Source organism: Harpia harpyja, chromosome 5 (assembly GCF_026419915.1).
Source record: "Harpia harpyja isolate bHarHar1 chromosome 5, bHarHar1 primary haplotype, whole genome shotgun sequence".
In the NCBI taxonomy this organism is placed as follows: Eukaryota; Metazoa; Chordata; class Aves; order Accipitriformes; family Accipitridae; genus Harpia; species Harpia harpyja.
The window spans coordinates 73281262-73425440 of NC_068944.1; the positions used below are offsets into that span (position 1 = coordinate 73281262).

The 144179-nt window shown below is 40.0% G+C and overlaps 1 long non-coding RNA gene across 1 annotated transcript; it reads left to right on the forward strand.

Moving 5' to 3' along the window:
* Nucleotides 1-483: 483 nt before the first annotated feature.
* LOC128142474 (uncharacterized) lies at nucleotides 484-89921 on the forward strand. Its single transcript, XR_008235412.1, has 3 exons — nucleotides 484-634; nucleotides 86175-86302; nucleotides 89060-89921. It is a non-coding gene; the product is annotated as an uncharacterized LOC128142474 (long non-coding RNA).
* The last annotated feature ends 54258 nt before the right edge of the window (nucleotides 89922-144179 follow it).

Genomic DNA, 144179 nt, shown 5'->3' on the forward strand with positions numbered 1-144179 from the left:
TCTACTTTTTTGTCCTAAAAGGCCTTGGAAACATAATAATTTGAATGCTATTTTTAAATGTGCATACTTAGGTTATAACATGATACCTGCAGGAAGTCAGGTGGTATTTTAATCTCATATAAAGCTGTTGACATCAGTAGAGACATTTAAATAGTTACTACTCAGCATGAGCAAGAACAATCTGGTACAAAGAAGTGATTTATATAATGGAAAACAAGGTACTTTATTTGAAATTGGAGATGTACAGGTGGGCAGGAATTCAGGAAACAGTTCTATTGCTCTTAGTGAGGCCTTAGGGCAGAAATTTCCATCTCATTTCTGCTTGTGACTCCACTTTCAGTAAAACAAAAAACATCCAAATTCATTTCAAGTTTGGGAGTCATTTAGGTCATGGTCCAACCTTTAATAGTCTCTTCTCTAATGCGTTAACATAAGTAGCTTGATCCCATACTATAATCTGACTCCACAAGAAAGCCACTCCACAAACCTAGCACTGCATTTTCAACTCCATTTTTCAAAATTGCACTGGAAAGCTTAACTGAAGATTTTTAAATACTTGTCCTTGTCCTGCTGTTTTCTAAGGAGCCAGTCAACTATATCTTCCCACTCTTGCATCTATTTATTTAAAAAAAATGTGGTTTTGTGCTTTCATTATATATATATATATATATATGTTTGTTTGTTTGTTTGTTTTAAATCACAATATCAAGTATTATGACAGATCTCTGCACTTGAAATGTGTTTCAATTCTATGCCATGTCAGGATAGCTTCACTCTTTATGAATAAGGCTAATTGAATTAATATATGTCAAACATCTAACTGACATCAGTGATATTTTTAGTGTTTGCTAAATGTTGATTGCATGTAATGCCTAAGGTAAAGTAAATAGAAATAAAGCAACCTTTTGGTTAAGCTGCCCAGACCAAAGCAATCTATCATCCTGTATCTGTGTGTTGAAGCCTACATTGAGACTCTCTCTATTTCCAAGCTTCGAAAACTGCCCAGGACGTACAACCTTATCTCTCATACAATAAAAAAAATACAATTTCTTCTTAAAAAATGCAAGTGTTATGGACATTCACAATGAATATTAGACAATGCATTAAAAAAACAAATTTAACATAATTTTTAATCTGAAATCAAGGTAGTATCTCTTCTCCTTTATTCCATGTTCAAGGGCTACATCAATTTGATGCACAGTCTCTCTCTATACGAAATTTTATTTTAAAACTAGTTGTTAGAGAAGTGCATAATGACATCTAACCCACAAATAAAAATAATGCATTACAAAATAGTCTCATCTTTAAATGAAAAATTGCCAAGTGCAGATCTATTCTACCATATGAGACCAACAAGTTATATTTTAAAATACTGAACAGGTTACATTTGGTTTCTTAGCAGAAACAGGGTACAATTTCTTAATAATTAGTTGCTTTGTAATCCAACAATTATCAGTCCTGTTATCTTTCCTATTATCTCATAATTTTGAAGGAATACTGACATGGCTGTTTTGGAAGGAAATTCTACTTCTACCATGGGAGTTAGGGTATTGCCTGCTGTCCAGCTGTTCTAAATTGTCATTGTTGGTCTATCAGCTTCCCTCTTCCATTTCTCATTATTCAATCCACCTTCACCTTCCTTTCCCTTCTTGTGAGCGGCTTACGTAGTTCTCTGCTCTCATTTATGGGTTCAATATCACCTACTTTGCACCCTGCCTCCCCCTGAGGTCCACCCTTCCTAAAAGCTTGACCAAATGTTTGCTAAATTCAAAGACAGTCTGTACATTTCTGTAGGAGGTAGCTAAGTAGAGCTAGGAAAGCATTACCAGAATAGAAAGAGAGTTTCATAGGTACCCGAGGGACTCAGGTTCTACCTTTTCTTGAATCATAACCTATCCAAGCCTCTAACACTGTGTCTATGCCCCAGTAGAGATCAAAGCTTAGCACAACTGGATCTACAAGGTACCCACATCCTAACCACATATTTGCACATAAGCTGGGTGTGTAGACTCAGGTGTGCTTGACAACACGCTAAGATCTTAAGCAACAAGTTAAGCCACTAATCATTGCCTTCCCTGTATGCTGCAAAGTGATCCTGGACTGTGCCCAGCGTCAGTCTTAGGGCCACGTTCTTCAACCAGACTCAAGCTTGCCTTCTGAGCAGACTTGCAGATGTAGGCATGCCCTAAATATGAAGGATGTTTAATCAGCTGTAAGGAAAACCTGCATGAAATGCCTTTGTTATATGCTTTCTGCCTTCTGTTTTCCTAAGAAAATAGTTCTTAAAGGAGAACTGGATGCTAATTATGAAAGGACAGTTTTGGATTCAAAAACACGTCAGAAATGTGGTTCTAAAAATGACATTTGCATGCAGTAGGGATAGAAAAAAAAGTTTTGCTACATAAGTTATTCCTGTTATTTATCCGTATTATCATATGAGAAGAGTCTGAAAGAGCTGGGACTGTTCAGCCTGGAGAAGGCTCTTGTGGATCTTATCTCTCTGTATAAATACCTGATGAGAAGGGATGAAGGAGAAGGAACCAGACTCTTCCCAGTAGTGCCCACTGACAGGACAAGGGGAAATGGGCACAAATTAAAACTCATTAAATTCCATCTGAACACAGAAAAAACACTTTTGAACTGTGAGCATGCTCAAACACTTGAAGAGGTTGTGCAGAGAGGCTGTCCAGCCTATATCCTTGGAGATTTTCAAAACCTGACCTGACGCGGTCCTGGACAACCTGTTCTAGCTCAACTGCTAGCTAAGCTAGACTAGACGATTTCAAGAGGTCCCTTCCAAACTGTTGTAGTTTAACTCTGACCATCAGCTAAGCACCACACAGCAGCCTCCTCACTACCCCCCCAGTGGGATGTGAGAAAGAATCACAAGGGTAAAAGCATGAAGATTTGTAGCTGGAAATATAGGTAGTTTAAAAGGTAAAGCAAAAGCTGTGTGCACAAGCAAAGCAAAATAAGGAATTCATTCACTTGTATTGGCAGGCAGGTGTTTAACCATTTCCAGGAAAACAGGGTTTCATCATGTGTATTGGTTACTTGGGAAGACAAATGCCATAACTCCAAATGTCCTTCCCCTCAGCTTTTATTGCTGAGCACAATGTCATTTGGTATGGGATATCCCTTTGGGCAGTTGGGGTCAGCTGTCCCAGCTGTGTCCCCATCCAACCTATTGCACACCTCCAATCTATTCACTGGGAGGGGGGGGCAGTGAGAAACAGAGAGGTCCTGATGCTGTGCAAACACTGTTCAGCAAAAGTTAGAACATTACTATACTGTTTTGGTCACAAAGCCAAAATAGAGCACCCTTTGAGCTGCTATGAAGAATATTAACTCTATCCCAGTGTGATGGGTTAACCCTGGCTGGATGCCAGGTGCCCACCAGAGCCGTTCTATCACTCCCCCTCCTTCTCAGCTGGACAGGGGAGAGAAAATATAACAAAGAGCTTGTGGGTCGAGATAAGGACAGGAGAGATCACTCACCAATTACCGTTACGGGCAAAACAGACTCAGTTTGGGGAAAATTAACTTGATTTATTACAAATCAACTGGAGTAAGGTAATGAGAAATAAAACCAAATCTCAGAACACCTTCCCTCCACCCCTCCCTTCTTCCCGGGCACAACTTCACTCCCGGATTCTCTACCAACCCCCCAGCAGCACAGGGGGACGGGGATGGGGTTTACGGTCAGTTCATCACACGTTATTTCTGCCGCTTCATCCTCCTCAGGGGCAGGACTCATCACACTCTTCCCCTGCTCCAGCGTGGGGTCCCACCCACGGGAGACAGTCCTCCACGAACTTCTCCAACGTGGGTCCTTCCCACAGGCTGCAGTTCTTCACGAACTGCTCCAGCATGGGTCCTTTCCACGGTGTGCAGTCCTTCAGGCACAGACTGCTCCAGCGTGGGCCCCCCACGGGGTCACAAGTCCTGCCAGAAAACCTGCTCCGTGGGCTTCTCTCTCCACAGATCCGCAGGTCCTGCCAGGAGCCTGCTCCAGCGCGGGGTTCCCACGGGGTCACAGCCTCCTTCGGGAACCCACCTGCTCCGGCGTGGGGTCCTCCCCAGGCTGCAGGTGGATATCTGCTCCACCGTGGACTTCCCTGGGCTGCAGGGGGACAGCCTGCCTCACCAGGGTCTTCCCCACGGGCTGCAGGGGAATCTCTGCTCCGGCGCCTGGAGCATCTCCTCCCCCTCCTTCTGCACTGACCTTGGTGTCCGCAGGGTTGTTTCTCTTACATGTTCTCACTCCTCTCTCCGGCTGCCGAATACCGCCGTCCCAACTTTTTTTCCTTCTTAAAAATGTTATCACAGAGGCGTTACCACCATCACTGATTGGCTCGGCCTTGGCCGGCGGCAGGTCCATCTTAGAGCCAGCTGGTATGGGCTTTTTTCTCAAACACAGGGGAAGCTTCCAGCAACTTCTTACAGAAGCCACCCCTGTAACCCCGCCCGCTACCAAAACCTTGCCACACAAAGCCAATACACCCAGCCAAAACCAGTACACAACCTTAATGATTCTATGATTGTGATTACCAGAGTGTATAGCCTTCCCACTCTACTTTGTAGTATGCATTATAAAAGCATGTAATAAGGTCTTTACTGGAAGACTTCTTACTCTATAGATTAACACCAGCAAGAGGCTGCTCTCAGTTAAGCTAAGCAGTGAAAGATGTGGCTAACAACAAACTTCAGGACAATTTTTCAAAGTACAATCACATTTTAAAAATCAAGAGGAATTTCTAGGGTAAAAATAAACAACATAAATGAGACTAAATACATTCATCAGTTTTTAACTTCCATGAGTGCAGACCTCAGTTTTCACATAGGTATGTCTAAATTTGCACACATATTCAACCACTTGCATAATCTGAAAGAGATTTCACTAGAGAAAATTCACTGCAGAAGAGTCAGAAATGGGAAAAAGATAACCCAGTTACATATCTTTTTCTCCATACTTTCGCTAATGATTTATATTCCCTCAGTAAAGGAGATACACTTGCCAAGATCCACCACATTGAACAATGTGTGGGCTCCTTTTATAACAACTGAAGAGGGGGAACAGGTCACTCATTAGAGTGAATAAGACCCTCATTGATTTTAATTGAATCGTATTGATTTGTATAGAAGATAATTAGTTTGAATTGACTTTTATTGATTTGTGCCTAATTGGACTCAATTAAAACCCAGTGATTTGCATTGAACAAACTAAATTGCACTGACTAATTGGACTGAACTGAAACTCATTGAAGTGAAGAGTGTTCAGTGAAATGAGCAAAAAGCTAGCTATTGCTTTTAATGACTCCTATGCTGCTGATGAGTGCCTGCTGAAATCTGAGTGAATCCAGAAAAATATCATTATTAAAGACCATCTCTGAAAAAGAGAGGGTTGTTTGCACATGACTTGTGATTATCTTCAGCTGTCGGTTTATTTCATTTACTATTTTTTTTCTGCTGCCTAAGGGTCTTGCCTTAGTGCCAAAAAGCAGAAATTCAATTTTATTACTTTGAAGAGTGTTGTAACAGAGCCAGAGGACAGTAAGAGATGCAGCCTCTGATAAATCCATCTTGCAGATGTAACCCACTTCACAGGTATCATTAGGAATGAGTCTAACCAAAGAGGGCTATTATTAAAATATCCAGACAGGACCTGTAGACCCCTATCTTGCTTTCTCCATTTTGCAGATGGTTCACTATACTCACACAAATAGTACCTTCAGTGCCTTGCAGCACAGAGCAGGGTAGCTTAATGGAGCTTTGGTACACCTGTCCAGATGACAGGTTATCAGATGCAGCTGAAGCATGATGAAACCTATAAGCAATTTGATGGGGTTGTTAAATTCATTGAATACATCCTTAATTAGGATCATCAACACAGAGTGAAGGTAACACCTCCACCAGAAATCAGTGATTTCTTTGCTTATTGACACTTTAGAACATACAATGACAGTCAAGTCTATACAGACTGTGGTTGCAGGGCTGGATTCAGCCCAAAATATGGTCGTTTTCAGCTTTCGAATGACTCTGAACCCACCCTGTTTTGCTCAGTACATGAATGCAGGAGCCACTGCTGTACTATACATCACCATGGTTGGTTCAGGAAGGTGCCTCAAAACAGATAGTTAGTCAAACTGCGAAAATCCTGTGGGCCTACGTTTTAGGCTGGAAATAACAAGCTGCGGTAGTGGTGGTAGTCTTCACTACACTCCTCAATCTAGTAGGGGAATAGACAATCCAACAGCTAAAAGACCATCATTCTCTAACACTTTAAAAGAGAAACATGGAATACTGGAAAGAAAGGGACTTCCTGGGCCACTAAGTCCAGTGCTTTGCTGTCCCAGGCATGCATCATGTGATCCCTTTCATAAATCTAATAGCTTCAACATAAAACTCCAGCTTTTTTACCCATTTACTTTTACCAGAATACTTTAAGTCTCATTTTTCCATGGGAATAAAATTCTAGCTTTCAGTATCTGTCTATTCATAGCTACTTTATAGTAGCTATGTAAAAACATTGTCCTTTAACAGTACATGTCTCTCACTAAAGTTTACTCTCCTGGCATATTTATAGATCACAATTATATTCCTTGACAGTCTTTGTTTTATTATCCTAAATATGCCAAGCTCTTTCAGTACACTCTCATGAGGTATGTTTTTTTCATTCCCTGTGTACAATCACTTGTCTCAATACCTATTCTAGCCTGATTTGATTTTTTCTTTACTTACACACGAATGATCAGAACTGTGCTACACAGATACACAGACTTTTAAAAGAAAGAAAGAAAGAAAGAAGCAAGCAAGCAAACAAGCAAACAAATTTGTTGGGATTCTCACAGATGGTAACTCCACGATAATTTGATTTGCCCAAACAGAATGGTCAGTTTCTGTCTGATGGTGATGGGACTCTCTGTTGCAAGGGTCCTTGCATCAGTATCTTCACCTGAATCAGGAAAGATGTCCCAAACCACTGCTTTGCTCAGTTTGTACAATCCAGATGGCCAGACTCCGACATGACTACTTCGGTACATACGTAACTCGTGGCTGTTGATAGACCTTAAAAACATACAAAACATGTCTTGAATGTCTGCATTGTCTACTGTCCTACATAACCAGTTCTGCAAGAAAACATTTCTATTGTCTATTTACAACTGTATTATCTATGCACAACACTCCTGCAGCAGGAATGATGTATGCAAGTCTTCAGGATAGTTCACCCAGGAGTTTACTCAGCCCACCAAACGTACAAATTGGACCTGATGCAGCAGGAGTTGACTCAGGTGGAATTTATAGAACTGTTTGAAATTCCCATCTGAACAGCTCCTGTAACAATCAGTCCAATACTTAATTGTGAAGGCTGGATCAGTCACCTAGTTTTGACTTTTCATGTTGTCTCAAGGCAGTTCATTGTCACGGCTATGCAGACGCCTGTCCGGGAACATCTTGGACCACACTACTAAGACTTTCAAGTGCACTGGGTGTGCATACAGGCACAGCTCTGATACACAGCTACTCCACTGTTGTAACTAAAGAACAAACTTGATTTTCATAATTACAACTCACTTACAACTTAAGTCCCATAATTCCTGCCACAACTGCATAGAATATTCTAATAAATGTTTTACTGGAAAAAATTGTATAAAGTTTTTGGCATTTCTACAGGAATTTCATCCTCTGATAAAAGGGAGGACCTTTTTTTTGTTGTTTCCACAATTACTTCACGTTGACCTGTCCATGTTCACCCTTTGATGAGCTAAAATGGCAGCATTTTTCTCAATCATGTACAGCTAATGAATTATATAGAAGGAATGTTTCTATTAGAATCCATGTTCAAGAAACACTTTTGTTAGGAGATATAAATTTACAAGAGATACCTTGGTCTCCTGTCTTCACACATTTCTTGATAAAAAATTACTGAATTTTCATAATAGATCAAGTTCGTCTTTTTAAAATGAAAGTAGGAAGTCTCTTGTTCCAAGTGACTTCTTATTTGAAAATATAGGGTAATTATTTATAGAGTCTATGACATTGGATCAAAGCAACTATTGTCTGTGCCGAACTTTGTAAGACTGTCAACCTTTGAGACTAATTCAAGAAAGGAAAAAATGTTACCATCTCAAAAAAGAAGCCAGTGATCTAAAGACCTTTTTGATCTAAGGATAATAATGGTCTATTGAGGCCATAATACCAATGAAAAAAGAAGAGACTTAAAAGTATTTTTTCTGTTTTCCAAAGTAGATGTGCTCATGTCACACAGGAAAGATGACAGTAGTGAGTGAACTAGCTGTTATTAGCTTTAGCATTCATCACTGTTAGTATTTAGTCAACTGCAAAGCATTTTATTCACTGTTCTTGAGTGTCTTGTTAACTTTGTATTTTCATCTATCACTGAATAAATGTCTAAATGTATTTGGGCTTTCACTTTACCCCAATGTACCTTACCCCATAAAGCAGACTTAAGTAGCTAATATATAAAGAAATCATAATAGCCATTTATTTAGTATGTGTTAATAATGCATGTGCTGATCCAGAGGTCTATTAATTAGAGACTACATAGATGAGTGTAAATAAGGGTTATCACAACCTTACAGACCTCTTGGACAGTCTCCCGGAATTGATTAACCACTTACTAAGTCTTCACAAGATATTTATGAGCATATCTTTAATATAACACAAATATATTTCTAGCACTGTTTTTTTCCTAGATTTGTTTTAATGACTATTACTTTGTCATCAATGAATCATTTAAAATATAATCTATTTCTGCTGTAATATTGCAGTGATTTTTTATCCAGCTCTTAGAATCATCTTGTGCATCGCTGCCATTTATCTTCACTAACAGAATATATGCAGTTACCAGTGTCCTTTATTACATTGATGTAATTGCACACAGATTTGCTTATCACTAGAAAAGTGCTTTTCTTGAGTCAATTTTGCATTTAAATTAACCATTGTGTATTTCATTCTAATTTCTTAATTTCATGGCTAGCTTTTGCCTATGATTTAAAATTACATATTATTATTATTATTATTATTACTACTATTACTATTATTATTTATTTCCCGCGCAGCTTCGTGTGCTTCACTGAATTTCTTTGATTTGATTGGAAAGGAGTGCAAGTGGGGAGAGAAATCTTTACATTAAGGCAGTTTTAGTTCAGAAATGCAGCAGAGGAGTCATTTTCATCCAGAGTTATTCCTATATATAGGATTCATGTCAGATTTTCTGGAGTGCTGATTCTCTGTATTGAAAGAAAGCAATTGCAGGCACCTGACCACACACATTAAAGACTGCTGTGCCTTAGAATGAGAGATGAAAGCTTGTGATTTCAAACACATAAAAGCATTCAGTGTGGGCACGCTTGAGAAAGGCACAGAAGTTTTGCAAGCAGAGTAGTATTTGTGCTGTTTAGACTAGTATATAAGAGCATCATTACAAAACAAAATAAAACCAGAAGAACCCAACCCATCTACTGAGCCTTTGTCACCTGGCTATGTGATGATTCAAGAGCACAGTCTTGCAAAACCACACAGAAAAGATCTAGGAGAAAAGAGCTGCGCTTTGCCTTCCAGAAGGTGATGTCTTGTTGCTTACCTTCCAGGAAAACCAAGCAACACAGGGAAAGGTAGTCCTGCAAAATCATCTTTGTGCTTAGCAAGCATCATGGAAAACAGTCAGGAGTTCTTTTGTCAATAGTTACCCTTTTCAGCCCATCACCAAAGCCCACTGCAGCGAGTCATTGTGGGCAGAAGGAATACTCCAAACTACCCGTGGACACTTCACTGCAGCCAGAGTGTCATGAAAGTACCTTTTTTATCATTCAGTCACAACAAGAACTTCATAAAATTGGGCTATGTTTCATTTGCTAAACCAAAATGCTGCTTGGTAATAAATGCCCGCCATCCCTTTAGAAAAAGTTATCATGAGGCATCTCAAAAGATAGAGTCCATTGAACTCTAATCCAAAGCCCTTTGAAGCCAATACTGCTCTAAATTTTGATGGGTTTCTATTCAGACCTAACATTAATCTCTGTAAACACAGATCCTTTTTGCTAAAATTGTTGCTGCCTGTTTACCATTTCTTTTGCACACTTGTGCCTTCTTCTGAAAATCTAGCAAAAAAATATGTTTTTGCTATATCCCACAGCCCTTGTCTTCTTCCATCCATTTTCTAGACTCTCCCTACCTTTCTGGCCCATGAGTTTCATCTCTTTTTCTATAAATATATAAAGATTCTGACACACTTGTTGCCATGATTACACGAGTGTTAAAAACACAGACTAAAAATCTTACATGCCCGTGGTTCTCTTTTCTTCCTTTCCTTCTCTCTCTTCCCAATTTGTCATCTTGCTCATCTGTCATATTTCAGCATAAATTTCTCTCTTTTCCTTCTGATGCACTCTGATCTCTCTGTTTCCTGGAAAATTCCCCCAATAAGCAGCTTTCACCTCACCTTCCTTGCTATCTTTTCATAGCTTCTCTTTTATCCGAAATTTTAGGTTCTTATATCCTCCTAAGACATTCCTCATGTGTGCTGTGCCCTTTGTTTCTCTCAGTCCTTGAAAAATCCTTCCTCTTCCTCCAAATAGTGTTGGAGTAGAAAATAGGAGAAACCTGAAGCCATTTTTTCTGCCTCTTCTTCACTCCCCTGAGGTGCAGGAGATTGAAAGAAAGGGGATAAAAGAGAGGTCTGCACAAAAGAAAGACAGATCATCTTAGAAGAAGTATCCTGGAAGGCCAGAGTTCCCGTTTTGAGCTTTCAGATGGGGAGAAAAGAATAGAAGAATGAAGGTAGGCAACAGCTTTCACTGCCTCCTTATGGGGAAGAGAATAGACATCACCTGTCATCATGGCTCATCAGCCCTGCTTTAGCTCTTTGAATGCCACTACAATCTAAATAAATAAATAAAAGTTGTTACACTACAATCTAAATAAATAAAAAACTTACACTGATCAAGAGGAATGATCTTTCATAGCACGTACATGCTAGTCCCTGGAGCACTTAACACATTTAATTTCAGACTATGCTATACTCAGGCACAATTATCTTTTATGTGAAAGAAAAATTCGCAAGCTATGTCTATATTATCAATTATTAAACTCAGACAATTAGAAACACATTTAGCAGATCCTGCATGCATCCATTTCAGAGTCCCTGTATACCTGCTTCTACCCGGGGAGAAAAAAAGATCTGAATTGGAACCTCCATTAAAAGGACAACATGCCTTTAGCATTTTCTTAACCTCTAATTGCAATGTCACCCACTATAACCCCTCAATATAAATTTTTAAAGCATATTTCCTTCCCTTTCTTATTACATTTCAGGACACTCAGGGGAGGAAAGATTTCTGTATGTCTCCTCAAAAGAAAAGCATAATAGCTTGAAATTGAATAACGGAAAATTTGAACTAGATAAAAAAAGTCTAAAAGATTAAATTTAGCTTATGTGTTGCCTTCTCGGGTGGGGTGGTCTTCCTTACTTTGGCTAATAGATGGAAAAAAACAATTAAGAAGAAAGTATCTCTGGATAAAAACCTGTTGGCCCATGGAAGGGTCTATGGCTTCTCAAAGGAAGGGACAGAATCCTGGGACACCTAAAACTAGCAAGGAAAAAAAAAAAAAGAGAAAATAGAAAAAGCACAGAGAAGCTTTTCAGGGTAGACAGCCTACTGTAATTCTCAAGGGCAAAAATTAGTGAAGCCAAACAAAATGAAAGAATTACCAGCCTTATCTCTAAATCAGCTAGGATAACAGGCTAACCACTGCTTTCTAGATGCCTCTTGTCTTGAAAGATTTCTTTTCCTATGATCATGCCTGCAATCAAAGGAAACCTAAAATCACCAAGATCTTGGAATAATAAAGAGTTCTTCATTGAAACTAGTTGAATATAACAGGTAAAAAAGATCTAGTTGTTGAGAGAAAGACAAGTTGATGCTGCTGATGAGAGGAGATGGTGATCCTTGTTTCTTCTAGAGAACTTTCCAGGTTCTTAAAAGGGAAGTTCCAACAAGGTGTAAGTAATGGCCTAACTTTCAGCCCTTCTGTTAGTTTTGAACTTTTCTCCAAATGCTTTTGTTCCTTTAAAGAGTTAATAGATAATACTTTCTTTGGAAGGTAATACTTTGTTTCTGCATCACTGAAAGCATGCTATCATGATTTTCTAAAAGGAAACTCCTGTAGGGTCCAATTACCCCTGCTGGGTCTGCTGAAGTGGCCATCTCTTACGCAACATTAGAGCAGCTAAAGAATACCAGTCACAAAAGGTAAAGGCTGAAGACTGGATGCACATCACAGTACACCCACTAAGACCTTGAGAAAGGGTGGAAGGGCAACTAGTTGGTAAAAGAGACTGTGTGCGTGTATTTTTTTTATATACATAAATGTTAAGGTGATTGCAAAAGAAGAAAAGGATTCAGAAAATATAGCAGCTAGTTTCTAGTGCCCCTTCTGCTATTGGTGATGCTCCTATTTTCTAAAGCATAATTAAGCCCATTGTGCACCTGAATTTGTTTTCATGGCAGATCTGAATGTAATTTGGCTGGATTGTAATACAGCACATTAAGTCTGTTTGAAGATGAACGAGACTTAAATTGCTGAAACCTACACCTCAGTTTTTCATCTGCTTTTTTTTGTTGTTTGTTTGCTTGTTTTGTTTGTTCAATTCTAATTTTGTTTTTCAGATGGTACACACATGCAGAATGCTACCAAATCTTAATGATGAGTGTCTTGTGCTTAACCAGGTGCTTTACTACGTTTAAAGCAATAGCTTTACTTTTGCAGCTCTGAAACAAAACTCACCTTTAACATAAAAATGGATTCAAGTACTTTGGGAAAGGAGCAAATGTTTACCAAATAGGTTCATACTTCAGACAGTCTTTTTGGAAAATATTGGCCCAAAGCCAAACAACACATATCCCTGAGCTACGTCAAACATTTCAGTTTCCCTGTTCACTGCTATAGATACGTACAAAGAGTATTTGGTGCGCATAGGCTCTAGATAGTCTAGAGGAGTGAACCCTTATAATAATATAAAGTGAATTCTACTGACTTCAACGTATCTCTATTTTCAGAGAACGCTTCAATTCAGCTGCTCCACTGTAACAGGCATGTAAAAATCCTTCCTGAATTCTTGGGAAAATCTGTGTGCGGTTGTAAAGCACTTGCAGGTTACAACTATAGGATTATGTAAGAAAACTTTTCTTCTTTTCAAGGAAACACAGAACCTGATTCCACCTTAATTAAAGATGCAGCTTTTCTTTGTTGCTTTTACTGTAGAGCTAGGATGGAGTTCAGCTCCAGTTAAAGACCCTTAAGTGTAGATGTCTACCTGTAGGTGTCTGAACAGTAATAGAAATTCACTCTGCCCTGTATTAAATAGCAAGGCTTGATCAAGGTTCGTAAGGATGGGTTATCACTCCTGGCTGCAAATCTCCCAGCAGACCTATTCATACCTGACAGCTAAGTGGATGCCTTGGAAACACTGTGGTATCTCAAATGGCACTAAAAGCTTATGTTTGGGGGGAGAAACCCACAACCAAAAAAAAATCAAGTCCATCCTGGTAATCAACAAACTAGATCTTTGCACACTCTATTGGGAATTTAGACATATCACTCATATGTAGACCCCTATATGCAGAATCCTACATTAAAGCACCTTGATCTTGAGCTAAATCTCATAGTGACTGTGCTGAATGGGTAATGCCTATAGGAGGGAGCCTCAGAAGGAACTATCATACAAAGATCACCAATTACATTACAATAATTAAAAATAACCAAAAATCCCCAACATAAAAACCCATTATACATATCAGCAGGGAAATTCAATATGCTACTTATAGGGATTCTAAAGAAAATAGAACTACTGTCAGTATTACATTGTTAATATAGATACAGGCCAGGACTCAGACATTTGAAGTTTGACTAATACAGTTAAGAGGACTCTACTGTTTGTACAGTTGAGGAGTGTTGAGTGGAACAACTAAGAGGGCTGGCATACACTGCTACAAGTGTATGTAACTCACAGTAACCGCGCTACTTTCACTGAGTCACAGACAACCCCTGAAGTGATGCGCTATGGAAGAGGCTCTTCGGTGAATCAGTAGGACTCTCAAGAACCAGTTCATGAATTAAGAGAGACAGTTCTAATTCTTTACAAAAAACCTCCTGGAAATAATTTCTTTCTGAGCTGGAAGGACATGGGCCTGATGATCCAACACAGTAACTGCATCTTTAATTTCAAATGCCCATTTATCTGGATTTTATTCATGGAGAACTTGAATCCAAAAAGGCCTGTGCTCATCACTGAAACCCATTCACACTTCATTAACTCAGCAGAACCATTTGAGGATATACAGTTAAGTAAATGCCCAGCTCCAGACAGAAGTCTGGGGTTTGTAAATAAATGTTCAGACTTTTACTAAAGGTAGCAGGAACAACGAAAGTCCTTTGTTCACTTGAGATTTCTCTCTTTAGTCTGATCTCCTGCAGCACGGGAAATCTGGATATAAATTATCTTGGTCATGATAGATTATGATGCATAGTACCCCCAGGCTGTGCCTTTGTTGCCCGTTCATGCTAAATATACTGCAGCAGAATTAATTTAGCTGGTTTGTTTGCTTTTGCTTCCCCTTTTTTTTTTTTGCTTTTTTTTTCCCCTGAGAAGGCGTTCTCACAAATTATTGATGACCAGTTATAAATGATTTCATGTCTCAAGACCCTCTGCTTCCAGCAACCGAGGAACTTGGAGGAACGATTTATATCCAGGGAACTTGAAGCAAACAGAAAACTCCAGTGTTAAATCTGCTGACAGGAAGGAACTGCTTCCATATTTTTATTAAGTTATCAGGAAGTCCTTTAAATTTTCAACAGGATGTGCTTTCTGATTGAGCAGGTTAGCAAAAGAAAGACAGACTCTAATGAATCAATCTCAGAGTTTCTTCCTTGCATGGCAACCGGTATAGATTTCTCTGTTGTGTTCACTTTGCTGGCTGAGCTGATTGCATTTTGGGTTGATGAACTGGATCTTTCAAAACATTTAAATTGGAGGGGTAATGAGGGAGTTAGAGCTAAGATTTTCATGCAACTCATAGCATGGGAAGATTGTAGGTAGATGAAATAAAGGCTCCAGCAAATTTGCTGGAAAGTTCTCACTCTCTTCTTTGTTTCTGGGATTTTAGTTGATACTCTCCAAGACTGGTGGTATCCAGGGGCAAATCCATCCTCTGGAGGCCTCTCTGATTAAAACTAGAGCTTATTCCACATTAGTGGGTGTGGAAGGTCCTTTCCCATTACCTTCAATAGTAGTCAGGTATTTGCAACCAGGAATGTCTTGGAACTGAGACTCCCAGATATGAAATCAGTGGCCTAAATAATTACTTTGATAAAGAGAAAAACAGTTCTAATATCATAGAATAGAATCATAGAATCATTTAGGTTGGAAAAGACCTTCAAGATCATCGAGTCCAACCATCAACCATGCCCACCAAACCATGTCCTGAAGTACCCTGTCCACTCGCTTTTTGAATACCTCCAGGGATGGTGAATCAACCACTTCCCTGGGCAGCCCATTCCAATGTTTGACAACCCGCTCAGTAAAAAAATTTTTCCTAATATCTAACCTAAATCTCCCTTGCCTCAGCTTGAGGCCATTTCCTCTTGTCCTATCTCCAGCCACCTGACAGAAGAGACCAGCACCCACCTCACTACAACCCCCTTTCAGGTAGTTGTAGAGAGCGATAAGGTCTCCCCTCAGCCTCCTCTTTTCTAGACTGAACAGCCCCAGATCCCTCAGCCGCTCCTCATAAGACTTGTGCTCCAGGCCCCTCACCAACTTGGTTGCCCTTCTCTGGACACGCTCCAGCATCTCAGTGTCTTTCCTGTAGTGAGGGGCCCAAAACTGAACACAGGACTCGAGGTGCGGCCTCACCAGTGCCCAGTACAGGGGAACAATCACCTCCCTGCTCCTGCTGGCCACACTAGTTCTGATACAGGCCAGGATGCCGTTGGCCTTCTTGGCCACCTGGGCACACTGCTGGCTCATATTCAGCCGGCTGTCAACCAGCACCCCCAGGTCTTTCTCTGCCGGGCAGCTTTCCAGCCACTCTTCCCCAAGCCTGTAGCGCTGCATGGGGTTGTTGTGACTGAAGTGCAGGACCCGGCACTTGGCCCTGTTGAACTTCATACAATTGGCCTCGGCCCATCGATCCAGCCTGTCCAGATCTCTTTGTAGAGCCTCCCTACCCTCAAGCAGATCGACCCTGCCTCCCAACTTGGTGTCATCTGCAAACTTGCTGAGGGTGCACTCAATCCCCTCATCCAAATCATCAATAAAGATATTAAACAGAACAGGGCCCAACACCGAGCCCTGGGGAACACCACTCGTGACCCGCCGCCAGCTGGATTTCACCCCATTCACCACAACCCTCTGGGCTTGTCCATCCAGCCAGTTTTTCACCCAGTGAATAGTGCACTTATCCAGGCCACAAGACCCCAGCTTCTCAAGGAGTATGCCATGAGAGACAGTGTCAAAGGCCTTGCTGAAGTCTAGGAAAATAACATCGACAGCCTTTCCCTCATCCACTAGGCGGGTCACCTGGTCATAGAAGGAGATCAGGTTGGTCAAGCAGGACCTGCCTTTCATAAACCCATGCTGACCGGGCCTGATCCCCCTCTTATCCTGGACTTGCTATGTGAGTGGACTCAAGACAAACCGTTCCATAATCTTTCCCGGTACCGAGGTCAGGCTGACAGGTCTGTAGTTCCCCGGATCCTCCCTCCGACCCTTCTTATAAATGGGAGTCACATTGGCAAGCCTCCAGTCCTCTGGGACCTCCCCTGTTGACCAGGAACGCTGATAGATGATAGAGAGTGGCTTGGCAAAGACCTCTGCCAGTTCCCTCAGTACTCTTGGATGGATCCCATCAGGTCCCATAGATTTGTGAGTGTCCAGATGGCGTAGTAGGTCCCTAACTATTTCCTCCTGGATTAAGGGGGGTATGTTATGCTCTTCATCCTTACCTTCCAGCTCAAGGGGTGGAGTACCCTGGGGATAACTGGACTCACTATTAAAGACTGAGTCAAAGAAGGCATTAAGTACCTCGGCCTTTTCCTCTTCACTGGTTGCTACGTTCCCTTCTGTATCCATTAAAGGAAAGATATTCTCCTTGGGATTCTTTTTACTGTTAACATATTTGTAAAAACATTTTTTGTTGTCCCTTACAATAGTGGCCAGATTTAGTTCTAGCTGAGCTTTTGCCTTTCTAATTTTCTCTCTGTATGATCTAACAAGATCCCTGTACTCCTCCCAAGTTGCCCGCCCTTTCCTCCAGAGATGATAAACTCTCCTTTTTTTCTTAAGTCCTAGCAAAAGCTCCCCGTTCAGCCAGGCCGGTTGTTTTCCTCAGCGGTTTGACTTGCAGCACATGGGAATAGCCTGGTCCTGAGCCATTAAGATTTCCTTCTTAAAGAATGTCTATCCCTCCTGGACCCCTTTGCCCTTCAGGACCGTCTCCCAAGGGACTCTCTCAACCAGTGCCTTGAAGAGGCCAAAGTTAGCCCTCTGGAAGTCCATAGTGGTGGTTTTGCTGACCACCTTCCTTGCCTCACCAAGAATTGAAAATTCTATCATTTCATGGTTGCTAAGCCCAAGACGGCCTCCGACCATCACACCTCCTACCAGTCCTTCCCTGTTCGTAAACAACAGATCTAGCAAGGCTCCTCCCTTGCTATATACTCTTTGACCAAGGCTTCTGATCTACCAGTGCAATTAATGCCTTTCCATTTTCACGAGGCTTTCTAGGACAAACGTAAGGATCAAAAGGACACATTAAATGTTGCAGTCCTGCAACTTCTGCAAATAGAGCTACTCTCTCTGGTGTAAGTTACAGGAACATGGGAACCATTCAGACTCCACCAAGAGCATTTTGATCCACCTAGCAGTTCTTAGGTTTCAGAGTTATGAGGAGGGTAACTGCTTTTTGCTCTCTCTTCTTCATGTGCGTCATTTTAAAATCATGTTATTCACAGCCTGTGTTCTGAAAAGCAGAATAAGACAGTTAATAACTAGCTGAACACAAGATTGCTGTACATTTCAGAATTATTGGCAACCATATACTAGATGTTTGATAGGAAATTCCCACAAAAATCTTCATTCCACATATAGCAAGAATAGCTTCCTCATACCATTAGGGCAAAAGGCCAGAAGTCTACAAAAATTAAACTATATTGTTAAAAGAGGAAAAAACAAAATCACAGGACACTACCAGTGTTTCAAGTCCCTTAAAATTTTGAAGGAAAAATTCTTCCTTTTCCCAAACATATGTTAATCATAAGTGTATGAGAAAGACATACAAGCTACATGCACAAGAACTTCCGACATGACTAGAAGCCACAGTTTATCCAGACCAAATCTCTCTATCATGGGCCAATACCTTTGAAAGAAAGATGCTAAAATTGAACTGCTATACAAACCCCTGAGAAATATATATTAAAAAAAAAAAAAAAAAGGACAGGGGGAAAGCCAAATGCTTTCATGACCCTTTTAAAGGTTAGAGTTGTCGGATAAATACTATATCAAGACAGTGCCTCAGATACAATAATCCAGTAGTTCATTCACCTTTTCTTGAAGATGGTAACAAATCAAATACCCAAAAGCAGGAAAGGAAGAGTTTGAAGGACACTAAAAATTAAAAGCATTCCAATAAAATGTAAAAGGGACAGTCAAGGTCACTGTGAATTTATAGAAAGGTAACAGTAGGAAAGAGAAACAGTAAGGTACAAAGATGGCTAGGTGGATGAGAGGGCAGAAGTCGATGGTGTTAGTGACTGAAAGAAGGAATGAAAGTGTTTTGTGCTGAACTAAGACTATAGAAAAAGAAGAGAAATATTGCTCAGACTGAAATATGACCACTATAATTGTTAGACAGCATATTTAAAAAATAAACTCAAATCTAAATTATTAGCCATTTCTCCAATACTTATTGTTTCCTCTTTTATTCTTTATGTCCTGTGAAGCATTTTGCATTTTTGCACCTGCTTCTTACTCATCACTGAGTTACACTGTAGGCTTTGACTTTTATTTGGATAAATAACCACAGGTGCTTCTTCCAAAACATTTGCAGTGGACAGAAGATGAAACAAACCCCCAAAATTTCAGACCAGTGTAGAAGCTAGTGGGGAGGTAGACACCAGGGTAAGAAATTGGCACTTTTTAAGCCCAGAGTGCTTTGTTTGTTTCTTTTATAACAGAGGGAGATAAAAAGCTATCAGTGATAGTGATCATATTTCCAGGTGCATCAGGATAGGCTTTGCAGAGCAAAGAAACAGATAACACATTTCTGAAGTTATTCCTGCTATGGCGAGATGTGCAAACCACAGGGGCTGCCATCAACTTTGACTTTCAAAAGGCTTTTGATAAAGTTACACGTCTGAGATAATTGGTTACAGGAAACACAAATATTCCAGGAGTTAAAGAAGTTTTTAAAACTCAGATGGAGTCCACAGATGAAACTCTCTTCAGTTTTTGACTGACATGGAAAAGGTGAAGATCAGCTCAAAGGGGCAGAACCAGTTCCATCTTCACGTGACTAAATGCAACTCCCATTAAAGACACCAGAACTTCTGTGTACTTTATGTCTTTGAAATCTCTCGCAGTAAAATTTGAAAAATATGAACTTAAAAGGCAACTTTTGATCACTTATATTTTCAAATTTCAGTTCAGATTAGTTTCTTGCTTAGCTGGAAGTGTGTGGTGATGCATTTCTTTCCCCCTCTCCAGGCTGATTTATGAACTCAGGAAGGCTCACTAGGCCTTAGCATAAGTGGAATGAGTCAGGCAGTTAAGCGACCCTTGACTGTGCCAGGAACTCTTACACAGCTAAGACAGGGAGATATGCTGTGTGTCTCAAAGACTCCCACTGCCCAGTGAAGGTGGGGGATGCGAGTAGAGATAGCCAGTTCTCTCTCATAACATCCTTGAGACATTACAGTGCTCCCCTGGCAATCTTGGAGCATCCTGTATCTATGTTTTCACTTATTCTCAGGCAGCCTTGGAGCTTTCCTTATCTGCACGTGAAACGGTACCAGCGCAGCTGGGATTCTAGAAATTTGTTAATGACGAAAGCCAATCATCGCCCAAACCTATAAACAGTGCTACTAAGGGAGGCCCTTTGAGCTCTCCTGGACCGCAGCGGGCTGTGACCAGCATCTTCCTCTGAGTGGGACCCCTCTCAGAGCTCACAAGTTTTCCTGTTTGAGAAAATCGGAGGTCTGTCACCAAAAACTGACACGACCTGGGCTAATAATCTCTGCTCCTTGAGGCTTGACCCTTTGCCCATTGAGAAAGATGCTGAAACATTCAAAGTGAACCTTTTCACTGGCCTCGAGGGGAATTTTTAACATGTATACCTCTTATATTCTCTCTTACTCTCCTTCATTCTCTTTTACACTCTTATATGCATATCTATTAGTGTCTTTATGCATGCGCATGTACTAACCCAAATAGTCTATAGGAAGTATATTATAGCAAGTATATTACAAGTTATTACTTTCAAATTTATACTGAAATTACTGTCATGAATTTTATTCAACTGTGAATGAATTTTAGGCTGCTATTATAGTCATAATCCCTTTAGATATAAACGTTGACCAAGTCTGAGACTAGGAGTCGATCCAGCTGCACCTAGAGTCCGACAGGAGTTTAGAAAGCAAGGGGGTCTTCTCTGAACCTCGTGACCCAACGGGAGGGTCTCCCCTACTTTTCCACATTCCCAATCTTTGCACAAATCACAAGAAATTAATTCTAACTTGATTTTTCTTTGTAATATTTCCTTTTACCCTATTACAATTTCAGTCTCTATATACATAAGTTTAGTCTGATTCTAACCTAATTTTCCTGAGTGCATTTCATCCGTGTACTAAGTAATAGAATGAACCTTGCCATCAAATTCTGTGAAGTTGCACTTTTATACACATTTCTATTAAATCATTTTTCTATTGCTAATACAATTGGAGGTGACTCTTTAAGTGATCTGAACACCTCTGTCTCTCATTTCCTCCTCTGTGACAAAGTAGGACTATTCCATTTCCAGACCATATTTTGGTCAACAACTGGAAAAAATAAATTGGTATTATTGTAACATAATTAAAAATGGCTTTAACAGAAAAGTCACATCCATTTTCAGGAGACAGGCGAGAAAAGAGGGAGGCATACAAAGACTGCAAAGTCCCTGCATCCTGTGATAGTCACAACTGTGTTTTCTCTTTTGGAAAGATTTTGCATGTTTTTTGTTGGCAAGGATGACCTGTGTAAAGCTGGTCTTGTGCTTAAGGCTTTAGAGTAGGAATTAGGAGTTCAGGAATCAAGTTTTAACTCCATGAAGGATTCAAAACATGACTGAATAAACTAGGACACAGTTTTACTATGTACTACATGACAAGGGCTAATTTGGAGCCAGGAATCATTTAAACATGTTAGCATGATACTAATGTGCTCAACCTCAGTCATTAAACCTTAGTACGCAAACAACTTCAAAGAATCTTGGGGACACAGGAAAGGACATGTGTCTCAGAGATAATTTGCTTTCTTTTGCCATGGCTATGTGGCTACACGGCTTTTGGTTGGCTCAGAGTATTGGCAGAGTGAGATTAAATATGCTTGGTGAAATGGGCATTAGAATATGCAGAACATAATATATGCTATTAGAAATAGGGATTTACAAAGCTGGAAAAATAAATGTTATTCATTTCCAGGAGCTATTTCATTGAGAAAAAATACCTCCTGATTTTGACAATATTTTCCTTGAAAGCATATTCGACCCCCTTAAAAAGAGGAAACAAACCAAGCCCTAGGCTCACAGAAGTGAATGGAAACTTGATATTCCCTGGATTATTTTTAATTTTTATTAAAAACAAAACAAACAAACAAGCAAACAAATGACAAGGATATTAAGGAAGTTATTCTGACCAGCTGTAGTACTTTGTCTGATCTGAAGTGCCATGTATGTAGATTTGTTAATTTATATGCAACAGTTACAATTCCTCAAAAAAATCAAGAAATATAAGCCCTCCAGATTTATTTCAATGTACTGTTAATTGTTTTCAAAACTGTGTCAAATTCCATTGTTTTATCAGTAAAGACTTGTGAAAAAATACTTATCTGATCCTAAATATTAAATAAAGTTCTAACATGAATGCTAAAGTATTATTTCCTTAGAGGTGATCCATTTTCTTTGCAAGTTTGTATTAGTGCTCAGCAAGACAAGAAAACATACACTCACTGTTATAGAAAAGTGTATTACACCCAAATTCTGCCTCTTCTCCTTGACCTTCCAAGCCAGTGGAAAAGAATTGCCTCATTCAATCACTTATCTCTGAGGTGCAAGTACTGCCTCTCTGCTGTAGTCAGCTACATTTTTATCACAGACTTATCAAGTAGGTCATTCTAATTTTGCACGTGAAATGATTTCACCTTCATGAATAGTGATGAGTCAAACAGGCTTAAAAAGACTCTGAACAGTTTGATTAGGAATGCTTCAACTGATGGATCAAAGATAAATTTGACCAGCAGCTGAAACTGCCATTCTCAAGTCTGCTTGATACTGGAACTTGTTCAATCGTAACTCTTGCTATTGTCATGGTGGGTTTTCTTGTTAAAAGCAAAGAAAAAAAAATTACAATAAATTCATTTCAATTTGCCTGGTTTTACTGCTAAGATCTTATTTTGCTAACCTCCCTAAAGACTACAGAGGGAAAATCTATGGCTCGTACAACATCTTGCACTATGGAATCATTCCCTTGATTGAAGTCTTGGAGTACAACCATAGTATGAATAATCATAATAGGTTATTAAATGTATAATTCAATTGGTCTACAGATAACAATATATTGCTTGATAATAGGAACTGCAACAACAAAAGAGTGGATTGCATCGGTAATGCACATATTAGAAAAGAGTGTGTATTAAAAAAAATTTAAAAGTGGAAAATTAGAGACCTGGTGTCACGACCTGGGCTGGACAGACCAGGGAGTCACATTGAATTCGGAACTCCCTTGCGCTAAATTAAGGTGAAATGACACCAAAAGATCAGTTAAAGATTTTTCTCATGACAGGAGCAAACTGAACTTGGAAGGTGTAACAGCAGGTGGCGGGGTGTCTCACAACAAGAATTGGCATGGAGATACCTCAGTGACCCGTGTAACCCGTAGTAACCATATACATCAATTCAGGGAATGAGGAGATCCCTCCCGTTGGGTCAGGAGGTTCAGAGCAGACCCCCTTGCCTTCTAGATTCCTCCTCAGAGAAGGGGCCAGGGGCGGCTGGATCCAGTCCGAGTCCCAGACTTGGTCAACAGTTTTGTGTCTTAAAGGGATGAGGTGTGGGGATTGTGGAAAAGGAACAAGACAGAGAGAGAAAGAGAAAGATTTCAGCATTGGTCCAGTCAGCCGAGGGGTCCAGTTCGGGTGGGCGCACGCACCTGGGGCTTCAGTTCGCGCCCTTTTATCGTCCTTGCCCTTCCTTCGGGCGGGCACTCGAACTCATTGGGCTAATTAGGTGTAACCTTCGGGAAATGGGTCGGTGGGTTTGGGGGTCATTTGGGGAGTAACTTCCCCTCGCCTGCAGATGCGACCATTGTTTGATGTTTGGTCATCCACGGTGAGCTGCCCCGCTCAGTTTATCAGCCCAGGGAGCTGTGCACCCTCCAGCACTCCCTCCCAGTCTTGTTGCTGATGTCTGTGCTGATGGGTGCTCAGCGGTTGCTTTTCACCTGTGGTTCCTTGCTGGGCAGGGTTGCTGTATGCAGAGTTCATCTTTAAGCAGAACTTGCCCCACTGCAGTGTTTGAGGTATTAACTCTTTCAGTCTCTCACACCTGGAGAAATGAAATAACACTTCCCAAGTTAGGTTGAGACTGTAGCTTATCCCAAAAAGCAAATGGGGGTATGGAGTGCTGGCATATCTACCCTGCTTCTTGGTTGCAGCACTGCACTGCTCTGTCAAAGGCATCTCTGCAGCAACACACCCCAAACCAAGCTGTACTCATGACACCCGTATGGGGTCACCAGCCCTGAAACACACCATCGAGTGCACAACCGAGATGGATCCTCTGCTTCCTGAGTCCCAGACTTACACAATGAATTAATGAGCATTCTTTAAGAAACGGGTAATTACAGGCGTTAGAGAGGACTGCATGTCATTTCCCCCCCAACCCTTGGATTTCCCCTTCTAAGCTCTTCTTGGAAAGTATATGTTAGGAAGGATTTGGTTAAGCTTTGTGTTCTTCTTACTGTGATACTTTGATCCAAAATACATAAGCAGAAGGAATGATGACTGATTTCCATTTTTCATGTAGGGCCTGATTTTTAAAGATAAGTATAAATAGTTGTTAACTTTAGTCAGTTACACCTGTAACTGGGCAATTAAAAATGCCTTTGACAATATTCCCCACCTCAAGCTCATGAAAGTGAATTTAATTCAAGGCTCAAGACTAATTAGTCCCTGTGCTCCATTCTTTAACCTGTGAATAACCACTGTGTGAATAAGAACTTTTTCTCCTTTCTGCCACTGGACATAGGACTCAAGCTCGGTTTTCAAGCTGTATCTTTCCCACTGAAATAAATAGTGCCAGGGGATGACCCTGGGAACAGCGATGCTCCCTGGCCTGTGCATGGAACATTTGGTATGTTGCCACACAATTCCCATCCATGGTATAAGACACAGCACAGCCTCGGACCCATTCCCAAGTTGTTTTGTCTGTGGTCACCTTTCCACAGAGGAAGGGAACATAATACTATGGACACAGGAGATTCTCTACCATTAGGCCTTACTGCTGTGAAACAGTCCTAGGCACATATACTTTACTGAAGCAGCTGTATATGTCAGCCTGGAGAAACACTAGTCCTGTACAATGCAAAATGAGCCCTACCCTGTTACAGATAAACCAGGTCAGCATTAATACAAAAGGAACATTCAGTCCCTGTCTACTTTGCATCTAAAATAACGATCTCTTTGCATGGTGCTTATTTGCTATGAAGTGTGCCCATTAGTTTTCAGTCTAATGAGCTAAGGCAAGGAAACCCTACAGAAACCAGGCCTAGCAGTGCCTGCACTTCTTTGTATGTGCTCCTTTGTTAGCAGCAAAATCTCTGTCCTGGTAATGTCTTATTCATAGGACAATCCCAGCAGCACAAGGAGACATCTGCTTGCTGCTTTTTACAGAGACCGTGATCCAGTCATGCCTTACTGCTGTGAGGCCCTTCTGTCCTGCTAGCTTGATGCTATCTTTACAACTAACCTCACCTGTCAGTAATACTTTCTGTTGTGGCTGAGCACAAACTACTTTCATTTCAGACCCCACTGCAAGGAAGCAACAATCTGCTGAAGACCTCAAAATTTCTCCTTTGCTGGCAGCTGGTCCTCAGATAACATGTCGGTTGGTTTAATAAGCAACTGGTGATTTATGAGGATAGCCAGAATATCCAGACTTGTCACGGTGACAGTAACAAAGAAATAATGAAAGAGATCTCAGCTAGGGCTCAGTGAATATTGAGTCAATATTTATAACTTGCCCAGCAATTGAAAGAATTATTTTGCTTTTTCTCCATCAGGAAAGTTTGTACCCGTATGACCTATTTTCTGGGGAAAGCCCTAACCATCTTGGTGTAGGTCATTGAACACAGGTTGGAGGCATCACTCCCACCCATCCCTTAGCAGATCTACCACTGTATGCAAAACTATTCAAGATTTTTACCATGGTCAAGTGCCCTGGGGGTCAAAGTCTGGTCCTGGCTGCCAAGGCTGCTCATGTACTTTAGACAACTATTTTCCCATCATAAAATGAGAGAGAATAAACAAAAGCATCAACCAGGACCAACAAAAGCATCAACCCAGTCCCTGGCCTACAAAGCTCTATATTGTCCTAACTTCTCTCTCCCTGCCCTTTGCCCAGGAATAAGTCATCATTTCCCACTGGCAAAATTTCAAAGGAGGAAATACAAAGCAACCTTCCTTTCCCTGCAGCCCTGTCCCTAGCAAAGCATTTGACATGAGTTTTGCACTCCTTTGAGGAGACCAATGCACGTAGGCAGGCCTCCTGCTTCTGGGAAGACAGTGTGGTAACCAGCCTGTTATACAGAACTTTAATTCTGTCTGCAGTATATTCCTGAGGGTCTGAGGGTGCTCACCAGAACATAAGACAGCCTGGTTTCTGAAATCTGATAAGGCTTAGTATGAACTGAATTCCATCAATTCAGGTGCCTTAAGTCCAAGTAAAAGTATTTTCTTTATTAGTCCTTTTGGATTCAGGTGCCTTAATTCTACTCAAGTCCCACCTTAAAAGCCCATATTCCTTCTCAGAGCTGGCTCCAAACAATTACCCGGAATGAGCAGAATGAAGCAAAATCTTTGAATCCTGGTTTGCTGAGCCAGTGCTCATTCCTCACTCCCTGGGCAGAAAAATATTTTATTGAAGCATTTTGTCTTTGTGAAGCAAGTGATATATGGTCTGTGGCAAGATATCCTTTCCAGACTGTCAAATACTAATTAACACTGATTCCCTGAAAAAATATTTTGTCTCCTCTTATTTAACTATTAATTCATATATAATATTGAGAGGGAAATGAAAGGTGTTTTATTTCTTCTCTTTTTCTACAGCAACATTCTAATTTATACAAATGAAGGCACAATTAAGCAATGTGAATTTTAATTACAATCTGCATTTCATGTAAGCAAACATATTAAAACTGAGAATGCTAATCTGGAATGCAAAAATTGCCATAATGCAACAGAAAAAAATCCAAATGCTTTTTCCACTGTTTTTTTTGCACGTGGTGTTGCTCACATGGCTCTGCAGAACAGTGACATGGGCAGACACTGCTTCTAATGATGCTTGTTAGTAATAGATAATGAATGGAGCAATATGCGCCACATTCTCAGCTGGTATAAATCATCAAAACTCCATTGAATTCATTAGGATTACTCAGTTTACACCAACAACGTGTGTTTCCTGAGGGCTAACCAGCACACTTCAATGAAGCTATGCTTATTTACACTGACTGTGAATCAGATTTTATAGAATCAGAATCCCATGGAGTTGCTTTGCCAAATTAACAAAATAGGCAGTAGTCTTTTTTAAATTCTAGGTTTCTTAGTAAAGTTTGCTACAACAGCTCCAAATTCCTCTTTGCAATTAAGATCTGCACTGCAAATAGCCTTCATACTGATCTGCTATTGATCAAGCAAATGAGATGGACAAGGGAGGTATTAGTTCTAATAATTTGTATTATTGTGCTCTTTGTAAGTTATTATTCCACCATCATCGATGTAATGTTTGGATGCCTGCCAGCAATACATCAAATAATGTGACTAACATTGGTCATGTGCAATTCATTGTCTCTCATCTTCTCTCCAGAGAGAAAACTGTTTTTGTTTGCTTGTGTTTCATGTACGCACAGCTTTGTGCTACTATTAAAGACAAAAGTTTTAAAAATAATTGAAAAGCCCACATTGAAGGTGGGGAATCAGCCATAAAGGTTTGCAATGATCCTTTGCTCTACAAGATTTCATTCTGGAGATCTGAAAGAGAAGAAAAACCTAAGGAATTTTTTTTTTTTTTTAAACCCTTGAGTTAAAGAATTTCACATTTCTGAGGAGAAAAAATGTCAGCTAGAGTACTCAGGCCAGCAATTTTGGTGACCTTCTTAATGTCCAGGCAGTACTAGTGCTGCATTGACCTGGGAATGCAGGACAGTCCTCACCTTAATTTTCTTATTGATACAAGTTGAGAGTGCAAAGTATAAAGAGAGGTCACATACCCAAGACAAATCTTCAGGTCCATGGTAAAACTGAGAGGGCAATCCCTGGCTACCTCTCCACCGAAAGTATCTTCCAGGCCAAAATGTCACTCAATGTATTCCTTGATTCTTGGAGATCTTTGAAAAGACCCCAGTGAGCATTTCCTCTTTCAAGGAACCCTTGGAAGCACCTTCGGAGTACATTCAGCTGCCAGACAGGTCATGGCCCTGTATAACAGCTCTAGCTATGCCACTTAGGTGATGACATCACGCAAAAATAACTGAAAAACTCACAAAGGTTGGAATCAGGATTTGTCCAGGCTAGTCTCAGGCTGACCTGATTTTAGCCTATTTTAGCTGTAATAACAGTTGCCTAGCTGTCGGGTGACTATTGCCCAAATAGTTTTAGCTTAAATCGTTTTAGCTTAGCTCCCTGAATGCCATGTAAGGAAAGGTCTAGCAAACCTGGGTTGTTGTTGTGTAAAAACCATCATGCCTTTGTGTTAATTGAAGAGGGAAAGGTGATGTTGTAGCTTCAAACTTTAGCTGGGAACCAATGAAAAAAAGCAGACTGTTTTAAGAACACATAAAAATATACCCAGGAAGCTCCCCAAACCGGCGTAAGAACTTCCTTATCGTAAGTAGCTTGTAAAGATGGGTGAAGAACCTGGCTCATTGGTAACTCATCGTAATCCCTTCCTCCTGGAGAAAAACAAGCAACGTTGACCTCAGCAGTCAGAGAGACACTGGAAGGCTGAGTGTAACAACAATAAAGGGGGCAAATACTAGAGTTTGTCTAAATCAGTCTTAAGTGCATTATTAACAATAAATGTATAGCTGTATACCTGGCCTAATAAGAAGAACTGTAGGTTTTTTGCTTGGAAAATTAATACATTAATTATACTAAAAAGAAATTCTTAGCTCTGCCAATCGGATGCCCATAACAAGATTTTCCTTGTAAAAACAGATGGGATTTGTAAGCTGCTTGATCTCAGGCAGAATGAAGACCATGTACTATGGACTTGTAGAGATCAAGGGAAGGATTCAGTTACCTAAACACAGGCATTTAATGCCCTTTGAGATATCCTGCCTGGCTTCCAGCTGCTGTGGTTTATGGATTTCTCATAAATTCTGTGTCATATCTGCCAGCTCATATCCAAATGATCCCCTGACTACACAGACCACAGGTTTGATTGCAGAAAGACCTAAGCATTCAGGTAATCAAAGATAGTTTTGCACAGGGGATGATGGAGCCTTGTACTGTTCCATATGCTGACTGCTTAGGCACAGAAGGAAATCCATCATAACCACCTTTTTGCCAAATAATATTGCTTTGGTTGGCTTGACTAGAAATCGTGTTTTTATTTGTATATCTCCTTTGTGTCTGACAGAATTAAAAACATTCTGGGGACTTAATGTGCAGAAGGTGTCAGTTTATTGAAAGGCTTTTATCTTCGTATTTTGGAGTTGGTAATTACCTCTCATGAGTGAAACAAAAGGCTAGTCTCTGCTCTGGCTGCCTTTCATTTCCCTTCAAACTAAATGTGACTCCAGACTGCTATGTTTTCTTGGCAATGGTTTTACTAATATAGCAGGTTGTTACAAACCAATGTTATTCACATGATACAGAATTAATTAGGAAAGTCTGTGGTAATTTATAAATACGCAATTATGGTTAAACAAATGAGAAGTTGAGACTTTGCAAGGTTCCCAGTAGGTTGTTATTTGCACAATTCTAGTGCATCCAGAAGAAAGAGTCACTGATTTGTCCTCTGATGTAAAAATGCAATCTGCCTTATTCAATTGGGAATTGCAAATGTATTAAAACATATTTCTGGAGGTTGTTCAAATTAATTATTATGGAAAAAAATGAATGTGTGGAATAGCTGTTATGAAAAAACACAAAAACCAAAATACCCTAATTACTTCCAAAGACCAAATAAGGTTTTTCCAAATAAGCAAAAGCAGTGTGTAAGCTTCATATTGCTTTATATGATACCCCAGATATTAAATTCAAAGAGATCAAAGCTCAAAGAAAGTAAATAGGACATCTTGCTCTATGTCCCAATCTGCTCCTCACTGAAAGTTCATATTTCCCCTCCTTATTTCACAGGCTCTTCTATGTTCTCTGATCTATCAGCCTGACTTCCTGAGTACTAAAGGTCACAGAACTTCCCTCCATTTCTCTGATATTGAACTTAATTCAGCCTGCCTACCTTCTCTAAGCTGCCTCTCTTTGACCCTTTATGTGTAATATATCTATTTATTTTTTTATAAATGAAAGCCCATTACCCCAAATTTATCTCTGTTCTTATCTGGGTTCTTTTTTTCTTTGTCTAATGACAACAAGCTGTCACAGGACTCAAAAGAAAGTGGTTGTCTCCAGTATAAAAGTAATGCAGGTTATTACTTGGCCATTGCCTCTAACTGTTGGTTTGCATCCACACACAATGTTCCTTCACACCACATTAGTGCTGTTATCAAGTTTGTTAGATTAGTTCATAAAGGACAGAAACCTAGGCAACACAATTTAACAACTCTTACCATGCACATCCTATAGACTAAATACAGGAAAGAGTCATCAGTCCTCAATTGCCTTCTCATAGTTTCTTCAAGATGCCCAGACAAGAAGTTCTCCTACCAGACTTCATAAAACAGCTTGTACTGAAAACTGATACAGAGTTAAGCACACAGCTGAGTAAATGGAACAGTAGCAAGGGTGAAAGAACATTGCTGTGGCCTTCCTCACTCATATCAGACTAACTTGCATACAGATATTTTGAGTTGATTCCTCATTAAAGACATGCCTATTAAATCTGTGAATGGCAACTGCTCTACGCAATGGAATGGCAATTTCCCATTGACTTCAATGGGACCAAAATTTAATTCTGCATGTCTGTAGGTTTAATCAGCCCTATTCATCTCAGCTCATTGGTGTAAATGTGGAGTAGTTCCAGAGACCTGAATAGAGTTGAAGAAGCCTGAAACTATCAAATAATATTTGTTTGATTTGGAAAATTGGAGGAATGAGTAGAAAGAAAAGCAGATTTATAACTGCAGGACTGATTGTAAGCTGTTGTAAGCTTGCACTATTCTGTCCCTTGAGCTGTTTTCATAGAAATAAATAGTGTCTAAAGACTTTAGATGCACAGTGAGATACACAATACAGAAGCATAGTCATTCTAGCATCCCTGAATGAACATATCTGGACTGTGCTTGTAGGAGACAAAACAACCCAACAAGATCTGAATTACTCTCAATGTTTGTCAGCTGAATGGGAACATACAGCGATTCCACTCTGATGGCCACTTCACATTTAGGCACCTGAAATTAGGTGAAATGAACCTGGGTCTTAAAATCTTTTAATCATGTAAGTTGTTGGATATAATTTTCCTACCCATTTCTTGGCTTAGCCTTAAGGGAAAGAAAAGAAAAACACAAAAAACCCCCATGGGTAAGTGAATCCAAACAGGACTAACAACGAGCTCTGATTCTGAACATATCAAGGAGAGTTTGCTTCTCACTTAAGAGGTGGTGGAGTCCATCATGAGAAGCAGCCAATTCAGGCCCTAACAGAGGCCAAATCACGTGTCTGATGTACTCAACCACCTCTGGCAGCTGGAAGTGATTAGGTTCAGTGGCTTGATTCACATTCCTGCCTCCCCTTCACACAAGACTGTCAGGGGCGGGGGGAAGAACAAACAAACAAACAAAAAACAACAAAAATTGAGTCTTAGGAAGAAGGGGAAAGTTCTGAATCCTTTCAAGTGCATGTTGCCAAGGAAACCCCTCTTTGCTATCCTTTTCATCCTGCTTGTCTGACTGTCTTTGGAAAGAAGTGACATTGGGGATCTGTTATTGTATAGGGGATGATTTGAGCCAGTTATTTATATATATATTTTATTCAATTCCAAATGTCACTTTTTTTTTGTAGATTGTGGCAAGGTTTAAGGTCATCACAAGGGGAAGAGTTTAAAAAGGAAATTAATGCAACTATTGACAAGTCTTATGTCAGTGGAGAGGAAGAATGTGAATTTGTTGTTTATAAACACTTAGAGCTTCAGTACTTGAAACAAATGAGAAGTTTCCTTGATATTATGACTTTTGTTAATTCTGTGCTGTTGTGCCAACCCCACACAGTGCATGTATAATGTGAGAAGTAATCGCAAAAATGTATTATTTGATTCTAGTCTGTGTCTTAAGTATACTGTGATGCTCATTCCTTCCTACTGGTCAGTAACCATGTAGCAAAGATTGGTGAATTAAAGCACCAAAAGGTAAAAGTGTGTTGTTTCCCTATTTCAAAGGTCAGAGAAACGACAAACAGAGGTGGAGGCTGGACAATTCATTTGCTTGCATAAAATCAGTAGTCTCAATTTCCCTTCATGTGACTAGGGGATGCACATTCTAGCTCAAAGATCCCAGTGAAACCTGTCTGAGATCACTGTATAGAGTGGGACGAGTCAGTCTTCCCCAAGGGTCCCAACACTATGGGATCTGGTGAGCACCATAATGATGACAAAGACAAGAAAGTTTACTTAGGACCCTCCTTCTGCCAGTATTGGGACATTTTTCCCAAACCTACCCTAAAATCATCTTTGCCCATTCCACTCATTGCCCCAAGCCTGTTTCTAAAGGGAGCTACGTAGTTACTATATTTAGAAAATTGTACAACAGCAAAGGCTTGAAAATATGCACAATTAACTTCAATCATTTTTGCATGGCTTGTCTGCATTTAATACAACACTAAAATAGTAAGAATATTCACTAAGAGTGAGAAAATCACCTTGTCGTGACAGAGGGTTGAAGCTCCTTGCTTTGACCTCTGGGCATGCCCAGAATGACAGGGACAACCTGCCCTTTTCAGAATATTATACTTTTTTTTTCTTTCTTGCATTCCCCTCTTCTGTCCCACTTTTCTTTAAAGATTTTCTCCTGGAGGGGAAAACATGGGCTTGGAAATTCTCAGTTTGATGAAGGAACTGAGTTGTTGGTGTGTATATCCTTAGGGAACACTGTAATGATGTAGGCTTTACCCTAGAAGAAGAATAGAGAACAGAACTGCTCTCTGCCTCTTCCACGGCTGAGCTTTAAAGAAAAGTGGCCAAGGGTTTTCTGTGGTCCCTGCAATGGTAAGCATGCATGAAGAGAGAAAGGCTGTTTGTCTCTCCCAAGGAACCAGAGTATATCAGCTTAGCGCAGGACTGCTTAGCCCTGTCTGAAGCAAAACTTCTGCTTCCTGGCTCACTGTAATGTCAAATACTCTGTTGTCTGCCCAGCTTGGGCACCGTGAGGGCTAGAGGGGAGGCTGAAGCAAAGATGTGAAGATCAGCTATGTTTTCACACCACATATGCAGACTGTATGATTTGCACCCAAAGTATCTGATGAAACTTGGTCCCAGTTGCCATCCTGGCAATTACCCATTTATATCCAGGGGCATACCCCATAGCCTTTGTGACTAAACCCTTTACAATTCTTAATTTTTGAAGGACATAGCTGTCATCCATTTATTGAAGAAGTGAATTGAAGAGGCATTAGCACTAGATTATCTTTTGGGGTTCTGTATACTCATTTCCAACTCAGATCCCCAGCCAGGGTTACAATGCATCTTCAAGTCTTGCTCAGATTTTCATAAGTGAATGGCTGTCAGGGGATGGAATAAATTCCAGATCAGTCAGTAAAGGGAAGACATGGCATCAATGAACAACATAAAGTTAATAAAAATAAAGGAGAAAGAGTGAGAGAGGGAAAGAACAAGGTATTACAAAATAAAGGGATATAGTCGTTATTTTTCTCTAGAAGCCAAAAGTAGTTCTAGGCAAGTGAAAAGCAACATGAAGACAGCCAAATGCGATTTCGGCAGATGTAGTGTAATGTCAGAAAGAAAAGAATGAGTCATGTGCATTCCTACATTTCACACCAGGCTTGCACTCAATAAATCAACACATGGGTTTAATTGCTGTGACAAATAAATATAGTGAGGGGAGTCAAATTCTTCTGGGTAATGCAGTCATCCAGCAAAACCCTAGCTGGCAGAGATATGTAGGTCAGTCATTATGGACCAGTGAGCAGAGGGAGTCCCTAGAGTGAGAGCCTAGATGGAAATCTCACAGTGTAATCTCTGTCTAATAAAATACCAGCTTCAAAGTGTGTCTGGCTTCAACATCCTTCTTAATAACCTTTAACAGAAGAGGAAGGTATTAAATAAAGTGGCAATTAACAAGACTGACAGAGCAAGAGAGTGGGATTTATTGCTGGATTTTTCAGTTTGCTTGATTATTTGGTTGTTTTTTAGCTGTAATTCTACTTCCACTTTTAAAGCCAGTTTCAAAAAGGAAAACATTGAGCAACTGAGATTTTAAAGTTAGAAAAAAGGAGTTAAGAACTTGATAAAATTAATATCCCAAATAAAGGAGGTAGGATGCAGTTGCAGCCTACATTCCCCATCCCCTCTCTCATAGTCCGTCAAGTCTGGAGATGAGCACTCAAAGGGACCGATAAGGCAAACATGATCTGGGTTATGCAGAAGTATTGAGGAATGGTACCCACTCCTATGCAGAGGTCTCAGCAGTGCTGAAATCCTCCTTCAGCCCAGTACTATATGGTAGAAGTGATATTTATATGTCAGATTGAATTTCTGTAGAGTGAATTACAGCTTGAAAAACCAAACTCTGCATCCTCCTAATATTTACTCGCCTGGGCAAAACTGATGCCAATCCCTGCTCTGAGGCAGAAAGGGCAGCACGTATTTTACCACAGTGATTCACGTTACCCACTCCTTGCTCTGCCATGTGTCTGACATTAGTGCAAGTGATGGGGATGGCATTGGACCAGCTTTCTATATCCCACTGATTAAATTCTTCTGATGGAAACAACACTTTCTCCCAGCTGCAAGTCCTCCTCCATCAGGACGTCCTGAAGGAAGAACACAACTAGGCATGAAGCTTAGGTGTGTCTTCTATTGCTGAAGCCAGCTAAGCACATTGTAACTGATAAACTTTGTAGATAAATACAGTAATATCAGTTATAACAGTGAAACTGATAGGAATGCCTCTGCCTCTAGGAGATCTTGGAATTCTTTTATCTGTTTTTATCATAGCTGGAGGAATGACATCACCAAAAAGTATAGCACACAATAAACTTGTATAAAACATGTTTAAATAACACAAATAACTAGAAAGACTACTTGGCATCTTTCTAGCTGCATTGTCAGAAGCTTCTACTGCTCACATGCTGCAATCACATCACAACATTTCCCCAAGCAAACTCAAAACATTTTATAGGAAATTCTATAAGTTCAAATATCAATATGCAATGCTCACTGGTTGAAATTAAGGCATCTTGCTTTATAATTCTGTAATATCTTTTCTCTGATTCCATAATCACTAAAGCAGGGATGATCATTAGAGCAGATAGGATTACAAAACAGCAGTGTAGTCAGCCCCATTCTCTGAACATTCATCTATAGGTGCCTCTGTGGGTAACTTAATGAATCCTTTATATTAGCCTTCAGGGATCAGAATATTAAGTGACCATATTTTGCTTCATGAAATATACCTAGGTCCAATTCACCTTTTTAAGCAAGTTATTAGTTTTATGGATTTGCCCATGGTGTTATCTGTGGGGGTTTTTTTCTTTAACGCTGCGACTTACGTACTTACCCACAAAGTGCTTTTGCTATTCCCTCCATTCCCACTGCTTTTTCTTCTCTCCTCCAATAGCATGTTTTCAGTTGCATGGTAAAACCCATCCAGAAAAAACACACAGATATTCATTTTATGCTCTTATTTCAAATTCTCTTTCAGTCAGGGATCCTGCTGTCAACGCTTTGGCAGTTATTAGTTATGGAAGACATTACAGAGACAAAAAGGTTAAAATCATCAGAAAGGACTTAGGCTAATTGTAAAGTGCAAAAAACCAAAAGCTACTCCTCCAGATTGTTAGAGGTGCAATCTTAAGTATGTATTACAGCCACAGAAAAAGGGCAATTTGCTGTTTTTCTTCATGGAGGCACCTAGATTACTTATAGTGGCAAAGCTTGAGCTTTCTAGATTCATGTGGCTTACATCTGAGCTTGGTTTCTTTTGGCTTAAATACCAGGGAGTGTTATCAAAACTGTATGTGTGATGTGTTGCTAACAGGAAGATATCCTTTTGGCACTTAAACTATCTCAACCATATTTTATGACTGTGTAATCATAGATGATGGTAGAAGACAGGCTACTCCCTGTTGGATTTAGGGCAGTTTCCAAACAGAGGGAAAATAATCTCTGTATTAAAGAGAACTTTCTTTACCAAATGGACCCAGTAGGGAGGCTGTTGTTATTTACCACCTTCCAGCAAGTGTTTCACTGCCAGAAACAGTCTTCTTCCTTTATTTATTTATTTAGTTACGTTACAAAACTTAGCTCTGATGATTCATTCAGGCCTCACGAGATTTACAATAAGTTGATTCAGTTAGCACAGGAAGGGAACGCAAGAGACAAAAATAAACCTGAGTCTGGGACACAAGAGGCAGATAAGTATTCTGTCTCAAAATTTGTCAGATACAGACCCATCATCTTTTGCAAATGAGAACACTAATCAGTAGTCTTGAGTCTGAGCTGAATCTCCAAGTTACATTAGGTAAACTATCATTTATATTCTGAGGTTTTTATACATTTGAAGTTGGATTGAAAGTGGTACTGGGAAATCTTGTATGAAACAAGTTTATTAAAATAAAATCTGCACTGAAAATATACTCTCTGGAGGAAACAAATTATGTTGTATTGTCTGGTAAATTAATTTATTTTCCTTTTCTTGTAATATATTCCCTTTGGGGCTAACATCTGCATCTTTTGGTTATACTCATCTGGAAAGACCCAAGTCATATTACCCAACACACCAGTGTTATGTAGAACAAAGTATGTTACAGTGACTCGACCAAGCTGTAAGAACAGAATCAATGTTTTTCATGCTGCATTTTCATTTTATGTTCAGGGAGAAAAATAAGTTCCTTTTACAATATTGTTTTCAGAGAAACTGGACTTATAAAATTTAAAAAGAAAAAGTGTGATGTGAAAAAAAAGACTCATACTTGGAAAAGAGGCATTAGACGTACATGCCCAAAGTCATTGTGTGACCTTGAGAGAACATTGAGATTAATCTCTTCTTTTTCCATCCATGTAAATCAGAGCTTAGAGGAAAATGAAACATAATCAGACATTTTTCAGTGTAGTACCATACAGAGGCACATATTTAATAATCAGTGTTAACCTGATCAAATCACAGATCTACGTCTACATTTTCTAGACAATTTGTTGGTCTTTTGTTTTGGTTGGTTTGGGTTTTTTTTTCCTCAAAAGTCACCATCCACAAGGGCTCCTGTTCATCTCACAGCCCTTGGTGTGTTTACCATGGTAACTTTATCAAGAATTACTATTAGCTTCTTTCTACAGACAGAGTTCTGAGAAACAGAATTTATTTAGGTGACTACAACTAAGCAGCTACTGCCGTTTTCAGGTGGGGACAGGGCTTAACTCCAACGTCTTTCAGCACTGTAGTAAAGCTCCCCAGATAGGTTTAACAAAGCCACATTTCCCTCAGCCAACTTTATCCCCTTCATTCTTCAACTGTAACTTCTGTTCTGATTGCCGCTAGTCCACAGAAATTGTCTCATGCAAAGCAGAACTGCTGTAGCAGGAGGAATTGAGGGAGCCTTACACAGAATGTCCTAGCTTGGTGATCACAGTATCCACATAGGAGGTATGCTTTCAAATCCACCCAGGAAAAGCAGAGAAGAAGGAAAGAAGAACAACAAACTCTGGTAAATTTTAAAGTAGTAAAAATGGTGAGGGACTACCGTGTATTTCCTTAGATATAGGAGATACAGAACCTAAACCAGCAGGTGCATTCCATGATCCCTGACTATGGGCCCGGCTGATAAATTGCTTGGCATAATATCTAGGTCCTCAAAACACTTAGACACTATCTGTCCCTCTAAAATGTCAGGACCATAGGCAATTTTGAGTGTGCCTGGTAATGATATACTTTTAGGCCATATTGGAGAAATCTGAAATGCTTGAAGTCTTCCAGAAGTAACTAAGTAGGGGTCTTTGAGAATCTAAATGCTGGATTTAGGAGCATCCAGATGGATTTAGCAGCCTAAACTGATCTTTCAAAAATCGAGTCTTAGTTATCTTTGAGGGACAGGACATTAGATATTAAAGGAAAACTTTCCTAAGCTCCAGCCCAGCCTCCTAACCAGGAAAATTAGTATATGCTAGCTGAGGAGTTCATCGAGCATAATTAGCTACTGTCTCTTTTTTCTTCCTGTTCGCTAGCTTATGTGAGGTTTGATTTACAAAGGTGACACACTGTTATTGTGTGGGCTACATTATTTGCAAGTTATTTCAGATGTTAGTCCAAACACAGACAGGGAAAATCACCTATCTCTGATACAAATATCAATGGTCTTTATCATGTTTACAGGGATGCCAAGTTCCTATTAAATCTATGATAGAAGCCATCCTATCACATAAATTGCAGCAAGCTCCCTTTTTCTGTTCCCCAGTTCAGGCTTTTTCACAAATTACTTTTTATCAACATGGTCCTCTGGGAAACCTGTGCACAGACATATAATACTGAAAAAAAAAAAAACCCCAAAGCTTTGTCCTTAACACATACACACTTATTTACCTAATGGATGAATGCTATTTACTTCATACTATGGGTACAGCCATGAAATGTTCAAGATTGGGGGAGGAGGGGAAATATACTGTTGACACTAATTCCTGCAGGTGTGGAAACCGAGGTAGCTATAAATTTCCATTTAATTTGGTACCTAATGGGGTGGTATTTTTTCAATAATTCTTGTGCACTTGTCACAGAAATTTGGCACAATAGTCCATATATTGTATTGCATGTCATAAATACAGTAATTTATGGTGCATTGCTGTCTTGCAATCTAGTGCATGGTACTAAATTTGGGAATGGCACTTTTTTGTCAGTTTGGAAGCATAATCAGTAGTAACATATCTTCAAGATCCCTTTCCCTTCTTCTCCCACCCCCAGAAATGACTAATACTTCTATTAATGGAGAGAAAGGGCAAAATAATAAGTCAGACCATGAAAAACAAAAGACAAAGATGGATTTGCACCACGAGGTACGAATTATATGAAGGAGACTTTGATAACTTAAGGGAGTGGCAAAGCAGTCTAAAGCTTCTATTTCAGAGGATATGTCTAGTTGGAATCTAACTCATATTGCCAATATGGTCACCACTTAGTAGTCTACAGGCTAAATTGTTTCAAAGAGCGCTTTCTTAAGAACAGAGATATCTGCATCACAGAAACCATTGAGATAATCTCCTAGGAAAATTTAAGAGTGAAAGCTCAAGCACCAAAGGACCTCAGGTATTTCCATCCTCCGTTTTAACTCAGTATTTGTAAAGGTCTCAGCAGAAGTACTCCACCCAATCTGGGAATTCAAGAGTGGCATAGCCCACTTAATGAAAAATAAACAATGGTAACGATACTCCATGAATAGCTGAACAGGATCTGTTACCCAGCCTGATTGCCTAGCCTCTTCCCTAAATAAAAAGGAATCTTCATGAATTACGTGGATAAAGAGAAACAGTTCAATAAAATGTCAAATTTTGGTATTTTCATTTTAACTAAGAAGATCATTCTCTATGCAGGAGAATGGGGGGGGGGGGAGGTTTTTTTTCATTTTAAAAAAGACATGAGGGAGGAAATTCTTCTCCTGACTACTAAATAATGAAAGTAGGCCAAGTCTCTGCTTGGATCCCAAGTTCTCCAAAATAGTTCATAATTTGCTTTTCCTTCTTCCTTTACCCTAGTTTCCTATTTTTGAGCGCTTTTTTTCCTTTTTTTTTTTTTTTTGTGAAATAAAAATCAAGCTTCTAAATAGCTCCTGGGATTCCTGTGAATTCCACATCAGGGCCTCCCAGTCTGTTGCTTAGCTGCAACAAAAGGATCACAGAATATCAATGTTCTCATGTTCAGATAAATAGTTGTAGGCCTTTTATAACAAAGGGAGAGATTTAGACTTTTACTTGAGCAAGAGTAATAAAACAGTCTTTTTCATTGCTGGCTCTAGTATAACTAGATTTGTCCCAAATGTTGTAAAAAGTCGATCGTGATATATTTATGGTCATTCTGCAAAGATTCAGGTAATTGAACAAGGGGCCAAGCAAGCGAGAATCTGACTTTCCATTGTTGCTGACAATTTGCCTTTATTAGGGAACAGGGGTGGGATTCGTCTCATCCAGCTTTAGAGATCTTCAGTGTAGATGCCTCCAGCTGTGCTAGTCACCCTAGGTTTCTTTGTAGTCAGCTGAGAGAACAGGCATGAATTAATAAGTACAATTCCCATGACCTACTTTAGAAGTCTAAATTCAGACCCCACAAGGATTTATATCTCTTCATAGACTAGAAAGAGGTCCTAGATGGAAATGCCAAATTTATTCAGATGAACTGCACTGTAAGTGACATGAGGAAATGATCTAGTGGGACATGAAAACAGGTATTGTGAGATGCAATGTGGTGCCATTTGTAAGGCCCTGCTCAGGAAATACATTTCTATTAAACTTACTGAGAGTCTGGTCCAAAGGAAAGTTGTCAGATCAGGGTAGGAGAAAGGTATTGTTACAGGAAACTAAAGGACGAGTCTAAAACACTGGAAAAAAAGACACCCAGAATATTTCTAATTATAGTGCTGGGAATCCCATTGCCCCGAAATAATAAAGTGTTAAATTAATTTCAGCTAATGTATCCTTCAATTTTCTAGTCTTGAGTAACCAATGCATAGGAAGAAAAAAATCTATAAATTCAAAGTGAATCTCTTTCAAACTTAAAATGTTTTCTTTCTACTTTCATTAAGGCCCCATGCAAACATATCAGTTTTCAAAGGATTGCATAAGAAACTAAAAAATACTAATTTTAATGCTTCTGATGATGTCTCTGGGGTACTGTGACAATGCCAAGAGTCACCTTTGAAGAATCAGCTGCAGGTTAGTGGCTTAAGACTTGTAACATACTCATTTATTGTTGGTTCAGTATCACTAATTTCAATGGGGCACAGGGTTCTTCCACCAGTAGTCTTATCTGCAGGGCTTAGGTCAAAATTTGTAATGAAAATTGAGCTAAAAAGGATAGTACACCTCCACAGTATGTGTGGTCGTGCATTGTTCCCTCTCATTACTAGTGTTGAATAAAATCCTATCCTGGCTCAAATCCACAAGCTTCCCCTTCAAGGCGATGACCTTGTCTGTGCATTGAGTGGTGGTGCTCAGGGACTCTGAAGCCTCAGTTTTTGACATCTCTTTGGTTTTTAAGCAGCATGTTGCACTTGTGGGCAGCACTTGCTTGCACTGGTCTGTTCACATCCCAGTTGTCTCTCCTGCCCCTCAGACCGATGTAGGGGAAAGCATTGCTTTCAACCAACCTCACTATGGCTCTATCTGCTATAAAATGCCATGAAGCAGTTCTTATTCAAAAAATGAGGTCAAATTCTGCTCTCATGATGGAAGAGCTCTCTCTTTTCATGTGAGTAGGTCTTGCACTCAACCAATTTATTGCATGGAGCCACACATGTCTAGAGTTTAAAGGGCTAATACTATGAAAACTGTGGGGTTTCTTACAGTATAGCTGCAAGAAAGGAGTTGAAGGCTGAAAATCCAAGTTTCAGTAGGTACCTGTGAAGGCGATATTCTTGGCTGGGAGTTAAATTAATGAGTTTTGTTGTCTATATAATTATTAATGGCCTGTAATTGTTTCCATTTTCATTATTTACCAAAGCACTGCATGGATCTTCAGTGTCACAAACAAATGGATTACGGAATACAAATGGAGTTCAGATTCTGGTCGTGTCTAAAAGTATATAGTGATGGCTTTTGAAATTGTCACTGATCCATAACACCATGTGTATGTTATTTCCAGAATGAAATTACGTAGTATACTAATGTTTGATTAAAGTGCAAAATCATCAAGATAATTTTTCTGAGAGCTGCTGGAATAGGGGCATAGGGAAGGACTTGATCTTGCCATGTGGTTACTGACAAGTGGGACCTGAGTAGAGAGGCTGATAAAGCTTTAATGAACAGCAGTTTGACTCTCCCACAGCAGCCTGGAGGTAAGAGAACATAAACAGTTTGCTAGAGCCAATTTTCACAGAAATAGCTGCTGGTTTCCCATATAACCCCACCTGCAACAACAGCAGCAAAGACCTGACAAGCAGGAGATGACAAATGACTCTGTAACAATCTACATTGTTCTAGTAGCTGATCTTTACCTCTCAAGGGACCAAGTAACTTTTTTGCTGTCCCCATTAGTTTATTGCGCTGTGTAACAGATTACTTGTCCAGTGTCCAAGCCAATCCTATCTTGACACTTGGCACAAAACATGGAACAAGCTGGACACTCTAAGTAATTTCATGTCTACATTGAAGTATAAAATAGAAGCAAGAGCACAATTATAGATCTAAGTTTGGTCCTTTCAGATGTACTTGGGAAAGAGTAGTCTGAAAACCTCTCTCTTAGGTTCACTCTAGCAGCTCTATCTTGACATAAGACCACCAGAGAAAGCTGAGCTGAAGCTGTAGCAGCCCAGGTATGGGAAATAAATGAATATTCTGTGTGTAAACTGCCACTGACTGCAGAAGCTGGGTGTGCATGAGCATACAGGAATCCTGCTCTTGCCTGAAATATTCAGACCAACATACAGCCTACAGAAACAAGGCCAAAAATCTCACAGAAACCCTTTCACTCAGATTTATGATTGTCTTCTGTTTCTGAGGAACCATCACAGTTTTTTACAGCAATGTCTCTGATGATGTTTCACATTTTTTACTTTGTTATCAGGGATAATCTGAATACAAGAACCACCCTATCTCATCTAATAGGATGTTCTATGAAACTAGAAGAAATTTAACCTTTGTTTCTACCTAAAGTGAAGGAAGGATTCAACTTACCTCTCCCAAATCTCTAAAACAAATCTATTGTAGCTGCTCACCAGATGACTGTATTCACATAACAATAGTCCCTTCCCTTTGTAACTCTGGGCAGTAACCAGTGCATCATCATAGCTGAAGAAAATGATGTACCAAACAGCTGTAACTGTTTTAAAGAATAAAATTTCAGAGCAGCGTTATTATACAACCAAATTTGATATAGACATACAAGCTGGCACAAACTCTTTCCTAGCATAAATCATCCTAGTGTCATTATGAATCTGAAGCGAGTTTTAGACCCACCGAGGATCTGACCTCTTGCTCTTGCAGTGGACAGCTAGGAAAGCCAGTTACAGTAATTGCATCTTCAACCATGCATGTGTTGGGCTAAAGCATGTTTCCCTCATCAGCTCGTGGGAGCTGAGACACACAGTTCATATAAAGGTAGAAAGAGAGCATAAATTATGTACCCTGTGAAGGAGCTGCCAAGGTCACTGAACCAGTGGTTTTTGTGTCATTACAGAAAATGAAATTTTGTGGGGGAGACAAATTTCCACAAGGAAGGAAACAGACAGAGCGAGTGTTTTGCAAATGACTTTGGGAAAAAGCAGTACAGAAATATTGTTCCCATTATGAGTACTAGCACATGAGATAATTGTGTTTGAGGCTGGTAATTACCATATTTGCATGTTTAGGTTGTATCTTTCCATGTTATTAAGTGACTGCAGCATTATTTCATCAGAATGGCACACTGTCATCACAGGGGCTGAAATATCTTCTGTGTGTCAAAGCACACAGCTGTAAAAAAACATTGTACGGCCCCTCGTTTTTATTCTTCATCAAATCACAAAAAAAAAATTCATTCCAGGAAAGGAGCAGCAAAGCTAATGGAGCTGCAGCAGGGGAGGTAGCTTTGGAAGTTTAGGGCTCTCTAATTTATAGTACCTGTAGTAAGCGGCTCTGCCGATACTCCCACACACAGTGAGATACAGGATTAATAATTACTGTATTTTGTTCTATGCACTTACAGACCTTTAGTCTAAGTAGTGCAAAATGCTTTATGGACATTAATTAATCAAACTTTAGAAGCCACACACAGGGCACTTAATTCACTGCTACTTATGCCAGGCTTCAATTTATCTGTAAACCTCATAAAAGTCTTGAAAAGTAGGTACCTCTGTACAAACCTAAAGATAGACCCTGATCATTTGCTTAAGCCATTTATAAGTTGCCTACTGAGACATTTCTGAAATTTTCTGGGCAATCAACATCAAATATATAAAAATATATCCTCCTAAAAGAGAAATTGAAGAAATAAAGGAAACAACTGAAGACTACCAGTGGAAAACATTGCAAAAGATGGGATAATCCATTCATAGAGAAACTGCCCATCTTTCTCCCCATATCTTTTCTAACACCTTCATCCCATTCAGCAATGAGGGATCATTGCCAAATCTGAGTCATTAACTGCTGAAAGTAAGGAAAATCAAAAAAGGTGCATTGTTTGAAACCAGATTTTCAATACTGGCCTCCAGTTCTTGGGTACTATCGTTGGTTAAAAATAAGCAAAATAAGCAGAATTACATGCTTGCAGTTAGACGTGAATACCCAAGTGAGAAATCTGGTGTCAAAATGAGATCGGATAATTTCCTGAGGTCCTGACATTTTCAGTCCTATCTTCCAATCAAGTCAATTACTGAATATTGCAATTAAGCAAATGACCAACTGGCCATTTTCAAAAAATTACCTGGTTTCAGATGTTATTCCTTCCCTTTAACTGCATTTACAGAGGTCTAAAACTGTGAGCTTAATGCAAAGGTAATGAAAATTATAAAACATTTTGGGAAATCAGAATTATTGTTCTATTTGTCTTGGGGGCAGTGATACATCCAAATGATTTATTTCACTGAAAGTTAAGCTCTTATGTGTATCCACTATGATTCTTTGACAAAGTGACCTTGTTTTTTTTTTCTCTTTTCACTGAGAAATAAGTGAAACATATGGTGGAAAATGAAGAAGACCATTATTAAAATAGAAGACAAAACAAAGTTCAAAGGAAAGAAGAGTCCTTGAAATGAAATGGAGAGCTGAAAATGAAAGGTACAGAAAGACCCAGTGGAACTATAAAGATTAAAGTTCACATTAGAAGGATAAAAATAGTCCAAAGTGACTAGGAAGTGGACATAACACTTTCTCCTTGTTATAGCCTAATCAGTTGTTGATTTCATATTCAGTACAAAGTTTAGAAATGGCGAGTGGGAAAACTAAAACCTCTGGAGGCAGAACAAATCACTTCTCATATGTCATTTTGTATAATGTTAGATGATGTGTTTTAAATAGAAGGCAAGGCATTATAGGAGAGTACATTTAACAATAGAGTGGGAAGAGGCAGTTATTGATTTATTGATGTCCTCTTTCAATTGTCACACAAAACTTAAGAGTCTGTACAGACTGCTTGATTTAACTAGTTTTTGTGAAACTTTTAACTATGACTTGTAGCTATTCCTGCTTAGTCCATGGGCCTGCAGAGGTCTTCACCATACCTTCCAGGCTATTCTAGTAGAGATCTAGTCACTGTGCATTTCAGGTGAACTGAAGACTAATCTACTCTGAAGGCATCTTTTGTCCACAGATCTTAAGCATTTGATCTCATTTGAAAGTAGTTCATTTTGCTACATATGATAAAAATCTAAAGCAAAATAGAAGTTGTATTATCAGCAGTCATCACTGGTATCACAGTTGTTGCTCTTTGTAATTTTTTTTTTCGAGTTTGAGCAGATTTATGAAATCTTTTTTTGAGTTATTGTTAATTTGTTTTTACAAGGTTGTCTTATCCTCCAATTAACTCAATTATTGAATTGTATAATTGCAACCTAGTCACAGCAATTGAGCATTTAATTAAGGTTCCTTGAAAACTTTTTTCCAAGCTGAACTGTCTAAGTCAAAAGAGTTTGTATTTAATATTGCTTACGCCATGCTTCATGAAAGACTTGTCTGTCTGAATCTGCTCTGAATTTCAGCAACTACTGTATAAGGAACTATGCTTGCATGAGAAGGATGTTAACTTTGAGAAATCAAATAACAATAACAGAAGTTTAGAATTACTCTTGGAAAGATATGTTTGAATTTTCTCCTTGGTCCAAATATTCAAGCCCAGAATGTTATAACAGAGTCTTCTGGTGTAAAAATCTAAAAAGTGTGCTGGGCCCTATGGTTTCCCAGGGCCCATCTGCCTTCCTGAAGCACATTTGTCATCATATGTTTTTCAGTCCGTTAACAGCTATGTTGCTCCTTCCTTAAATTTCTCTTCAGCATCCCCGTTTTCAGGACCAAGATGAAAGGCTGAAGCTTTCAGTATAGTGAAAGATGTCAGAATACCATTTTTATTTACTGAGTCAAAAGAGAAGGTGGCCTATTTCATCTTAACATTGCTCAGTAATCTAGAAGGAGAGGGACCCCTCCCTGGCTGTTAGGTTTAGTATGTCACCTATCATCCCTAAGAGCTTTTATCTGACAGTCCGCTTTTGCCTCCGGGTTGCCAGATTTTCACCTCAGCGGCTGCTCTTCATCCATTTGCTTCTGCCCCGAAGGCACAATGACATCCATCACAGCCGTCAAGGCAGTTCAAGGCAGATGTTTACAAGGACCATGATTCTGGGTGTCGGGAGCAGCCTGGTGACAGCGATTCCAGAGGCATCTTACAAGCTCCCTGAGAGATTATCTGTCTTCCTTAAAGTAGAGGAGAGACATTTGTTAGACCCTATATTTGGACATAAAATGGAGATGGCAACAGTTACCTTCATGACTTCTTGTGGTCCATGGGATAGGAAAATTGCTGCAGTTTGAATTCACCTCTCTGTCCTCCCTACATTTTGGAGGTGTAACAGAAATACCTTGGCCTGACAGATTTAGAAGCTAACTGGCCCAGAAAAGAGTGCATGTAGAAATATTTGTCATAGTTCTGAGCAGGTCATCCAGCAGTTCCAATCTCCACACTATGTTTGTCTTGTCTTTTGATCATTAATGAATCTGAGCTGTTTGCCAAAGGCATTTCTTTTGTAGCTAATGTTGCAGTTTTCACACTAAATTTTTATTTTCCGTGGCTCTAACAAAATATTCTACTGAATACTTTCAGTAAAGAATATTCCCTTGAGAATCATCTTGGTGATTTCCTCTGCTGGTAGGTCAGTAGGCTGCTTGTCTCTAAAGAGGACATAAAGACTTCAGTTAGTAATGGGTCACCTTTTTTTTTGCTGCTTTGTGCCTTCTGTGAGATAAAGAAATCTGACTTGCACACATTGCTCTTTACATCATGTTTGACCTGCCAAGTTTTGTGAGAGAACAGACTTCTGTGCAGTGAAGAAGGCTTCCATAGATTTGCCAAATAAGGTCCAGATATTCCTGTAGTGAAGATAGTGTGACATCTCCTCAGTAAGTGATTCTTTAGTGCATTTTTAACACTGATGTGTCTTATGGCATCGATAAGGAAAAATGCATTTATATTTAATCATTCAGGGCTTACGTTGGGTCAGGGAATTTTGAACAAATGCATTTCTAATTTATCAGAAGACTTACTGACTTTTCAAATTTTTTATTTTCAAAAATGTTTTCAGTAAACTTATCTCTTATTGAAGGAATAGAAGTCACAATGTGCTCATTTCTTGGAAAGACTTAAACAAACGTTTTCTGAAATTTCTGGCACCTTCTTAGTCTTTAATTAGACATTTGCTACTTCAAATATATGAGATACTGTTGGAAAGACATGTGCAGGCATTGCCAGAAATTGTAGAGATGTGTTTTATTCTAGTATGCAGTATTCACCTGGACCAGTAACCTTCCAACAGTTTAATTGTATTCTCCAGGCTCTGTTGGTGCAACTTATAAATAGTTAAAAAATCACAACATACTGTAACTAAACTGCAGCAGTACAAGCCAACGTGATTCATACTTCCATTACATTTTCTCTGCCTGGTAAATTTTCCTATTTTCAAATTTCTGTGGAAAGAAAGCATGTCTATGAGACTATGAACGGGGCTATTCAGGGCCACCTTCAGTGGAAGACATCAAGATCTTTCATAATTGCTAATTATACCGGAAGACTCATTTTGGTGCCTAATCTGAGACACTTTCCTGAATCCTGCCTGCTAGGACACCTTGAATGTGAATATGATGAAAAAGGAGGTCTGAAGCAGCCAAAATCATTGACTGCCTTTGAAAATCGTTGCCAGGGTCTTTCAGAGGGGTCAGGATGTAGTTCACGTTCCATTGATGTAGAACAATGTCATGAACTACAAACCTCCTGTTAGGGGCTGTACACATGTAAACCCCAGATGCTAGGTCATCAGAGACAGACAGACTGAGGAATACACTGCTGCTCGTGGATGCTCAGTAACAACTAGCAAGACTGCATTAATACTGTGGACATGTGTGCCTCGTTGTATTCACACAGGCATTCCTCTGTGTGCTTTCTTGTTTTCCTATCATTTTGTGCTGTCTAATTAACATGGAAGCTCATGTTTTTCCTGTGCTTTAAGAATCTTGCTTTTACTCCCTTTATTTTACCCTGTTTTTCTTTTCGTAATACATTTTTCATAATTTATCATGCATTTACATTTCAATTAAGAACACTAGCTGTTTGTAAAAGCTACCCTGATGGGAAGTATGAAATAAATTATTGAAGTTAGTATAATCTGCACTTCCCATTACCACCTCATTTACCTTAATGGCACTAAAAAGACTGTCGCCCTCAATACAGTTCATGCTTCTAATAGGAATTCCCTTGGGAGCCAATCTCATGTGAATTACATATTTGCATATGGTATAGGTTGTGTTAGGTGATTATAGGCTGAGCTTTAAAAGTACTATTCTTTAAGGATGACAGCTACACAGAAAGCTACTTTCCAGAGTCAAAAGATGCTGCTGCTTGATTCAAATGTCTAATATCTCTAAGAGGAGTCCCCATAAGTATTGCCAATTTATTGGGCACTGACAAACGGTCTGCCAATTTTCAAAAAAATTAAGAACTGCAACATTTATTATTAAATCTGGGCAGGGGACAGATTTTTTGTTTTGCACAAAAGACTTTTTTTCCAGGAAGAAACGAGAAAAAAACCTCTCAGAACTAAATTCCTTGTGAACAAAGGAGTCCTTTTGTTTGCGTAAACTGAAACTTGATTTTTTTTTTTTTTCATTTCTGTAGCTTCCTATTGTTTCAATCTGAAATGTTTCAAAACTTTTAAGAGCTATATTTCAAAATATTTTTTAGTTTAAATCAGCACCTTCCAGCTAAAGCTGCTACCCTTGAATCAGTGTTTTGTCATGAAGATTTCTATCAGGAGGCTGTCAACCAGATCTTTTTGGGTTTATTTTCAATATAACAACACCCAGGCACTAACTAGGGCTCAGAAGTAGATACAATAGAGATATGTAGTAAGAAACAGTCCCATTCCCAAAGGTTTCTTACAACATAAACAGGTAAGATGGTAAAACAATAATATAGGAGGGAGGGAAAAGACGTGTATGGTGACTCGTTCACTAGATATGCAAATTTATCAGGATAATCTGATTACTGAACTAGTCACATTTTCTTGCTCTGAATTTCAAGAAAAAGTGTGTAGTTACATAGTACCCTGGAATGTGCAACATCTGTTTCAAGAAACTCAAGATCAGGATGTCTAACATCATTCAAAATAACTAGGTACAAAACTGAACAAGCTGAGTTCTGGGGAACAGATTTTGCTTCTTCGCTGCTCAGATATCAGGAAAGATGTGGTCTGACTTTCTAGCTTCCTGCCAGGAGCCCATCTGTATGGCTACATCTATACTTTGAAATAGAACAAGACTCAGCATCCAATTTTCATGAGCTAAGTGTTGGTACCACATAAAATTTGGCCCTGGGCTACCCTGCATTTCCATGAGGCATCTTTTGGCCTTGAGATGTTCTTATTGCTCTTTGTGTCTGTGCCTTCCTGCCCAACCCCAGATGAAATAATTGTGTTGAAGCCCCACACAGTGGTGTTTGTATAACAAAAAGCTGACATTGCACACTCTAGGGTACAATGTCACTACATACTAAACTGAGGATGAAAGCCTGCTGAGCAAGTTTGGAGGTCTACGTAGACTGGAGGAAGATTAACATGATCTTAAGTTCTCCATACTGCCTGATGGGATCTGCCCTGACCGTTAAACCATGCCCAGGTACTACCTGGGAGAATGCTTGGTGGCATCGGCCACAACCAAACTCAGGAGTACACTGGTAATAACCAGTTTAGGAGATCATGGTTGAAAGATTGAACTTAATCCTTGGCTTTGTGTTATTTAACATTATGGATCTACTATGTGCAAAGACACTGAAGGGGGACAGCAAACACTCCAACAGGGTATAGAAGAGGCAATACAGTGGCTCTGTGTTTTCTTGCCCAAGACTTTTCATACTAAAATGGCTCTTACATCTTCTAACTGTGACTGCATTGAGTTTCAACTTCATTTTGTGGCATTGATTCAGGCAAGAGACTTTCAGCCAATGCCACAACAGAACCCAGTCCTTGAACAGTTTGCTCTTTTTTAAAGCTGTTTCAACCACTTGCCAGCCACATTTAACACATGGGATCACATTCCCAGGTTCTTTGAAAGCATTGTTGCTGTTCCCCCATTTTAATCCCAGTAATTTCAGCTGCAGTGTTAGGATGTCGTTTTTCTAAATCCAAGCTGTGATAGGAGTATATAAAATAATGAGTGGCAGAAATAAGATAAAAAAGGCAAAAAATATTCACTATCACAATTAAAAAATTAAGGGCCACTGAGGGAATCTGTTAGACAACAGGATTAAAACAGAGAAGATAATCTTTCTCATAGTATATAATTACATTGGGCAGCTCACTGCTGCAAATGTTACAGAGGCCAAACATCGAAACAAGTTATAAAAGAATTAGCAAAACCATGGAGGACAGTCCACTTGCAGGTTTTAAATAAGATTATCTAGAAGTAACCAGCTTCTCAGGAATACCTGATCTGATTATGACTCGGAGGGTGTATTGAGGATCACGCTGCACTTGCGCTGTCTTTGATTCCATAAGCATTTACTAGCCACCAGGTGACGACAGGATGCTGGACTACGAAGATTTTTTTATCTAAGTGGTCACATTAAGAGAAAAACTGTAGTAGCAAGAAACTTCCCAACAACTTCATCTGCCCAATTTCACATCTGTTTACCTTGCTTTTTATTAAAGTTTCTTCCTCTTCAGATTTTATGATAGTCTATTTCTTTCACACTGGATTTCTTTTGACCTAGTAAAGGACATGGTCTCCCTTTGGATAACTATAAAAGAAAGGAATGTGGAAGAAATCTCTACATATTTTCTCCCTCTAGGAATGAAAAAAAAAATCTTTCAGAAATAACTCAGTCCTTATGGGACAGGTACCTGCTCCACACCATCCAAGTCCATCATGCACAGTCAGAACAGTTCTAGGTTTAGTTCAGGGTGAAAACTTTAGAGTCAGAATTTTGTCATTTACTGTAATACGAATCTCCATGAAAAGCTGTTTCACTTCCTGGAGTCACTCCACGTAAACAAAGTTGTAAGTGAGAAAAGAAATTCTAACCTTCTTTGTAAGAAATAGAGAAGAATAAAAAAAAAAATAAAGAAGAAAAAAGAAAAGAAAAAAAGAGAGAAAGAAAGAAAGGAATTGTGAACTAAGACCCTCAAGTCTTTACGAAGTACAGGAAGCTGGAAGTTAATGATCTAGCAGAACTGACAACCTATGTGTCTAGTCAACCCTTTTTCAAATGAGAGATGTGGCAGTATAGTTAGTCAACGACGATTTCCCCTTCATTCAAATGCTTTCAACTCAAGCCAGTTTTGTACTGCAAGTTTTTCTTAATGGTGGCAAATGTCATCCCACACAATGACCCTCCCTGATCCTTCACAGCCAGAGGCAGGTGGAAGGAGGAAACCACTTTTTGTTCAGTCTCTTACTTACTGCTTCTGAAACAGAGCGTAGCGACTCAGTGCCAAGAGCTTTCTGGAACAGGGAGTTTGTTTCTACTTTTCTGAGACTCTTCCTTCCACAATACGCATGTACTATCTCCTATCAAAGCTGGAACCAACACACCAGTCAAAACAATTCAGTGATTAATTGTAAACAAAAAGCCTGTTTACATGAATAATCATTACTGAATATGCCTAAATATGAAAAGACTGCTCACAATAGCCACCTATTGTTAGAAGTCAATGCATTATGCATTGTTTGAATTAAATCAGGATCTATATTGCAGTGGATTAATCTGGCTGGTGTCTTGTGGATTTTTTTTCCTTCATTTTTTTGCAACCCATCTGCCAACTACAATAAGTTGTAATTTTGTTGAGCTTTTTATGCTGAAAAGTTATTAATACCAGATGTTCATTTCTTGGAGTACCCTAAGCACAAAACATTCCATAATGAAAAACAAAATGTTAACAATTACATGTCCAAACTTGGTGGATTAAAGATCCTATTAAAATTCTGGGATATGTCCTATGTTTAATGCATTAACTCTTTTTTTCATCAAGGGAGGCCTGAGGCAGGCTAGGTTTTGTTTTGCTCGAGGGAGAAAGGAAATGTATTCACATCTCTAGCATTGTTCTTTCACTGTGTTTTGTCAAAAATATCATGAATATAATAGAGTTCTAGGGAGGACAATGAAAATACACAGGTCAGGGGTTTTTAGCTGGGATTCTGGAGATAAGCATTGTGGTGCAGGACCCACATTCAGTGAATTTTCAGCTGAGGTCAGCTCTGCATTCCAATGAATAAATAACCCATTGAGGGGAAAATAGAAATGATAATAAAAAAGAAAACTCTCTGTTCTTAAAAAGAGAGAAAGCTTTATCAGGGAAGAAGATAGGCAAAAGACTGGATCTTCAGCTGTTATAAATTGGTGCAGCTGCATTATTAATTCTAGAGAGATCTCGCTTTTCATCGCTTATCTCCCTCCATTAGTTCTGTTGAAAACCATTGTTAAGTTTCTGCGGCCTGGCTTTAGGGAAGTACAGCCTGGTTTCTTAACTTCCAGTGAACTGCTCCTGTCCATCCTATTTAAGATACTGTAGATATTCCCAATGAATTTCTAAGGCTAAGAACAGGGAGGCAAGTAAGTATTGCAGACTTGGCAGGCCAGAAATGCCCCGTAATTTGTGAGTCTTGCCAATGAAGTGGGGGTTTTTTATGTTCCCCTTTCTACATTATACAAACCCCTGCATTACAGCTTTATCTTGAACTGCTCTCAATGTCCAGCTCTGCTCCACAAGTCAAGAAGTGAGAGAACAGAGCAAGAAGCAATGGAGCTTTGAGGTAGTCAAGAGAAAGGGCTGTCTTTTCTCTTCTTACTTGATGCCTCGCAGGGTTATAAGGCGAGGGAGTGGCGGAGCATCCAGCCAATTTTCCTGGCAGGGGTGTTTCAAACATACCAGTTTTCAGGTTATTTTCTAAACATGTGCCGATGAGTAATTCATTTTGGTTTTGTATAAACAAGAACTGGGCTAATTAAATGCTATGAAGTCTAGAATATACTGCTGAGATAGATAGTGTTATTTTTGGCTTGCTAAGAGTGAATCGAAATCAAGAGGAAAAATAGTTTTAACTTCTGCACTTCAAAGAAGTTAAATCTGCCAGATCGATTTGTATAAACTACACAAACTGTCTTTTAGATCTTGCAAGCATGTGTACACAGAAGCAACTTGGAAGCTGAAATATATGCTGAAAGCAAAAGGTTACTTTCAGTTTGTAATTTAATCAATTTAGCTTTATAGGTAACACCATTATTTTAAAAAGCAAACTACCTGACATACCACAAGAACAAATTTTCTGGCACTGTTTTGTCTTCCGACTCATACGCTGGTAACTTTTCTTTTGTGTGGATATCTGTTGGATAATCTCTCATTCAGTGCACAGAACTCCCATTAACATCAGTGAAAATTTCCCACCTGGAACAAGTGCAGAATTAGTGATAGGTGCACTTCAATAGCTTCCCTTCACTTTGGATAAACCCTGCAAAGGTCAGATATTTATCTGAAGCTTATCTGACTCACCCAAGCCTCTGGAGGTTACTAAATATCATAAACTGAACCTTTCTTTAAAAACTGATGGAACTTCCTAATCTGAACCAGACCAGAAATACCACAGATAAAGGTTTTCCAGCAGGATTTTCTCTTTTTTTCCAGGTTCAAAAGCACATGATAATGAAGCACTCCGTTATTTCATAGCCACAGAAAATTCTTTATGAAATTTTGTTGTAAGCATGGGTAAGGAAGTTGGAGGGGTAAAGGGAGATATGAAAGTTTTCTCTACTTGAACTAATTTAGCTGTCCTTATACTGGTTCTGAACAGAAACATTTAATAAGACTGGAGAGTTTTTCCTGGTGTGATATCAGTTAGGTCTCTGCCTTTCTAATTGATATAAGTTCTCTTCCTTAAATGATGTATTCCTGCTCTTTGCCCTCTGCTTCCTTCCATCTATGTATGTGTACCTGTACACACACACACACACACATATATATTTACATATATATATGTATAATCATTGTTCCAAATAAAACACTTTTTCCACTGTAAGATATATAGGCAGCAGTTCACTACCTCTTCCAAATTTGCAGGCAGGGTGTAGGAAAATGATATTTGCCTCAAGCAAGATTATTTTTTATAGTTCACAATTCTCCCTCCTACCAAAATAACATTCTTTCTTTTCCAACAAATGAAAAAGAATAAAATAAAGTTTAAGACTGAAATGATGCAACTTGCAAAATTAAATAAACAGGTGTGGTAATTCAGTGTGTACTTACAGAGCTGCTTTTCCAAGGTGGAAGGAAAATAGAAATCCGAAAAATCCTCTCTTTGAATTTCCTTTTCACCAACAATTCTATCACACCTCTGTTTTCTCTGTGTCTAATGCATTTATCTATCTCATTGTAAACACACCTACTTATGCATCCCTTCCCTCCCATATTCTTCTTCTTCCATCTTAAATTCATCAGTCTTGTATCAGAGTACTATGCAGTGCAGAAGCCTGATCAGGTTCCTTTCAGCAGACATTTTTTGTTGGTTTTTGTTTTGTTCATTTTTTTGTACAGTTGTTTGACTTCTTGTTACATATCGATTTCGGGTATACAAAACGACTGTCACACTGCACCCACATGGCAAAATAAGTAAAGACCACCAGCCATTGCCAGCCCTGCTTTTCTTTGTCCTTTAAGCCTGAAGGTGATTCTCCACACAGTGTCAGAAATTTCAGAGATTTCTAAGAGCACTCAACACCAACACTAACCTCACTAGACTGAAGGCTAGGATCCTCTTGTCATCCAGGAACTGGTTTTGCTAAAATTTGGAGATACCTTAGAAGCACAATCACAAAGTATGGATGGAAAAGAAACCAAAGCTACGTAACACTTGAATGTTCATATATATGTAGTGCCTGCAGGCTTTTGGAAGCTGAAAGAAATGGTGGCCCATCCTGCAGCTATAAATGGCTGTTTGTCTTGGTTTTGCCTAATTCACACAAGATGAGTTCTTGGTCCCACATCTTGTCTCTAGGGAGGCTGGATCTGCAGTCCTGGCTCTAAGGCTTCTTGTCTTCATTTCAAAATATTTCAGTTCAGTCTTTGCTCTGAGGTGGGCTGACAGCCCTCAAGGTCTGTGGGTGATCTGGCAGCGCTGTCTATCTCAGACCCATGTGTGAATATTCTGGACTTTTTTCAGCATGAAAATGTACCCATGATATACAGTTTGCCAAGGATATATGTAGCCTACTGGCCTACTGAGTACTTAATGGTAGACAAAGGTGATCTTTCATACCTTTGCAGAGAAAGTATAAAGGTAATTGATTAGATTTTTTTTTTGTCCCAGTTTATAGAGACTTTAGTGCCCATTTGTAATTTGTAAGCATCTAAAATTTATTAATGCATCCCATTTTCTTTTGAGATTTTAATGTCTAATTTTAAGGTATTCTGAACAAGAAATCTTGTAAAACAGACACAGAAGTCAGATTTGAGAGTACTAATCCATAGCTGGAATTTTTCTTTAGGAAGAGACTATTCAAAAAACATACTCATTATCAATACCATTTAACAACTTATTGACCAGCTTATCAGAACTGAGATGGAAGGACAATTGTTTTAGTTTATTTTTACAGGACTGTAGCTACTACTCCAGAGATATTAAGATATAGCCATGTAAATAAATGTTCTGGCATTTTTTTTTCCAATAGAATATTATAAAATGCATCTGAGAAGCTGATTTCTGAAAAGTGTTCAGAGAACCCAGAATTCTTGGGGAAGCAGGTTGTTTTGCAATGATACCAATTTATGAAATGTTATGGCAAGCCTCTGATATTTTTCAGGGTTTTTTTTGTTTTTTTTCTGTTACTACAATGATGTTCCTGCAACGTGCTCTAGATGTCTATAGTCCTTTTCATCAAAAATCTTTAGTCATATTTCTTGCCTGTAACACCACTGTGCAAAAGTCAGAAGGAAAATTTTTAGACGACTCCAACATTTTGTATATTAAGGCTGCTCATTACTTTCCAGACCAAAATCCTTACCCTATGTGGCTGTGCCAAATGTATATTTACCATGTAGGACTGGCAATTTAGGATTAGCTAAATATGTTTTGCTTCAGTTAAGTATCTTTTTACTAAACAGTCTTTGCTTCTTAGTATGATTAGCATTGTAGAAGACATGTAGTGGTAGTCATGATGCCCTCAGGGCACAAGTGAGGCAGGCACTCTAAGCTGAATTATTGCCTTATATTAGACCAAACTACATTTAGTTAACTAAATTCAAACACAAAAAGGCAGTCCCCAAAAGGTGGAAGTCAGGCCAGGTGATCCAGAAGGAATACGGAGAGACTATCCAAATCTCTCTGTAAACATAAGAAAAAAACATCCTTACTCTGAAAGTGGTCAGATAGGTTCCCCAGCAAGGCTGTGGAGTCTCCGTCCTTGGAAATACTAAAAATCCAACTGGCTATGAACCTGAGCAACCTGCTCTAGCTAACCCTGCTTTGAGTAGGGGGTTGGACAAGACAATCTACAGAGGTGCCTGCTCAACTCATTGATTTTGTGATTCTGTATCATTAACAAAACAAATGTATGGGCTCGGACATTTGAAAGGACTAAAAAAGATCTCAAGTGCCTGAAAATCTGGCCTTTTTTTCCAAGCAGGTGATCTAATAAAAAGCTGTTCTTTGTCCGGAGTTGCAGCTCAGAGCTGAATAATTCTACTTCAGCAGGTCTCTCACTTATTATTGATGGCCATGGGCTTTCTTATTCAGACTAATACAGTGAAAGCACCAGTTCCTAGTAGCTTTCTTTAAGCATGCCACCAAAAAGGCTTAATAGGAGCTACTTGAGTGTGATGTGGAGGATTGTCTCCAGCATTTCCTTCCTTAGCATTGCTAGCAATGAAGTAGAGAGCACGGTTTAGTCCCTGCAGTATACAAAGGACATAGATAAGCTATTGAAAAAACTCAGTGAAGCACAACTGAAATGATAAAGGGATTACAGAACATCATGTGTGAGGAGCTATTACGGAGTCTGAAAATGAAGAGTTTTAAGAAGAGAGAGAAAAATGAGGAGAGAGCACTTTGTGGTCTCTGCATTAATGCATAATAAATAGAAAATGTGTGTACAATGATATCACATCATAACCATTTTTCATTCTCTCTGCACAAAATGCCAGGCAGTGAAGAATCTGGCTCGTGTTAATTGTTTGTACCCTGGTGGGAAAGTACTTTAGAATTTAATTGTGACTTAATCAATTAGGTTCTCTAGAAATTACTCTAAAAATCTGAGACACTTAATAGAGAAAAAGTTTGTTCTCTGTAGAACGTCTGAGTCATCCTATGGAATTCAATAGAAGGGATCTAATTCTCTATTAAATGCCAGATGATCATTTCAAGCAAACAACAAACTCCTGAATGCTTGAAATTTTATGTTAAATTCTACACAATTTTCCTTTAAACAAATGCTTTAAAGCACAAAGCAGCAAGGCAGAATGATTTAAAATTCTTTTAAAAGATGTTATCAATGTCTTTTAACTAGTATTTTCTAAAACTGGAATGTAGACAAGACAGTATTGTTTTGAAAAAAGGTAAATTGTTTAAATTGAAGTTTATATTCACCTCAGAAAAATTCTGCTAATCTAGATATATTTTGCTAATTTATTGTTATTTATTTTGCTAATTTAGAAAAAACTGAAGGACTGGAAGGTTAATTTTTCCTATTCCATTTATTATTTCTGGTGCTTTTGAGGAGGGTGTAATTTTTGCTTTTCTGTTTTGTTTTTTTTTTTATTTGTTTGTTTTGGGGTTTTTTTACACAATGTCAAGCTCTCAGTTTGCCTGTTCTTCTATAATCCTAATCCTATAATTACTTTTTAAAATGTTATTTTAATATTTATTTTCTATAGTCTTTTTTTTTTATTATTCTTTCTACTGTTTCATTTCCATCTTTATTTGCAAATTGGCTAGCCACAGGAATGGTAACCAGTCCAAGCATAAGAACAGCATGTGGATGTGATTGTTTAGCACAAATCTTCCTCTGAAATGGTCTGCTGCTTAGGGAAAACTGGATTCTACCCTTCTACAAGCAAAAATGGTTAGAGCTGTGATTTCAGTCTTCCTTACTGCAGATTCGTTGTTCAGAGCTGCATCCAGATATTGTCTGTTTGGATGAGGGACAAGGCACTATCCCACAATAAACAATACCAATAAATTAATTGTTAGCATGTTCCCAGCCTAGTTTTGTCCTGCATTAGACAGCATTCTCCCAAACCATTCCTAGACATTTCTAGGCATTGGGGCTTGCACAGGACAGGGATTGTTCACAAAAGCAGTTTGGATTAAGCCAACCTGTTCTGGAAGGCAAGAGATACTAACATACAGATGCAAGCCAAGCTGTAGTGGTTGCCTATGAGATTAGTTAACAAGACCTGGCACTTTTTTGGGTTTTTTCCATTTTTCTTTCTTTCTTTTTTTTTTTTTTTAAATGTAACCTGATTGTAAAGATTTTTTTATTATTATTATTTTTTGTATGACAAAGCCACCAACATTAACTAGGAATAAAACAGATGTTTGCCTAGAGGTGTATCTACAGGCCTGCTCTTCCTACAAGCATAGAGCATGAGCATTCAAAGGGGAAAGGCAGCACCTCGGGTCAAAACAAATGAAGGAATGAAACAACTGAACTGGGCCTTCTCTTCCACACTGCTTTCTCCTTGAGTTCCAGGAAAGCTGTTTCTTGCATTTCCTAACCTACTGACAAATTGCTAAGACAAAATCTGGTGACCTATTGTATGTACAGGATCAGTTTGAATCTTTGAGTAATGACCTAATAAAGTACATGGGTCCCAGCCTGGGGTCTGGGATAAAGGACCCATTATTGCAGGAGGAAAAAGGGGAAAGGATCCCAGAGGGGTAGGGATCAGGTTATCACACTGCAGGGAGATCTCCCATAGCCCTTACTCATGCTGCATGGCAAAGCCCCTGAGCAATCCCACCTCTCCCATGCCATTGAGCCAAGCCTATCCAGCATAGAAGATCATCCTATGGAGCGATGTTACCAAGGAACCAGTACCACCCTCAGCAAAATTAGAGCACCCTTTGATGAGGTTGCAGGGATCAGGAAAGGGGAAGAATGAAAGTACAATTCAATTCTCTTCGGAGTTCCCAAATTCCTCCCAGCCTCTGATTTCCACCAAAAGACCAGAAACAGGATGATGCTTTGCAGTACTAGTGAGTTACTGTCACTCATCGAGCATTGCTGTATAAACTGATGGAAAGCCTACGACCAGCCCCAACTTCAGTAACAACTGTATCGAACGTATTCCATGTAGTTTGTGCCAAAACACAGTCCTTCATATTAATTAGTGTTGCACATATAGAAACAGATGCCTCCTTTCTTTGTCCTTCTCATGACAAGCAGGATGAATAGCAACAGAATTACACTAAAATCCTACAACAACAATTTTCTTTGGGATCTTCTCTACTGAACATGTTTCTTTTCTTTCTCGTGTAGTGACGCATGTTCACAGTCAATGTTTGACTTCCAGAAGGATACTTAATTCCATAACAATGAAAGACAACCATTCCCTGCCTGATTATTTATTTTTCAACAATTTAAATTCTTAACTAAATTGCATTACAGAGTCATTGTGAATGGCTTTCAGAGTACAAAATTTTCACTCTTGTTCTTGATCTCACACACTTCTCTCTCCGCAAGATATGTCCTGTTGAGTAGAGGTTTGCAACCAAATAGTGAGATGTACACACTAACTTAATTTACTGTACCGAGCGCCTCAGAGCCACGGCTGCAGTAAAATAAACAACATCAATTAAATTATTTCCTCTTATGTCACACTGTAAACTTCATAAACATGTAAATTCAAAAATCTCCATAAACACTTTAGTATTATAAATCACTGCAGGGTATCACAGCTGGTTACCTGCAGAAATTGTGTCTGGAACCTAGTTCATCATTTACAGGCAGGCAGCAGATGTTAAAGGGAAAGTGTTTCATATAATCATCCCAAACACAAAATAAAGCAAGAGCAGCAGCAAGATACATAGCCAGCACTAGACTTTTTTTGCATCTGTTTGATACAATATCAGGGATCAGAATTTTGTTAGCGAATCTATACACATGGTTGGGAGAGATCAGTCTGAAATGCTTTTGTTCAGAGTTGCATTGCTCTTAGGTTGGGTTCTGACTGTGACGCAGAAATGAGACTTTCACATGTACCACAATGACGAAAAAGCTGCTGCCTACACTCTTGTCTAGAACTAGCACTAAGTTAAATTAATATTCTATGGTCATGACGATCATATGTGTCTGGTTTTACCTGGGATTGTCACAGAAGCCTATGACAGCTGGGTGCTTAAATTGCACTGTGAAGCAGTTGAGTTTTCCAGTTTCCCAGGCTCTATTTAGCATCCAGTTCCCATGCTTAAAAGAACCCCCATATAAGATGATTTATAGTGTTATTTGACAAACAGCTGAATTTTTGACCCAGCAGTGGTGAGACTTGTGGCCTGCTATGATGGATTGCAATCCAGCTATTTGCCCACTCTCAGACCAGGTTGGAGTATTTTATATTACAGTCCTGTTACCCAGGGCTCGGTCTGTGGAAGCTGTGACCTGTCAAACAGTGCCTCACATGCAATTTATATTTACTGAGAAGGAGTGGTAGAAAGGCTTCTTTAACTGTGAGGCTCAACAACAGTGCTTTCTCTAAAAGAAAAAACCCTGGAGGCTGTCTAAAGCTCTTCATGGGCTACAGCAGTGACGTACCATTGACTCCCAGGGAACAAGGGAATTCACTTTCTTGGGTTTGGGACCTGCTTCTATTTGCTCTTTCTATCTGTATTTCCCTTCCTTCCATGATTTCCTACTAGGCAACAAATCCATTTCTTAGTGAGATACTTTTTAACAACTGAAGTGATGGTTTTCCTTTAGTAACAAAAAACCTGAGAAATGAAATTATTGATAAAGATGTTTCATGGAACAGTTGTAAAAACATGTATGAGGGAATTGTAGATTTGATGTACTAAAATCTTATTCTGTGGATTTGTTTTATTGCACAGTGTGTAGGCATTCTTTGATAGGCACACCAAAAAAAAAAAAAAAAAGTGTTGAATAAAATGAAAATATAAGTGTCCAGTCATTTAAAAGAGACATTTTATAAAAACACCATATCTAGTAGGAGCAAGTGGTTACCAACTGCAGCAAGGGACTCAGAAATGTGACAGCTTCATGTAACTGCTTTGTATCAGTAAAAATGTCAGACAGAGCAATTGCATTTGAACCTGACCTACTTTTTACCACTATCAGCCAGAGGGGAATAAAAAAAAAAAAATTAGGTCACGTGTTTATGACTTGAAACAATAAGCTATGTGAAGGGGGTGGGGGGGGAATATCCACTCGTTCTGTTATAAAAAGTTCCAATTATATTCTTCATTAAAAAACCATTATATATTATAATAAATAAACCATGCTAAGAGACTCTGATGTATAGCAGGGCATCTATTGATTCTAATATTCACTGATTTTGGCTGATGAAGTCCCAGGCCAAATGTTTACAGAGTGAAATTTTCCACTTGTTGCCTAGTAGTTTACCTTGGCATTTCTCCAATGTGCCAGCAGCGACATTTTCTTCCACTCTGTTGACGTGTTAAGGTTTGCCCACAAGAGAGATGGTTCTCACTTGCTGATTCCCATAACTAGGAAATTTGCAATTCCAAGACAAAATAACAGCAGCAGTACCATGTAAACAATGCTAAGGGTTGCAACTTCAGCTCCGGCACAACGGAAATTCTTAGTTAAGGACCACGGTGCATGATGCTCAAATGAGCCTTTGGAGACTAATTCACAGAACCGGAGGCCGATTGCCAACTCTTCTGTAGGTAGGGAAGGCTGAAAAAATCTGAGTGTAGCCCTGAAAACCACATTACCCGCAGGTTATAGGCCAAGCCTTCAGCATCTCTAAATCATAACTGTTCCACTGAAAGTGGACTATGTCGATTACACTTGCCGGTAGCTTTTTTCCTGATCTTATCTAACCCATTCATTTCTGATGTATCTGCCTCATATATCTGTATATATATAATAGGTATAAAATGAAGATTATTTTTGACCATTGATATCTACTATGTTCTCCTAGGTTGCTCTTTTTTGTTGGGTTCTTTTTTCCCCCATTACCATTTACAGGAAGAAGGGGAAGGGAAGGGGAAGGGGAAGGGGAAGGGGAAGGGGAAGGGGAAGGGGAAAGGGGAGGGGAAGGGGAAAGGGGAGGGGAGGGGAAGGGGAAAGGGGAGGGGAGGGGAGGGGAGGGGAGGGAAGGGAAGGGAAGGGAAGGGAAGGGAGAATGAACTATCTAAGCATGTGAAGCCTGCTCTGGTACATTTTCACCTCGGCTTTTCTATTAGAAGGAAACGGCATAGGCATCTTTGTTTTCTAATCACCCGACAATTTCCATCTTAAGAAAATGAAAACCATAATTTCTACTAACTGTAGCCATCATGATTAGACCAAGATACCAACAAGTCCTGCCTCTCACAAATGACAGAGGAAAACTCATTGAGATCATGAATATGACAGAAATTACTCCCATTTCTTCACATCATGAAGAAAGATTGAGAGGAACACCCTTCTCTTCCAAATTAAACAGAAGTAACATTTCCAATCCAGTGCCTTGTCAGCCCTGCCCAGTGGCAACTCAGCTGTTGTCTTTTGCCTGATATCACCAAGTCAACTTTCCCTTGCTCACCCTATCAGGCCAGCTTTCCCAAGTTTTGTTTTAAAATAAAACATTTGATCCTTTCTGTGATGTATGGGAGGAACTTCCCACCAGGATCTACAGAACTTGCTTTCCTTCAAACCCCTTCCTAAAATTGTTCTTTCTTACAATGCCTGTAAAAAATTGGTATTCCCTGAAGTTTTCCCATTTTTTCCCAAGCTATGTAAGTTAACCTAATAGAAGATATTAATCTTCCTTCACTAGCCATGCCTTGTTTACAAAATTCCTGACAGTGCTTGACCTGCTGCTATGTTGCTATCATGTTGATTTGATCTAAAAATTTTGTATCATTTGTTGCACTTGCTCACTTTTGGATCTGCTACCCTCCTCTGTTGGCATGTAATTGCACAAATCTCTTTCTAAAGGGATCACCTTTTTGCTCTGTGTGTAGAGCCTTACTCAGGTCATGCTTCATAAATGTGTACTGTATGTGTTATAAGGGGAAAAATTAAAAAAAAAAAAAAAGTATCGCATTCATTTTCTCTCTCTTTCCTATCATTTATTTTATGAAATAATAAGTTTCATTAACTGGGACCTGTTCTTCCCTCCCAAAGAAAAATCATGATCATTCATCCTCCTTGTGACCTCCACTGTCCTCAAGAAGGAATGAAAATACATAAACCTTTTTATCTAAATGAATGAAGAGAGTTTTCTCCCACTGAATAAAATGCCTACAAGGCACCTGAAACCACGGGCCACAGGATTTTTTCGCCAGGAAGGCAGGGGCCTCAGAGCTGTCTGTGGCTTTCATTCTAATTCTGATCTTTGGTTTGTGATTTTCTGTTCCCATTCTCCACCCTTCATTCTCTTCCTCTTCCATTAGGATTTCCTTTTTCTTGCTAACATTTTTTCTGGGGGTCCATTACACTTTGCAGCCCACTCAGCTGGTCCGTCACACATGGGTATTTTACACATGGAGTTGGTATCTTAAAAAAAAATCAGTTTTTCATTTGTGATTTCCCCCTTTTTCTTGAATATTTTCTTGCCTTCTGTTCTGTAAAAAGATCACCTTTCTGTTGAAATTTTGTTTGTAACCTTTTATTTTTTTCCGCATCATTACCTTACTGGCTTGCTGCACTGTTCAGTGCAGTCCACATAGTGGCAAAGCACCAAGCCTCTTCCCACTGTAACTGCCTTTGCCATCTGGTGTGTTCACTGCATATCATCTTTCCTTTCTGGCCACAGGTATTGGACAGCAGAATGATCCTAGCCTAAAAAAGCTTCCCAAAAATTTGTTTTGTGAATCGTTAGCCAACTGCAATGTAAGGACTGAGATACAACCTCTGTACATTGACTTTAAAAACAGATTTCATTTGGTGAAAAAAAAAACAAACCCAACATTTAATATAAATTTCTATATTTGGGTGTAAAATATATACAAATATATATAATATACACACATATGTATATGTAAAGAGAGTATGTCTGTGTATGCGTATGTGTGTTTGTGTTTGTGTGTTTACCTGTGTTTGTAGTAAGGACTTGTAACACTGGTGACCATTGATCTCCATAGAGCACAAAAATATTTAATATAGCAGTAGACATTTAAAAGGCATTAAAACAGTAAAACTTGAGGTAATATCAGATTTTCTATTGCATGCATACTAATGATGGAAAGGCATGTGACATAGCAACCCTGGTTTTTATATGTTACTAGTTTTCTGAAATGATACTTCAAGAAGACAGGAGTAAGTCAAGGGCTGAACAAGCCATTGCTCATGAGTTGTTAGAGAATGGTACAAACCACAGTGATTCATACCACTCTGTTTTGGGTTTTTGTGGTGGGGTTTTGGTAGCAGGGGAAGGGCTGCAGGGGTGGCTCCTGTGAGAAGCTGCTAGAAGCTTCCCAGGCTCCAAATCGGACCCACCTCTGGCCCAGGCTGAGCCCATCAGTGACGGTGGTAACACCTGTGGGAGAACAGATTTAAGAAGGGGAACCTGCAGTGAGTGGGGGACTGGAATGTAAGAGGAACCCCTCTGCGGATACTGAGGTCAGTGAGGGAGGAGGGGATGCTCCTGCAGCCCCTGGTGAGACGGCAGGCTGTCCCCCCCCAGCCCATGGAGGGGAGCGGGGGAGCAGATGCCCACCTGCAGCCCGGGGAGAGAGGAGCCCACGCCGGAGCAGGGGGATGGATGCCCCCCAAGATGGCCGCCGCTCTCTGGGAAAGCCCGCTCTGGAGCAGGCTGTGACTGAAGACTGCAGCCCATGGAAAGGACCCACGCCAGGGAATTTGTGAGGAACTGTGGTCTGTGGGAAGGACTCACACTGGAGAAGTTCATGAAGGACTGCCTCCCATGGGAGGGACCCCATGGTGGAGCAGAGGATGAGTGCGGAGTCCTCCTCCCCCTGAGGAGGAAGGAGCGGCAGAGACAAGGTGTGAGGAACTGACCCCAACCCCCATTCCCCATCCCCCTGCGTTGTCGGGGGGAGGAGGGAGAGAGAACTGGGAGTGAAGTTGAGGAGGGAAGGAAGGAGGGGTGGGGGGAAGGTGTTCTAAGGTTTGGTTTTACTTCTCATTATCCTTGTTTTGATTTGATTGGTAGTAAATTAAGTTGATTTTGTGTTTTCCCCAAGCTGAGTCTTTTTTTTGCCTGTGAGCATAAGTAGGGAGTGATCCCTCCCTGTCCTTGTCTCAATCCACAAGCTCTTCTTTAACCTCATCCCACTGGGGCTGGGGCCGGGGAGGAGCGAGCAAGCAGCTTTGTTGCTGGCTGGGCTTAAACCATGACACACTTTCAAAATATCTTCCTCTTCTATTATTACTTTTTAATGGCGAGAGGTTGTATTTGGGGTCTTGATCATGCTTACAGTTGCTGCCCCCTCTCTAATTTCATTGCATTGCAAATGGTACTCTGAAAAGCAAGAGCAGATTATAAAAATTCATTCTTAAGGTCCTGAGCCGACACTAAGAGTTAATGGAGCTCGCATAATTTTATATATACTACATACATATATACGTATATAGTTATACATACATGTGTATATATTTATATCTATATTTAGATAGATATATAAATATATGAAGGTATCCTGAAGTCAGTAACTGTCCGAGTGAAAATTTGAAGGCCATCCCAGTTACCACCAAAGAAGTTGTACATTACATGCAGCAAATAATTTATTTCCAAACATGTCTGTCTGTCATGAGTTGTTTGTCCAAGTTAAGTAAATGCAAACCATGCTTCTGTAGAAACAAGAATATTTTTGCTTGGATTACCACTGTTTGCCATGTTTCATGGGATTGAGTTGCAATGCCTTTGTCATCCATCAAAGACTTGGACCCTGCATGCAGAAGAGTTTTATAAAAGGTAAACACGTCAGTCAGGATTTCTTTTTTGCCGTGTTCACAGCCTATCCTTTCCTGAGCTTCCCATCTCTGGTTACCTTTGCTGTTGGTAGAGTGTGTAGCAATGCTGGGAACCAAGGGGCTGAAGTGGCTGGACAGAAATGCAGCTTAGTCCAAAACAAGCATTTTTGTGTGGTTGGTTGAGATCCTGCTGTTTGAGTTGGCTACATTAGTACGAACTGTAATGGTAACTTAGACACTGATTGCAATTTTGAACACCTATATGCTCTGAAATTAAGGTTTGTTCCCTATGGAACTCATTTTGACTTCCAATATAAACCAGGGATTTAGTTACCTGCTTTCAGATACTTATCTAGGATATCTACATATCTAGGTCTTTTTTTTTAATGTTATTTATATAAACATTATTTTAATTTTAAGAAATTGCAGAGAACAAACAGTTCCAAGTATTTTCTCTAACACAGTTTTATTATAGAAAGTCAGTGACAGATAACCACCTTTCACATTTGCAAAGTGCTTCGAATATGGAAGCAGCATGACAAGTGCTACCCATCATTGTTAAAAACTGTATAGTAATTAAAAGAAGAATGATAGCATTGCCCACAAGGTGAAAGAGCTAAATAAATATTTATTTTACACAGTGCAAGTAATCTCACAGAAGCAAAAAGATTTAGCATAATTACTTGGACCCAATCAACATAAAAATGAATGAAAGTCTCCTTCTGCCTTCGTGTTTGGGCTACTTAAAGGCCTTTTTTCAGTCTGCCATAACCTTCCAATTATTGACCCTATAATCACTTTGTGAAAGGTGACTGGGATCCTAAACACACAGCATTCAGGAGTCTGAGTCACCTTCGAGGGAAACTTTGCTTAACAAGTACAGGCATATGAATGATGCTACTGAGTGTCTTTATCTTACCAAGATGCTCGTTTAGCACTTACCTTCTACCTCAGCCTGCTTAGAAGCAGGAAAACAGAAACAGACCCTGCCAACCCCCATCCCTAAAGACACCCCATCAGCTAGATTAATTATTACTATGCCTAATTTGCTTAGCCTGTTCTAAAGGAAAGGAGAGAGACCTCTCCTTTGCATGATATAATAAAGACACATATAAAATCTCATCTGTAGGTCCTTCCTGAGCCCACTGCTGCCTTTTCCTGGTTGCTAGCTAGTCAGCTTGAAGTGCTTTCCTCCTATCTTGGTAAAGCTGTTACCTAGATATCCAAAAAGGCAAGATCTGGGGGCTAAAAAAAAAAAAGCAAATAGAATGAATCCTGAACTTAAAGCATGTTGGTTAGGCCATCCAACTAAGAGGGAAAAGAACTAATTGTTGTTTAATTAGATAATAACTGGATAAATAGTACAGAAATAATTTGGAGAATGGCAACCACACTTCCAGCAGACTCCTAAGTATGGCACAAAGGTCTGCACTCTGAAAGGCAAACCAGGATGTCATTTCCTAAAGGTAGATGAGCTCACATCGAGGACAGATTTCTTTGGAATTTCTCCTGTTGGTGAACTGATGATTTTCTGGGCTGGTATGAATGACAAAACAGGAGCCTTAACTTTTCCCTTTGCATGGGGAGTACACACACTTAATCCATCATTATGAATTCCTGTCAACATTGGCACCTCCATCTCACACTTTGCATCACTGAGTACCACAATGCTTAGGTCTCTTTGGTGAAGGCTTGTCATCAATCCTGTTCAATCTCCTGATTCCCTTTAGCAGATAAACAATTGTGTGCCTAAATTGCTCCATGGATCTCTGTCCTTGTCCTATATTCCTACACTCTTATTTGAGCAAGAATTTAATTTGGAATTTCAGATTTTTTAACTGAATATCATATCTTGATGACATAGACTAATTGTCCCTAATTTTAGGAATCTAGTTCGCAAGCTGGAAGTTAGATGGAAATTAGTTAGAATTTAGAAAATCCATTGTATGGGTTTGCCACAAAATCATGGAAACAGACAGGAGAGACAGGCATTAATACTTAGGTTGGTTGATAACTAATTGTCAGCAGCTCCCATGAGAAATAGGCTACTTTTTAAAAAACTATTCCATTTGAATGGATGAGGTTTTCACTGCCAGGAAAGTACTCCCTCTTCAGTTCTAGTATTAGGGAAGAATCCCAACTACTAACCCTTTTTTTCTGTAAGACAAATTTTGTTCTAACTGTTAGTATATTATCTTACATTCACATAATCTGTTATTTTAATTGTGCAGCATCCCCCGAGTCTCACCAAGGGCAGGCACTTTATCAATAAAATGATAATTATAGAAACGTAATGAGGCCATCCAGGAAACACAAAGAATCCTGATCCACTCATCCAAAAAGCACAGATAATTTACTGCAGCTCAGTCTGTTTCTGGACTTCAATCTGATAACCCCACGTTCCACAAATCACCCCATGGCAGCCCAGAGACTTCATTCCTAACCACTGACATCCTGACTTCAACTACAAAGTTGTCACCTGCAAGGCAAAAGAGATTTCCAGCCCACCTTATATCAATCATTCCTTGTCCCTTCCCTTTGCTTCCCTTCCCAGCAGCAACTTAAGTTTCTGCCACTAGAGCATTCCTACTTGTATCTGAATCTTGCCAGATATTAAGCACCCTTTTCATCTGAAACACAAAGTCACAGTGATAAAAGTACATGCTTCCATCTCTGTATAGTCTGCTCAGTGAACAATATCTGAGCTATTAGAGTGTCTCATCTATTACCCTCACTGCAACATTGCGTGATAGTGATGCACCAAAATCCCAATATTACAAAGTATGCTTATGAGTAGGGATTCACCTCTGGGGCCAGACAAGGAATCTGTGAGAAACTGAGGTCCTCCACAGCTCACTCTAATACTGCAGTCTCTGAGTCTTAGTATGAATCTCACAAAGCACATGGATAAAGCACTGAGGGCCACAGATGTTGCACTGCTGTATGGCCACCTTCATTTCCTACCTAACAGCCAGAGCAATACCAAAGTGCTGGAGCTTTATTAGCAAGCTGAGGTTCAGAATTCAGCCCATCTTCTCAGATACATCACTTCTCCAGCCAGACGTGGCCTCATTTTATAATACACTCTCAGTAGCGATGACACAGGCCTGATCCCTCTCACTAGTACAAAGGACAACGCTTGGAGGTTCACCTTATAGGGGTTTTCTTTGCACATACAGGATCCCTTCACCTCACTGCATGGTAACACAGAAGCCTCTAGCTCTTTGTTGTACACTATATGATGCCTCAAGAGTGAAAGCAAGCATCAGAAAGGAGCGTGGCTGATGAAGGGGTTCAGAGCCCAAGAAGGAATATAAAGGGCACTGCAAAACACCCGTGATAAAGGACGCTGTCAAAACCACTGCAAAGATATCAGCTTCAGCAGCCCTTCCTCACAGAAGGAAACTTGTGAGAAGAGCGCACAAGGTGTTCTGTTCTCTTGCTTCTGCCCTTCCTAGGTATCACACCACCGCTATTAAAGGGAGAGAAGAAAAAAACAATTTAAGCAGCCTTAACACATTTTTTCAGACACCTCTTAATGGCATCTTCAGCAATTACATTTTACTGAAAGCAATAGATAAGCTGACACAGTTTCCAATATGCCCCTTCATTTTCTTTTTCCCTTGTGCTGGCAAGTTTTGACAAGTCACAGCTGTTGGTCGAGGATACTGAAAAGGGAGAAGGAGATAATATGCAAATTTACACAGCAGTATTGAACAGTGAAACGAAGCACATTTCATTTACATTTTAAAACAAAGTACATTTTTAGGAGACGGTTACATCTATGTAGGTTTGTTTGCTTTTTTTCTCTGGCCTTGAGCTTTCCTAATACAAGGTATTTTGTTGTGGTTGCCGTTTGGTATTTTCATCCCATGCCTCTTAAGGTATAAAACAATTAAATCTTGACTTCCGGATCTCCCTCCCTAAACACGAAGTATATCTTAGCATGTAAAACTTTCCATTTGAAAATTTACAATTATAATTGTAAGCTCACTGCAGGCCTCCAGGGAAGGATTTATACTGAATATGAAATAGCTGTGATGGGTTTTTTTTCTAAATAGTTTGAATATGGAAGCACATTTCTGAAATAACTTGGACTTAAAGAGACATTGTTCCACCAGGTCTGGTATCCCTAGGTCAGAAGACCTGCCTCCAAAATCAGTATTTTTTTTTCTTTCCTATATAATTTTAACATTTTTACTTCATAAATTAAAGAAACACTTTTTAATACCCAGGCTCCCACTTAAAGGGAGGCAAGAAATTCACTGTCCCGATTACAACTTCATTACATAATTTTGTTGACTTCTGTAGAATGAGCCAGCAAAGAAATCAGTTCACATCTCTGATCCCAGCTCTGAGAACCAATTCGTCAATGGCTTAACTTTAAAAATATCCATAAGAATTACTGACATCAAAACACTTTTGAGGTCATCATTCATTCTGGCTCGTTTCTTCAGGAAACCCATGTGGAAATAGGAATAATGATGCTTTTCTAAAATGCAAGATCTGTGCCAAATTTCATTGAATGTACATCACTTATTCTAAAGTTTACTTGAATAACATTTGAGATATATATTCACGTTTGTCTTCCTTTATCATGGTTACAGCAGATAGCTGTCATTTGCCTATCTGCAATATTTTTAAAGTGTTGTAAATTAATGTGGTGGGTTGACCCTGGCTGGATGCCAGGTGCCCACTAAAGCCCACTATCACTCCCCCTCCTCAGCTGGACAGGGGAGAGAAAATATAACAGAGGGCTTGTGGGTCGAGATAAGGACAGGAGAGATCACTCACCAATTACCATCACAGGCAAAACAGACTCAGTTTGGGGAAAAATTAACTCAATTTATTACAAATCAACCAGAGTAGGGTAATGAGAAATAAAACCAAACCTCAGAACACCTTCCTTCCACCCCTCCCTTATTCCCAGGCACAACTTCACTCCCAGATTCTCTACCTAACCCCCCCACCAGCGCAGTGGGACGGGGAATGGGGTTTACGGTCAGTTCATCACTCGTTATTTCTGCCGCTTCACCCTCCTCAGGGGCAGGACTCATCACACTCTTCCCCTGCTCCACCGTGGGGTCCCACCCACGGGAGACAGTCCTCCACGAACTTCTCCAACGTGGGTCCTTCCCACAGGCTGCAGTTCTTCACAAACTGCTCCAGCATGGGTCCCTTTCACGGTGTGCAGTCCTTCAGGCACAGACTGCTCCAGCGTGGGTCCCCCGCAGGGTCACAAGTCCTGCCAGAAAACCTGCTCCAGTGTGGGCTCCTCTTTCCATGGGGCCACAGGTCCTGCCAAGAGCCTGCTCCAGCACAGGCTTCCCACGAGATCCCAGCCTCCTTTGGGCATCCCCCTGCTCCGGCGTGGGGTCCTCCCCGGGCTGCAGGTGGAGATCTGCTCCCCCGTGGACCTCCCTGGGCTGCAGGAGGATAGCCTGCCTCACCATGGTCTTCCCCACGGGCTGCAGGGGAATCTCTGCTCCGGCGCCTGGAGCACCTCCTCCCCCTCCTTCTGCACTGACCTGGGGGTCTGCAGGGCTGTTTCTCTCACATGTTCTCACTCCTCTCTCCAGCTGCCATTTCTGTCTGTCCCGCAACTTTTTTCCTTCTTAAAAATGTTATCACAGAGGTGTTACCACTATCGCTGATTGGCTCGGCCTTGGCCAGCGGTGGGTCCGTCTTAAAGCCGGCTGGCATTGGCTCTGTCGGACACAGGGGAAGCTTCCAGCAGCTTACAGAAGCCACCCCTGTAATCCCCCCTGCTACGGAAACGTTGCCACACAAAGCCAATACAATTAAAGAAGTCAGCTGTTTATTTCATAATGAGTTCATAACTTTCGAAGTGCCTAGCTATTTTAAATAAATGGATAGATAACTAGCAATAGTGGCCAATAAGTTCAAAGGCATTTGAACTTGCACAACTGAGTGGTCTCAGTCATCTGGTGACATTTTTCAATAAAAAAGACTTTATACCATGGTATAGACAAGCACAGAAAGACAAAGACCACATTTTGAATCTGTCACTGTTTGGGTATTTTATTTTATTTTATTTTATCATCTCATTTATGCTTTGTTTCAAAGCTAACAAGTATAAGCTTTGAAAAACAGATCAATGCAACCCATGGTTTCAAGAACGATGGTACTCAAGAAGCAGAAAAAGAAAAAAGTATGTGAGTCATTGAGCTGAGAACTCCAACATCCATTTAACTTTGGAAACAATAACTATTTCTTAATAAGGAATGGTATCTTGAGGGAAATGGATTTCTAACTTACTGACAGGAAAAAAGGCTGAGTTTATAAAGCAAAATCCAGAACACATAAAAAAAATGTATTTTTCTTCCTATATATTTCTATATTTTTATTTATATATATAGAAATATATAAATTATATTTCTACCCTTGTAGTCCAGGCTAGTTTGTCACTAAACTGAACATAAATGATTTCCTGAATTTCTTAATTCAGGAATGTGTATTCATATTTAAGTTTGTGTATCTTTTTTACTTTACTTAATATTTTACTTCTCTGTTTTTCAAAATAATCGTTTCTGTTTCTGATAACCTTACCATTTAATGTATTTTCCTTCATCAGAAAGCAGATTGTTTATATTACAATTAAGCTGTAATAGAATGCCAGGGACTGAATACTAATGAGGAGAGATACTCTTCATTTGTGGGAGACAAAAATCCTTTTTTTGTTATATAGGATTAAAATCGGGGCACATTTCTCAAGAGACAACAACCAAGGTCCTTCCCATCCTTTTTAATATGCACCAAAATATTATTGTTGCAAATCACCACATTATATCAATGCATGTCCTTTATATCACTTCTCATAGCAGGAAAAGGTAAGTAACATGTTCTTAGCCCAAGAACAAAAATATTTTGAAAATACTTTTCTGAAGCTGTTCTGATATTTCTAAAAATGTTGTATGTCTAAACAAAAAGGAGAGACAATTCACAGAACTGCCCAGAAGAGGTGTTTCAAAAAAGAAAAACAAAACCCACAGAATTAAGAGATCCACGTTCAAATCTTGCTTATTTCTGAAAGACTTTGAACCCACATTAACCAATTCCCCAGAGTGTGCTACAATCTTATGTGGTATTCTCAGTACCTCCTTCTGACTTTATTCCATATTCAACTCTATTAAATATTCACTAGATCAAGTACTGCAACACAAATATGCCCTTTGGCTGTACTGTTGGCCAGGATACAGAGTCATTCCCTCTATTACTGAGTTTCTGCCTATCTATCTCATATGTTGGCTAAGCTTGCTAACCACTAGTCATAAATGAAGATTTTTTGGCATCCACCATTTTGGGAATCTAGTTGGATTTTTTTGGCAAGTGTCTATGTCAAGAATGTCAATATCCTTTGAAAATTTCTAATTGAATTGTTTTCAGCATTTCAAAAAAATATTGTCTTTTCTAGTTATCCAGAATTATTCCATGAGCTTAAACTAAATTCAGGAATCTGTCAAATGACATTTTTTTACTACGTACTAAATTAACTTAACACACTGATTTTCACTTCACTATTTTCACTTCTATGCATATAAATTAGCTATTAGGTTTTTTTGGTTACACATTTAAAAAAAAAAGTCAGAAATCAAACTGAATTACTCTAAGGGCTAAAAAAGGTTAAAAAAACTAAATAAATTTGAAGTGGTTTATAGGCAAACTGGTTAATGGAGAAAATTATGTAATAACATTGCCAAAAGGAGATTAAACTTTTATAGACCAAATCCTTAGATAAATAAATTTCCTAATTCCATCAGAAGCAACAAATAAATTCAGCTCATTTTTAGCACACTGCTTATTATCAACCTGTGACAGGATAAATGTCATTCTATAAACAAGAAATAGCTCAGTGCATGATAATATATATTAATCTGGAGGCACAGGGTCATATTTGTTTATTTTTAAAACAAATTGACGTTACTAGTTTGTCTTAGATACACGACCATGGATAGTAGAACAGATGAGATACTCCAATTTTTGCAACTGGTAAGTCTAAGTGAAAAAATTATAGCATTAAAATGGTTTAATCAGAGTCAAACAATTTATTTGGAAACAACTGAAGAATTCCTCATTTGTTCGTGACTCATTTGCCACGTTGCCCTCTATCAGGTTCTTTCAATGGACTTCAGTCTCCCTTCCTTCTGCATCAATTTCTGACCATGGTTCATGATGGGACATGTGCTCTGCTTGGGGCCTCCAACCAACCAGATGCACAGATCCATTGGGTGCTTGAAGTATAACACTTGGTGAACACCACCTGTACAGTATAGGCTGAATAGCAGCAAGTTTAACTTTTAAATTATATATACAATTTTTTAAAAGAGGAAAATCTACAGAAGGCAGATTCTACCTGAAATCATTTTATTTGATTTGTTTCAGTCAAAAGTCAGACACTGTTCTAATGGTTTATCCGTGACAAGCCTCCAGTAACAGTGTAAGAGAATTTCAGTCTCCTCTGATAAAGGCAGATGCTGGGCCACACCCTCATTAGTGCAAAGCTAACACAGTACCACACAGGGCAAGTCCCAGAGTCAGGTGTTTAATTAACCTAACAAATCTATCTCAAATAGCTTTCTAACAATATCCCAACCAACTTTTATAATACAACTCTCCTGTGCTGCTCGGGGTGAGAGAGGATTCAGGAGTGAGGGAGCAAAGGTGGTCCTGAGAAGGGGGCAAGGCAGGGAAAGGTGTTGCTTTAATGTTTGGTCTTGTTTCTCACTACCCAGATCTACTTTAACTGGCAATAAATTAAATTATTTTTCCCCAAGTCAAGTCTCTTTTGCCCATGACAGTCATTGGTAAGTGATCTCCCTGTCTTTAGCTCAACCCACAAACTTTTCCATCCTGTCCGCCTGGGGAGGGGGAATGAGAGAGCAGCTGGGTGGGCGTTTGGACCTTAGCCAAGGTTAACCCACCACAGCTCTTCTTCATGATCTATTTTCTTAACACTGCTACCTCTGTATATCTAATCTTGCTGCTGATGTCGATAACTATTCAGACATCACACTGTATGTCAAACCAGGTACAAAAAGTTTTCTTGCTCCTGTGCAGGTGAAAACAAAAAATTAAATAAAACTTCCTGTCCTCTGCATGACGGATTTTTTATGTGCTTAATTGGTATAGTAGGAAGTACCTAAAGCCAGTAAGTTTATTGTTTTACACCATAAAGCCATTTTGGACCCCCTGCTGAAAGATATTTTGGAAACCAACAATTTAAATAATTACTAACCTGTGGATGTTATTGTCATGGTACACAAAAGTTCTGCTGAAATTTGGATCATTTTAAAATCCTAACTGCCTCTTGCATTTAGAATGGCTCATTCAGTACTTCAGAGAACTATAGCTTCATACAAATGAGAACTTGGATCTGTATTTTTCAGTTGTAGAGCTAACCAAATTGCCCACAACCCAAAAGTTATTTTCATTAGCTGTCTCCTGTTGGCATATATACTTAGTCTGGGAGTGCCAGCCCCATATGAAGACACACAAGAAGTTTCATACTACTTGGTAGTGCTAAAACCAGTCTTGAGCACCATTGAACAAAGGTAAAACATTAGCATGACCAATGAATTTCTCTTCCTTTAGCAGAGATGATACCTACCCTAGTGAGTTGAAGACACAAGTAGGATAACTTTGAGAAGGCATCCAGATTTGTTGGTAGGATAAATCAGGTCTCTCAGAGGCACTGATGTAACATCAAATCATGTAAAAATAAAGAATATGAACTTTGAAAGGCTCCTATTTACTGCATGCAATACCAACAGACTAATGTCAACAGAAAGCCTGAATGGTTGTTGTAAAGCTGCCTTTAGGCTGTAGAAATTGCATTAGTCAGACAGCAGTCCAGGGGGGATCCCTGGAAGGCACGCCACAGACCCTAAAATATGGTATAAAATGTGTCATAGCTCTGAAAAGGATGTTCTGAATTGCGTGAAAGCTGTGGAAGGAGGAGAAAAAAAGTGTACTGACTACAGAACTAGGGTTATGGTGAGGAGCAACTATCTGTCTCAGTGGACGACACAAAATCGCCTGAAGCTGTGCAAAGCAATGTGATGAGTAATGAGCCATGGCTATACAAAGCACAGGTATGCGCAGCACAGATGCCAGGAGTGTTGTTTAGTGAGGGTAACTCACTTTAACAGCAGCTCTTTTTCTCATCAAATATTACACAGACCCCTTATGAGCACTACTCACACTCCAGAATGCCCTGGCATGGCCTCAGCAAAGCATGATGGGTGGTTTCTACCATCAGGTCTTGGAATGAAAACTGAAGATACGTCACAGAGAAAATCTGAGGACTTCTACATTCACAAGGGGACCTATCTGTGCAAAGCTGACTGCTGAGACAGCCAGCTCTTCGGTGGCAAGAGGAGAAGGGGGGTGATTTAAAGAATCACATTGTTCTGAAACGCACAGCGAACTGGTAAGGAGAGGTACACCTCACTACAGGCTTGCTGATTCACAGAGCTTCTTGAAATTAAAATGGTTGGGGAAAACAAGAATAAAAGGAATAAGGGGGTATCCTTGGGGGTTTCCACCTTTCATTTAGTCTCAGTTTGTTGGAAAACATGTCAGCTGAAAGCGTACCTTTTGAACCCTCATTTCCTGTTCCAGTCTCTTGAGGTTTTGGAACAATTACAGAAACTGAATGTGATTCTATATAAGAAAAAAAAATTGTATTGGTTGTGTTTTGATTTTCAGACCAGAGTACAGTACAGTTCTGCCTTCTGTTTTCTTTCATTTCTAACTTCTTTCTCCTTCATTTTCAGGGTAAACACAGTCACAGTAGCTTAGTTCTGGCACAAGCTGTTGCAGTAGACATTTTAAATGTACAGTGCCCAATTTATTCCATCTCTGGGATAAAGAAAACCTCTAAGGGACCACTAGGTCAGCCCAGCAGTTTAGCTGAATTGTTAGTAAGGAGGCAGTCTGACACCACAGGCCTTGATCACAGAATGCTTGGGCTGGCAGAGTAGCTTGCTTTGCTCCTGAGCTGTGTGGAGGGAGGGAAATATTGTCTTCATTAAAAGGTCCCTTTCCACTCAAATTATTCAAGCATTGATCTAGTGCCACACAATCATATTCTGTGTGACTGGAGGTAGTTGGAAGAGCTAGCACCAGTTAATCTGGTCTTAAGAAAAGGAGGAAAAATGCAAAAGGTCATAAAGAAAAGAGGTATTAGCTAATTAGCACATGTGAGTTGGTTTGCTGGAAACCTTCTCAAGCGAGTGTAAACCTAGGAGTTGTGTAATTATTTGCATACCCCAGCTTAAGGTATCTTCATGACAGACAGGTTATAGGTGTTTTACAACTAAGAGGAAAATGATTGAGTTATGTGTTTGCAGAAGCTACATCCTTAACAAAACTCACTCTACAAAGAAGGATAGATTGGATTAACTCAAGATGTCCTGACTTCTTTGACTGGTTTAGTCACTCCCCGGCTGCTTCTGAGGTATGGACAAGGCATAATGGGGCAGCCTAATGAAGCACAATGCAGTATGAAATCTGTGAAGGTCAGCCTAGGTCAATGAAAGATCCTCAGGCCTTCATTTCTAGGAAAATGGAGCTCATATGCCCACTGATTAATTCCCTAAAACTTTCTGTAAACTCTCTGTAAGATCACACTCGAGGTCAGACAAACTGACTACATTGTTCACTCTCAGAAGTCTGCTCATGGCCAACCCTGTAGCCTTGGAGCAGGCACATTCAGACTAAGAAAAATGTCTAGCAGTACCCAGTGCTCGAGGGTATGTGAGGATGCACCTCTCTGCAACATTAGTGAGCTACAGAATTTTTTGCTCTGACACACCTACTGTTAGGTAACACATCCAGATTATTTGCTAATGGCATTCCAGTTGGCTCAAACATATTTCTGGCATACCTAGAAATGCTTCCCTTAGACCTTTGAAACACATATTTATGTAAGGTTGAACTTTAAGGTTTATTCTACCTTAATTGGAGTTTTCCTCTTTTTTGTTTGTGTTTTATTGCTGTTTTTGTTTGTCTGGGGGGTTTTTTGTGGTTTGTTTGGTTTGGGGGTTTTATTTCCCCAAGCATTTTATTATTCCTGCTCTGCTTTCCTGAAAATGTAGTTTATGATGTGAATTTGCCATCTCTCTGCTTGTCAGTTCTATTTGACCTGATAACTTTGGGATTCACTGGCTACTTTCAAAAACACTGAAGAGATGAGTATAAACCACAAAAATACTAAGATATATTTTTTGAAAATTGGTGGCTTAGTAAGGTAGGAATCCTATTATGGACCCTACTGAGAAAACTAGGGAGACAATTCAGCCCTTATTCAGTCTCTTATTCTGCCCAAGAGCTGAAAGCTGCCAGCTAGTCACATATAGCCACCAAATATATGCATAGCTTGAATTGCTCCCAGTCAGACAGCTGGCAGATCAAAAAGACATATATAAAGGAGAGGCAAGCAATTGACAGTCTTCCTCCAGACATCAAACTCTTTGGCTTTTCAGCAAGTGATTTCCAGCAACCAGTTGGGATAATGAATTTGTGACACGGTTGAGGAACACAATTAATTTCATATGTGACTTTAGTAGAAATATTTCAGTCCTTAATGGTCTGGACCAGCTTTGAACTTGCAGAGAATGGCTCCTTAAAGGCCCCATTCACCATGCTTTTAAGCTCCCATGAATTGTTGGAAAATTTATCACAATTATCTGGAAGCATATAGAAAACAAAACAATAATGAAGCAAACATCAAGAAGTCTCATGAGGTTGGAGAATGTTAGACAACTGCCCTTACACTTTTTTCTTGGTTTTAAGATTTGCATGAACTGTGGATTTAATCAGCAGCCAACATCAATGAGTCATTTGCACAGCTTCTGTGTCTTTCCAGTGGTTTTGCAGGCAATCACACATATAATGAGGCAACACAACCAGAAGTCTTCTGAATCTTTCATGTGTTATCATTAAACTGATGTCACATCAAATTTAGTTCCACACATCTGTGGAGTAACTGTATTCGTAACATTTTATGAACAATAGACTCTGTTAAAACAAGGCATGCAGACTGATGCCAGGTTGCCAACTGATCTTGCATCTGTTTCCTAGGAAATGAAAGTGCAGGAGGAAAAAGTCATGTCTTACACGGTGCTTTTTATTATTCCCCAGCTTTTCAAAAGCTCTGTTGCTTGAGCCTTCATTAGATCTCACAGACAAGCTCAGGAGTGAAGCAACTTGGCCTTCCTACATAAAATTTGTTCATTTCTCCACAAACACATCTGTGCACCAAGGAAAGCTCATCAGAGTGACATAAGACTTTGTTCCCTTCTTATTTTCTTCAGTTAAGTGAGGGGAAATTGGTATTTTTTTCTTTTTTTCTTTTTTTTTTTTTAATAAGCAGTAGTGTTAAACATCATCTTTATGTCACAACCAAGATCGGAGTCCTGTTGTAGTAGCCCAAGCCTCCCCTGTGCAAGGTAATGAAACAACAAATGAGAAGGAATAGTCTTTGTCCCAAAACACTTGGATCAATTTGACAAGTTTGAAAATAAACACCAGGAAAAATAAATCCCCCATCTCTCTCCCAGCTGATTGCTGGTGGAATGCAGGCTTAAATGCTAAGGCAAGAATGTTGTTAAGAACTGGGCATCTATCATTGATACCAGATTTTCAGAAAAGCTCACCTGTTGCAACAGGGGTCATATTCTAAGTGTCATAGCTTATTTTGTTAGAGAATTGTTATGGTGGCACCTTTCTTTTGAAAGATTAGTCTGGACACATAGCTCATTTATACATGGTCCAATATGTCTGTCCTTAGTACCATGAATACCTATGTGCTAAGCTGGTGTTCTGCCTAAGCTAAGTAAATGTGCTTCCCAAATGTGTAGCCTCGCTGAGCCAGAGACCTGCATTAATTTATCTGAGGGTATGGTTGCATTTATACTTGGCTAAGAGCGTGAAAATCTGATTCCCTAAATTAGAGTAGTATTTTGTGGGGGATTTATCTTCCACAATTCCACAATGTCAAAATCTAGTCTGAGAAAGCACCCCAAGTTCCTACTCTACCTAATGGGGAGCTAATAGAGTGAATGCAGCTCCCTCTGATCTGTGGGTGCTTACATTTATACAGACTGAATCACATCACAAACTTTATTGACAATGTTGACCAGACTTCCATGGACTAAGGGGAAAAAAAGCCTATGACCACCTTGAATGTAGACACCTACACTGTAGTCCCACACATTTAGTCAGGAAGTTCTTAGCGTTTATGCCTGAAGTTGTATTCAGAGATGATGCTTTATGCATTCAATTACAGGTTACATACATATAATAAAGCCATTTTCATTACTGCAAATCATCTACAAATACCTGCAACATCAATTTAGCATACTGTTGTGAAGTAACTGCTGTTTTCTAGCCTCTACTATCACCTCTTCAATGAAATAACAAGTGTTCACTAACTTTGATAAAGTTCAAAGGATCATTGTTTACACAAGAACCCTTCATTAAAGGAAGAGGTGACAAGAAGCTAAGACCTCACATAGATATTATTAGCTATCATTAAGTTTTTAAGCATAGTCTGGGGTTGGCTCATTATTGTTATTTTTCTGTTGGTCAATATTTAAGAACTTGTAAGGACTTTGGTTAAATGTTTTTTTAGTGTGTCTATAGTCGCTTAGCAATCCATGAAGTAACAAGTGAATATTCGAAGTAACAAGTGAATATTCGCAAGGTTAAAATGTTGCCCAAAAATACATGTGGAGGAAATGGCAAAAATCTCAAAACACCTATTGTAATTGAAAATGAGAGTACTGGAAAAAAAGGACAGTTCAAGGCTAATCTATTGGAATTGTATAGGGTTTTTTTTCCAATCAGACTGCTAACCCTGGCAGGGGGAAGGGAATATTTCAAACCAAGACTCAGAAAAGCAAAGAATTGACTTCAGTAGTTTATCTAAAAAAGCCTTAAAGCGTAAAAATTAAGTTCAAGTTATATGTTTGCTATGTAAACAGTTTTGACCCACATGCATATGGGGATCCATGGCAGCTGTACTAGTACAAGGAAGAAAAATGCCATGAGAACAGTGGCAGGATGGATCCAGGTTTCTTTTACTAGTTCTTTCTTTTTATTTGTGAGTTTCAAATGTAAATATGTATTCTCTTATTTGTTTTTTCTTCTGCAATTTTCCATAGAGTGTCTTGAAAGTGATTGTGTCTTAATTAATGCTCTTCTGCAAGATGTAGAGATATTATCATATTACCATATTATCATATTCTGGCTGGTATTAAGGCAAAACAGAACAGAATAATCTGTTCTCAACATTTTGTTCACCGTATTTCAGCACCTGTTGAGAAAGGTAGGAACCTCTCATGAGTTACTGGGAAAGAGTCCCCATGTCTTTTAACCCAGGAGCCAGTCCCCTCTATCCCTCATGGTCCTCCAGAGGCACAGCTTACTCTGGAGAAGTGATAAATGCTTTAGCAGCATTGCTTCTCTTTTAGGCAGAATGCCTTGAAAGCAGAATTGTCATTAACATGATATTGCTTCAGCCAGCACTTAAGCTCAACAGGACAATATTTAAAACATTAACTACAGACTTCCAGCTGAGCTCTTCAGTTCTTCTTTTCTGTCACATTACACAATACAACTGCTTTATGCTGACTATCTGCCCTTTCTTCCTCTTTCTTAGGCTTATCTCAATAAGACCTGTCTCAGAGTCACTGAAAGGAAGAAAGAGAAGCTGAATATATCTGACAGCTATTTCTATCAGATAAACTAAAGTTCAAATGAGTAGAACTCTTTTGCCTTTCAAAGGCCTTCAGTCCCCTGACATTTTCTCATGCAATATAGCCCTTTCTGAAAACCAGGGATTGCTGTCACTTTCTTTGTGCAGTGATGTGGGACCGATCCACCTTTGATTTGCCAACTTTGCTGAAGGATAAACACTTCTGCTGTGGACAAGGGGAGTATAGCATCACTCAAAGGAAAGTATAATGCTATTGACTTCTTTTCTAACCACCCATCAAAATAAGTTTTAAGGTTATTTAGAGATATCACCCTCCAGTCCTTTCTAGGCCAAGTTGCTCTGTGTTCTTACAGTGCCAAATAAATGGCCGTACAGAAGGTTTTCTATTTGACAGGATTCACCTCAATGATCTTTCAGATTAAGGTGAGTACATTGATTAGAGCTGGTTTGGGATAAAAATTACCCTTCAATAGAAACATTTTCTAGGCTATTCAGCCAACAAGAAAACATAAAGAACAAGGCAATGTGGTATGTTCATCAATAATTGGCTTGGCTGTTGCAGACAGGGAAGATCTTTGAACTGACCTCCAGGAGGTCCATGATGTCAGACCAAGAGATGCATCCTGAATATGTTCAAACCTCTCCCTTTCCCTAGAGTTGAAGTTTTCTGTGCAAATCTAAATTGACCAGCAGGATCTTTTAGCCCTAGCTTCCCTATTTCTGTTGTTTAAGAAGGGATGGCCCAGAGTCTTGTGCTGTTAAACTCCATTAAGGCAGAGCTCTGCCCCGTTAAAGATTAATTGTACTTTAAGTCTGATGCAACCCCAAGAACAAAAGTTATAGGTTTGTTAAATGACTCTGGCTACTAAAGTGAATAGTTATAAACTTTATTAGTGTGATTATGACCTATTAAAGTCACATTAACTTTTTAATGTGCCAGGGGTTGCCACCGTAATGTCTGATAGATTAAGCTGACGGCTCATTCACTGCTCTTTATGCTTCACCAATATTTTTACATAACAATTTATATCTGCTCTGTAATTAGTGAACTCCATAATGGAGGCATTATCAATATTGCCAATAGGCAAGGCTATAGTTCAATTTTACCAGCTTCTCAACTGTCCTAAAAGATCCTGTCTTCTTTTTTATCCTAGTTTCAGCTGGGATAGAGTTAATTTTCTTTCTAGTAGCTGGCATAGTGCTGTGTTTTGGATTTAGTACCAGAATAATGTTGATAACACACTGATGTTTTCAGTTGTTGCTAAGTAGTGTTTATCCCAAGTCAAGGATTTTTCAGTTTCTCATGCCCAGCCAGCAAGAAGGCTGGAGGGGCACAAGAAGTTGGGAGGGGACACAGCCAGGACAGCTGACCCAAACTGCCCAAAGGGATATTCCATACCATGTGACATCATGCCTGGTATATAAACTGGGGGGACTTTGCCAAGGGGCATCAGTCAGAAAAGGACTGTCGTGGTTTAACCCCAGCCAGCAACTAAGCACCACCCAGCCGCTTACCCACTCCCCCCTGCAGTGGGATGGGGGAGAGAATCGGGAAAAAAAAGTAAAACTCATGGGTTGAGATAAAGACAGTTAAATAGGACAGAAAGGAAGAAAATAATAATGATAATAATAATAATAAAAAATGACAATAATAATAATACAAAATCGGAATATACAAAACAAGTGATGCACAATGCAATTGCTCACCGCTCACCAACCAATGCCACGCACAGGGTTGAGACTGACTGGCCTGTAGTTCCCTGGGTCTTCCTTTTTTCCTTTTTTAAAGGTGGGGGTTACATTTCCCCTTTTCCAGTCAGTGGGAACTTCCCTGGATTGCCACAACTTCTCAAATATGATGGATAGTGGTTTAGCCACTTCCTCCGCCAGTTCCCTCAGGACCTGCGAATGCATCCCATCAGGTCCCATGGACTTGTGCACTTTCAGCTTCCTTAGATGGTCTCGAACCTGATCTTCTCCTACAGTAGGCAGTTCTTCATTCTTCCAGTCCCTGCCTTTGCCTTCTACATCTTGGGCGGTGTGGCTGGAGCACTTGCCAGTGAAGGCTGAGGCAAAAGAGTCATTGAGTACCTCAGCCTTGTCCATATCCTGGGTAACCTGGTCTCCCATTTCCTTCCAGAGAGGGCCCACATTTTCCCTAGTCTTCCTTTTATCACTGACATACCTATAGAAACTTTTCTTGTTGCCCTTGACGTCCCTGGCTAGGTTTAATTCTATCAGGGCTTTAGCTTTCCTAACCTGATCTCTGGCTGCTCGGACAATGTCTCTGTATTCCTCCCAGGCTAGCTGTCCTTGTTTCCACCCTCTGTAGGCTTCCTTTTTGTGTTTGAGTCTGTCCAGGAGCTCCTTGTTCATCCATGGAGGCCTCCTGGCATTTTTGCCTGACTAGGAAGTCAGCTTTGTTGGGATGCATCCCTCCTGAGCTTGGAGAAGGTGACCCCTGAATACTAACCAGCTTTCTTCTTTCTTGGGCCCCTGTTCCCTCCAGGGCTTTATCCCATGGTACCCTACCAAGCAGATGTTAGCAGGGAATGGATTAATTTTTAACTAGGTCAAGTTTCTCAGTGCATGATAGCCTTATTCTGAGAAATTAGTTTGGCTCTACAGCTGGAAAATGGAGCTTTTCATAAAAGTTTTTGGTCAAGACCAAAAAGATACAAGTTTAAGGCCTGCACTACCCCATGTGATTAAAATCAAAGCAAAGTAATTTTATTTGTTTTTCTCTAAAAACTGGTATATTTTTTTTGTAAGAACTATATTCCATAATTCAATGATAAAAAATAATTTATGGTGAGTGCATTCATTATTTTGGATCTTACCTTCTTATTTTTAAACTGAAGAAAAATAAGGTGCTTGAAACCAAAATAAAATCTCTGATTTATGGTCTCTGTCAGATTTAGCCACTGCATCTGAAGAGGTCACCTTCCAAGGTGTCTGCCAAGCCACTCCAACTGTGCTTGCCACCCCAGAACAGTAAATGTGTACAGACCAGGTGTAGGGATTAAAATTTGCAAACTGGGAAAAAACAGAAATGTTCTGACTTTTGTTTGCATTGTTTTTTGGTGGAAAGGACAACCACAAGTGCCAGAGATTTCATTTTAATTCCTTTCATTTCATTCTTCTTCATCTGCCTCTTTATTTTATTCCTCTTCTTCTTCTTCAAGGAAGTCTCAGATCCCATTAAAAAAACCCAGATTTATCTGTGTAGAAAAATGCAGAATGTTCATTCTGGTAAATTGCACCATTTCTCTGCTGTTCAGCTACATTAGCTGCTGTTAGATTTCATTGTCCCGCATCAGATCCTGCTACAGAATTACACAAATATGTTAAATATATCAAAAGAACCAATTAGAATTTCAATTTTTGCATAGCTTCTTTTATTGATCTTTCTTGTTTTTAATAGGATAGGATCAGAAATCAACTCTTTTCTGATTCAACTGGAGGGGTTTGGGGATTGCCAGGCAATCAGATAAGGAGTTTATGGGAAAAAGGACCAATTCTGCTTCTGCATATATATTGGAATCAGGAAGACAATTACAAAGCTGTTAGTCTGGTTCAGGATGCCCAGTAGGATCTTCTTCTGAGTAACAGTTTCAAATAAATTTATAAAAAGGAGAGGAAGAAAATAAACATAAGTGCTAATATATGTAACCAGGTTATTAAAAATCAAAGGACTAACTATTTTGAAACAGTGAATGAAAGAATTCTGGAGTAATAACAATTTGAGGCAAAAATATTTTTGAATAAAATGTTTTTCAATAAAAATTTTTTTTCATCATTGTTTAGATTCTTAGGTTATTTTAAAGGGGAAACTAGATCCCCCAGAATCTTTCTACGAACCAACCAACCAAGAAAAATTTATTGGGAAAATGCTGTAACTTAAGAAAAACCAAAACCAAAACAACCAAACAAAAGACAAAAGCTCTGAAGCACCCAGTGCATGAACATGCTTATATCTTTACCTGTACCTGCAATTCTTTCTCACACTTTGACAATACCTCTTCAGTTTTAATTCCCATCACATTTTCTCTCACAGTTATGACTTTGGGTCATGCATTAAAGATGCTCTGAATAATGTCATATTCTGCAGCAGGAAAGAGGAGCCTTGCAGTGCATACTTCTAGGTGGAAGACTTGTGCCACCGCATTGTCTAGAACATCTGAGGTATGCAGGTGTCAAGTTATCACACACAAGGGTGTCCACCCCAGTTCTGCTGTGCTCCATCCCAATCACCTGATCCAGCAGAAAACCATTATGGTGCCCACTGCTTCTTTCTAAACCATTCATAGATAGACTCAACAGGCCAACAAATACATCATATCCTCTTGCACAGGAGCTTCCTCCATGACAAGAAGGCACCATGTTTTCATAAAAAGGATTAAAGGAAAAAAAGGAGATTTATACTGCTGAGAACAATAGAAAGTCCTAATCAAAGAACTCAAAAAAACCCCTTTTTAATTAGCATATCTTGAATCTTAGTATTAAGTATGTAATTAGCAGAAATAGCAGACAAGTATGCTGCAGCCAGGTCAACTGCTTCATCAACTGAGGCAGCAGCAGCTTTTTATGCAAAATCTGAGTGTATATTCTGGCTTTGAATTTCAACACTTCTTAGGTGTGCAGGGCTTTTTTTTTTTTTTTTTGTCTATCATATATTGAAGATAATGTAGTTTGCTTCTTTTAGCATTTAGACCTCAGTAAAAGGATTTATTCCAATCTATGTTTGTTATCAGAATTATTATAATCATTATTCATTATGATTGGAAAATAAATTAATAAATAAGTAAGGCTCATGTCCTCTTAAATAACCTTATTTATCTTTTTTTCCCTTCATTAGTTCTTACAGATTAGCATAGAGAATTTTTAAATCTTAAGTGCTTAGATGTATAGTTCAATAAAAATCCATTTGTTATGCTGAGATTTTTTAAAAATAATTTTAATTGTTTTCTTCTTTGTTTCAGTTCCTCTTCAGCATTTTGTAGGTGTGAGGTAGGCACTGTTGCTTTTTTTTTCCCTTTTGAACTTCTACATCTCTCTTTCTCCAAAATTTATTTCTGTTTGCTGCCTTGAATATATAAGAAGAGGTTGGTATTTTCCATTCCTTCTGGCTGGTTCAGAGACAAATCCCTGATGGGACAGGTAGCACAATGTACGTGGCCATTTTGAGCAGACTGGACTGTTGCTGAACCTAGCACGACAGAGCAAGGAGATCAAGACAGGAAACAGTAGATATTTAGTAGAGTCATGCTGAAATTAGTCTTGGAAAAGACAGCCTAATACACTAGCATGGGCCTTCCTGATAACACATTAGAGGGTTGTTACACTAATCTTTTTCTCATTAGTTCATTCTCTGTGGTTTGACACTTACAACTTAAGGCCTCGTGAGTTAAACAGGCTAAAGCAATGGTGGAGTCCTGCCATGTACAGTTATTTCCCTCTGCATGGAGCACTTAGAAGACACTAATGAGCATCCCATGAGGATCCCCTAAAGAGCTTCACTGCTGAGTGTCATATGAACAGCAGCAAAGAACAGTGGGAAATAATGCTTGGAAATATTTATAAACTTGATCATGTCTTTCCACCAGTTATAGGTTAAACTGCAGTGCAGTAAGCGCTGCCAGCTTCTGATTTCCCTGAACAAGCAAGACCCAGCATAAATCTGGATAAAAAAGAAAGCTTGAACAAACTACTAAGCCTCATCCGACTTGTGGTAGTAACAATAAAGCAAAGGGAATTACAATCAGAGATTTAGACTATAATCTATTCAATTTTGTACACGATAGTAAAAGTAAGGTTGAGAGATCCAAGCCTTGTAAACTGAAAGGTATGAAAAATAGAAGTTGATGGGCAGTTGGTTGAGGATAGGGCAGCATGCTGTTGGTGGGCAATGGAAGAAAAGGAACAATGGAGCTTAATTACACTGTCTGACCAGACTTCTAGTTTGAGTCCTAAGTAAAGAACCTCTCAGGAGTGATTCAGAGCTTACTTTTCTACACTGGCTGTATTAAAAGCTTAGCACCCAAACTTAGATAAAAAAACTACCTGCATAAAATAAGAATACCCACTTCCTTCATGCTATTCTGTCTCCGTGATTAGAGTAACTAGCAATTGAAATAACCATAAAGCTTTTTCTTCTATCATATAGATGGCTAAGGTGCAATTACCAGCTTTTTTTTTTTTTCAAGTGATGGACTCTATGACCAAAAGGTATTTGTATTTCTGCAAAGCAGATTTCTTTGAGGTACTATATATGCATAGATAAAAAAGATGCTTTGCATCTCTATGCATATATCTAGATATTTTTGTTGAATAGCACTCTTTCACCACAAAACACTAAAGCATCATTAGCATGGAGATAATGTGTATTGCAACATAATTTTAAGACAAATTTTACTCACCTGTCATTTTTTTAAAAAGCCAACATTGTTTTGGTTAAAGAATATATGAAATGATAAGCAATAGCTTGTGACCGTGATCTGTGCAGTTAAAAAGAGCTAAAAAATCCAACAAATTCTTTGTAAGCACCTATGAAAGAACAAGGAGCAACAGCTAGTCAAGATTTGTCATGAAGAAAGCATGTCAAACCAACTTTTTTTTTTTTAGTTCTTCTATGAAATGGTTTGCGGATTAAGCAGAAGCTGGAAATGTCCTATTTTGACTTTGGTAAGACTTCTGACACAGGCTTAGAGGTTATTTTCTAAAATAAACCTGAGAAATCTGGACTAGATGAAACCACCACAGAGTAGGTGCAAAGACAATTAGAAAGCTGTACTCAGGGATTATTTGTCAGTGGTTCATAGTCAAAACAGAGGCAAGTGCTGGGCAGGATCCAACAGGCATCTACCTTCATTTTGGAGCTATTCAATACTTCTGTTAATGACCCAGATGATGGAATAGAAAGTGTACTTATTAAATCTGCAGGTGACAACAAGCTTCAAGAAGCTCAAGAACAAGACTGGAATTCAAAATTATGCTGAGACACAGGAGATACAGTTGGAAAAAAGATGATGAAATTCATTAGGGACTCATGCAAAGTATAACACTTCACAAGCATAATCAGCTGTAAAAATTCAGAATGGGGACCAGCTGCTTGAGCAGCCGTTATACAGAAAAGTATTTAGAAGTTATAGTGGGCCACAAGTGAACACTGTCATCCTCCTCCAACCCCCTCCCTCCATCATGACTGTAAAACCAGTAGTATAACCTTCAAAACCATATGCCATTACCCTTCCAATTTATTCAGCACTGGGGAGGCCTATTCTAGAACAACATATCCAAGAGAGTTATGGACAAAAGCCAGAGGACAGGAGTGAGAGTGATCATATACCTGAAAAGTGTGATATTTTTGGAAAGATTGAAAAAAACTGAAACCATTCAGCCAAAAGAGGGAAAGACTGGAAACATACCTGTTAAAAGTCTTTAAGTATGTAATGTGCTGCTGAAAACAGGAAAGAAATATCTGTGGAGGACAGGATAAGAAATACCAACCTAAATTTTTGTATTGGATTTGCACAGCAAGGTTTTTGTAGTGGGGGGGTTACAGGGGTGGCTTCTGTAAGAAGCTGCTAGAAGCTTCCCCAATGTCTTACAGAGCCAATACCAGCCAGCTCCAAGATGGACCTGCCGCTGGCCAAGGCTGAGCCCATCAGCGACAGTGGTAGTGCCTCTGGGATAACAGATTTAAAAAGGGAAAAAAAGGTTGCTGTGGGACAGAAACTGCAGCTGGGAGAGGAGTGAGAACATGTAAGAGAAACAGCCCTGCAGACCCCCAGGTCAGTGCAGAAGGAGGGGGAGGAGGTGCTCCAGGCGCCGGAGCAGAGATTCCCCTGCAGCCCGTGGGGAAGACCATGGTGAGGCAGGCTGTCCCCCTGCAGCCCAGGGAGGTCCACGGTGGAGCAGATATCCACCTGCAGCCCGGGGAGGACCCCACGCCGGAGCAGGTGGGTTCCCGAAGGAGGCTGTGACCCCGTGGGAAGCCTGTGCTGGAGCAGGCTCCTGGCAGGACCTGTGGCCCTGTGGAGAGAGGAGCCCACGCTGGAGCAGGTTTTCTGGCAGGACTTGTGACCCCGTGGGGGACCCACACTGGAGCAGTCTGTGCCTGAAGGACTGCACCCCGTGGAAAGGACCCACACTGGAGCAGTTTGTGAAGAACTGCAGCCTGTAGGAGGGACTCACATTGGAGAAGTTCATGAAGAACTGTCTCCCGTGGGAGGGACCCCACGGTGGAGCAGGGGATGAGTGAGGAGTCCTCCCCCTGAGGAGGAAGAAACGGCAGAGAAAAAATATGACGAACTGACCCCAACCCCATTCCCCATCCCCCTGTGCCACTTGACAGGGGAGGTAGGTAGAGAATTTGGGAGTGAAGCTGTGCCCGGGAAGAAGGGATGGGTGGAGGGAAGGTGTTTTAAGATTTGTTTTTATTTCTCATACCCTAGTCTGGTTGACTGGCAATAAATTAAGTTAATTTTCCCCAAGTTGAGTCTGTTTTGCCCGTGATGGTAATTGGTTGAGTGATCTCTCCCTGTGCTTATCTTGACCCATGAGCCCTCTGTTATATTTTCTCTCCCCTGTCCAGTTGAGGAGGGGGAGTGATAGAGTGGCTTTGATGGGCACCTGGCACCCAGCCGGGGACAACCTACCACAATTTTATAAAAATTGAGGTTAAATTTCAGGACAAAACTTCTAGAAGCAGAGGAATGGGTTTGACGGAGTCGTAGAAATATTGATTTGAAAGAATCTCTGCAGGTCATTTAGTCTAATCTTCTGCTCAATGATGGTCTGTTGTAACCATTAACTTTCCCGGAGGAGGTGTGGAGTCATTGTAACATAAGGAGCTTTAGAGGAGGAAGAAACCACAAAGATGTACTTAGCCAAGGAACAGGCACCTCAGTATTTCAGTTAGCTAAAACTGTGTACTAAACTGGAAGGTTAGCAGTGAAACATATGAGATCAGCAGGCAGTTCTGGATAGAATTAATGCCATTATGAACAGTCTTATGAAGGGGAACATTTGAATGGTTAATCATTCATGCAAATGTTAGAGGCCTCCACAGGCATGAGGTCCATGAAAAACACCATTGATGAACTCTACATACTGAGGTAAAAATGAGTATACTTGGGAATTACTGATTCAGTGGTCCCAAGAAAGGCCACAGTTATAACAGGACTGGAAAATGTAATTACAGGGAGATTTATAAGACTTTTTTTTTTAATACAAAAAGAAGAGATGTTTAGATGTAAAACCAGTAACAAGTTCTATGAGACAAGGCAATGGAAATACTCTGCTTCTCCCAAGATTTATCTGGAACTGTTCTTTATACTTCCTGAATCAGAATAGGTGAGTGTTATGGGTTTGTGTAGTGGGGTTTTTTGGTAGCAGGGGCAGGGTCACAGGAGTGGCTCCTGTGAGAAGCTGCTAGAAGCTTCCCTGGCTCCAAGTCAGACCCACCTGGGGCCCAGGCCGAGCCCGTCAGCGATGGCAGTAACGTCTCTGGGAGAACAGATTTCAGAAGGGGAACCTGCAGTGAGTGAGGGGACTGGAATGTGAGAGGAACCCCTCTGCGGATACCGAGGTCAGTGAGGAAGGCAGGGAGGAGGGGATGCCCCCGCAGCCCGTGGGGAGACGGCAGGCTGTCCCCCCCCAGCCCATGGAGGGGAGCGGGGGAGCAGATGCCCACCTGCAGCCCGGGGAGAGAGGAGCCCACGCCGGAGCAGGGGGATGGATGCCCCCCAAGATGGCCGCCGCTCCCTGGGGAAGCCCGCCCTGGAGCAGCCTGGGACTGAAGGACTGCAGCCCACAGAAAGGACCCATGCCAGGGAAGTTTGGGAGGAACTGCAGCCTGCGGAAAGGGCTCATGTTGGAAAAGTTTGTGGAGGACTGTCTCCTGTGGGAGGGACCCCACGGTGGAGCAGGGGACAAGTGAGGAGTCCTCCCCCTGAGGAGGAAGGAGCGGCAGAGACAAGGTGTGGTGAGCTGACCCCAACTCCCATTCCCCACCACAGGGGGGAGGAGGGAGAGAGAACCGGGAGTGGAGTTGAGCTGGGAAAGAGGGAGGGGTGGGGGGAAGGTGTTCTAAGGTTGGTTTTACTTCTCATTATCCTTGTTTTGATTTGGTTTGTAGTAAATTAAATTGATTTTGTTTCTTCCCCAAGTTGAGCCTGTCTTTTGCCCGTGACCATAAGTGGTGAGTGATCCCTCCCTGTCCTTGTCTTGACCCACGAGCTTTTCTTTATATTCTCTCCTCATCTCACCGTGGCCGGGGGGGAGGGGTGAGCGAGCAGCTTCATGGTGCTTTGTTGCCGGCTGGGTTTAAACCACGACAGTGAGGTTGGAAGGTGCCACTGGAAATTGTATAGTCCAAACCCCTGCTCAAAGTAGAGTTAGCTGGAACAGGTTGCTCAGGGCTGTGTTCCATTGGGTTTTGGATACTCCAAGGGCACAGACTCCATAAGCTCTCTGGGCAACCTGTACCAGTGTTTGACTACCCTCACAGAATACTGTATCCTCCCTTGGGATCTCAGTCAAGGTCTCTGATGTACCAGTATAGTTGCTCCAGCGGGTGCCAGGGACCATGCCCCGTTGCATATCACCGTCATTGCTGAATGTGCAAAGAGTGACCACAGCAGACTTTCTGGCCTTTTCTGTGCCCCCTTCTGTACCAACTGCCGCATCCGAGAGCTGTACTCTAAGGCCAGCAGCTATATGGGCCTCTTCCTAGCACTTGTCAAAGAGGTGATTGACATACCCTAACTAAGAATCAGCTGTGGAAAAAAAGTTCAAAGCACCCTCAGATCAAGAATAGTTGGCAGAGATCATTAAAAGTTACTAGAGCTTACTGGAAATCAGGGCCTCCTGTAGATATCCTTTCCCAGCCTCAGCTGGCACCCTGGAATTCAAAATGGTCCCAGGAGTCCTCTGACAGCCCCAGAAGTTCTCAGGAGATCTCAAAGCAAAACACAGAAATTGCTGTGCAAACTGTTGTGTCTGCCAGCTGCCCCTGTTAGCTGCTTGGAAAAGGAAATGTTAAATTTCACAGTAAATGTTAATTTTGAGAACTTACTTTAGAGGAGCCTTCTTTAGGATTTGAAAGTCACATTTAACTTGCATTTTTTTGGTTTTGTAACTGCTGCTGGTTTTTATTTGGAAGTCTTGGTAACCTAGCACCTTCAGCAGGTTGGGGAATCTGCTTACTACTTGATCACTTTCAGGCGTTTGGTAAGATCAGCCATAGCTTTGTGGTTTGAGTCCAGAACCAGCTCTTTCACGACTGGAAAAAAAGCATTGTATGAGAAAAAGTGGTTTTAACAACTACCAGAATATATTGCTACAAACCATTATGTTAGACCCCATTCTCGTTAAATCATCTGTGTACATGGTTATTGTCTGCTCAGAATATCATTCCTATGAAAGGAGATCACACTTGAATATTTTGCATCAGAGTGAAAAAAAAGTGAATATTCTGTGTTTTATCCTGTAACAGTTTTTACATGCAATAGTATTGTTGGAGGAGTAAATTAGGTCTCCAGGGGGTCCTAATCACTAGGCTACAGACTTATGCTCCCACTTGTGCTCTGCCGGGTTTCATGAATCTCAAATTATTTTGCTATCTATCTGGTAGATTACTTTCCTCAGGAGGGAGTAAAGAATGACAAATGCACGAATTCCCTCATTCTCCCACTCTGTTCCACATCTAGACAATTAAAGTAGCTTACTTGGAAAATGAGAGAAGTAGGACTGAATCTCTACATGTAGAGATGGATATCAACCTGCACTTTCCCGCCTCATGGGAGAGTCATTATGGAAGAAAAGCTCAAGGCAGAGAGAAGAAATTGATGATGTCCCAAACTTTTGCCTTGTGTGAGGCTTTCTCTGGGAATCTTTAATGGACCACGCTCCTCCAGGAAGGATCCTGATGAAGCAGAATGAGCTGGGTATCAAATATGACAGCCCTATCAGGACAGAAATACAGGACAGAAATGGGTAAATGAGTAAATAAAGTTCCTGTGGCATTTAGATGCCTCTGGATCTAGAGTAAAACATCTTGAGGTAAAGTTCAACTTCACATTGTATGAAGAATCACCGCCTCTTGTTTCCTTTGATTCTGACAGTTGTTACATTTGGTGATTCATAGTTTTTGTGCTGAGAAGAGAGAGAGGATAACTATTCCCTATTCATCTTTCCCAGACCACCTGTGACTTTGCAGACCTATAATACTCCCACAGTACCTGTCCGCTGGTCACCAAAACCAGGCACAGCTTTGTGTGTGAGCACTGCAGGTTTTAGACATAGAGGCCCAGATTCATTTCACTGAAATCTTGTTAGCCGACAAACCTAAATTAGTGCTATAATTACTGTACACTTTCTCTATAGTCAATGCAGTGAACAAGGCTTTACAGAAGTCAGTTTAGATCTCCTGTGGTCTGAATGCCTTCCTGAGATGTCATCATGCTCCTTCTGATGACGGGATGAATGTTGGTCAGAGAAGCAGAGAAATTTGGCCTTGCGTGTCCTGTATGTATGTGGTGGGCTCCAGCAATCAGTATCTACCACACTGTCAATCACACAGCATTCAAAGGCTCAGGAAGTTTTAAAGATTGTTAAAGTGTTTGTTTTTTCATTCAGTGCTGAGATTGTTTCTTTCTAAACTCAAATGGATGTGAAACTCCGATTAATTTGAAGAGGCAACTAATTTCTCTACTAATCAAACCCCACATCCTGCTATTTTTGTGTATGTAGTTTAACTTTGCTCAAAAGAAAGCAAACCATTTCTATTGATTTTGTCTGCTTCTTCATGTCTAGAAACTTAAACTTCTTTTTAGGTCATAATTCATAATGTAGTTTTATCAACCTGTCCTCCAATTAACAAAATTTATTCTAAGAATCAATTCTCCTTTTTTCAGTACAGTGGATGATTTTATAATATTGGCACTTGTAAAAAAGAAAAAAAACAAACCCCAAAACATTTTAACTGGCAAAACTACACATTCTTATGATTGCTATTAATTAAAAACAATAACTGCAATCCTTGATCAGCTCAGCTTGGCAAGATATTTCTTTAGAAGCCAGTATAAATGCTTCAGTGAGATAGGATACAAGAGCACTGCACAGAAAGTCTAGCAAATCCAAACTAACCCTATCCTGCCAGCAGAAAGACTGTCCCTTCTTACATCCTTCATATTGCCAAGGTACACCTCAGGAAATGTAAGCCAAACGTAAAGTCCTAAGTTATATGTGATAGTACAAGGGACTCTAGCTAAATAAATAACTTTTTAACTTTGAATGCTGGCATGATGAACTGGTGACCTTGCTACTTAGCGCTCAAACTCACAAGCTTTCGTCATGCAAGTCTTCCTTACGAGAAGTTAGTTCTACTCCATTCATATTCTTTAATAAGCACATCAGCTTAGACTTTCTAAGAATTATTGAGAGAAGCAAAGCAGGCACTTTCTGCAAAACGGCAATGGATTTTCTTTGGAGGATCAGAGAGAAACATGCAAGTAAGGCTGTGCACGGCTTTGAGGAATTGACCCCCAATGCAAATCAAACACAGGGAAAAAATGGCATTACAAACTGAACATCAGTAATTTGAACAGGCCACACTAAGGAAATCTAAGCTAAAACTTTCACAGCAATGATAGTTATGCTATGTTACCCATTGGGACAACACAAAAATTGAAGTAGTTTTGACAAACTAAAATCACTATGCCTATATATTGTCAACTATGTCACTAAATTTTTTGTTCTTCTTGTGGTTTTAATGAAAAGAATATGGAATTAAAGCTTTTCAATTTTCTTATATGGATGAATTTGACTGAAGAATCCTAATGTTAAATTAGCATTAAAAACGGGCTCTTCAAGAAGGGAGGACTTGTTCTGTGCAGACACAGCAGCTACAATAGTGGGGACGTGGTCCATAATCCAGACTCTGAACCACTAACGAAGCATATAAAGTAAAAGATAAATGCCAACCAATTCTTTCAGGATTTGCCAACTGAACTGTTCTTCGAACACATGCTAATCAATTTCCATGTAATGTATGTTCACTGCCCACTCTAATGTTGAATTCTCGTACATTTAGGAGCAAATATTTTTGAAAGGATTTGAAGCAGAAGATGCAATTTGTCAGTGAATATAGATAACATGGTGCAATTGATTCCTTTAGGAGATGTGAGTCTACAGCTGAAACTGAAGTCTAGACAACAGCTACATCACTGGCATTTTAGAAGTATTGTATTACAGCCTCAGCTGGCATAAAATGGTATGCACAGTGGAGCTAGAGTGATTTGCACCTGCAGAAAATATGGCTAGCTTTAAAGATTTGTTTATGAAGGTAAAAAACAAGTTAAAAAAAAAAAACAAAAATCACTTTTTTGTTTTCCCTTTTTTTTCTTTACTTATTTTTTATGATCTGTCAAAAGCCAAGGAAGAAAAGTGAGAGCAAACTGCTGTGACTGAAACAAAGCCTGGGATAGCAAAAAATTACTAGAAAACAGCATAAGCAAATTAAAATGGAAAGGAAATGCCACAGACTACTACTGTGCTGCATTCTTTGGAGAATCAACCTGCGATGGATTAGCGCAAATGCGCCTTGATCCATCATCATGTTCTCCAGTTCAGCAAGCGCAAACTGATACTTTGGAATGGAGGTAGCGTGAAGTAAATGCTGTAATTTGTGACTGTGTGACAGCAAATGAAACTCGGCAAGTGGGCCAAGCTATCTGAAGCAAAACAATAATAGCTTGGTGAGCATATTAGGCAACCCCAGAGGAGAGGAGATGAAAGATTCAGGCAATAAGGAGAATGTATGTATTTTAGATGTTAGGCAACCCTATTCTCTAGGCATTACAAGCAACAAGAACATCTGAAAAGTGCGTCTGGGTTGGGCAGAAATATATTCACCTCTGGTAAACACATTTCCCAATAATAACTTGGTGAGAAGAAAAAAAAAAAAAAAAAAAGAAAAAGAAAAAAGGATTATCATCCTGGCTAGTAGATTCTTTTCAGATGGCATCTGGCTAGAGGTAAATTTTATTATGAGACCTTTGTCTAGTTTTTATGATTTATGGGTTCAGTTTCATCAGATCTAGGATATGGTGTTTATTGGGTACTACACACTCTGAGAATTTATGTTGCATAGCTAAACATCATGTCTGTATATCTTTTCTCAGTAATCTCTGATAATACCCAAATGGGCTTTTTATTTTAAACATCTGGACAGCCGTATGGTTCATGAGAATTAAGGTGCTAAGTGAAGAAAACAGCACAACCATAAAACCTTTCGAATAAACAAAGCTTTCTTTGGAACATTAACTTCTTTACAGAGAAATCTTCTCTGTTCCTAAAAATGCACTTAGTACTTTATGTCTTAATCTCAAGGTAACACTTTTCTCTTACAAATAATCTCAAGGCATTTAATGGTACCATTACTGTAGAAAACTATGAGGTATTTGCATAAAAGGCACATCACCAAAAGAGAAATACAAAAAAGCTCTATTTTTTTTTTCTTCTAGCTTTTGTCTTTGTTTCGTACTAAAAGCAGGAAAATACTGTTCAGCAGGGTGTTCTCTTCTACTCAGTAATAACACTGTCAGCATTGTCATAAAAATGGCTAAAGGAGTAATTTAGGGAAATTTGTCTGCATACTAATAATTGAGTTTCTATTTGTTGACATTGAAATCCAAAAAAGAGGGAGAGAAAATGCAATTTATTCAGTTCTTTGGTGGAGTCTGTCTTTACATGTGTGCATGTCTATGTCAGTGCATGTCTGCATGTGTATAACTCAAAATTGTATGTAAAACTATTCTCCCATGTGTAAACAATAAAAAAATGCTGATAATCACTACTCACAATTCATATAAAGAAATAAAACTCATTGCATATTACTTTCCTTTCGAAGTATTTTAAAAAGTTGCCAGTATACTTCTTCTATTTTATATTTTATAAATATAAAAATATATTTTTATGTGTATATATATACACACATGAGACAAACTCCTTCAGTAACATGAGAAGTCAAAATATGTAGAACTGGATATTTCGGTTAGCCTTCCTTTTTTTGCAATGCACTTTTCTTCATGAGTGATTCTATTTCTATTATAAAATAATGTTGTTTGATTTTACTGAGGAATTAATTCCAATCTTAACAGAAGCTTGAGTATCACAACCTATATTCCTGTATTGACTCATTAGCATGCATTTAAGTCTATTAAATGCAGTGGAACAGGATGGATAAGTAAAGCTTGTTTGGATAACCACGATTTTCAAGACTAAACCCTGGATGGAAAAGAGTTAGCTAGGTCATACTTGACCTGTTTTGCATCATCTGTTGTGAGGGGGCTTCCTCTGCATTTCTTTAGAGGTAATTAGAAAATTCTTGTGCAGATGTAGAGATTTTTCCTGATTATTCATCCTTTGCATTCTTAATACTGACTGTTTGACTATACAGGTATACTTATGGTGAAAAATTAATTAGATATACATAAGGGATTTATGCAAAAGTCAACATTTAGAGTTCTCTAGCTCAGTTGCATTTTGAAGATCTTCTTAAAGCATGTTCTTTAGTTTTTGGCCAGATTTTATTTTGGTTTTAGCAAGAATAATTTTGTAAATTTTAAGGCATCATTTTGCTGGAGGATGAACTCAATGATCTTGGCAAGACTGACCTAGTGTGATTCTGAAAAGCAGTGATTTTCACAGAATTTGGTCAGTACTGAGCCATATCTTAGAAATGGAAGAAACTGTATAGTGGCAAATCCTAATTTCCCCATGTACCATTGAACTTGCCTGCACATATGGGAGTTGATGAATAGTGCGGATACCTTTGGAGTGATCTCATGCTACTGATATTATCGTTACTTTTGCGAACAAGCCAGTGACAGTTCAGTGGAGGGCCACTAAGATGATCAGGAGTCTACAGCACATAGCATATAAAGACAGGATGAAGGAAATGGAATTATTCAGCCTAGAGAAGTGTAAAGGTGTCTGTAAGGGCTCCCATCATTACATAAAAGAAGCTTTTAAAGAAGACAGATCCAAGCTCTTCTTAGAGGTATTGGGGGGACTAGAAGCAGGGGTCACAAACTTCAAGAAAGAAAATTCTGATTGGAAATGAGGAAAACATTTGCCCCCAGGAGAGTGATGAAGTATGGGAAAAGGTTGCCCTGAGAATCTGTGGTATCTCCATCTTTGGAGATTTTTAGACCCAGACTGGACAAGATTGTCTGCAACCTGACTTGACTTAACTTTAGAGTTAACCTTTGCTTTGATGGAGCAGTTGGGCTAGACACCTCCAGAGGTTCCTTCCAATCTACTTTTTATTATTTTTTACATAACTGAAGAACATAAGTGCAGAGTCTAGTCACTGCAGGTTCCTTTTAGAATACCCTTCTGAAGAAATCAGTCCTTCACTGGTTACAGAAGAAGTCAGTTCATTTAATTCAGGTTCTATTATTAGATATTCAAAGCTTTGTCGAAACAAGATGCCAGTCTGCTGGTCTGGACACATATTCATTATGAGGCTTGGAGGCAACCTAATTGGGGAGAGCATGTTTTGCCCCCCTGCACATCTCTGTGCAGCTTTTTTGCTTTGTTGCCCAGCTACTGAGAGGAGAGGGAAAGGTGTGAATAGATGGAGATGAAGAAAACAAAGCAGCTAGACACACAGTGCCAGCAGTGAACTGTACTGACATGCAGTCTGTGACCCAATTTGAGCCCTGCTGGTAATGAAGCAAATGCAAAGTAGCATTAGCAAGCAGCCCAAACCCAGTCCTTAAGGCAAAGGTTCTTTTTTTCTCAAGCTTACACTCCATGTTTGCTTTTACAAATGCAAGAGAAGTATTTGCCCAGAGATTAAAAACTGTTCTAATATATAGGAATTGACAGACAGTAAGTTTCTTTGTGTTCAAGGTTTTGAGAATGTCTCATTCCAAGTATTTATTAATGAGAAAGGGAGGAAAAAGAACTGTCTGGATCGCTGAGCTTTATATAGATAATATACATTTTTATCAGAAAGAGAGAAAGGGTCTTCAATCTTTAATTTTACTCAGCTTCGTACAGCAATCCAAATCGCCAGTCTGAATACAATTCGTCCTTTTGTGAAAAGCTGGTGCTGAAAACCTCCATCTAGGTTGTACGGGCTAAGTATTTGCTAACTGGTAGCAAGGAAGGCAAGAGACTACATGTCTCTCTACACATTTTCAGGCCTGACCATTAAATCCTGAGTACAGCCTTTTGTGTTTTCCCCAAGGAAGTGGTTAAGGCCATAACAAGCGAAAGAAATCTGGATGCATTTTCCTGTATTTTCTGTCATGCATTAAAGGTTTGTGCTGCCCTCCAAATCTGTTTGTAAGAAATGGGCTGTCTGAGCACAGTGCCTCTTTCACTTCAAATAGCCCTACAATAAACTAAATTGATTGACTTTGCTGAGGTTTACCTCATCAGCTGATCGACAGTCTGAGGTGGAGTATGGGGGAAAAGCACTGGATTGCTTCTCTGGAAAGCTAAGTGGAAAATAAAGCAGGTTGTACAGTATGAACTGCAAAAGTCCTTACAATACCAGATGAATGATGACATATAGGTGTAGACACACTCTGAAGAGCTTTGAAGGCAAATGACTTATGTGTAATGACAGAGAAAGGGGTACACAGTTATTAGAGCTGTTCAAAGCAAGGGGCACTGGTTTTCAGCATCAGTTTTCAAAACTGGATAGGTTGTCCATGCCCAGGCGCTGGAAAACAGGTTTCAGAAAGGGCCAAAGGTGGCACAGGCAGAGGAGGAGGAAGGAACTGGGATTGTTTCTGTGACTTCTAGCACAAATGAGAGACCACTTTTAACATGACCCTGCTGCTGACTACCTGTTGGCTGTTACCTGCAAAGACTGTCAGACCTTGACTACGTCAGAGAGAAAGACTGGGAAAACACGGTCCCATACTGCCAGCTTTTGCACCCAGAAAATGGGCACATAATGTTAATGAAGGTGACTAGCTTTGGCCTTGTCAGAATTTCTCTCCTTTGCTTTTCTGCTACTTTCTGTTGCAAATGAAAAATGTAAACAAAATCTGGAGTGGGGGTGGAAATCTCCTGTTTATTTTGTGGGGAGTTTATTTTGTTTGGTTTTGTTTTGTTTGTTTTGGGTTTTTTTCTCCTGAGGGGGTGTTTTGATAAGGATTCCATGTGAAAGTTGTAATAGATGTTGAAGTCTAGCACAGAACTGCCTCTATTTACCAAAGTAGTGTCTTCCATGGCACAAATCTAATATGACAGGAAGGACACACCCTTTCCCTTTGGGGGCCTGGATTTTATTTATTATAACATGGTAAGAGCAAGAACCTCTGGTCTCAGAAAAAAAAAAAGTTGTTGAGTAAGAATTGGAGAGAAGAAACCAGTGCAGGGCAATCTCAGCTCCACCTCATGTGTCTTTACAGATGAGGCAGCTACAACCTTATTGTAATTTTTATAAAAGAGGAAAGACAGGAGAGAAGGAGAATTATCCCTCTGTTTTCCTCTTCTATAGGTCTTGTATCCTAATAAATTAGCTGCTTCTCATTTTGAATGGCTCCAGTTCTCACTGTTGTTCATACTTGGTATGTTGATAGGACCCCAGAGTATTTCAGTAATTAGATGGGCATGTTGTAGCTTTTTACTTTTTTTGGTGTGGGTCTTGTGGGTCACATACACTCTGGAGATTCCTATCGGTGTCTGAAGAATATTTTCTGACTGCTTTTTAATGTTTTTAGGACAACATTGTTTTTAATAATGAAATTGGTAACTTTACTCTATATGTAGTCACGATTCACATGAGGAAATGGGCATATGCAGATAAGGGGTGTGAGGAGGGAAGGAGTTTATCAGACTTAAAGTCTTCCTTGATCTGAGAAGTTAATTTTCATAGAATCACAGAACCACAGAATGATGGAGGTTGGAAGGAACATTTGGAGGTCACCTGGTCCAACCCCCCTGCTCAAGCAGGGCTACCTACAGCCAGATGCCCAGGACTGTTTCCAGATGACTTTTGAATATTTCCAAAGACAATGACTCTACAACCTCTCTAAGCAACCTGTGCCAGTGCTCAGTCAACCTCACAGTAAAAAAAGTGTTTCCTCACTGTCACGACCCAGGCTGGACAGACCAGGGAGTCATGTTGAATTCAGAATTCCCTCGGGCTAAATTAAGGTGAAATGACACCAAACGCTCAGTTAAACATTTTACTCATGACAGGAGCAAACTTAACTTGGAAGGTGTAACAGCAGGTGGCGGGGTGTCTCACAACAAGAATTGGCATGGAGATACCTCAGTGACCCGTGTAACCCGTGGTAACCATATACATCAATTCAGGGAATGAGGAGATCCCTCCCGTTGGGTCAGGAGGTTCAGAGCAGACCCTCTTGCCTTCTAGACTCCTCCTCAGAGAAGGGGCCGGGGTGGCTGGATCCACTCCTAGTCCCAGACTTGGTCAGCGGTTTATGTCTTGAAACGAATGAGGTGCAGGGATTATGGAAAAGGAACAAGACAGAGAAAGAAAAAAGGAAAAGAGAAAGACTTCACTGGTCCTGGGTCCAGTGTGGGTCCAGTCAGCCAAGGGGTCCAGTTCGGGTGGGCGCACGCAGCTGGGGCTTCAGTTTGTGCCCTTTTATTGTCCTTGCCCCTCCTTCGGGCGGGCGCTCGAACTCATTAGGCTAATTAGGTGTTATGAGCGGTTTGTGAGCCTTTGGGAAATGGGTTGGTGGGCTTGGGGGTCGTTTGGGGGAGTAACTTCCCCTTCCCTGCAGATGTGATCTTTGGCTGTACATGTTGAGCTGCCCTGCTCAGCATTATCCACTAGGACAGCACATCAGACCAGGGAGCTGTGCACCCTCCCTCAGGCCCTCCCCCTCCTGTTGCTGATGGGTGCTGATCCGCTTCTTTTCACCTGTAGTTCCTCGCTAGGCAGAGTTCCTTGTTATGCAGAATTCATCGTTAAGCAGAACTTGCCCCACCACAATGTTTGAGACATTAGGGCTTTCAGTCTCTCACACCTGATGTTCAGCGGGAACCTCCTGTGTTTCAGTTTGCACCCATTGCTGCTGGTCCTGTCCCAGGGTACCACTGAAAAGAGCCTGGCTCTGTCCTTTTTGCACCCTCCCTTCAGGTATTGATGCACATTTACAAGATTCGCCTCTGAGCCTTCTCTTCTCCAGGCTGAACAGTCCCAGCTCTCTCAGCCTTTCCTCATGTCAGGTGTTCCAGTCCCCTTTACTGAGAGTGTGGTCAAACACTGGAACAGGCTTCCTAGAGAGGTGGTCGATGCCCCAAGCCTGTCAGTGTTTGAGAGGCATTTAGACAATGCCCTTAATACCATGCTTTAACTTTGTCAGCCCTAAATTGGTCAGTTGGACTAGATGATCATTGTAGGTCCCTTCCAACTGAAATAGTCTATTCTATTCTATTCTCTTCTGTTCTGTTCTTTTCTATTCTATTCTATAAAATTTTTGCTGGTTCCACTTTAATTTTGAATGCTGAAAGAGTTCCCACTAAATAAATGAATAAATAAATAAATAAATAAATATCCTCTGTGTAATGCAGTGTGTACACAGAAGGAAGTTGCTTTCTGTTCAAGAAATTACCAGATGAAAGACTTGCTTCTGCCCTACTACTTATCTTTATGCAGAGGGCAGGACTCATCTGACCAAATGAAGATCTCTGCAATGCAAGTTTCTACATCTGTGTTGATTGCTTAGGTTTCCTCAACGGTCAATTAAATAAAACAGAGGGTAAAAAAGAATTAACACTAACTAATATATGAATGTCTGAATAAGACCCTACTTTCTTCCTGCTATTGATAAAGGCAACTAAGATGGCATTTAAGATGTGATGGTGCTCACAAAACCAGTTTTTCCACAATGAGCTTAAGAGGGCGTATGTACATCTAGAACAAGAATGAGCTTCTGAAAAAAGAACTACATTGTCATTTTGTGATGGATTGCCTGATAGATGCAATACCCAGTTAAATTTCTCCATGACTCCACTTTCTGTGACAAGATGAAATGACTAAACCTGTAATGTCTAAAGTTACACAATGAAAACCACACTTAGACAACAAAATACATTATATGAAATTCAGAAAAGGCTGATTTTCTTCTGGACCTCTGGTGGTATATATAGTGGCTGAATTCAATAACTTAAACATAGATATTCAGTGCTTTTTAAATTATTTTAGAGTGTCACATTTGTGAGTCACATGCAGATGTCTTTGACACCCCAGGGTATCTCCCATGGTACTAATATGTTTAGACAACTAAACTTACTTTTATTTTAAGTGTCAATATTTAATTGCTTAGGGTTTAAAAATGTTCTCCACAAGTACTCCCATCTGAATGTGTTTGGGCTTGGTTGTTTTTTTTTTTTTTAATTATTCAAAAGATATTATGTTGAGGCCTAGATGTTACAAGCTTAGGGTTTAAAACATTTTGGCTGTATATATAAATGATTGGCTCTTCCCATTCCAAGATGCTGCAGAGAGTGAGTTACTTCCTTTGGATAGGGGTTAGAAAAGGAAAAAATCTTACTTATTCCAGGCTATTTTGAAGTGCTCTGTAGGAAGTGCTTTGTAGAGAGCTTCTCTGGTGTCCCTGTCCCAGAGTTCCCTCTCCAACTCCTGTGTTGTTGCTGCCTGTTGTCTGTCACTCTCCATCCCAGAGGTGGCTGCATTAAATGCATGAGTGAAATGATTCCTTCACAAGGCAGAGTTGACAATTGCCACGGGAATCCTCAGAAAAAAAAAAGCTATATATGGGGATGATATTTTGGTTTGAGATATTTAAAGAAAAGACAAAATCACAACTGTTTTCAGGGAACATTTTCTTTCAGCTCCTTCACATGACACAAAACATCATGCTTTGTCTGTCCTGCTGCAATACAGTGAGTGACATTGCTAATACAAAGTGACTGGACTAAAGCAAACCAATGGGATGCAGCCAGCACAATTTTGTTGATGGCTCCAAAGTTTCTCCTGGGACTGTCAAGCAGTTAAGCTGCAAATGGGCTATCTGCTATGCGGTGCTCCTTCACATATAATGTTCTTTGCATTGCTAGACAAAGAAGGGGGGGCAGAGGTAACATTATTTGCCTTTTTACTGAGATTTCTTGCCTGCACAAAAGCATACTATTTAGACTCTGTTTTTGTTTTGGTTCAAATTATTTTCCAAATAACTCCATGACTCAGGAAACACAATAAATGGTGGGAATAATGTACGCCTCCAGAATGCTGTGCATAAGAACACATTATTTTGCATCCATCACATTAGCTCTACACTGGCCTTTGTTTTCCGCCACATTGTTCACGGTACAAGTTAATTACATACTTTCAGTGTCCTGCTTTCTTTCTTACCACACAAAATAATACAATTCTGAACTCATTTAAGCAAAGTAAGTGCTTTTCTCCCTATTATGTACTGTGCCAAACAGTAAATAATAGTAATTAATAAAAAAGGAGAGCAGAGTTCGGCAAAGTCACTTCTTGGTTTTATTAATAAAGAAAAACAAGATTCTGTTCAGCACAGTCTGGGATGTTCCTTTGCTGTTCCCAAAATACCGTATTGGTCATAGTCAATGGCTTCTTCAGACAGGCAGACAGTGACAATGAAGACCTTAATTTGCTTTCCTCACCATACCCTGGAATTAGCTTTTCTATGGCATAACAAGTAAACTGCAAACACATTGCTGGTACTTAGTGAAAGAAAACCGGCTGTTACCAGAGGTTTATCCTGCGTATTGTTGTGCCAGCAAAGTTGGTGTTCTGATCTTCCTCCTCTTCTGTCAATTTAGTCTGATTAACCAAATTGTAGTAGTCTTAAGGGCTTCCCCCTTTTACCACTTTACTTATTCAAACATTTCTCCATCAGTTCCAGGCTCCACACACCAATGTTCTTTTGTCTACATACTTATCTACATTTATCTACATGCCAGAGAAGATGTATATCGTAGCACCTGGGCATTCCCAGATGGGGGTTTTGCTGCCTTCTTGAACCCACTACTGCCAACAGGGTTCTTAACATTCAAAGGAACATAACAACCAAGAAATTTCTGTATTTCATTTCTCCTACACTGAAGACTGGCTTGATCAGCAATGTCTGCTTCCTCTCAGTAGACTGTGCCATCAAGGAGGATGGGCTTATTTTGTTTGCCTTTGTAAAGAAGGTTGTATGTAGTAGCCTAGGTACCTGAAGAGGGTGGTAACTGCCAAATGCCACCTCAGTTAGAAAAGAGAGTATGCTGCAATTCCAAAATCTCATTGCGAACTAGATGCTCATGACCTGAGAGGAGCCAAGGAGAAGGGAAGATAGGGAGAGGGAACTGTGAGTGGAGAAACTTGTCACACAGGTGTGCTAGAGAAGAATAGGGATTACTGTCTCTAGCTTGCTATATAATTACCCCTCCATTAGCTGTATGTATTACAGACCTGTGGAGCACTGTTGTAATGAAGTTCTCCATCACCAATGCCAAACAACGCATTTCATTAACTTGTAGCTATACTATTTCAACTTGTGTGAAATACAGAAGACAGCAGGTCACACAATAATTCCAAAATTAGGAAAAAAGCTGAAATATTTGATAATAATGTTTCTCAATGTAGACCTCTCAGCACTTTGTGCTGGTAGCAATTAATTACTTAGTCATTAGTGCTAATGTACTATACTTTGGGTTTTGTTTATAAATAAGTGTTTTGTAGTCTAGGAGAGTAATTGTTTCATCATTCATTTTCAGTCACTAAAGCCAAAGGTGCCTTTTATACAAACAAATTGACTCCAGTCTGCTAGCTTTTAAATGGTCAAGCTAGGCTTTAAAATTAGAAACATTTAGATGAATGACCAGGAATTTTCTCTTTGACTAGTGCTAATTCTTTTTTTCTTTATTCTGACTTCCACTAAGGAAATTAAACAGGTTAATGAGTAGCTGGAAGCTGTGTTTTGATTCTTAATGGAAGTTCTGTTTTGGGGAGAAAAAAAAAAAATAAAGAAAAAACCCAACACTAAAACTGTAAAAGTTTGCAAAATCCACAGGTTTTACATGCTCAGAGATTTCTATTACTTATTAGAAACAAAGGACTGCTGTCTAAGGCTGATTTGAAAAAGTAAGTATTTTATGTACGTTCCATATGATATTAATTATCTATCAATCAGATCAATACCCCACTAGGATCTAAGACCACTAGACTTACATTGGTATGACATTTATTATTGTACAGGTATAGATACTGACGAAGTTCACTGAGTTGGGAAGCCTAAGGAAAAAGTAGAGGTTCAGTGGTAGTCAGGATTCATTCATCATTTCAATATGTTAGAGGGTTTTTTTAGAGAGAGAGGGAGTGGTGGGGTTTTTAATGGGCCCTTTTCTTTTAGTTCTGTAACTTCCATATTGAGCCTAAAAAAAATGCCCAATAGCCAGAGACATTATCACACATAACAGAAGGTTTAAAACTAATAGATGCTGTATTACACATTGATATGCATCCTTTCAGATGCAAGTACTTAATCTTGAATTAAGTGCAAGCACTGATCTAGGCAAGATAGTCTAAATCTGGATTATATACATGAATTGCAGGACATGAATTGAGGCTGGGTAGGGAGGCTGCGTAGTATGTATTAGAAACCTATAAAAAGAACGGTTCTGGCCATCTCAGAGAAGAGACAAGAACCAGAAATGAATTGTGGAGTGGAAACAGGGAGAAAAGAATTATCTTGATCTCCTTTCTAACCAAATATCAGTGAAAATGCTGAGAAAAAATTGCATATACATAACTCTTATTTTGCATGGATTAGCTTACTCCTTGTGTTACCTAGAGTACAGTGTATCTATTTAAGTTTGTATAAAGAACTTATCCCAACCTTTTTGTCTCTTTATGACAAATGCCATGTCTCCCTGAAAAGATGATTATAAAGCAGAGTGCCCTCTTGGGAAGAAAAGAGCAGTTCAGGAAATCCTAGATACAGAGATTTAAGACACCATCTTTAGGTCTGAGTGATTTGAACACCACTTGTGTTTTCTGAGAAGGCATACCAGAAATAGTTTTTCCCTAATAAATAAGGTCAGAGGACAAAGTGTTGCAGTATTACTACTACTACTACTCTGAGTAAGGAGTAGTAGTTAACACCTTTCAGTTGAGAGAAAATTTAAAATAATAAAGCTCAAGCACTGCAATTCAAATTTGGCACCTTGATAGCAAAGAAAGGCTTCTTCTCCTCACTCAGTGTGTGATACTGTCTACTCTCACAAAAAGCATACCGGATTCCTGCTCTATGTGTGTTCTTTATTTTAAGCCACGTGTTCTAGTTAAATTGTTTATTGTTCAAGTCATGCTGAAGTGGAAGCATGTTATGCTTGAAGAAGAAATCTCTCATGGAAGCGATTCAAAGATCCACAGTCGCTTCAGTGAGATCTGAAAGAAGTTTATTTGTGTTGGAAGAACTACAGCTTACGCTTTTCTCTTGTTGCTCTTTCTACCACCTCGTGCCATTTACATGACAGAGGCAAACTGCTTTAATACAATGCTGGTTTGATTTCCCCACACAGACACTCAACACCCTACCTAATTTTGCATTCAGCACTTCATGCATTTGTATTTGTATTATTGTAATTCAATTATTTCTTTTTTTCTCTCTCTCCTTTTATGAACTTAGTAGACTTAACTGTGATTGCAGCAGTAACACTTTCATACTGGTTTTCAATTTGCAATTAAAAAAAAATACACAGAAAATGGGTATGGAGTTGTATGAAGCAGCATTAATACCTGCTGAATAATTTCCCTAAGAACAACATTGATTTTTGCAGTACAGGTGCCAGACAAACAAGAACAAAAATATTAATGTTCATATTTCAGTAAACAGGGAGGAGTGAAGTGTACAGAATTTAAAAGAAACGTAAAAAGAAAATGTTATGCCTGCAAAATCACACTGCAGATGACTTGTCCCTATCTTGATTTGACTGACTTTATATCCATGTAGACAAGGTATCTTGAACAAGCACTCACTGAGTCCAAGATCAGAAGGAACCCTGTACCTATAGACAAGCAATTTCACCTTCCAACCCACCTGCAGTCCGATACCTTGTTTGTCTAGGAAGAAACCAGAACACAACAGAACTTCTAGACACTGGTTGTAAGTGGTCTATTTAATTTGTCTCAAATTATTTGGTAGAGTGAATACTACACATAGTATATTTTATTAAAAAGGGTGCGCCTGGAAGGAGGACAGAATGCTGCTTGGGTCTCTGTCCTGCCTGCTGCAGAAACTGCTGGAAGGAGGGAGACGGTTTTCCCTTGGAGCAGCTGGAGAAGAGCTGAGCAAAGGAGGAATGAAAAAGACATTGGAGAAGTCTGCAACACAAATGCAGGAGGAGAATGGACTGTGCTAGGAAAAGACGCCACAGCAAAGGGCTTGACAAGGAGGAAGAATCCATTGTGAGCAGTGTTGAATTTGTGCATCACTGAAGACTACTGGTTGGAAAGAGTGAAGAAGGAGAAAACCACTTGATAAAGGAAGATTATTTTCATACTCTTTTCTTTAGCCTCAGGATGAAACATTGACTTGTTCTAACTTGGTATTTATGCATACAAACTTCAGGAATACCTCTTCTGTCTTAGTTTAGGAAGGAGGAGGCATTTCTAACTCAAGATTCTAGCTGAAGAGAAGGACAAAATAATAGCACTACCTTCAGGGCTGCAGTGTGACCAACCCAGCACACAAATAAAAGTCACCTCCTTACTGGTACTCACACTGCTCTGGAGTGTACATCTAAGAGCTGTATTATTCTCCTTCCCCTGCAGCGCTGCACTTGGACCTCACTACACACTGTGCATTGCTGTTGCCTCTGCTCCTTTGCAGACTCACTGCTCTTCTTTTTTTTAAGAACTGCACACACGTCTTGTTCCTCAACACAGACCTTTCAGTCTGGTGTATTAAAACACATTTTGTTTGAAGAAATCCCAGTTGTCAGGCAGTCAAGCGCTTCATATATGCTCCAACTTCATTCTCATTACCATGATGTCAATCTTCGTAGTGTCTACAGGGTTAGCAGCAGGATTTGTATTCTCAGTCACTAACAGAAATGTTCACAAATCTTTCCAGTGTAGACATTCATATCATAGCCACCTAAATTTGTCTGAATCTCCAACTGAATTCCATCTCAGTTATCTACAGGTTTCATCTTCATGGGTTTAGTCTCCAAGAAGCATTAGAAAGAACGTGTCCGTGCTTGGCAAGCACCTTACACTGCCATGGGACTGAGCATACTGCTCTAGATCTGCCTAGACACGATTAATTATAATGCAAATAATATTCTTCAGAATTGTTTCTTCCTAGTATAGTACTAACTGCAGGGGAGACCTTGTGGCAAGAGCAGGCTTGCATCTGGGCTACAAGAGACAATGTACTCTGAAAGCATTAAAAAGCCAAAGGTCGATCTGAAATAAGTATAGATATATGAGGTTTTATTAATAGGTAAACTTCTCATCTCTTTTTCCCAAGAGTTCACACACCTAGGGGCTGAAGAATAAAATAATTTGTTGAAAAATAAGGGGTCATTACAAACCAGAGAATGTCAAACATATTTGTAAGCTGAGGGCTGACTGCCTGGGTAGAATGTATGCTGAAAAAGGCCTGTGAATCCTACTGGACAGTAGTTAAACATCAGCCAGCAGTGCACCCTGGCGTGATAAAAATTCATAGCTTACTGGGCTATATGAACAGGAACATTGCCAGGAGATCAACGAAAGTGATTATTTCCCTTTATTTGGTGCTTATTAGATTGCATTTGGAATACCGTATCCAGTTTCAGGCACCAGTAACAAGAAGGAAACTGGAACAGGTTCAGAGGACGTCATTGAGATGGCCAGGAACTGGAGTACTATGAGGAGAGGCTGAGGGAGCTAGGCTTGTTGAGCTTGGAGAAGGGATGGCTTCAAGGGGACCCAACAGCAGTCCCCAGTACCTACATGAGAGTTATGGAGAAAATAGATGCTCTTTACTGAGGTAGGAACAAGAGATAGTCACCATAAATCAAACCAGAGGAAGCTCAGACAGGATGTAAAGAAAGGTTTTTATGATGATGAACAGGAACTCGCTGCCCAGAGAGGATGGGGTTTCCACTTTTGGATGTTTTCAGGACTCAGCTGGACATAGCCCTGAGCAACTTGGTCTGAATTCAGAGTTGATCCTGCTTTGAGTAGGTGGTTGGACTGGAGATCCCCTGAGGTCCCTTCGAGCCTGAAAATTCTGACTCTAAATCCAAAGGATAGAGAAACCCAGAGTTCAACCCCTTTGCTGATGTAACTGCAAGTCATTGATGCACCACTTCTTTTCCCCTGCCACCACTTCTGAAGTACAGTATGTGTTTCTGGACATGTACTTCTTCCTCAGCTAACTCTGCTGGTTGCACATTCCTTACTCGTAGTATGAGGACAAGGTTGCTTGACAAAGAAGCCAAGAAAAGAGCCAAACTACAAAAGGAGCTGAAGGCAGGAGCGCCAACAGCAGTTAGTAGCTGTCACACATCTCCAGATCTCCCTTTTTAGATACCATAATTCATGTTGCAGGTGGAGTCTTGCATTCTTATTATCTCTGTGTTCAGTGTAGTCATGTCCCCGTATTTGTCTAGTCCTATCTGCCTCTGGAAATCCTGCTGCAGATGCCTGGCTTTCCTCCTACCTTATTGACAAAGTTTTGCTCTTCCTCCTGGAAAAAAAAAAAAAAAATCCTTGCATCCATTTTTCCTTGGAAACTCTGTTTCCTCTCATTGACATTCAGTGCCACCCTGGACACCTTCTTTCTTCTGACCAGCTCAGGAAAGCAAAGAAAGGAGGTGGGGGTAAGGTTGTCGTTAATATTGGGTATCACAGGAAAGAAGATTGCTGAGTTTTTGTTTGTTTTTTGTTGTTGTTTTTTTCCTTGCTGTACATCCTCCAGTTCTGCTTTGTGGCTTCTCAACCACAAGCACACCTAACCAAGAAAACATTAAGTGCTTTATGCTTTGGGAGGGAAGAAGGGAGAAAGTAATTCTAAAATTGTTCTCACAATTGTATATAAATTTGCTTCACACTGTGCTGTCACAAAAATGTAGGAGCCTCTTGCCATCTCTCGGTGGCAAAGATAAGAGTACTCCTAGGCCACTGAGAAGTCCATTGATCTTGGCTGTGAGGATGATTGATAAGTAGAGTAATGATTGCAGAAGAACCACAGAGAGACAGGTTAGAATGAGCTTGTGGGGACCACGATTTGCCTGAAAATGTGATGGTTTGCTTAGAGTTCCTCTTGAATAACACTAAAGCCATAAATCTTGAATCTGCAAAGAAAGACAGTGATACAAATATATATGCCTGTACATGTATAGACATGCTTAATATAGGCAGAAAAAGAAGGACACCTTTACTGCCAGGTTATCTATATTTGGTGAAATTGCTTAACTCTAAGAACCCATGGAAGTTAAAAGTTGAGGTACAGTAGATAACTGGTTGCATTGATAAAACCCACTTCTGTTAATTACCTAATTTAATTCTTGGAATATATCTATGAGGCAAGGTTGGATTGGGGGAAAATGTGAGCTGGGAAGGGCCTGAAGGCCCTTTACTTGGGGTCTTTGGTGGTGGTTTCATAGATATGTAGATTTCAACTGAATTTTTATAAAAATCTGATCAAGAGAAAGAAATCTGGGTTTAGGTTACTGCTTGCAGGTGTCCACAAGGGAACAGGATATCTAACAGGCATTTAAGATACAACTTTTCCTAAATGTAAATGCGTAGTACAGCTAGGAATCTCAGCTGTCCTACTGTTGCTATTTCAAAAGGGAACAGTTCTCCTCTAGGTCTTATGCCATATCTGTTAGTCCCATGCAGATGTGTGAGATACGTGTCACAATCTCAAATTACCATTTGACAACACTCAACTGAATTTTATACAGTTTTTCCTACAGAAACAGAACTTTGAGTTTTGATTCAGTTTCCCAAATGTAGGTGTTAGCACCGTTTGAGATGCCCCTGATTGGCCATTCCAGAAGGTCCCATGTTTCCTGGAGGTTTCTTTGTCATACCTGCAGGAGACCTGTGATCTTCTGAAATAACACCTGGGGGGGGACAGCCTGTTTATTTGAGGGCATCTCGAGTGGCAGTAAGAGCCCACCTGTAGCATGCTTTATATTTGCCTCTGGTAGCACTGTACAAGTGTGATCTCAGACACCTCATCTGAAAGTGCAGCAGAATGACATGAAAAGCAAGGATGACATGAAAAGGGATTTAAATGTTGAATTGGTATATACAGAATGATAGGTGATTTCTGAGGATATGGTAAGAAAATTTGGCTCTAAGGGAACAACAGAAAGCTTTTAGAGAAATTTCATCTGTTTTAGCTGATTACTGTCTTTCTGCACTGTGAATTAGACAGATTGCCACCCTTACTGTGCACAGAAGAACAGTATTCAGGTTTCAGTCAGTAGATCCCCCAAAGACTTCCCAATGTGACTGGAAAATCTCACTGTTGTCAGGCTTGTGTTTGAGTTTTTTGTACAAGTTGAAGCGATACTTACCTTTGCAGTCAAGTTATATCCCGTCACCTCTGACAGATTTTTCTGAGGACCATTGGGAAAAAGATTAGGAAAGTCTGTCCCCAAGAAAGAATAGGTTCTATTAACACCTTATATAAAAATTTGCACAGATTTTGTACTGGAATTCTGTCTCAGTGTATTTTTCTTTGTATGAAAGAGCATGGGGAGATTACTCTCCAATGTCATCCGTGTATTCATTAATGGAAGCAATACGTGCCATTTCTAGTAATGTAATAACCTGTTTCCCAGCTGGATCTAAATAAAATGGAAGAATGGATGAACTGTGGTTCACAGAGCATACCAATTACTACCAAACTCCCACTCAAAATCAGGGTTAGGACTAGTCCAAGTCCAACTATTCCTCAGGAAAGACAGAGGGACAGGAATCACAACATTCCATAAATATAGAGATTTCTTCAAAAGAGGAAGCAACACCACAGAAAGAGCGCTCACTCATGGAAATATCCAACATAGGTAAAGAAGTAGATGGACTCGAGAAGCAGTCAACTGAAAATGCGTAGCAGGTTCTGAGAAATTATTCAAAGGTGGAGTGAGATATTGATAATTAAGTGCTGTAGTACAATAATCAGTTTTGGGGTTTGGGTTTTGTTTTGTTTTTAATATATGACCACCATTTGGAATATGTACAATTGTGAAAATAATAACTCCACAGTTTAAAATTCCAGACTGTGGCTCAGGCAGAACTATCACTGAAGCACCTTTGAAATTCAAACCATTCTCCTGAGAGGCTAGAAATATATATCAAACTGAATCTGGTAAAATTAATATGAGATTGCTTGCATATTTCTTTCCTTTAATCTATATGTCTCCCAGCATTCCAGATCACTTGCTGACTTGCTTTTCTTCCTTCTTTTTTTTTTCCCTAGAACTTGTTTTCACCAGTTTGAATACACAAATGTTCTCTTGTTGCTCCAAACACATCCCTTCACTTGTTAATGGATTCAAATGCTTGTGCTGCTGATGGTTTTTGTTTGCTCTTGATTCAGTCACTGAAATCTGTGTGTAGCAAGGAGTCTGAACAGAGCACGCAGCTGTTTGCCAGGCAGATAAACTGACACATCATAGTTCTGTGCGTTTGGCATCCTCCTTTGATTTAACAGTCATGTGGATACCATGGCTTTATAAACAAGTACTCTAAGGGCCTGAAGTCCATTTCACTATTGGCTTTCCTCTTTTTTCTTTTTTTTTTCCTCTTTTATTTTTTTCTGTAAACATATTTGTGGACTTTGGAACAACCTAATACTGTAGCAATTGTGTCTCTTTCATTTTGCACGGGATTCTTTTACTGTAAGACTTGGTAGTGGTTCTTCTTTATACCATGGCTGAAATGTGCTAGAAGCTTTACAAGCAAATAAACAAAATCTAGCCTTGGCTGTTAAACTGGAATCAGTCCCATACATAATCACTCTAACTGAGCACATAATAATAGCCCATAATTACACTGTCTTGTTAGTAGGGTTTAGGTGACAGCAGGCTGAATCCTGATTTGGTTACTCTAGACTGCGGTGGTGTAATTAAGAGCAGAATTCTGCTCTTGGGCTTAAGAGTTTAGAAATATGCCAAGACCCTGGCTTTTTCAGTAATTCCTAAGGATTTATTTATCTTAACAGAAAATACAGTTTACAAATTGATTTTGTTGCAGCTGCATGGCAAACTTCTTATATACAAGAAAATAGTCTAAATGCTAGCTGACAATGAAAAGAGAAGTTACAAACCTGTATTTGGAAGTATCAGAATGCTCCCTGAAAGTAAGCCCTTTGCACCTAGGGCCTGGGTGAAAGAGGGCCCTGTACAAAACATCCCTCCATCTCCACTCAAGCACAATCAGAATAAATAATTACTGATGCAGTATGGTAACAGAGCTGTGCTGTGCCTCACACCAAGTAATTGTTTAAATATCTCCAAACAATAAGAACTCTCTCCAGAAAGCATCAGCAAATTGTAGTCTCACTGTGAAAACTGAGTACACAATTTTCTGTATTATCAGCTTGTCAGTCTCAAAAGTAAACCAACATTGGCACCAAGTTATCCCCAGTCCTCATATTCTGTCTCTAGATGTTTCAGCTCTCCATTCCTCCTCACTGAGAGTTGCATGCCTAGATACTAAAGAAAACACAGTGTCTAATAGTAAGGCATCTGTTCTTCTTGTCTAGAGAGGGAAAACGAAGGTAGACCTGTGAGAGTACTGTATCTCTGCTCTGTTATTAGTTTGAAGGTACAGGGGTGGTGTCATTCCTCTGTCTGAAGTGGCTGCCTAACTTTTCAAGGAAATACAGGATTTTAAAGAAATGCAGAAATACAAGTTAAATCTATTGTAGATTAAATTAATGCCTTAGAAATGTTGGGGCTTACACTCCTTATATAATTGATGGAAAGAGTTGGATACCTCCACTGTATGACTCAGAGCACCCAATTTAGAAAAAGCCACAGGTACATCCAGGGCGCCTGAGGCTCAGACAACTTTAAGGCTAAGACAACTTTGTCAAGTCCCTGAAGCTAAGCAGGGTGAATATCCCAACCCTCATGTTCCTCCCAATTTCAAAACCTCCTTACATCAGCCAAGCAATCACAGAAAGTTACTCTTGTAAATAAGGATTTACCTGACCTCTTCCAAAGCATGGATACCCACCTATTCTGATCGTGGTCATCCAATAATTTTTCACGTAACTGATAAGATATAAGTACAATTCCAAAAGCTAGACTTCCTTCACATACTAGTAAGCACCCAAAGGATGATGATCTATTCAGGGCTGGATCTGTGTCAGTCAAGCAAACACTTAAAACACACATTTAATGTCACTAAGATGCTGTTGCAGTGAAAGGAACTGTACAGCCTCCAGTTAAAAAGATTTAAGTGCTGGGTCCAGCTTAGAGCTCAGTATGTCTCTAGCTTCAACTAGTAATTGACTTTTTAGATTAAAACCTGCATCAGTTCATGCCACTGAAATACCATTTAGGCTTGGATGGAGCCTTGGGTGAATGACCTCTCCTACAAGGCAGCACAGGGCCAATAAGGAGTGTTGTAGCCACTGGTTTGGTTCCTTCAGGAATGCACATTTATCCATTTGGGAAAGAAGGGAGATATCAAGTGATTATAGGATCAAATTCAGTTGCTGAGCAGGATTTAATCTTTAAAAATCCAGCTCAGTCTTCACGGAAATGGGAGAAAAGCACCTAAGGAGCATACATCTGTCTGAGGAGTTGCATGCCCGGGCTGGGGATGCCCATGCCATAATTCAAGACTTGTGGGAATTATCTTGGGAATCAGTTGTTCCACTGGGAACAGGAGAAAGTACAAATCTAAGGGGGAAGCTCCCCAGACACTGAGCTGCAACTTTCTGATCTTCACAGGGAGTGCACAGGGTGTGGGACATGGCATTGCCCCATCTCGCACGTTGCGTACAATGGCATCACACAGCAACAAAACCTTAAGCCTAATGCTGTTCATTTCCTTTGTACAACTTTATACCATTAGTTCATTTTTCTGTGTTCCTCTTAAGTATCTATACCAGTTCATGAATGTCTATACTTCAGCAATAGCCATAAATAACTAAATCTGTACAACAATGAAGAGTCTATGGAGTGAATTTAGTTCCTGTGAATTATTCCTATATACCATGAAAAGAGAAAATGAGATAGTTGGGTTTAAGTCCATCATATTAAGGATAACAGCAAATGTTTTGCTTTAAACATGCAGTTTCCTGAATTAAGGTTCACTCTGTCTGTTATCAAGGTGACATTAAAAGTGGCCATGGGTACTTGAAAGCTTTACCACCAGATCAATTTAGATTACTTACTGTAATTGAAGAAGTGTGAGAATTTCTGAGATGGAGCCACATTTTGTGTATCTGTCCTTGCATGCCATATACACATCTGCCCGCATGAAATGAACTTTGAAGCAGCAGCCACACAACTTACTCCAAACCTGCATTTTCATCACCAGAGTAAGGAACACTGAAGCATTCTGTTTCTTGCTGATTCCAAGCAGTACAGATACTGGCTATTTGTTTTGTCTTTAAAGAGAGTATAGTTTTTAATTTCTCGTGGAGCAGTGTCCTATATGTATTAAACATAGAGCCTACATGCTTATTCCACAGAAAATGAAAAATGAACCATGGGATTGTTCTGGAGGTTTTCATTGTATTTGCCGTATCCACGAAATAAATAGATAAATACACGAAAGACAGAAAGTGTAGTGATGAGACAGCTACTTGTACTACAAAATTAGCTCTTTTACTCCCAGTGAATAGCCTCTTTACAAGAGTAGTTTATTTCAATCTCCTCATCTTCTTGAAATGAATCTGTAGTGAAAAGCAATTACAGTGAATATTTCCCTATTCACAGTGACTCTAAATGTACCTATATTAATTTGATGAAGTTATATTAGTTAATATACAGTTTTTTCTTATATATTTGCTTGTATATATGTTTGTGTGCCTGTGAGTATGTGTGTTTCTGTGAGAAAATTCCCCAGACAGGGCCAGATTTGACTACCATGATGATTGCCACTGACAGCAATTGGGAAAGCAGTTGCAAAGACGTCTAGTCTCATCTCTGGGTCTGCAATGATTGCTCTCCATGGAATTAGACTGGGAATACTGACATTTCCATCCTGGCCATCACAGATTTACTCAGGAGATCAAAACATATCATTTAAACCAACCTCACCATTCTGAAGATGCTGTTGTCTCAAGGTGTCCCTGAAGAGGGTCCATGACTGCAGCAGCTGCTGAAAGAAGAGATTTTACACAGTAGATGCAGACTGAGTTAAATTTAAGAATCCTCTAAGGATTTACCGAAAGCAGCTTGATTGAAACTGCATGGAGGGAGAATTATGCATAAGTGCTTAAATTCTGACTCTCATCAGAAGGACCACAGAGTAAGATGTGGCATTAGGAAAGGAAAGATTTCACTTACAAGTACTAAATGAGCATGAAGGTAGTGAAAATTTCCCCAACTTTCTTGAACATTTAATTTCAAATCTATGTGTGGTTTAAACAGAGGTTTTTATGTGTACTACCAACGCGCCCAGGTTCATATGGTCCCAATGTCAAGGATATGCGTGACTTCAATCTAATCTCAGCAATAACATTAAAAGTAATGGCTGAAGACATCTAAATTGACTGAAAAGGTAGAGGATTCATATATGACTGTAGTCCTACAGATCTTATGGACAGCTAGGTATAAAATACAAAAATTTCTACAAGCCCCTATGGAAAGACAAGGTTTTGTCAGAGTTCATACTTCCTTGGTCACCAGAAAATGCAAGTAAAGTGTGTAGGAGGACCAATATTTTAGATTATGTTGTATGAGGCAGCATTACTTTTGCATGAACAAGGCTGTTGAGTGAAAAGGCTGAACAAAACAACAGGGGAAGGATATGACCTCTCCTATCATTTACCTCATTAGCATTTACAGAACATGCTAGAAAGGGGTTTTCTAAGCCCTGTGAGAGGTCTAGAAACGTCAAAAAGCAATGTTACCCCAGGAATAGCACTGACAAGTGTTTGCTTAGGTTAGGAAATTCTGCCAGGGCTCAGTTACTTGAGTAGCCCATGTCCCTGCTCTGATCTTCAGAGCTTTTTTCCTCTTCAATAACATAAGAGTATCTCACTCTTACTCTTCTCTCTCACTAGATTTGGGAAGTCCCTTCTCTGGAGGTAGGTTGGCTCATTCTCAGGCATCCTCAATTCACTGTGTTCTGCAGATCAAGAGCAAAACTTTTCTTGTCTGCAGTCAGGCAAATCTAACAGAGAAGAAGAGATGACAAAGATAATTACTTTCCTACAAGTTTCACAAAAAAACAGCGATCTGAGTAGAGAAGGCAGTTCAAATGTTCATAACTTTGTTTCTAAAAACTTTCATGTCCTAACTTCTGTAATCAAACATGGCAGTCTGCATTTCACCATCAAACTCTACATTAAGAGACTGAGATATATGAGAAGAAACTCTTTATAGTTAAACAGTTGATCAGCTGAGAAACTCAAGTCCATAGAAACCAGGCTTCATTAACTCTGCATCTCACAAACTACCAGAGTTCAGAGTTCAGTTTGTTTCATTTTTTTTTTTTTTTTTTAAACCAGCATTACTAGAGCATGATGTTTCTTCATTTTGGTCTTGCCTTTTTTTCTGGTGAATGTAAAAAAAAAAAAGGAAAAGGAAAAAAAAGTTAAGCAGTATAAGGGAAGGGAATTTCTCTTCTCCTGTGAGAAAAGCTGAGAACTGATGGCTATTTATTTCTGACCATTTTGTTGTTTCCTGTTAAATATACTGCTTTTTAAATCAGCTGTCATGGACCCCCACTCTACCTCCATGCAGCTGCCAAAAATATTCCTGTTAGATCTTTTGTGTGTTTTGGATGTTTGCTCTAACCCACCAATTTTCATTCACAGAGCTATGCATTGGCAGTATTCTGCAAAAACTCCTGAGGAAAAGAGGGGCATTGGAGACTGGATTTTTGTTGTTTGTTTGTTTGGGAGGTGTTCAGGGGCAGAGCAGGGACTTGCTCATTTCTTCTTAAGCACACTCTCTGTAATGACTGTACTTTTCATATAAGGCAGCCACACATAGGGGGAAGTGACAGAAAGTGCAGAATTAATCCCACTGGAGTCCAGCCAAGAGCTGGCTGTGTAATAGGTTCCGTACCTGGGAAATGCCAGATGTCTATACATTCAGGAGTGCAGAAATTACCATCGAAATTACGTGTTTGTCCAGCTAAACAGCTCAGGCAGAAGTGACAATCACAGGGGGTTATTATTAGATGCATGGAGTGGTCCCAGCTCCAGCCAGGGGAACCCAAAGCACCTGCACAAATCAGCTCTGTACAGACTGGTCCTTTTGTCCCTGACTCCAAAGGACTTGCACACAGCCCAAATCTGTTGCAGTTTAACTCTCCCTTTTTTTTTGACCCACTTCTTTCTAAAAACGTAGCAGGTGTGATGGAGGGAAAAGCTGAAACTAACAGCACCATCTACTGGGTATATGACTTTATTGACTAATAGAGCTAATTTTGAACATTAATGAATAGAGAAAAACAAGAGCAACAGATCCTCAGGGGTATTGGATGTTCAAAGTCTCTTCCCCATAGGCTGGGATTTTTTTCGAGGGAATCTGAAATACAGAAGGAAACTAATTTATCTCTGTTATTTCTCCGAGAACAGCCTGGACTGCTGAGCATTGCTGCATTTTGGACAATTATTCTTGTTGGGCCTAGTAATACAGATCAAAATGGCTTTTGAAAATGGGGAATGAACATCTGGGTCAGGTTTGTTCAAAGCTTTGCTTTCAAATCCAGGTTGGTTCAAAAATAAAGCAAATGAACAAACTAAAAATAAACGAAACCAATCAGAAGTTGTCTCTGTCATATGGTCTTGAGCTAGTTCCATTAGAAAGATTAGGAAGCTGAGAAAAAATAAAAGCTGTTTACAATGAAAAAAACTCTTGGAAGCACTGGACTCCATGCTCCTCTTACCTGGGTTTGCAACATGAGCTTAAGGGGCTTCTTGAAGGGGAAGCACAGACATCTATTTTCAAAAGAGCCTTTTGTCTGCATTTTTTAGTCATAGATGATAAGTATGTCTTAGCTCGAAGGCCATGGGCAGGCATAAATTGAAGCAGTGGAGAAGGGTTGATGGTTTTTAAATAATCGTTACCAGTCAGTTGACTGTCTCAGAAAAGCAGTTTTGTGAACCTCCTTATAAGAGGCTTTGGAGATATCAGAATATTTTTCTCAGTGCAGATTCATACATGTAAAAGTTGTTGCTCTAATAGGCTTTTTTTTGCAGCAGTCTATTTGTGTGGTAAAAGCCTGTCATCATCAAAATAGTCACTGAACATTTTATTCCCTGTTGGTGCCATCTGAGATGCAGACCTGGAAATGCAGACTGACTTCTGCCATCTCAAACCATTTCACTGACAGGCATGATTCTTCCCATCACACCCACCAAACTCACTATGCCAGCAATTTGCTACAATTGCACCCCTACCACAATGAGATGAAACCAGATTTATTTTATAAGCCATTTCTAAATGTTAACAGTATTATGATACTTGAGATATAGTAGTGTAGCTGCAGAGAACAGTAAAAAACTGTAGTGTGCATAACAGGAAATTGCACAATCCAAATTAAACTCACATCTGCCTTTGGCTAGAGGCAAAACACCAGAGCAGAAAAATGACATCTGAGGAAGCTACGATGCTCCACCAGCAGACAAGAGCTTCCTCTGGAGGAGATGAGGCATCTTCTGAACATACAGAAAAGCACACTTTTCTGACAAAGTGAATGAGGACGCAGATCAGTTTGTTCTTGTTCAGGCTTCTGGAAAAATATATTTTATACTGGCTCATTTAGCTCTTCTTACATCTAAAATAAAAACAATCAACTCTTAAGTTCTTACATTAGTACCAAAACATCTCTCACCATGACTTCCTTTAGCAGGTTCTGTATAAGAACACCCAACCCTCCCTTGTTTCTGCCCCAAAGAGCTTATGATTTAAAGAACAATCCGGTTGCCTTCCTCTTTCCTAATTCAAAACCAGATAGCTGTCTCAATTACAACAAAGTGTACTGTAATTGAGGGAGGTTACACTTTGCTATTGCACACCTGCTTGGGGGATGCAGCTCTCCGCAGTATGGATGATTGCAACATTATAAACTGATTCTTTGCTATCTGGTAACCCTTCTGAAGAGCCTCCCACCTGTACAGGGCCAGAGCCTGGGTCAAGTAGAGAGGACACTGGACACTAGATAAAGGACTCTTGAAATGGGACACTGGGCTCAGTCAATCATATCCTAAGACAGCACCGAATTCCAAATTGAGAGCAGGGTGGATTACCAGAGTCATAGAGGAGGTGATCATTCATGTAGCATCATGCTTGTTTTTTCTGTTTTGTTATTGTTTTGCTGTTTCCATGGAAGTTACTGTCATTTGCTGTAATCAATTTAACTTTCCTCTTTCCTGAATTTCAAGGCAGGAAATTATACTAACACCCCTTGGAGAGGATGATGTGATTTTCACTCTACAGTCCTGAGTCTTTCTCCCAGATTCAGCTTTCTTCACAGGGGAAACTGATACTGAAGTGACATTTTAGTGATTTAAATAGTATCATATGGGTTTTGCTGGAGAAAAAAAATCACAAGTAGCAATTTACCCTCTAGAAGAACAAATCTGTTCTGTGTAAACAATAGCTTATTTCAGGATTTTATATAAACTGATGCCTGGTTAAAAGGCTTTCCCAGGTGGACATAGTGAATGTAGCTCCTTCCATTAGCACTCCTGGTGTCGTGGGAAAGCTTTTTGTAATGTGAGAGGAACATGTATTTTTTTGGATCACCTCTTTTCCATCCATACCTGCATGTCATCTCACCCTGACATAGCTAACGACTGTTAAAAGGAATTCATGTTTTTTAATATCAGTTGGAGTAGGTGTCTATAGCAGAATCTGTCACTGCACACAAGCATGGAGCTTTCCTTAACAAACACCAAAAACTCAGTGACAAGATAAAATCAAGCTTTGGCTTTGGAAAAGCTTTAAAAATCCTTTTGAGAAATGTACTTATTCACAAAGCTCTAAGCAAAGAGTTTCCCATCCTGCAGAGACTGTAAGGGCAACAAGGGAGTCGTGCAGGTTACTGACACATATGGTGGTTTCTAACTCCTGAAGAATGACCCTGCACGTCTCCCAGTCCTCCCGCAATACCTGTTGATTTTGTATTTACCAAGGAGCTGCTTGCTATCAATCAATTCATTAATCCAACACAATCCAATCCAATGTTCGGGCCAGAATTATAAAGCCAGAGTGACATTTCAGATCTTTGGTGATGGTCCTGATGCCACCTAAAACTATTTCTATTCTTTGGAAAGGATGAAACAATGGCCCAAAACTGTGGTCCTGGAAAACCCAAATGGTGTACTGAGCAGAGCACTCATCAAGAAACTGCCCAATAGGAACATTATCATGTTGTAAAAGTACCTAAATTATATCCTTAACTCCTGGATTTTGAGGGGGAGGAATTGGTCTCTGAAACAGATCTGTAGTTATGGTGGATGAGTCCTAACGCTCAGCTACAGCTGATTGTCCCCTGTGACCTTGAAGTCTCAATGAGACCCTGAAGTTTAGACACAGATAACATCTCTGTTACAGGAATAGAAGGGGGAGTGAGCATATTGTAGTGTGTGAGAAAACTGTCCTTGTCTAGGTCTGCCAGCAGCACAACCCATGCCTGGGGCCAGAAAAGAAAAACAAGAAGAGAGGGATTCTCCTTATCATTCTTCCCTTTATTCAGAGATGATCCTAGAACAAGGAAACGGGGAGAAGGACAAGGAGGAAGACTGAAGCCAAGCCAGGGTCTTGTCTCTGCTTCCAAAAACCTCTCAGCAATGTTGGGTAAGAAGGGTAGGCAACTTAACCGGGGCTCCAAGGATTCAAGCCTGACCTTAAAATCCTCTGTGAACATCACAGTTAGGGCAATGCTCCACTGAGCACCTCACAGCCTCTTTTGGTGCTTACATGACTCTCTAAGTCAGGTTCTTTGTTAATGCCATTGCCTTAATTCACCTATCAAACATGCTGGATTTCAAGCCGTCTGCTGGCTATGTGAATGTCTTCTGTGCCTCTGATGTGGGCACCGTCCTTTAAAATGGTGCCCTTAACAAAGCTATTCTCCAATTTTTAACCCCATCTTTAATGCAATTGGATTGATCACTTACTTGATCTAGTCCTCTTCTTGCCTTTGAAGTCTCTTTGTCTTTTGCCTTTCAAGGTGCTATTGGTATTGCTTTTTTGAATGTATGATTTTGACTCATTGCTTGAAGGGCTGCTGGCACCTGCCCTCAATGATCCTACCACAATCTCATTAAATCTGCCATTACTTTAATTCTGCTGTTTTCAGGTGTTCATGTTCTTTTGGCTTTGTCCAAGTATTAGATTCCCCCTGACGTGGAGTTATCCCATAGGATACACATCAGCATCTGTCAGTCCTTATCTAGATGGTGGCTCAGAGATGCCTCCATATCAAGGGAATTCTGTATGTGTTCACTGATGTGCTGCAGCTCCATTCCCAAACTCCTGCATGTTGTATTCATTATTCTGGTGGATAGGTGAAAAATAATCACCAATGACTGGTTTTGGTGGCAAACCATAAACAGTATTATCTGAGAGCCATTACAGGATATTTGAGTCAAAACTACACCGTTTTGTGACTCTCTCTGCTTGCCTTAAGCTAATCAATATGGTGTTCATAAACTCAGAAGGAGCTCAGTGTTTTTCCCACTATGCATCAAAGCCAAAGTGTGTGGAAACCTGCTCCCTTTTCCAACACTGTTACAGTCTTAATAAGATGTTGAAGCAGGAGATCAGAAAAGAAGAGTTAAGAATCAAGTTGGCCAGGGTTTACAAGTATGTTAGAGAAGTGGGAACAACATAATGAAGTTTGAAATTTCAGTTAGGAAAATCTGGGATGTATGGGATGTCAGACAGGCCGAGTGCTGCAAGTAGGATTTTGGACTGGTCCCAGTGGACTGGTGGAATTCAGGACATTTCTGGCAAGCACAGGAATGTAATTGGCTCCTTTCCCAGATGAATCACAGCAATCCAGGATTGAGGTCATTGACAAGACAATCTGGGACACTCCTGTTTGGTGAATAAAACCAGTACATCTGTTCCCTGCAATAATAATCCCCTAATCTCACATTAGATGTTTTATGGTATAAAAAAAAAAAAAAACCACCACCCCCCCCCCCCCCAAAACTCTCAAAGTATAAGCAGTTATTTCATTTAGAAATAGAAAGAAATCTATTCAGTCATTTCTGTTCTTAAATACGCCCCAGCCAACTGAACAAAACCCATCTGATACAATTTAAATCATCTACATGCAAAGGTTTTTCAAGGTAATTCTGGATGCTGCCTATCCTGAAGGTAAAAACTACGCTTTGCAATGTGGCTTCATTTCACCTTCCTCGTCTCTCCCCATTCTTCCCTTTCCCCCTCCCCATCCTCTCTCCACCATGCTATGGAAGCGGGCTCTGATTTATCTTGTCAGAAGAGCCATTGGATTGGGAGCACAATGCTGGGCCTTCTTTTCCTGTTAATCAATAATAACATAAGGTAATGTGAAAATATGACTAAAGGCAGGTTAGCCTGGCTTTGGGTCTTCTCTCTTTCATGCAGACTAGGGTTTAACCAGGTTTCCAAAGCCTGCTCTGAAGTACAGCCTGTACCGTGGTTCCCTCTGAGGAAATGTGGGAGCGATGGTGCCTTGCGGTGGCAGAGTTTTATGCATGTCTATGACTTGAACATCACACGTCAGTACTTTGCACTAATAGACTGGTCTAGCAAACAGCCATAACATCCCCAGAAGACTTCACATCATCCCTGTACTATGCCTGCTCCAAAGGAGCGTTAGATACCAGATGTCCACCTGGAGTGGAAGTCCAGGCCACAGTTAGGACTGATCCCATCCCAACCTCTTTGTGTCTGGCCCTGCTTTGTCACACTTGTCTGCCACCACCTTGGCTGAGCTGAGCATCCCTGGGCTCTTCCTGGCTCCGGAACTCAGATGAGTAAACTAGGCATCCCTAGCCAGATTCCACCACAAGGAATTTCCAGTTAATTTTAAGTCAAAGATACCTTATATACACAAGGGATGGCTTTCATGCATGCTCTCGTCAGTACCTCCAATTAGTTGACTTAGTTCTTCACTCACTGCAGAGCAATTTTAGGCCTCTGATGCCTAGTTCATGCATTCCCCTACATGGCAAGAAACATAAAAGTTAAGTATTTACATGGCTCAGTGAACCTCACTCCTAGAACATTAAGCTTACTGACTCTGAAAAGGTGGCTCTGATGCCATCTTTTAACATAAAAAAACAGAGCACATTAAACTCTTACTTATTGCTCCAGCGGATTTTAGTGTTGTGGGTGGAAATAAAAGCTTTGCTACTAGCTTAAGCATGGTGAGAAACCTCCACTGTTGCTGCACTGTATCCTCTGGGCACACTTTCTCTAGGGCTATTCCCTTGTTTTCCACAGGGTCTATGCCAGCTCTGTCACCATAGCATCTGGATGCCTTCCAGTAGAGGATTAACAGCTGTCACACAGCTGCTTTCTATCTTGTTCTCGTGCCTGAGGAAAACCAGGCTGTCACCCTTGCACAAGTACCAGATCTGACTTAAATCATCATTTCCCAGAAACAAGATCACTACTCTTGTATTTAAATTAGTGTACAGAAAATGATACTCTACTAAATAAAGTAGTCTTTCTTTCCTCCTCTCTCTTTCTTCCCTTCCTCATTCCTTCCTTCCCTCCCTCCATCCTAGATGTACAGGTATGATCTGCATTGTCTATTCTACCTGCAAAACCTGTTGTAATCTATCAGCCGAGTTTCTATAGAAAGAAACAGCCACATAGTTATTGTATGTTTAGTGATATCTGTGGCAAAGTAATTACACACAACCCTAAACAGAGAGATTCCTAAATAGAGTTCTGCTAAAAGATGCTACAGGACTGGGATGGGAATCTGGACAGGCAGCTGGTTTTTTTTTTCCTCTTTTTCTCCCCCCCCCAACGTCTTTCTGTGAAGACTGTGAGAAAATAAACTGGTCCATTCACAGATGTAGCTGCTTTATTAAATCAATCTTCAATCAACCACAAAAGTGAAATGTAATTCACCCTCCTAAGACAGAATTGACAGTTCAAGAAAATGTTCAGGGCTGACAACCGACCCAGGGCTTTAATACATTCCACCTTCTGCAGCTCGCTCTTTCTTCTTGAGAGTTGCCACCCCTGACCTGACCCAATTTGAAGAAAAACATGCCCAAAAGTCAGCCTAATCTTGAAAGCAGGCATCGCGGCTCTGATGAGGGTGACGACTTCTCGGGGAGGAAGGTAAAACAGGCTTATTTGTCCTGCCACATCATCAGCAGCTGCACGCTCCTAAAGCAACAACTGACATTAGATGCGTGGAAGGGAAAAGCAGGATTTGTTCCCTGTCTCCCCTCTCCTGGCAGGTGTCACAGCAATACAAAAGTGTCAGAAGACTTTGGCTGCAACAGCAGCAGAAAAAGAAGGGGGGAAAATCTGTCAAGGAATTAGAAATGGGAGAATAACAGATACTTTTTGTTTTCACCACAGCTTTGTGTATGTGTCTGTGTGTGTGTACCAGGGACAGAGAAACCAAAAAAAAAAAAAAAAAAAAAAAGACACTTTCTTCTGCTTAAAGCTTTTCTTAAACATGAAAACCTACTCCCCCCCGCCCCCTGGTATCTTGTAAGAAAAGTGTTTTTCCCTCACAGTGAAATCTCAGAATTAGTGCTTACCAACACGGCACTCATCATCAATCATGCATTGTCCATTCTTTATTGAGCTAGTGCCTTTACCATGCCAATATTTTCACATTTTATTAAAACCTCTTGATTTTTTATTATTCATTCCCTCACACAATCACTTCCTCACAGTATGCTCTGGTTGTGGTCTGCAGCATTCACCAGAAATAGCACAAAACCTCCAGCCCATCAGAATCAAAGAGCTTGCTTTGAGGAAAAAAAGAAAAACAGCTAACAACAAAAACCCCCACAAAACAGCAGCAAATAAAGCCCTTCATATAACACCTTTTATATTCCCCCCAAAAGAAATTCACTGTCACACAGTGTTCTTCACTCAGACATTATTGTAGTTTGGATGGAGAAGGACCATTCCATCTTTAATCTCCTAAGATTAAGCCTTAATCATCAGGCAATGAAGTATCCTGAAGGGAAGGGAGGGGGAGAGGGGAGCAGGACACAGGCAACTCATTTTTTTCATTGAAACTCTTGCATTTTGTATTAAAATATTTACATAGTAATTGAATTTCCATTCCCTCCTTCACAGGGTGAGTTTTAACCACATCATAAAGATCTTTTTCTCCATGAGAAGGCATAGCAGGACTCTGGCATTACTGGTATCCTGTATCTGCTAGACATGGAAAGGGGGGATGTTGAGCCTTCCTTGCAGTTTGTTAGAGGATTTTGGACATTGAATTGCCAAAATAAGTGAATCCTCAGAAGACATGGAAGAGTCTGGGAAGGCCAGAGCTAAACTCCCAAATCTTCGAAAGAATTGTGTTTTCAGCTGCCTTCTCAGCACTTGGCTTTTGCTACTCTCTGTTCAGGATAATGTCTTTTGCAGGTTCCATTTCTATGTTCTGTCCTCTTCATCACTGTGCAGGGAGTCCAAGCATCTCATTCAGGGTCATGAATTAATTTAGGAGCTGGGGAACCTGCTTCTCTTACGTGCCTAATGTTCATTTCCTCATGCTGAATCCTGGAGCAGTGATTTCACATTTGCTCTGCCCTCACCAGGAATACACACCAATTTAATCATCTCTAAGACTTCAGAGAGCACCAGAAGTATTGAGACCAGTACAATACATCAGCTCATCCATAATTTCTGATAGAATTTTACTGGTTTGTGGCAGTGACAAGAGATGAAGAGACACGTCTGATACTGGTGTCTGTCTAGAAGAGGGCAGTGAGCATTAGACTCAACCCAAAGCTTCTCAGAAATATAGGTCAAACCTATATTACCACCACCACCACCATTACAAAGAGGTACCAGCATCCAGCCTGCCTTTTCTGGGCTCCCACAAGAAAGCAATGCTTTCTGCTGCTCCCAGCAGTCAGTCTCCTGCTGACCTTACATGTGCTTGGAGTAGATCGTTTTAGCCCTGCACTCCTCAGGGCTGAGAAACTGCCACCCCAGGGGCAAGGAGGGGACTCTCACACCCATTTCACAGCTACCACGACCCCAGCACCAGTCCAACACTACCAAGCGGGCATGGAGAGACTGAATGTGCGCATGGATTTGGCTTACAAAGGCAGAGGGAGAGCACAGTCAACCGGAGGGAGAGCAGCAGCACACATAATTACATGAACAAATCGATGCTTCCCCTTGCTTTTTGGCCCAAACTGGCAAGGATCCTGCAACAGACAGCACATAATTTCTCCCACTGACCGACCATAAGAGGCAGATAATATCAGCTCAGTAAAGACAGGAAACTGCTGCTTCTTTCAGATCATAATTTAATTAACTGTGATTTTCCTAACAAGCACTTTTTTTTCTTTTTCATTACTACAAAGAAAAGGACTCAGGGCTGATCCCACAGGCTTCCAGGCTTTAAGGACAATAACAATTTAATGAGACAACTTATGTTGTGTTTATCCTCCTGCCGCAGGCACAAACACTCCACAGGCTCACGGGCAGTAGCTGAGAATGGAGCCAGCCCACCTAGGACTCAGGATGCAACTCAGACCTTTTCTGTGAGCAGTGTCCAAATTGGAGTCAAATTAGCCTGGGGCTTCTTTCTGTTGTGGTTTTAACAGTCCTGGACTTTTTTCAGACATGTAAGTGTTTAAGAACCTGGAAAAAAATTAATAAAAAATTAAAAAGTAGATTATTTTGCCTTTGGCCTCCACTCTGCCCCCCTTTCTTCTCCCCAGAGAGACCCTCTGCTATTTCTTTTCTGTGTCAGAGGCTTGGAGGGAGGCTCTTGGGAAAGTGTGCCTTGATTTTAAGTTCATAGTGCCATCTAGTGATGTAAGGGACACATGTGCCTCTGAGTCACCAGGCAGAGCGGCAACGCTCAGGGTCTTCCCCAGGAATTAACCACCTTGTATAACGTTTAATAATGTCTCTGTGGCATCAGGGTGACCTGTCCCAGAGGCAGGCAGAGTCTGCACACACTCCTGACAGCTGCCCTGGAGGTGGGAGCAAAGGTGAGGAGACAATATCCAGAGCTTGGGAAAAAAAAAGGAAACCCCTTGAGAACTGTATGTGAGGTTTTAGGATACTCTACTCAGCACCTACAGGAGTGGGAGAAAGTAACAAATCTGGTCCTGTGATGCCCTTGAATATTCCTGGTACACATATACCCCTATATTCCACATATATATATGGATATTTGTGAATATATGCATCTATATCCCCCAGCAGCATATACAAATATCTGTTGAATACTCAAAATTTAGCAACCTGATTCCCAGAGGCTGTATTTCATTAATCTACTTCCAACTAAGGGAAAAAGGCACATGGACACACACACACACACACACACAGAGTAACCAATCCCAAATGACAGCTATATATATTTATATGTATGATCATTTGAAGTATTTCACTATGGCAACATAGCCAAATGTATGTAAAATCTCAGGGACTCTTTAATACACCCCAGAATCTGAATTTTCAAGAGTAGGTACAATGAAAGTTTGTTCTCACTCCTGTTGTGAAGCTTTTTCTCTATGCTCTCTCCACGTGCCGTTCAGTTTGCCTTTGTGCCTGTCCCTTAAGGTATGAATAACTACCTGAGGACTTCTTTTTAAGCCCAGAGCATGCAATGACAACACTTTCTGTGATTTATTTTAATGAGAAGGCAAAGCACTATTATGAAGTCAGACTCCCAGCAAATCATTCATTCCAGGTGCTGAAGGAGTATGCTGGATAACACATTTCTGTGCCTTCTTATAGCTGAGGCAATGAAATGGAGTACAAAGGTGTTCTCATTTTCCTGAATAAAAGATAGGCAAAGTGGACCTTCAAAGAAGGTCTGCAGGGATTTGTACCAGTATGCTTGTGTCAAAGGTCTGAAAGGAGACCTGGCTGCTCTTTGCTTGGCTTGTATTTATCCTCTACCTCATGTTTTGCAGTTTCTCCTAATGACTTCCAAGAGTTGGGGCAAAAAAGTCTGCCTCTTCTTCCCCTGCTCATCATTTCTTTCTGTTTTTAATTACTGGTCGGGCTTGCTTGTTTGTTTGTTTCCCTCTGACGTTTCAGAGTTTACCCAGGGGTGCAGAGTGGGATGTGCTGATGACAGGAGAGATACAGAAATTCCTCCAAATTCTGGATGGCATTTCTTCAATACACACTCAGGGTTGAAATGATTTTCAGGCTGCAAGCAGAAGGGAATTTGTGGGACAAAGCTCTGCAGACCTGCAAAGTATGATTTGCTTCTAGAATCACACATGAATTTTTCCTAAATCATTGCTGGCTTTTGCAGAAGATGAGTGTACTGGCAATGCCCAAAATCTCTTGCATTTTTTTCCTTTGACATATCATATTTGGAGATTTTGGTCTTTCACTATAAAATTTAAGTTTCAAGTAGACTGAAAGTATTTTCTGCCCCAGGGTTTGAAGTGTGTGGTCTGTGGGCCAAACGTTAATTGCATTGTTTCCTGTGAGTTTGAGGACTGGACTTTATGACCCCAAAAGTTGCCTTGTACTCCTAATATTGTTTTCCTTTCCTATTATTTTTTGCAGCATTGTTTTCTTTAAATCTTAAAATAGCTACAGCGTCTAGCTTGAAATCAAGTTGAAAAACTAGGAAACTATCAAAGAAAGCCTGGAGATATATATCCAGGGACTTGCTTTCTGTCTCTCCCCTCACCATTTGTTGCCCAAGACTGCAGAAAGTAAATGCACTCCTGGTAGGCTCTGTCTGAAAGGCTTGTCTAAGGAATAGCACATGGCTACAGTGAGAAGCTGCAGGGTCTAACTATTCTTTGCATGATTCAGGCAGGGAAATTATGTATATATGTGACACACAAAGGCTAACCACAGTCCTGCAGCCTCTAAAGATCCTGCAGAAGAATGTTCGTGCACCCTGATGTGTATAATTTATTACACAGTGGGCTTGAGTTTTAATGGCTATGTTTATCTAAAAAAAAGGCCTCTCAATTATCCTGATCAGTGGGTCTGTTGGATGTAAAGATCAGTTTGAAAGCTCTGATGTTTTTTCAGAAGCAGGGGAGAATTTCACACCATTCTGAGTGCCATTTGCCTGCAGGTAAAGTACGTCACCGTACTAATTAGAGCCAGTTATGAACTGACTGACCTGCCGTGACATGGAGACATCAGGCAGGATTTAGTTTGCCTTTGCAGAACAGAGAAGGTAGAACCCACACTGGTGTTCAGGTATCTGGGATTTGCATATCTGAATTTGCTACAGCCTTTGGATACAGGTTGCCTGACTTTGTCTTTACAGGGTCCTTATTTGGGCCAGGTGAAAATGTACCAGTGTGGGATCTTGGAGAGGATCATATCTGCAGGAGGTGTTGTGGTGCTCTGTGTTGTGGCCAGGCTGTGCAGCAACACACCAATTGCCTTCTCTTTCCCTTCCCAATGTGGATCAGCATTGCATGTATCCCCAGTGAATAAACCCATAAAGATAAATGTCTGGCTGTATTTCCTGCAGATTTTTACAGTTGATTTTCTATATGAAGTCTAAATTGAGAACCACAGCCTGCCCCCTGCCCCACACAACCCCTATTCCCATATTCCCATCTATTTTGCCAAGATCAGTGGCAAATCCATTATGTGAGGATTTGAGGGGGGGAGTTATCTAGATTATAAGGTCTTGGGATTTGGGGTTATCTAGGGTTTTTTGATGGGATGCCACCTTCTGTTTGTTCTTCAGAAAGAATGTCAGACTAATAGGTTGATAGGCAAATGCCTGTAAGCATATCAGCTCTGTGACTGTGACACATATTGTTCTTATACCTGAGTGTAATGCGTGTGCTGAGTTACTGTTGTTCCCTGCCTTTCTCCAAGTACCCAAAAGAGGAATGTGCTGTCATGGAACTGAGTGAGATAACACTGGTGTTTGGAGCAGTGAGTGTAAAACATGTCTCCAGAGATGAAGTCACTTCCCTAAAATGCAGAGCGCTTGATTCCTCTATGCCTGTGCTTTGGCTTGTTGCTTTCTGCATTATTTAAAAGATAAGGGACTGAATGTGGTCTCGTTACACACTCTTGTACATAGAGCAATCTCCCATAGGCTCTAGGGAGGGGGGACTAAAACTGTACAGTGAGAGCAAGCCAGTGGTGGAGCAGCTCGAAGACCACAACTCAGACCCAGACATTCTCACTCCTAGCTTAGCCTGGGGTTTGCCACCGCTGCTCTGCACCCTGCAGACCTCTCTGAAAGTAAGGTTGGCAGTGCCATGTCACAGGTTACCTTATTCTCTTTTGGGAGAGTCACACTAATTAGCATTCACCGGTCTGGGCAAGGACTCTTTCTCATCCTCACAGTTGACTAGTGGCCATTGTAGCTTGCAAGTCATACTATCATGCCCTGATGAGAAAGAAAACTGTCTTTTTCACAGAAGGTCTCTTGGGTTCAGAGGGGTGGTATTTTACCTACTGCCTCCACCAGCATGGCTTAAAAAGTTAGATATCCCTCTAAGACAGTAATCTGAGGGTGATTAATTTCACCTGTTTTCAATATCAGTCTTAGGATAAGATTATTCACCCTCTGATGAGTATCTCTCTGTCTCTCACAGGCTGCTGAGGAATCCAGACACCTAGCTGGCATCTGCTGAATGAAGGTATGTGTCTACCATGCTGGTATCTCCATATGATCAAGTCACACTATGCTCCCTGTATGGTCAAAAGAGTTAGTAGAGTTTAGCGACCTCCTAAACCTCACTGCCTGTATTAAATTATCTTTGTTAACTATAATAACAACATAGATTCCTTGTGCAGATGGAGATGCCTGCACTGTAGACACACAGCCCTGGACGAGATAAACCCTGCACTAGTTTATACTAAACCCCGCATCTTGAAATGGATGATGTGAGGTGAGAAGAATCCAACTGTTTGTAGTTATGCAGTAACCATATCTAAGAGCCGAAATATTTAAAGCAGAAGGCTCTAGGCAGGAGAATGGTCTTTAGTTCACATTTCGACCAGTCTGTGCAGCTGCCTCATATGCTTTATAGAGGGGGTGAGGAATATATAACACAGGTACAAAGATGTCAGAGTGCTACAACTCATACCCTTTCCTATTGACTTCAGTGGGACCATGAATTAAAAAAAAAAAAAAAAAGAGAGAGGAAAAAAAAAGAAAGTGAAACTGTAAATAAGTAAAAACCTGAGTAAACACAGAATCTGTTTCTATGACTGGAACAATAATGGTCCTTTCAATAATGTAGTATCTTTGGTTCATCAAATCCATTTTTTGAAAATAAACCCTCTTTGGAGACATTTCAGATGAATGTTGTTAGTCTAATTAGCAATGGGTTTATCACATTCCCAGCTTATTCACAGGAGAATACATTCTAAAAGGTTGCTGCCTTTGTTTGAGCTCATTAAGATTGTATGTGCCATTACAGTTACAAAACTTATACTTTTGCTTATTCTTTGGAAAAAAAATAGAGATCTACTTGGAATAATCTCTGACACATTCAGATGGCATAAATAAGTTCTTTTATATATTCATGCCATCAATACCTTGTCTCATTTGTTCTTCTCCTACCTACATTTATATGAAACACCTTCAGCCCAGAACTAACAAATACTATGAATATTACAATTTCTTTACACTTTGATAGCTCATGAAAGAGAGCATTTACTAGCATAAGTCTTGCTTTTCATAAGACTCTTATCCTCATTTTCAGCTATGACACCAGAATGAATTGCAGTTGAGCAAGGGTACAACTCTCCTTAATGCAAACTCTTTCCCAGCAGCTTGGAAGCAGTTATACAGAACTTAATGGAAGGCAGCAGCATGAACTGATAGAATGCAGCAAAAGAAGACCTTAGTCTTTAGTCTCAGTCCTTTTTTACCCTTTTACAGTCTAGTGATGTTTTAAGACCAAAATATTTTCAAAATATCCTTGTAAACCCAAATCAACCATTTATGTTTGTGATTTTCCTATTTTTATATTTTTTCCAACTTTTCCTTCAAGAGCAGTACAGTATAGTGTATACACATATATGCATTTACAGTGACACCATAAAATTCAAACCTACACATCTCTCCTAGAATGCTGTGCTGGGATGGTAAAGGACACTTTATTCCTTGAGTGCTAAGATAGTACAAAATAAAAGATGGAGAGGAAGAGAAGGAAAATGTGAGGAAAAAGTGATCACCAGGAGCAAATGACTTCCCTAAAGAAAGCTGTTGATACAGGGAAATTGAAACCAAAGCACATGTAACATTAAAAAAAAACCCAAAACACAAGCATGGCATGATGCCTTTATTAAGTCCCAGGTGGAATTTGTTTACCATTTATTTGAGTGGTACTGGCATTTCAGACCATATTCTGCTGCAACTGAAATCACCAGGAAATTTCATAGCAAATGGGAATAAAATTTGTGCTGGTTTCAGCTGGGATAGAGTTAACTGTCTTCCTAGTAGCTGGTACAGTGCTATGTTTTGAGTTCAGTATGCGAAGAATGTTGATAACACTGATGTTTTCAGTTGTTGCTCAGTAGTGTTTAGACTAAAGTCAAGGATTTTTCAGCTTCTCATCCCCAGCCAGCAAGAAAGCTGGAGGGGCACAAGAAGTTGGCACAGGACACAGCCAGGGCACCTGACCCTAACTGGCCAACAGAGCATTCCATGCCATGGGACGTCCCATCCAGTATAGGAACTGGGGAGTGGGGGCAGGGAATCGCCGCTCGGGGGACTGGCTGGGTGTCGGTCGGTGGGTGGTGAGCAATTGCACTGCGCATCATTTGTATATTCCAATCCTTTCATTATTTCTGTTGTCATTTTATTAGTGTTATCATTATCATTATTAGTTTCTTCTTTTCTGTTCTATTAAACTGTTCTTATCTCAACCCACGGGTTTTGCTTCTTTTTCCTGATTTTCTCCCCCATCCCACTGGGTGGGGGGGAGTGAGTGAGCGGCTGCGTGGTGTTTAGTTGCTGGTTGGGGTTAAACCACGACAAATTAAACAAGCTAAGGCATCATGGGTTAACTAGGACCATATTAGAGGGCTCTAATGAGAATGGATTTGCAAGCTTCTTTTAGAAGGAAGAGGTAGTAAGGTGACCATGATGGACAGCTAAAACAGAGACAGCAAGTGTAGAGACCTGCCTCTATGAAAAGGTGTGAGCAGTACTGAGATGATGGTATTACCCTTCAACACATCCCTTGCTGAGCTAAAATTCTGTAGACTGGAAGCTTCTCAGAATTAGTAAACCAATGACAGAGAAGGGAGGAATTATAATTATTTAGCCAAGTGTGAAAGAGAGAGAGAGGGTAACAAATGCATAAAGTTTAAGAAGAAAGGAATTCCAGAGAGCATTTTTTATTTAAAAGTAAGGAAAGAACATATTGTGAACAAAGAAAAGGACACTATTAATGCAATTACAGATTTAGACTCATGTTGTAGACAGAATTGGGCCAGTTGTTACCAGAAGACCCAGCGTTCATTATAATTCATTTAGAAAGGAAAATCAAGCTGCTGAAAACTAGGCAAGCCAGTGGAAAAGAATTAGGACCCAATAAAAAATAGGAAAGAAAGATAATCAAAGACCCAGACAGTGCTTCATGTCTCTCTTCTTGTCTTCCATGTCTTCAGATCTAGATCCCCAGGAAGAGACACCTTCTCTGATTAGTACCCATGTTCCCATCTTGTACCTTGGAAAATACCCTGAGGTAAAAAATGGGTTGCCAGAGGCAGAGAGAAGAGTAAGCAGGCATAATCTCTGTCAATTCAAAGGAAAAGAACTGAAAATATCCATGATAAGCAAATACTTTATCAGCATTAAAATGTCCGCCTCCACCCATTTCACCAGAGTCACACGAGGGTACACTCAAATGCTCCTCTTCATGACAAGCATAACGATGGTTTTAAAGTCAAGAATATTGGTTCAGTGGGAACTGGATTAAACTGGTCATGTGTCGCTTAGTGTATGGAATAACAGGTCCCTACTACTGGTTTTTGGTCTGCACTTGGTATGAATAAAAAGGAAGAATGGCAAATGAATCATGAAAAGAAAAGGTTGTCTAGATACTTTAGGGGAAAACCTGTTGATTTTTGCTTTTGTTTGTCTAAAATGTGACTTTCTTTTTAATACTTTGCATTATCCACATATTTACTACTCATTCATGCTACCGCACTAAAATCAGATAGAATAGGAATTTCTTTGCATATAATAATAACTCGTCATGCATTAGTGGCAGCAAAGACAACAAATAGCAGTATCTCAGGGTGAGTATTTTAGTTTTAAAATAAATAAGATGACACATCAGGCCATTATACAACCACATTCCCTTTTCTGTCCCAGGAAAACTGAAATTCCACTTTCTTGATAATGATTGTGAGTCTCTCCTTCACAGTCACTCACAGCCCTTGAAAACATGAAAAATAGTGGGGGTTTTTTGGTTTGTTTTTTGGGTTTTTTTTTTTTTTAGGACAAAATAGAGAAAAACAGGCAAGAGAAATAGGGAACCCATGTAGATGGATTTAGGGATGATTTCAGGCATTGATCAAAAGGTTTGATTTCCATGAGCAGAAGGCAGGCAGAACTCTTGTTGACATGAATTCTTTGTATGGCATTATGGGACATTATTTGTGGTACAATCATCAGAAATTATTAGAACTTAACATATTTCAATCATCTATGCTCAGCTGAGCATGATAATTATTTCTCTTTTCACAGGTAAATGCTAATTTAGGTGAGTAAATTATTTTCCCTAATTCTCCAGCCTATATGTTTTCAGATAGCAACTGAAGTCTTTGCTTACTTTCAGACTTTTGTGTGCTGTGGGATCCTGTTTTGCTAGAGAGCATCTACTGTCATCTGAAAAAAACCTGAAAATGTTCCAGAAAAAAAGAATGAACCTAAACCATGTTTAGGGAGCCTGGTTGTCTGTGACTATGGTCATGGCCCCTTCTGAATATGACCGGAGGCTCCATCCAGCATGATGGTTTCAGCACTAAGCAGACCGCTTTTCTCTTAACCTCTTCCTTTATTGGATGTGCTTTGTGCTCCATGTTGCTCACATGAGTGTGTATGTATGTGCGTGTGCATGAGTGTGTGTTTGTGTGCCTGTAAGAATGGTTTGGCTAAATTTGGGCTCCAATAATAGACCACGGAGTGGTGGTAGTACTTCTACTTACAGCTCCTCAAAGCCATTCAGGAGGGTTTATTCCTCCTTCGTTACTTTGCACAGTGCGTAACTTTGTGCCAGCAGGATTAACATCTCAGGGTCCTTTTATGGTCTAAATCCTAAACACTAAATACCTGGTGAAATCATATCTTAAATTACCTGAAGAAACACAAGAAAGAACTACTGCTTTTTTCATCCATATTTACCCAATGTGTTGATCCTTGTGTAGTACATGCTGGATGGCTCATACAGTTATTTACATCAGCCTACTCAGAGAGTTGGAGTCCTTAGCCTCCTTTTGTGCAAACTGTCTCATTAAGTAAATTTGTGTTGCTATGGAAACACGATACCTAGCACATGAATTGTGTTGGTAAGGAAAACCCCATACATTCCTTTAAAGTTCCTCAGGGTTGACCATTCCCTTAGGGAAGATCTGCTGTAGCAATATCTCTGACTCATTTATTTATGTCATTGAAATCCCTACAGGAATCACAGGACTGGATGCTCTCCTCCTGAGCCCGTCTCCGCCCCCCCCACCCCAGACTGTTTATCCTTTCCCTGTTTTAGACTCACAATTGGTTCTGAGAATTGGATCTTCTTGCTAGACTTTTAGGATGTTAAAGAAGTCATTGACTAGAGCCACTCCACCCTAAGGCATTTTTCTTTTTATAAACTTAACAAGTCCACGGCAATGGGTTTTTTTCAGAGAAAATTGAGGCAGAGACTTCCAAATGATTTGTTTTCTCACAGTTATCAGGCACAGTGTGGATGGAGTAAAAACACAGAAGAACTTGCAGGCATCACCCCTTCATTATCATTTCCGCATATCAGAACACACCTCTGTTTTGTTCCAGCAAGAAAAAAATTACCGTATCTCCAGTCACCCATGCAGTACACAAAACAGGCATTATGAGAGAGCGCTTATCAAATCTGAACAGAAGTTGATGTAAACTTCTGGAGAAACAGCAACTGACTTCTTTTAGTGTAGCACAGAAATAGTACAGGCAGCACAATGCAAGTCCGTAATCCAGAAAGCTGCTGAGACATTAATGTAGGGGCAATGGCAATGAAAGGACTATGCTGAAGTCTTCAGAACATTAGAAATTTACCTTAATACTTATGTTTACACATTAGTAATGGATTAGAAACTGAACTGCTTCATTCTCCATTATGACAACTACATGTATTTATATTCATCATGTTTTGTCAGCTGAGAGCAGACACTGAAATAACTTGTTTAAGAAGTTGTTTAAGAAGACGCAGACAGCCAGTGGCATAGCCAGGAGTGCAATTTGGTAACAATATTATGCTACTAGAGACCCAAGCCGGGGCTAGCACCTGTGTAGAAACATAAGATGTGCTTTCTTCAAAGAGTTTGCGCTGATATTGTTTTCTGACTAAAGGCTAAGCAAATTAAACGTAAGGACCTGGCAAGGATCAAAGAACAATGATAGGTGAAGGAACACTAGTAACTTAATGAAAACCTAATCAGTGAAAGCCAGAGCACTGAACAAGCTGCTCCTCAGATCATCAAAGGAGAAGAACTCGACCATTGTCCTGGTGTGGAACCTACCATGAGGAGCCAGCCAAAGACAGTCCCTCCACAGAAAGCTGTGCAGACTAAAGGGGTTACTGCCTAAAGGGGTTATCAACTTGGAGAAATGCTGCTTTATATGACATTTCTTGATAAAAGTGCTGAAAACCTGTTATTTCCAAAATTTCTATTTGGCTTCATCGAATGGTACCAGGCGACTGTAATAACGTAAAGTTTAATGTATGACTGGATCATTCTCTACAGCAGGCAGTCAATACTCAAAAATTTTTGATACATGGCTTGGAGCTCACTTAAATATGAAACTTTCCCCCCACTTTCCCTATCTTTAGCTCTTAAGATTATTGTCATGGAGGCTCACACAATCAAATTAAACAGGTGTTAAACTCAATTAAATTTATTCTTCAATCAAAGTCATTTAGAACTCCAACAACTTTAGTAAACCACAGGTTCAGTGATGTAAGGGGAAATTAATACTACACAACCAACTTAAGAATTCTTAAGCTGTAGAAATGATGACCCAAAATGTGCATATTACTTACCTAAAAGATGCAGGCTCTCAACCTGCAGGAGTTACCTTGGGTGACATCCCTACCCAAGGGGAGAGCCCCTGACTGCAGATCCACTCCTCTGAGGAGAACCGACTCAATTTGCGTTCTGGCGGGGCTCCATTTATAGCCTAGTCAAATCTGATCTCTGGTCAAATAAGGTCATGTTAGTCTTTATTCCTCGACTGAATTGTGTACCTGGCGGTTGTAACCCTACCTCACCATGCAGGTGGGGCAGCTCGACCCCCAAACCGTGGCTTCTGCGTTTTTTTCTGTTTTCCACAGCTGAGAAGTTTCACTTTCTATCAGGATGGGTCTACCTGCCACAATTATCCATGGAAAATTTTGGAAATGGCTGGTGATTCTGAGTGTCCTGGCTTTCTGAAGAGCCTACCTTGCATCAGCAGACCCTCTTCAGTCTAGCAAACTGAGCACCTACTTTTCAAGCATTGATTTAGCCATCTCTTAGGAAAATCTTCTATTTTGAAGTTGTGCCTACATAGTCACGAATGTACCCACACACAACTCGGGAGGACACTAAGTTCATTTTATATCAGCTGGGACTTCTGCATCCCAGTAGTGTAGTGACCACGTTTATTTCGGATTGACATTGACTATGAAAGCATACATTTATGTATACTGAGCAAAATGAATCACACATTAAACTGTAATGGACATTCAGCATCTTAACTGTCCCCAGCAGCTACACTTAGCTCCCAGGGGATTGCCTGAGCTGCAAAGATGAGCATCTATTTTCATCTCTGTTCTGGAGGAAGTTGTTGATGGGCTAGAGCCTGAATTTGCAGAGATGGTTTAGGGGAAAGCCTAGGTTCCTGAGTCTTGTCCTTGTTTTATTAATATACCATATTTTGTTGGTACACATGTACTCACAAAAATAGAAGTAAAAGCATTCATTTTCTTAGTAAAATACATATATAAAACGTTATTTCAGAAATCAGATTTTCAGATATTAAACTCAGGACTGCTTCCTCAAATAGTTCCTCAACAGCTTCTTCCACAAAAGTTTATTCTTAAGCATTTCAGATTCTGCGAAGTAGCACAGTGTCATAATCACCATTTAATTGATGTTTTAATCCTTCTGTTTGTCTGAGTGACAGTAAAGGGAATGTCAATTAAACAGCAGTTTTGCTGTGATAATATTTAAATGCCTTGTAAAAGAAAAAAGAAGCCTTTGACATTTCACAGCACTGTGACACCTACCTGAAAATATTATATATTTTAGTGAAATATGCAGTGAAAATGCGATTTAATGCAGTACACAGTTCTCAGCTGAAATGCAGATTTTTTTGTCCTTTGAAAAGAAGATGCCAGGCCTTAGTTGAATAGACCAGGGATTAGGTCATAGGCTTAGTGCGTACTACTTGTCAAATGCATGGTTCTATTTTCTTGTATAACTACAAGAAAAGTTCTATATTGCCTTTTTCTGCATACTTTCCACGTATAAAATGGAGAACACATTGACCTGATGATGTAATCTAATGATACATATTACAGAAAGGATAAATAATTTTTGGATGAGAGGCTGGACAGCAGCCCTGCAGAAAAAGATCTGGGGGTCTGGGTTGATGGCAAGTTGAATGTCAGTCAACAGTGTGCCCTGGCAGCCAAAAGGGTTAACCGTGCCCTGGGGTGCATCAAGCACAGCATAGCCTGCCAGTCCAGGGAGGTGACTGTCCCACTCTACACGGCACTGGTGCGGCCCCACCTCGAGTACTGTGTGCAGTTCTGGGCGCCTCAATATAAGGACATCGAACTATTAGAATGTGTCCAGAGGAGGGAGATCAAGATGGTTAAAGACCTCAAGGGCAACACGTGAGGAGCAGCTGAGGTCACTTGGTTTGTTCAGCTTGGAGAAGAGAAGGCTGAGGGGTGACCTCATCACAGTCTACAACTTCCTCAAGGGGGACAATGGAGGGGAAGGTGCTGATCTTCTCTCTCTGGTGGCCAATGACAGAACACGAGGAAATAGAAGCTGCATCAGGGGAAGTTCAGGTTGGACGTTAGGAAAAGGTTGTTTACTGAGAGGGTGGTCGGTCACTGGAAGAGGGTCCCTAGGGAAGTGGTCATGGCATCAAGCCTGTCAGAGTTCAAGGAGCATCTGGACGATGCTCTTAGTCATATGATTGAGTTTTAGGTAGTCCTGTGAGGAGCAGGGAGTTGGACTCGATGATCCTTATGGGTCCCTTCCAACTTGAAATATTCTATGATTCTATGTTTTTCCTATAGGCAGTGACGGAAGTTATTCCCTGCAGTTAGCTTTGGCTCAGAAATTAACACTTTCCAGTTATAAAACATTTCTACATACATATTTATTACAACTATCTGCTAGTAGTGATATTTCAGAATAATTATTCTGCATTTGTTTTCTTTCTTGTCAGTGGAGTGCTACTTAATGTCACCTAGGTTTCAGTTCAGACCATCCTGAAGCAGACACCAAGATTTGGTCAATTCTGTTTTACCAAAGAAGATTGAAGGAGATTTTGTTTGCCCCTGCAAAACATGGGATGAGAAAAGATATGATTAATGACTGAAGAAATGAATATGTAGTTAACTCTGAATTAATGTAGGAGACTGTTTCTGATTATGAGACCAATATTGCCCTGGAACAGCCTCTAAGTTGTTATAGGGAGGCAGAACTTCTACCGAGGTGGAGCTCTGTCCTCTGTTGTGGCCACTCTGTATTGTGTGTCCTGATTAAGTTGGAAAAGTATAATGGGAGGATTTGGGTAGGAGAAAGGCAATTATAGTGAAAGATAGTGACACTAATGGGTTAACATAAAGACTAGTACAGACCCTGAACACACTGCTTTTGGTGGATGGGGGTATTTAATGTGGCCTAATTTGTAGTTAAGTCTTATCTCCTCTTTCAGACAACATGGTGACTGACAACACACTTTGAACAGTAGGGCACAAAGGGGTAAAGCAGGATGCAAAACAGAAAGCAAAAGTGGAGAAAAGGAAGTGAAAGAAGATAGCTCCTACTTTTCTTTGAATGTGTGCAACTCAACAGGATTGCTCTGACCTATCTTTGAAGGTCCAGCTTGAATTTCCTTAATTAATTTAATTTACCATTCTTATTTCATTCCGTCCTTCTCTTTCACCCATCAAGATTTGTCTTGACAGATCTTCACTTGAAGGTAAGAATTAAGGACAGAGAGCGCTTCCTGGGCTGCATAAAAAGAAGCATGTCCAGCGGGACAAGGGAGGTGATTCTCCCCCTCTACTCCACTCCGGTGAGACCCCACCTGGAGGACTGCGTCCAGCTCTGGGGTCCCCCACACAAGAAAGACATGGACCTGTTAGAGCCAGTCCAGAGGAGGGCCCCCAAGATGATCAGAGGGCTGGAGCACCTCTCCTATGAGGACAGGCTGAGAGAGTTGGGGTTGTTCAGCCTGGAGAAGAGAAGGCTCTGGGAAGACCTTATTGCAGCCTTTCAGTACTTAAAGGGGGCTTATAAGAAA